The sequence below is a fragment of the Strix aluco genome, chromosome 2, assembly GCF_031877795.1.
Source record: "Strix aluco isolate bStrAlu1 chromosome 2, bStrAlu1.hap1, whole genome shotgun sequence".
Taxonomy (NCBI): domain Eukaryota; kingdom Metazoa; phylum Chordata; class Aves; order Strigiformes; family Strigidae; genus Strix; species Strix aluco.
Genome location: NC_133932.1, coordinates 7,098,596 through 7,224,447, shown reverse-complemented (window position 1 = coordinate 7,224,447; position 125,852 = coordinate 7,098,596). Strand labels below are relative to the sequence as shown.

General features: G+C 41.3%; 1 protein-coding gene and 1 long non-coding RNA gene across 4 annotated transcripts; one reads left to right on the top strand and one right to left on the bottom strand.

Moving 5' to 3' along the window:
* Positions 1-63,228: 63,228 nt before the first annotated feature.
* LOC141916729 (uncharacterized) lies at positions 63,229-73,005 on the bottom strand. Its single transcript, XR_012621178.1, has 2 exons — positions 72,893-73,005; positions 63,229-64,088 (listed from the first exon to the last, which is right to left on the bottom strand). It is a non-coding gene; the product is annotated as an uncharacterized LOC141916729 (long non-coding RNA).
* Positions 72,837-124,297, top strand: WARS2 (tryptophanyl tRNA synthetase 2, mitochondrial). 3 transcript variants are annotated; one of them, XM_074809469.1, is made up of 7 exons: positions 72,837-72,953; positions 85,772-85,932; positions 94,512-94,769; positions 110,441-110,521; positions 112,265-112,350; positions 115,064-115,182; positions 117,234-124,297. In XM_074809469.1, the coding sequence occupies exons 2-7, from the start codon at positions 85,834-85,836 to the stop codon at positions 117,680-117,682; spliced, it is 1,092 nt and encodes a 363-aa protein (XP_074665570.1). In that variant the 5' UTR covers positions 72,837-72,953; positions 85,772-85,833; the 3' UTR covers positions 117,683-124,297. The 3 variants fall into 3 exon arrangements, with proteins under 3 accessions (XP_074665570.1, XP_074665585.1, XP_074665577.1); XM_074809484.1 differs by lacking the exon at positions 110,441-110,521; XM_074809476.1 differs by lacking the exon at positions 85,772-85,932 and having other exon boundaries at positions 72,855-72,953.
* The last annotated feature ends 1,555 nt before the right edge of the window (positions 124,298-125,852 follow it).

Below are 125,852 nucleotides of genomic sequence, written 5' to 3'. Positions count from 1 at the left end.
CAGAACATGACAGAAACTCAAGAGTTTTCACCCTATGAAGCTTATCTGTCTTTAACACACTTTTTTTGAGTGCATACTTTATAGATTTTGCCATTTTCTGGGAGTAAAAGCCTCCCTGCAGAACTGGTCATATACTCACATTCATCTGTGTATGTGATGTGGGTTGTCTGTGTCTCTGATGGTTAAGTGGTCAGATTCTCTGTTTAGGCATTTCAGCATTGAGAATCTTCTGCATTATGTTCACTAGCAGCATGAAAAATATCCACTTTTATCAAGGCTGATGAATAGGTAAGTTTGTAATCACTTGTCTGCTGCTGAGGCTTATGTGTCCAAAACTAGATTAACTCCATAACTTTCATAGTCATATGTTCAGAGGTGCTTAGCTAGACTGACTTCTTTAGATACATTAATTGTTGCTTTCACATTGTCCTTTAAAAACGATCTGTTAGACCTCAAGCAGCTGGGGTCCAGATTGGAAAGAAGATGCCTACAGCAACTGAATATGTCATTTAACATCGTAAGCTTCACAGAAGGTGTTAAAGGGAGCTGGCATGCAAGCTATGCAAGGGACATAGGGATTCAATCACACACTGTGCAATTTCAGACAACCCAATTGGAAAGAAAGAATGAAGTGAAATTTGTGCTATTATCTAGGAATGGTCCAAAACACTTTGAAGTCTGTGGAAAGATTTTCCCTGACTTACAGAGCTCTGGATCAGGTCCTGGATAGTCTTATACAGAATGACAGGGAACTTTCATCTTCAGGAATTCCTTTCAAGGGACACTGCATTAGATGGCTTCTACTAGCTGTCAGGGTCAGTGTATCTTTAGATAATGAAATGGAAAATGTTTGGATCTTCATGGCAACTTCAGCTGTTGTCCACTAAGCAATTCAAATCTAGACACCTACACTGAGATGTATACATCTATATTTAACATCTATATAACTGAGGTCAGACATGCAGAGAGAACGAGCCCTTGGCACTTGCTGTTGAAGTTCATGACAACTGTGGGTGATTATCAGATCTAAAAAACTGGTCTCTTGCTGAGGTGCCTAAATAACAGATTAATCAGAGGGATGCAACCAGGAAGAGACCCTGTATTTAACAATGGATACCCATGTTTGTTCACAAACACACTTTTGTTCTTATGTGAATGTCTGCAAAGACCAACCATTCTACAAATGTCCTTAGGGACTATACACTGAAGGGCATCGTAGCTGCAGTCAAACCAGCCAGCTGTTTGGAATTTGAATTAAATGGCATTTTTCCAGTGTTTGAACCTTTCTCATATTGAGTTTACTTTATCATTTATATATACATATATATACACTTATATGTGTCAGTCTTACCAGCTCAGTCATCATTTTTGTTCCTTTCCACTGGATTCTTCCAATTTGTCAATAACTGTCTAGTAATGACACAGCTATAACCAAACACAACAGGCAGGCGCTCAGCTGGTGTTAATTGGCACAGCTCCACTGACTTCAAAGTCCCTGAAACTTTCAGGTGTGGTCACATGAGGCATGTAGAGAGGGGGTTTATTATCATGTTCTCTGATGTGGTGCCTTTGTGTATGCATCCCAAACTGCATCGCTGACACATTGCAAACTCATGTCTAATTTACTGCCCGCTCTCAAACTTAGGTCTCTTTCAGCCTACCTATTTCCATGACCCCCTTGGTGAATAATGTGTTTTAGATATTTTTCCCCATATGTATTAGTTTATATATCTTCCCAACCAGGATTTCATTTTGTCACCCAATGAACTACTTTCCGATTCTTTGGCTTCTCCAGTTTCGCTCTATTCACATTACCCTGAGGTAGTACACTCCTGCCTGCAGACATAAGGAAGTTGAGGCTTACCCTCTTTTCCATTGTGAAAAAGCTAGAAAACATAGAAATTATTACTCAGTGTGCAATATGTTCTGCAAACTTCTGGAGAACTAATGATTGTAAGCTGGTTTTCAGGCAGTTTTCAGCTTGCCTGTTATACAAAGCATTTTAAATTGTGCTACTAAAACCAAGGGCCAAGTCTAGAGTTACATGATTGACACAGCCCTAAAAATAAGACAGGGAAAAGCAGCTTAGCACTGTGGTACCTTAGCAGCAAAGCACTCTCAGCACTTCCCAATCTGGCTGCCAGGCCAGTGCCACCTAAAAGCTAAAACTCCTTGAAAGCTGCCCTGATTCATCTCACTGACCTCAGTGCCAAAGATCTCATGTCAGACCTGCTCCACCTACTGCTCTCCTTCCCCTTTGTCTCACACACTACTAAAATCTATTTTAAAAACTTCTGTCTGACAAAGTCTACTTTCTCTTCATGCTTCCATGACATAGATCCTGCTGCTTACTTATCCCTTGGCAGGTGAGATCCAACACACAGGATCAGGGCTCAAAGACAGCACTGGATTTAGACAGTCAAATGATGCACACACTGTGGGATCGTGGGGAAGTAGCTGCAGCAGAAAGCAAGAGCTGAAAAATCATGTTTGCCAGGAGCTCTTCATAAGGTGGCACGGGTCATAACGTGGCACACCCCAAACTGCAGAACAAGGCCACAGCTTCTCTCCCAGTCTGAACCCATATTACTGGTGTGTCTGGACCATAAAATCGCAGAGGTTGTGGTGGTGCATCACAAATGACTGGCATGCAGGACTCATGAGTAAATATTTTAAAACAGAATGCAAATTAGACATGGGGGACACTTTCTTTGTTTTTAATAACATTATAATTGCTTTCATCAGGTTTTCCAGTATTGTCTCTGTTCTTATCAGTCATGCATACAGCATAAAAACATTTGCAAACGGAATGGGAAATTGCCTGCCAAAAAAAACATAGCCTACATCTACCCTAGTATCTACCCTGAATATTAAACAACAGCCAGGCCCGGGTAGTAGAACTGGTGCTCTGTCATCTCCCTGTTAAATCACTGCAAGTGCTCCTTGGTGCAACCTTGGTGAAGAAACCTGTCATGGAAGGCAAGATGAAGGGACCTTCTTTTCAAAGAAGGGACCGCACAGTGTCTGAGAAGGTTGTAATCTTCCCACGTGGGGGAAGCATTGTGAGGGAATGACATGGAAGGCAGGGGCAAGATGGAGGTTCCTAAATACAGCAGAAAGGGCAGAAGAGTTGGCAAAGCATGGGGGAGCAAAGTGGGAAGGTCAAGCAGATGAGACTGAGACAGGGCAGAACTCCGTGGCACCTTTATATTACATAAGGGATAGCAAATTGTGGCCAAAATGCCCTTGGAAGTTCAATGCTCCTTGGCTCTTGCTTTTATACCCATCGCAGAGCTAGGCCCTGGGTCAATCTGTCTTGCATAAAATCCCCTTGTACTAATGATCAGTATATTGCCATTTATTGGTGAGCACATCTGAAATATCCATGAACAAAACTGAAGCCACTACTTCACAGTAACAGGATCCATATTTCCCTATAGTCTCATTCAGCTTCTGCTACTATCTTGATATGTGGTTTCTCCTACAATGAGAGTGACTGCTTTCACAATTTTAACTAATTCATGCTCAAGAACCTCTTTGTTGAATGTTTAGCTGAACAGCCTTTTTAAAATATCACAAGCAGCAATCTCCTCTTCCCACCTCCCACCTCAGAAGTGCCATGTCCTCCCAAAGGCTTTTGGATGCCCAAATATCCAATCCAACAATTTTTCATGCCATTTTTCCTTTCCTGTGGTTTTACCAGACGCCCGTGGTTGTTTCTGCTTTCATCGTGCCCAGAAGCACATCACTGCTCTCCTCAGCAGGACCATAATTCATGAGCGGAGCTGTGACCTGCCAATGCTGTGGACAAAGCGGGCCAGGTTCGCAGCTGCCTGCATCCCACCGTGCCTGTGCGAGAGCCAGGAGGTGGCTCCAGAACAGCTTTGCAGCCCCACCAGGGCAACCTGGTGGCCAGTCAGATCACATGACTTCTGACTGGCCAATCAGAACACTCACAACTTCTGGCCAGCCAATCAGAATACATATGACCTTTGATTGGCCAATTCAGAACACAAATAGCTTTCATCTAGCCAATCAGAAAGTGTGTCCTAGATGGCCATGGTCAGTGCCTCACCAGAGTGGCCCAGGGTGGTGCTCAGCCCTCACGTTTTGGGACAGGGCAGGGCAGGAAAATTCCCCCAAATTTTAATTCAAGATAATTGAAATGTTTTCTTTAGGTCCTTTCAAGCTGAAATATTTCGTTTCATTAACGCAAACTCGCTGTTGTGTATTTTATTAAAGAATAAATCTTATTATTATGCTTTTATTAAAATATTGTGTTAAATAGAACAGTCTAGTAATAGAAATTTCCATGTGAACTAATAAAAACATTATGGCAAGTTATACCAATGAAACTAATGAGGCCATTCATGCTTTTATGTAGTGGAAATATAATAAAAAAAAATCAGTCTATGAAATAATTTTAGCTAGCTCAAATCACATAAATATGCAGTAAATACAGAAATTATGCTTAAAAAATTCCATATAGAGTGTAGAAAATCAGGAAATAGTAGACTACATAAATACATTTCTGACCATTGAGGTAGGTAGGAAAGGTAGCATTCACACACAAAAAAAAGGAAAAAAGCTCTTATCATATAATTAAAGGGTGTATGAAACATGAACAAAAGGCTGTGGATGAGTATCCTCATCTGTGGTATTCTGTGTTCTGTGCCTGGATCCCTGACAGCAAGCTTCTGCTGTTTGTAATCTCTGCCTTCCCTCCTCGCCTGCGTTTTATGGGTGCCTTCATGTTCATTCTTACTCTTCTCTCCTCACCTGTCCTGTCTCTTTTTCTTATACAGCCCTCTGTTAAACCACTACCACCACACAATTTTCTGCTGCCTACTTCTCTTCCTGATCGCTCGTTTTTATTTTTCTGTCCCAGCCCATGATTCCCATTCAGGCTATTCATACCCTGCAACCTCTTCTGACCCATCCCAGTAACCCACGTTACTACAGCTCACTTTCTTATCCCTGCCCTTTATTTTCTCAGGAATTGCTACTCCCTCTCTAGGACATTTGTATTCTGAAGCTGCCTGGGCACTGCAGTCTCTCACAATCAGTCTGCCTTTGCACTCACAGTTACCTCTGTGAGCCCACCCACAAAGGTTACGGTCTTCCATACCTGGCTGTTCCTTAAGCTGTGTCCATCCATCTCTTCTCCCCATTTTTCCTCATCTTTATCTTCTTTTTCCTGCAGTCATCTTCAGTGACAGGTACTCTGCAAGCATCCACTTTCTTTTGCTCTTCTTCTCTATTCAGTCTTCATTGCCTTTCATCATATAGTCACTCTGGTGCTGTTAATGACCTGCCGAGCCCTTAATCTCTTTCACACACCTATTAACCAGGCTGCATGAGGAACTGTCAAGAATGAACATAAATATGAAGTCCAGTCTCCTCCAGGTCCAGGACAAGACAACAAGAAAGGGTAGACAAAAAGGTCCAAATGGCCTCATTCCATACATACGCCTCAGAATAAGCCACATAGCACTACTAAAACCCAATTCCTAACATGAGATCTGTAGCACAAAGAGCAAAAGCTACATGTGTCCCAAGGAAATAACTGCTGATATAAAAAATATGACAGCAGGGAGACTTTAATGGAAACATTTTGTGTAGATCTGGTTCAAGTTAAAAACAATTATGCTACTGGCACACTCGACCTGGCAGAGACCTAAATTCTAGCATGTCCTACAACCTGGTGTCTCTGTCAGGCTTTGAGGACAGCTAGTGCTCAGCCCAAGCTTAGGCTGGATACAGATCACCACCCACCTTTGCAACCACAGTGTCTGAATCCTTGTAAGATGAACTTCAGGGCCTCTGCCTAACAGCAGCACCAGGTGAACAGAAAGCTATACTGAATGCCAGAAGCTCAGCAGGTAGCCATGGGATGCAAGGCCCTTCAAACACCAGCACTGCCTGCTATCCCTCCCTTCCCCACGCCAGAAATCATGTCAGGACTGGTCAAATGGATGCCCAGCAAGCAACTTTAGTGACTATCTCAACATTTAGGAAGCCCTAGAAATAGGGGCATCTAGGGGATGCATGGCGCAAAGGGGCAGCTGTAGCAATTGTGCTGATGAATCTGACATGGAAAAAAATTCCTTTATGACCCTAAATCTAGAGAGTGGTTTAGCCTCGAGTGTGCAATCAAGCCATGCCATGCCTGGAACCTAAGAGATCCATCAGTCATCTCAGGACTGCTAGCAATATAGGATCTAGGAAATACATACATTTCTTCTATGCAGGCTTTGAGTATGAATGTTAGCAATATTTTTATCTGAATCTGAAAAATTATGCCATGTGGATCACAATGTGACCTTATTGTAGATGGATTCTTGAGTTACCAATTGTGGCAGGAATCTACCCTTTAAATAAATACATGAAATTCACCTGTACAGACTGCCACTTCTGTATCTCAACTGCAACACTTAGTTACATCACCCTACAACTGTTCATTGTTGTTCTGCACAAGGACACAAAAATATTCTGTGAAAATAAATGCAAAACGTCACCGGATAAACAACATGTAACTTACATGTCTGTGTTCCCAGATCTCAGTGTGCCAGATATCCTGCAACTGCAATACCATAGGCAAAAGACAATTGTTTTAATTGATTCTTATTGGCAGAATCCCCATCTGCAGATTGAAATTCCTGCATAAATGGTAAAACAGATCTCTTGGCAAAGGACAGAGAGATTGATTTAGCAATTGGGAGCTAAGAAAGAGGGGAAGAAACTTCCTCTTGAGGGAAGAAAACTGGGAAACAAATCTAAAATTACATTAGAAAACTGTTCTCCACAGGTACCAAAACAAAAATCAGTCAGATGTCCCACCTGCCTCCTTCCTCTCCATCTCCTGTGTTAAGGACCAAGAGGCAGGTATGCTCACTGCAATTAGACTTAAGCAAACAAAACAAATTGGAGAGGTCATGAGTGTGTTACCCAAGTGTAAAGAACAGGCCTCTTGCATGAGCATTTAGTGGGTCAGCATGTGAGAATGATGGATGGAGAGTCTGGGGGAAGGGAGATAAGGAAGTGTCCTCGCTGTTGAAGCCCCCATTGAGTTTGATTGGAATATGTGAGCTGGAGACTTGCAAGGAATATGGAGCTGATAATCAAAAACATGACAGGGAAACAGATGTTGCCTGCTTTGGAGACTCTCCTTGCACATTCAACACAATGGAAAAGGCTCAGATAATAAAACAGAGAGGATCCCAGCAAGAAATATAGCGTGCTGACACTTTTATGACCTGAGATGCTTACAAAATACAGAAATGGCGTTTTGTTTGCTTTCCATGCGCAGCTTGATATCACATGCTCAGCTCTCTCTGCTGCCACTCGGAGTCAGGAAGGACGATATATTTTCCTTTCCAGATAAACCTAGTGATTCTAGTCAGGTGCAGAAAGCAAATAAATTACATTAGAAGACTTTCTGTATCTATTAATCAAGAGGCTTGTCATTTTCCAGGCCTTGATCCACATGAAAGAAAGTGAGGAGGGGGAGGGGGACCTAGGAATAAAGGAGGATGTGGAAGGGAGCAGAAAGAAGATTCTTGCTGGAGCTGCTTGAGAGGTTTCTCATAGCACAAAGGACCACAGCTTAGACAAACACACTGAAAAACAACTCCCTACCCTCTCCTTTTGAAGCTTTTCTCTGCAAGCCAAGGGGACACAGTCCAAAAGGAGGAATGCACAAACCAGAAATATTCCATTATGCTTTTGGGGCAGTTATTCTCACATTTCCTTCTTATTTTGAATGTTGAGAGGAAAATATCCCCGCTGCTGAAAAAAGAAGTCACATTCAACACCTTGTCTTCAAGTATTTCCCAACAGGCTATGTCATGTACTTGGAAGTTCCTTTCCAGCAGAAGGCTAGGTATTTGTGGAGTATAGCAAAGGAGTCACGAGCTGGCTGCTTACACAGATAAAGAAGAAGATAATTTTCAGTGCAGACTGTGATGATTCTAATATCAAGTAGAGAGATATGATGGACTGAGTTTGCGTGAGAAACACTCTATTTCACTCTCTGCAACTGACTTCACATGTAGCATTAAAACAAGACTCAGAATAATCTTTTAAATGCCTTCATATTTACTTTCTTCCTTGAATTGCTGTGAATGTAAATCAATGAATATTTATGGCATTTTTGAGATCTTCCAAGGAAACAAACTAGAAAAGCATAAAATTAGTATATGGAAGGACTGAATTATTGCTGCAGCACAAACATGAATCAGAATAATATTGCACATGGAAAACTGTCAGGAAAGTTCCTGAACCAGGAACCTGGTTCATGGCCAAAGAGTAAATCTGGTTCTCTCTGAATCAACTGCCTGAGAAAAACTGTCTACACACTGCTAGATAGGCATGTAGCGACAACATGGGCAAATCATTTTTCTCTCTGAGGCTCACCTTGGCTTAGGGAAGCCAGTCTCTCTAAGTTCCCTCTACTGTCTGTGTCAAGAGGATGGCTTTTCCCAGAGGCACCTTGAAGGACTGGAGCTTAGGCTCTTCTGCATTGCTTCCTGGAGCTGCCTATGCAACTGTGTGTCTTTCTAATCTTTCTAATCTTTTCTCATCTTTCTAATTTCTGCACAGAAATAGGCAATGAAACAGTTAGTGCCTGCAGCTAGAATATTATTGTGATTGGAGCGATGGTTCTAGTTCTGGTGTCCACACCCATGAGAGGATGGTAGAAATTGGAAGGGGTTCAGAAAATAATTTAATAACTAGTATGAGGCCAGGAAAATCTACTGCTTAGTGAGGGAGGCAGGCAGACAAAACTAGTTTATGCAATAGACACTTGAGAAGGGACTTGAACCTTACCTACAAATACCTATGTGGGGAAGATATCTGATAAGAAAGAGCTCTTCAGTTTAGCAAGAAAAAACTATGAGACTTAGAAATTTGGATTAGGAAGCATTTCTAATTAAATGCTGAAATCACCTACTGAGAGACATGAAGGATTTTTCATTAGAAAAATGCTTTACATCAAAACTGAAAAGATTTGCAAAGGATATGCTACAACTCAACCACAGGCTACTAAAGTCACTGAAAAAAATTCTAAACCCTTTTGGTTTATGACTTTGATCTTAAATCCTCTAGAGGACTACAGTTTTTTGCAACTCTTCCAATAACCTCTTAGCTTGTTGGCAGTCTCTGTACTAGGTAATATTATCAACATATTCATCAACCAAAGATGATCCTGTAATTTTTACTCCTCCTTTAAAATCTGTTGTCATACAGTCAATGGGAACACTAAAAATACTGACTAACAAACATTTCCCTGGCATATCCCTGTTGGAAGCGAGTCCAGAAGACATCAAGTCTTCCCTAATTAATGGCAATGCAGTAAAGTTTCTTAACTGGGTACCTTAACTCCTCAGACAGGAGATTCATCTCTAGATATACATTGTGACTTGCTACATTTATACGTTCTGCATGTCCTGGTAATTATAACAGAATACCAACCACAAAACTCTCCTCATCTGGTTTTCTTGTAGAGGTATTTTGTTTGTTTACTTTTAATTAAGAAGCAGTGCACTCACTTTCATTATATTCTGGAGGAATCCAGTTACTTAGTTAATAAACCTCTCCTTTAATACTGTCTTCTGCCTTAATACAATAAATGCTGTCTTCTGTCTTAAAAAAGGACTCATTTTTCTAGAGGAAAATTTCATAAATTTGAAATGGGATTGGGCTAGCACACCTCTGGCTGTCAGAGGTGTGTATATTCTAAAGAGGACTAGCAGTCTATATTGTTGCTGATTCTGAAATTATCTTGGCTAACATATGTGGACCCAGAACTAACGAATCTTGAACTTTCTTTTTATTCTTTTTTTTTTTTTTTGGCAGCTAATATATGTGCCATTTTTTTCAGCGTGATTGCAGGGGAGTGTAACCAGCCTCTTGCAGCAGTAGATTCATCAGTTCACATTAGCCATAAACCAATGAAGTTCAGAAGAGCACCGGGTTCCCACACAAAGGATGCAACTTATGCATCCAACAGACAGAATTTATACACTTCCACCCTCCACATCTAATGTGCATTCCCAAATCAACATTTTTCTCCTCTCAAGGAAACTAGTCATATCTGTACACAGGTCCTCTGCTGGACAACTACCTGGGTTGGGGGCAACTGTTTTTAAGACTTCATTCTGATCATGGAACACGATCTACCCATGTTCTAAAAGCTTAATTCATGTTTGTTTCTAGATTATGAAAGCAAGTTCCATCTGGTGTTTAGGATACCTTTTACAAAGACACTCCAACCTATTAGAATGACATTACATCTTGATAGAAAGATTTCAACTGATGTACTGTCCACCGCAGAACTGTAGAAAGTTAGGTTTGGAAAGCAAACTCAAGGATTCCCATCGCATTTCATATGAAATTTGGTGACATGGTCTTCTTTACAGTGAGATAACATCATCCTGGTTAGATTATACAAGGGGAAGTTAAGTGTGATGTGACCCTTAGAAGTATGTTCATGGGGAAAAGATTTTCAGCAAAAGACAGATAAAAGCTAAAGGAAATCCAGTGATTGGAAACTGAAGGAAGAGAATTTCAGAGTATAAATAAGATATATATTCTTGTCCATGAAAACAGCCGTTGAAGACACTTACCCAAGCAACTCTTCACCAGGTGAGACTTTCAAATAGAAAATGGAATGTATTTCTAAAAACTAATTTAGAGATAAAGCAGAAGATATCATTCTATTGATGGGACCACCAACTGCAATTGCTTGGCCTATCTTATGGAAAAGTCTAGACTACAGGTACTGTAGTGGTTCCTCTGGGCTTTAAGATCTCTGGAAACATCATCAATGCCTTGTGTTTACAGGGGTTTTCTCTTTGTTTTACCTCTTCTGTTTTTAATAAGCTAATTTTCAGTTTTTAGCCACATGCAGCTTCTTTATGTCTAAAAGTGTCTCTTTTTTTGTGTTGAGTAGCCTTCTTCCTTCCACGTACAGGGCATCATCAATGGAAAATTTTGCTCTTTTTTAAAAATACTGATCCAGACAGAGAGCAAAATATGGTTCTATTTAGCCCACTGAGATGATGACATTTTCCTCTCACATAGCTTTCTCAGTAAGTGATGTTTCAACATCCTCCTTTGACAGAAGAGGGAAAACAAACTTTCAGAGAACCTGCCTCTCACCAGCTGGCAGATCCCCACTGAAAACTGAGTTGGAAAGCTCACTGTGACTTCCTTGAGCTACAAAAGGACTGGTGGATGTGGGAGTGCTGAGTGACTGAGGGTGTGTGTTGTATGTTCAGAAAACATACAACATGATTGTGAAAATGGGGGTGAGGGTGGTGTTTTTATAATGTCTGAATGGGTTAGACATTAAAAAAATAAGGGTCACTATTTGGGAGAGAGAACCTGCAGTACCAGTGAAATGAATGTGTGGGCACTGTAAATGACAATCAAGAAACACTTCCCAGCAAGACCTATAATTTTTAGATTAATGTGGACTCCTGAGCTTTGCTGGCAAGCTCAAGAGAGGCCCTATGTCCCAACAGTTCAGCACCTTATTCCCTGTGTTGTGCTGCCTTACATCTATCATCAGTGTTCAAAACCATGTGAAACACGTGTAAAATGTGATCAGTCATATTTGACAACACTTGACATGTTCGGCTTTACATCCCAGCTGCAAAGTAGCAATGGGACTCCATTGGTTCTCCATAGCCTAAGAAGCTTTCACAAAAATAAAACCATTCTTCTTTCTCCCCATCCACCTCCTCCCTAGTAATTTCTCCACCTAAAGATTCAAATAGTAAGCATGTGAGAGAAACAGCTTTTCTGACTGGGTGAAACCGTGACATCCAAGTTTTGTACTGTTTCTGTCAAAGTCTACAGCTTATCTAAACAGTTTGCAATTACCCTAGCTAACACCTCTGGGAAGCCAGAGCTAAGGTTGCATAAGTTGCCTGTAATTTAGGAACTTGATAAAAATACAGATAATGTTGCTTAAATAAAATGAATCTGAATTGTAAGAAATGGGAGGTAAGATTACAGATAAAAATATGCTGGAAAGGACAGACATGCAGAACTAGCAGGGAATGCAGAGTTCTCTGGAGTATGCCTTTGAATATTGTGTATCTACACAGGAGATCACAGCACCTGTTAAATTTAATACATATTAAATCTTGTCATATCTTATATATCTGGGCAAATGTAGCATACCTTCATATTTCGCTGGCAGCTTACAACTCCCACATTTCAGGTTATGTTACAGAAAGTATGTAGTCAATTCCCAATGAAAAGCTGATTTAAAGGGCACCACTGGGGATTGTAAGGAGATTAAACTGTTTTAATATTTTCAGTACATGGAAGGGGGAGTTTAAATGGGAAACTGGGAATCTTTGTTCCTTATGTGAAACATAAAGGTCAAGATTTTACCATAGATACAAGAGTTGGAAGATAGTTTCTGGTTGCATAGATGTCCATATGTCCTGGGTGGGTGCTTAAGACTTCCTCAAATCACATATGATGCACATTGATGGTTCATCTTGTCAATGTACAGAGGGACTGCAAATCTATGTGGGTGTCTTCATTATTATAAATGGAAGATGTGCAATGAGATGAAAGCAGACTAAAGGTTGCTGAGAACTTGAACTTTCAGGGATTTTAGACTTTTAAGTTACCTTGCTAAATTTCCCATTAAACCTACTTATTTTAAACTCTAGTCTTTCACCATTATTTTTCATTCGTCAGATATGAATAATATTTTTAAAATTTTAATTCAATTTACATTGTTGGAGTGCTGGTTCTTCTGTGGAAGAAATGTCAGTTCTTTTTCTAGAATAAAATTAATCTGGTGCAAAAGGCCAGCACAAGACCTAACTTAAATACCAGGGTGGGACAAGAAATCTGTGTTGGCTGCTGTGGTCGTATTCTGCCCTTACAGTCACACTGTTCTCCCAGCAGCACTGCATCACACTGCCCATCATTGCCAACTTGTCCATCACAAAAAATTCTTGCTTCTAGTTTAACCCCTCACAAAGTTCTAGCCATATATAGCAGACTATATCCATGCTACTCGTGAGCTCTCACAGTTTTTGTATGAGAGAAGGAGCAAAAAGGGAGCAAGAAAAGATAGTTTCCTTTCCACTCTACTCACTCACAAGATAAAACAAATCACATTTTATTACTATTTTATGCTTTATTTTTTAGTATACTGTGTAACTTTCTCAAAGCACCGTTTCCTCTACATCTGATAGGAACTGATCATGCAAAGAATAAAAAACATGCTCACAGATTACTGCTTGCGCAGGGAGAGGGCACCTGTGACCTCAGAAGCGCAACTACAGCTGACAAAGCCTTCTGAATCTTTGAATTGATGGCATTATCATGGAGGAAAATTGGATATACACAGCTCCCAATCACCTCCTCAGTGTTTATCACGGCTACACCCACTGAGAATTCAACATATGCTGTATCCAAGAAGGGAAGCTACAAAAAATTTTAAATATGTCATAGCTTGGTGGGGTGAGTTTCTTCAGGCTCATAAAAATCAGCAAGCAAAGTTCTTTTGGCATCCATAGGTTTTTTTCAGCCTAGCTAATAAACTTTTATCAAACTAGTCATAGACACTGGTCATTGATGAGATCATCAGATCAAAAAATTGTAAAATAGAGCTACAAAAAATATTGGCATAAATAAACATATTTGCCCAGAAAAATATCATTTGGGGTTAATCAAAGCTATTCCTAAATTCATACTGAATTTAGCAAGTCTACAGAGATTTTTTGAGCACACAGGAAAAAAGTAATTTTGACATTTTCTTCATAAGCATTTTGATTTTTCCACAAAATATTTTGTTTAGAAATTTGCCTACAGGTAGTATTCTTAAGAATAAAAAAACCATTCACAAAACTGAAATTAATTCTCGGCTTTGGTATTGAAGAAAAAAGGCATCTTGAAAGAATTTTATTTTGCTGGGAGAAAAAAGTCAATTTGTATTAGGCAAAAAAAATACTTATTTCAGTATTATCAAATCAGAATTCAAGCTGAAAAACCACCTAGTGACAAAGCGCTAATATGACACATTCAACAACCAGCATTCAGTAACCATAAAAAAGGTTGACACTGAACACACGTGGACTTGGCTCAATTTGGTCAGCTCTTTCCCTGTCCCGTAAGCCTCTGTTTCTGCAATTGAGAGGTAATGGCCAATTACATGGGAGGTTGTTCTTCAGTACACATCACAACTCCATCAGGCAGGGAAGGGAGAAAGACGTCCAACTGAAAAGGACTGCCTCTTTTACTGATTTTACTCTCTGGGCCCCTAGAAGAACCTGAAAACCTAGAGTCTTTGGAGAAAACCCATGGTCTTAGCAAATCTGGAATTTTCCAGCCCATGTTGCTTTTGAGTCATGACAAGCCAAAAAAAGTAACAAAAAAAATAAATCTGTTTAAAAGAATGCTTCAGTTTCTATATGAATCCAAAAATGCCTCATCCAATTTGTCTCAAATTTTCCAGAAAACTTCAGCTCTGACATGAGATCATATATATATATATATATATATGAAATGTAAGACAGACTGGTTTGTAGTTTTGGCAAAGCTGGGAAAGAAGACAAATCGGATTGTAATTTTAAAAAGAGAATTAGGGTCTCATCTTTGAATTATCACCTTTTTAGGCAAGTCCTGCCACTCGTGACACTTTAATCATTAGAAATTATTAAAAGAGCAGCAAATATGTTGCTGGGAACTACTTTGCACTAGCAAAGAGATCATAAAGCATGTAGGAGGAGGAGGAGGCATGAGGAAAATAGGGATGTGTGGGGAGACCACAGAGAATAAAGAGGAAGGAGTTACAAAAAATTGTGAAGATGCTGTGTGCAAGGAAGAGCTGACAGGGAGCTCAGGGGACTGTGTGGTGTAGTAGGATTTTAAGGACCATAAGGGACTGTAAAGTACAGAGGAGAAAGAACAAAGAGATGGTGAGAGACTGGGGAGGTGAAGACCCTCCTGAGGAAAGAGAAAGAAATAAAATGTAATTTTCTCAGAGAGGATAGAATAACTAGAGTCGTCTCAGATCAGAGAGAAGGGAAAGCCAGTTTATGCCATTGTTGGAATAATATATATATAAAAAAGTGGATGGGCTAATCACCTGAGTGGGCTTGGGACACCCATCTTCCCAGCGTTTGTACTGAAGGAGAGCTCCAGTACACCACCGCCCATCTTGCTGCCAGCTCCTTCTGCCCTGCAGGGAAACTACCACCATTCCCTGAGAGTGCACCCATGAAGGCATTGTAAAGGATAATGGGTAAAGTCAACACAAAAATTTAATTAGTAAACTATGTTCTCAAAATACCTTTGAAGCGGCTTACACTGAAACATGCATAAGGATACCCAGGCTATATGAAATCGGGTAAGATCATCCAGTTATGCTTTCAGCATACTGAAGGTCACCACCTTAAAGAAATGAAACACTTCAAAATAAAATACATAATGATAAACTACAGCACCCAGTAATAATCTGCAACAAAATAATTCCAAGCTAGAAACCCCCCCAACTCCTGTCTTAAACTCCTTTGAATGCCTTGGGATGATGGCTTTTATTACTTTTTGTCATGATTTCATTTTTCCTTTGCAAGGAAGAAAATCTCTGTTACTCTTGGAAAGACACAGGAGGGAACCTGAGGTGTCATGCAGCTCGCTGCCAGAAACACATATGAAGGCAGCCTACTTGGCAGGAGGAGAACCACTGGCCCTGCCTGTCAGCCGCATGTGTTTCCTGGTCTTTATTCTCCCTAGCGTTACCACATGTCACAAAGTACGTTACAAAGCATTAACAGGAATTGCAGGCTTCCCACCCAAACAAAAACACAAAAAACAGCAGTGCAATTAAGTATCCGTAACAAATTATGAAGCCTGAAGATGGGCTGCTGCAGCTGAGTTGACACAATTTTTTAAGACTTTAGACTTTTGCCCTTTTTTAGGGGCGAGGGGGAGCAGGGAGGAGATTTGGTTTATTTTTTCCCTAATCGTTCTGCCTTTTGAGGGGAGAGCCAGGACTACGGGCGTTTAGGTGATGTCATCTGCTAGACAGCAGCCATATGGAGAACATGAATTGGAAGTTTTCTACCCAGCTCCTGACAAACCTGTGGCAGATGCCATGTGACTGCTTGAAGCAGTCCACTGAGATGCAACAGGCACGATCCCCATCCTTTAAAATGTGCAAAGGGGCCACTGGCACAACCCATGCAATTGATCTGTGGGCAGATGTTTCATCCCAGGAACTCTCTTTTAGCCCTCGTTTCCTCCAAGGGCTGGTGTCCAGGGAAGGACTATGTTGGCTGAAAGGAAGCAGAACACAGGACCTTAATGAACCTCCCAAGTCACCAAAGCAGGCAATCGCATCATGTAATCCTTTTAAAATATTTACCAGCCCCGTCTTAAAGTTTGTTCAGCTTCCAGTTTCCATTATTCCTACTCATGTTTTTCCTCACTCTCCCAATTCACAGCACACGTTTGCTCCGAGCCATTTGTTCTTGTGCCAGGATGGTCACTCAGTTTATGTACCCCAGCCGCTTGGCCCTGGATTATACACAGAGAACATTAGTATCTTCTTCCTGGTCTTCTCACGGCTGAGTTAAAAAAGACAAATTGTCTTGGTCTCCACACATAAGACAGGCTTCCTATTCACAGCTGCTCCAGCAGGCATCCTCTGCAATTTTACTTCCAGTTTAGCCTTTGCCAGGCATGAACTATGTTCTCACTGAACTCTCATGATATTAAAAGTCCACCTCTGTTAGAAATGACTCAATACACTGTAGGATTATATTTGTTTTCTCCACAGTTGTATCACACTGGCAACTGACAGCCAACCTGCAATCAAGTAAAACCCTCAGTTCTTATCTTGATATGAACAACCTTGCCCTCCCCTTTCTGTGCACCAATTTTCATGGCCATATCCTTTTTCCTGTTTGAATCATGACCTTTTCTATACTGATGATGTCCCCAGCTCTGTGCCATCAGCAAAAACTGTCATTGCTTTCTCATGTTTTGTACATTACTGAGACCATTAGATGAGATCCATCCCACCTTCATATGCACCTCCATATGCATACTGCTCATTTCCTGAGAAATTTTGTCCTGGGAATCACTAGATTTTGGGTACATCATGGAAAGATGTGGTCCAGCCAGAGAATCTAGTCCCCAAGAGAGAATGGGAACCTGAACTACAGAGCCTGTAATGCAATACACAAGCTTATTTTAATAATGAAATATAGTTCAGAAAATCAAAAGAAAACATAATTCAGGGATGTTGAAATATTGTGTTTTAAATGAAGATGTCAAAAAAATTTACCTTTCTGGGTAAAGCCTTTCAGAACTTCCGCTCTGAAGGAAGGTGGGTGCTCCAAGCATTTGATATGCTAATATTAAGGCTATTTTTAGAAAAACATTACCTCAGTATTTATTTCCATTCATTACTAAAATTAAAAATTAAGGTAATTTTTGGATCAGCCACATGAGTCTCAGAGAGATTCAATTGTAAGACAAATCATAGAATCACAGAATCATAGAATGGCTTGGGTTGGAAGGCACCTTAAAGATCACCTAGTCACAACCCCCCTGCCATGGGAAGGGACATCTTCCACTAGACCAGGTTGCTCAAAGCCCCATCCAACCTGGCCTTGAACCCTTCCAGGGAGGGGCAGCCACAGCTTCTCTGGGCAACCTGTGCCAGGGCCTCACCACCCTCACAGGAAAGAATTTCTTCCTTATATCTAATCTAAATCTTCCCTCTTTCAGCTTAAAACTGTTACCCCTCATCCTATCACTACACTGCCTGATAAAGAGTCCCTCCCCACCTTTCCTGTAGCCCCCTTTAAGTACTGGAAGGCTGCTATAAGGTCTCCCTGGAGCTTTCTCTTCTTCGGGCTGAACAACCCCAACTCTCTCAGCCTGTCCTCACAGGGGAGGTGCTCCAGCCCCCCAGTCATCTTTGTGGCTTCCTCTGAACCCGATCAAGCAGGTCCATATCCATCTTATACAGGGGGTCCCAGAGCTGGACACAGTACTTCAGGTGGGGTCTCACCAGAGTGAAGAGGAAGAATCCCCTCCCTCGACCTGCTGGCCACACTTCTCTTGATGCAGCCCAGGACATGGTTGGCTTTCTGGGCTATGAGCACATGTTGCTGGCTCATGGTCAGTTTTCCATCCACTAATACCCCAAGTCCTTCTCCACAGGGCTGCTCTCAGTCCACTCTTCACCCAGCCTGTATTTGTGCTGGGGACTGCCCTGACCCATGTTCAGGACCTTGCACTTGGCCTTGTTGAACTCCATGAGGTTTGCACGGTCCCATCTCTCCAGCCTGTCCAGGTCCCTCTGGATGGCACGTCCCTTCCCTCCAGCGTGTGACCGCACCACACAGCTCAGAGTTGTCGGCAAACTGCTGAGGGTGCCTCGATCCCACTGTCCATGTCTCCAGCAAAGACATTAAACAGCGCCGGTACCAACACCCACCCCTGAGGAACAGCACTCGTCACTGCTCTCCACTTGGACGTGGAGCCATTGACCACAACTCTTTGAGTGCGACCATCCAGACAATGTTAATATTTTTATACACCAAATGATACAGGTGACAGTTTGCATAGTTATCATTTCATAAGCAAAAACAATGGGGACATGTAGGCTATATTGCAAGGTTGCTAATTGAGCAAAACACTCCCTAGCAGTAATATGGATTTTTGTAACAAGGAGTAATGTGTTGGGATTATGAACCCACTCTCTGTCATAGTAGTTGAACTTCTAACTTGCTGGAGCAAATTTAGAAAAGAGCAAATGTCTGTGCCTGTAGCACCCATTTTTCTTGCGCTAGTATGTAAAACTCATGGAATTAAAATGGTTGTTCTCACATCTGCCTGTGTTCTCAGTGTGGCATTCCCCACTATTGTTAATCTGGTTACCTCACTCTGGGTGGGAATCAGCCATGATTTCATCTTGAATTTAAAATAATACAACAAAAACAATTAGATGAAACCATAGACACGGGAGAAAAATTCCATCAATTTGTTTTCTGACTTTAAAAAATGTCAGGGTTTTTAATCAAATCTTTCCAAACTGACTTTGCAGAATAATCATGTTATGCAAAATACATCAAATCAGCTTCTGCAAAATAAAAGCAAAATGTCTTTCAAATGAGCAGGTTGGCTTCTTTTATTTTAATTTCCCATGTTTTGCCTTTTCTTTAGGAGACTATGTCAAAGTGAAAATGCTGTATAAATTACAGACATGATCTATGACGCAGAACAATATTTATAACATGCCTTTAAAGTTATGTAATGCTGAGAACAGAAATGCAATTAAAGTAGAGAAGAGAGGAGAGGAAGTTCTGCACTCTGCAGAGCATGCTGTCTCATCTTTTAAACGATGCAGCATGATGGAAACCAATAAATGTTTCTGCAGAGGTGACTGTTTTCTCATATGATGTATTGATATGGAAGGGGCTGATCTCAAAGATGCATTTTTTCAAAATCAATTTTTCAAATTCATTTGGGGAAAACAATGACATTTTCATTTTCTTTGTAAGAAAAGTATGTGCTATCTTCCCCATATGTTCTCAGAAAAGTGCAGGCAAAAGAGGGCATTTGGAAGTTATTTTCTAGTTTGTACTAAATTATTTCACGTGTTTTAAAAATAAAAAGGCATGTTTATATGCATGGATATATTTTAGAGAGAGACAGATAGCTTCTTAGAAATGGGTACCCAAGATGACAGTGGCATGAGACACTTTCTCAGGATGCCAGCTGCACTAGAGAGGTCTCTTGTTTTCCACTGACAGAGTAGGGGTAATTAATTTAATTATTTCACTTTAACAAGAGGTGCTATTTTTATTTATTTAGTTTTTATATAGCAACTTAAATACTTGTCTCTCAGTAGTTCCCATCTGCCACATACTGCTCCATGCAACTGTTTGTTTGTGACTGATAAGTACCAGAAATGTGCCAAGACTTCATCTGTGTAAAACACCCATAGGGTATCAGGTATCAGAATCATCAGCCCTTTTCAAAATATATCAAATACAACTTCAGTGTCATGTCCCAAAAGTTCCTCATCATAAAGCTGCCCATAGGATGTATGTGCCTTCTAGTGCTCCAAAGAGACAGAAGATTGGTCAGAAGAGTTGACACCATGCAGCCACATAACCAGTACTGCACAGCAGTGCCAGAAGCATTAATGACATTTTTATTGAGAAATGTTAGCTTGCACCTATGAAGAGTTGTTTTTTGGGCAACTCATGCCGCTATGCCTCTCTAGTATGGTGTCCTAGATAACTTCTTAATGCTCTGCCACAATGGTGCACGAGGAAAGGACTGATCGCGAGAGAGATGCTGTGTGAGACAGATGTCTGGCAACTAGGGAGAAGAGAGGCATCAAGTAAACCATGCAAATTACTACCTTTACACTGCAAATCTTAATTTCTGGGGACATGTTGATTTTTTTACTGAAAGAATACAAATTCCCTGGGAAAATGTCCAAGTCAAATAAAATTCAACACTTTTCAATGAGCTCTAGCATATAAACAAAATGAGAGGGTGAAAAAAAAAAGAAAAAACATCCAGCTACAGTAATGTGGAAGTGTTTTATGCTCATTATTATCTCATTTGCTTGATTTTCTTTTGGGGGATTGATCTGTTTGGGGAACATGAAGTTTGCCTTTCCCTGTATTAGAAGAGCATGCTGTATATGAAGGGAAATGCAGATCAAAGCCTGAGGACACATAAAGGAGAGATGGCACAGAAATGGAGTGGAGGAAAGGAACAGTGTAAGGAAGGTGGAGGAAAAGTTGAGAGGACTGCTAGTTATTAATGCCAAAATAATATCCAGCAACTACACTCTGAGGGTCACAGCCTGAAGACATCATCAAAGGTGATCTGGGGATCACAGCTCAACTTGGCTGTCTTCCCTCCTGCTCATTTTATCTTCCAAGACACGATAGCAGCAGGTGAGGGTGTTGCATCAGGCTTGGAGTCCTGATCTAGACCATTCCCACACACTGGTTTTACAGGGCAAAATATAAATTTTATTCTGCTAAGTCTCTGTGTATATAATGCACAAATGCACTTTCCAGAGAAAGGGCTTCATAGATCATCCTCTTCTGTATTAGATAAGGAGGATCCTGAAGGAACCTGAACTGATTTGCAAGACCACACAGAAAGATAATTACGTCTTGTATATTCAGGCCTATTTAACAGGAGGGATATTATTGTTGATCACAAATTCAGTTTTGAGAGATCAGCTCCTCACATATTTTAAAATTTGATCCTTCTGTTAAGACCCTCAGATCTGGGCAATCCTCTCCCCTCAAACCCAAACATGTGCACTCAGTTGAAGCTGTTTGCCATGCTCAGGCATCACCAGTGGCTACACTTGTATTTCTCCCTCACAGAATTATCAAAAGTCAACAGACTGGGACTTTTGCAATAATAACTTCAGAAATGTGAAAATTTCTAAAAGAGAAACTTGACAGGAGAAAGCTAAATTAACCATTTTAGCATGTCAGACAAGCCTCACATGAGATCCTCCTCAAAATGGATATAAATGCATCAAAACAAGCAGGTTAATTGTGATTAAAATGTTCTTGCTGTAGTTATTTGTTATTATACCTTGATTTTGAACAGGATCTTCTGAATTCTGACTTATTTATTTCCCTCTCCAGCAAAGACTAGGCCACACTTTGAAGTGGGATCAGTCTCGCTTCTTAATGATATAATTGTTATTTATGGAGCAAATATAGAAAACAAAGGTGGTGTTCTGACGGAAGCAGGCTCCAGGGACTCAAGGAGGGGAGCAAAGTGAGGACTGAGCCATGTAGATATCCAATTGTACCCTCTTACTAGGCAGAGGGGTGCCAGAATAACATTCTGTGCTCTTCCAGGAGTCTGGATACAAGCCAGTGCCAACAAACCAGAGGTACAGAAAGACAAGCCACATTCTACAGATCTGATCTTACCCCACCATGTTGCAGAGGTTTTGAGTAACCATGGAGCCACAGACACATCGGGTGACTTGGAGTGTGAAGTCAGGACTACTGCTCTCTTAGCCCTGCCTCATTAAGCCTGCGCTGGGAAAGAAAAGAGTGTGCATAATATTTTTAATTTTTCCTTTTTAAAAGCCTTGAACTCAGAAAAGAAAAGAAAAACAAATACACACATTTTTGAACATCTGACAAAAGCTGACAAATCCTGGCCCCAAAGTCCTTGGAAATGGCACTCTAAAATCTTGGGTTTAGGTTTTAAGAAGAATATGTGAACAACTTAAATAAAAGAAGATTATTTTGAGGAATCTTCCATTTTCAGTAAAAACTTTTTTTTTTTTATTTGCAAAGTTTGGATGGAAATTTCTTCGCTAGCTCTACTTGCCATCAGATACATGTCATAGCTCTAAGACCAGCCACATGGGCTTGTTTTGCTAGGACTCTAGTAAAATATAAGCTCTTCTTTGACTTCACAGATATCAAAGGAAGGAAACTTCTTATGGTAGACTTCTGTTTTCCTCCTTTTGTTCTTCAGGACAAGCAAAGAGTTCTGAAAAATGAGCTGAACTAGAGACATGCACTCTCACAAAATAGACACAACACATGCGTACTGTAGTTCCAGATTTGTAGGTCATTTTATCTGGTAATACCTCTCAGAAAACTTCAAGAGTCAGAAATAGTTTTTATCAAACACTCCATATTCTGCATTGCTCTGCTCCTGCTAAAAGAAATATGGATATTTGCATTAAAAATGCTTTGGTCTTCATTTTGTTCTTTTAAGATGCATGTGTCCTGCTGTTCAGTTCTCACTGGGATTCACGGATTTCTTCAGAGCAATCAATAGCGATGTGATAGTCTGCCAACGCGGAAGTCTCGGACACAACTTAGACGACCAATGTGATCAAGTTGATGCCACTTTATTAAAGGCTACACAGCAATTTATACTCTCTCTCAAGCTTCACACGCCGCTATCTTATTGCTAATAGGCTAAAGCTACTTGTTCACGCGCCCTTCTGCCCTCTATGATTGGTCCCAGTGTGGTGTCCATGTGCTGCTCTCCCCCCAGGTAGACCCCCTGTTTTCGACATTCCAACATCTTTATCTCTTGGGAAGGAATGTAGTTTCTCAGGCTGTCTCGGCCTTGTTTTTGTCCTTGAACACAGCTGCAGCTCGCTGTTACAGTGAGGCCCCTTGGTCTGGATCGCTCACAACATGTCCGTTGTTCTCCAGCGATGTCACAATAGTCTTGGACTAGAGTCCTGACACTTGGGCAAAAATCAAAAAACTAAGAGGCTATTTTCTTGCAAGTACTCTGAGAAGTGTTAAAACTTGAAGACAGAGGGAGACCATACAGGTCAACTATTGGGCTGATAGTTCTGCCATCCTGCCAAATTTACATTTGTTAGAGTTGTAACAGGGACAGGCCAAACAGATTGTGGGACACTTGTGCTAGGTCCAAATGCAGAGGGAGAAACAGACTCTGCCCGACAGAGCTTAGGCTACAAATGCCACTGGCAACCTTGAAATCAGATTAACAGGATTGTCTGTAACCACGGAGCAGGGTTAGGGCTTTTTCCCTACAAATGAGCTAGGTTGCCTGAGCTCAGTAAGCTGCTTGAACATAGCATTATGGCAGTCACCAGAGTAGTCCATTTCATCTTAAGGGACTGCCCATATGCTACACGCCGCACGTTTAAGAATAGTCTAAATTGGAACCTAGAACATCATATTTCTGTGCTCCCATTTGATCTCCACTCCAGAACAGTGTGCCTGCGTGGTGAAGTCACTTCTCTGTAACTGGGTTGTCCCTGACTAACACATGTGAAATGTTAAATAAAACTTCATGACAGGTATTCTGCAGGCTGTGAAAAGAGACTGGTGGCAGGCATGGCTCCACACAAGGTACCTCAGGTGTCACCACCTGCCCTATGGGAAGAACATTCATGGAAATCAAAGGCAAGATGGTACATATGTTTAAAATGTAACTTCACTACAAAGCTCGTACAAAACTCTTCTCGAGTCTTGCATCAGTGGAGAATGAAACAAGAATAGGATCATTCCTTTCCTACAGCAGCCCTTCCTAGCACTGTACTTAATATTTTTCTTCAGGTTATTTTCAAACTCTGAGTTCATTTAGAGCTGGTTTCCAGATGATCCCCCTCTCCCAGCCCTGCAGGCTGGAGTTCACTGTCTACAGGGCAGGTGCAGCACCAGCAGATGTAGCGTGAGTTTCTCCAGATATTCACAGAGCACATCCATGGAAAAAGGGCGTTGTTCACACAACACGCAATTACACTGTGGAACTCATTGCTCCAGGAAACTGGCACAGCTCAAAACCTAACAGCAATAAAAAAGGACCAGATATTTATGTGGCTCTCAAGAACATCCACAGTTGTAACAGGCAACAATAGCAAACATTTTTCACTTGAGGGCTTATGCTACTTCCTAACTCCTGGAGATCTGAATGGCACTGGACAAGAAGGTCAAATTACCCTCTTCTCTTTTCTCACCCATTGTACCACAGGATCCTCAAGTCTTCCTCTGAAATCTTTGTTCTAGATCATGTAGGATCTGGACATTGGACTGGATGGGCAACATTCCAACAAGGACATCAGTTCCCACTTATCTATACCACAGAAGAAGGAAGAGGGGAGTTCAGTTGCCTAATGTTTTTCCTTCTTCACCCCTTTCCACGGAGATTTGATAACAGCTGTCATGTACTTTAGTGCCTTTCATCCACAAAGCTCAAAGTACTCTCTGTAGAGGTTATGTCCTGTTATCACCAGCCTAGGAAGGGATGTCAAAAGAGCTGAAGTGCCTTTTGCTAAGTCTCACACAGAAACTGAACTTAAGAATCAAGAAAACCCCAACGTACTTCTAGACCTTCACAACTTTGCAGCCATGATGGTATTTTCTAGTTGAGTTGCACGTGTCATGACTCTGCCCACTGTAGGCTGGCATCCAGCCTGCTGCTCTCTTCTAATCAGACTCTGGCTTCTCACATTGGGATTGTGGTGGGCTCTGCTTTGAAATGAGATGCCTGAAAATGGTTGACACCTGTAGTCCTCTGGCTCTCGGGAAAATTTGTTAACCTTCAAGAAAAGTCTTGGAGAGGAGGGACTTTCAAGTTTTACAAGATGGTGAAGTTCTCTTTGGTTCCTTTAAAAAGCATTAGCAAAGGTCAGATTAACAAGTCAACACTGAAACTAGATACGACCAAGACTCCCAAAATTGATGCAGAAAAGAAAAGAGGTGGGTGGGGACTGGGTGTGGGGGAGAAAGGCCCACAACACAACATTGGCTCTGATCCTTTCCCCCTTGTTGGGCCTGGGGCACACTTGATAAGGTGAAGGGAAATTGTAAAATTAGACCTGGCAACCTACACAGAGAGGCCCAGTGCAAGGCCCTTGGCCTGAGGCAAGCTGAGAAAGTTGAGGAATTGTGGGGGAAAGGGGACTTGGCAGGCTAACTTCCTGTGGCTGCATCCAGGGCTAATTAGTTTTCAGTGTTCTGTGTGTGTTTGAATGGAAACGAGCCAGCACTGAGAGGCACGGGGTGAGGAAATCAAAAACACATGCACCGAGAAGGAAGAAGGGGGAAAAAAAAAAAAAGGAAGGAAAAAAAAAACCCTGTCCTTTTTAGCTACATTTTCTTTTTCAGGAGGGGATCTCATCATTTTGTTCCATGAGCACTAAATCACCCCGGCTCCCCTGTCTATCACATCTCACATCTGCTTCAGAACTCATTAAACATCAAAAGGCCTGCCCTATCAGTTCTGCTTAGTTAGAAGTCTGAGTTACTAGAGTCCTAACCAGGGAAGATTTTGTATGTTTTTAATAATAGCTTAAGGAACTTCTTAGCACCCCATAAATTACTTAATGCAACAAACTCTTCCTGTGGACCAGCAAATGTTTTACAGAGGAGCTGAATGCTGCCTTAACATGCTTGTGGTCAGTCCAGAGTTACATAGCAACCTGCTTAAATGAACCTTTAATCCGTGTTTCAGTTTAGGAATTGTTTTCTCATGTATCCTCTCCTGCCGCTAGCCCACTCTTATTTTTACTGCCGCTCTAATTTTATATAACTACATTATAACTTGTATTTCCGTAGTATTTTGATCCTCAAGAATGCCAAGGCAATTACTAAAACAGCGATCATAACACTACAGCACCAATGAAATCTGCCTACTTCTGCCATACCATTTCTCCAACTTCAAATACTCATGTACAGTGCCCTCCACTACCGCGTATGCCAGACAAACAGTTCATGAAAATAATTTATATACAGGAAACACAATGAACACAGTAAAGGCTCCAGTGGGCGTTTGTTATTAAGAGTACAAGAGCTCTTTAAAATGAGCTGAGCCTAGACCAAGTGCAATTTCTGAGTGCTTGTTATTCAGACAAAAGCAAACCAATTTTCATCAGGACACTCACAAACTTTTGTCTTTAGTGAATAAGTTTTTTCTGCCTAACTGGAAATTTCTGTCTGGAGCTGTTTAGTCACTACAGAACTTTCATCCCTCTTGATAGAGTCAGAAAACACCTTTTTCGCACTTTTCCTCATGCTCAGGAATTCTAAATCACTTTTGCTCACACTTTTTAAAAAATCTGACCAGTGGTCAGACTTGAAAATGTGAGTCCCATAGGTGAAAATTTCAGATGGTGGCAGGCAAATCAAGGAGAGGGTTTGAACTGAAAAAAAAAAAATCTGCAGCTCCAGCTTTAGCAATCATCCCCACTCAACTGATACCAATAAGCTTTGTCATATAGTTGCAACTGTTTCTTCTTCCATCTGAGGTTGGGGGCATACCTGTACTTCAGACAGGCTGAGGTTCAGCAGCATCCTTGACCCCTCAGAGTTGCACTGATTCTTGGTAGAGCCCTAAAACTCAGAATCTCTTCCCTCTCAGTTCTGTGGGTAAGAGATCAACTTTTAAAAAATAGAAAAAGTTAGAAAAAGAACTATTAAAGAATGGCGTTCAAAAATAACAAGAACAACAGTTGTGTGTAAATGTTTCTTTTTATTTTTATTTACCAGGAATGACATTCTAAGCTAAAAGGTATATAAAAATCTCTCTTCCAAAAAATTATAAATCAACAAAATGTTTTTTCAAAATGTGAGCATAAATAAAAGGAAATAAAAAGTAACTAGCATGACCCTCAAACCATGTTGATCTATACTCATCATGGAGCATAAGCAGAGATGTGTGTTAGCACATCCACTGTAAGGCCCTATGCCTCCACTGGCTATCGAGCACTCACCTTGGTGCAGGTGAAACAACCTTGGACATCAGAGGTGCTATTAGACTAGGAGTCAAGGGAAAATGAAGTCAATGGCAAGTTACTGACTCTTTTCTAGGACTGCTATTGCTTGCCAACAAACTGTGGATACTGCTTAGCAAGGGAGGCTTCCATTTCCCAAACACAGGGTGTCTGCTTCCTTGCACTTTCGTGGAGAACAGTCCTGCAGAACAGCAAGGACTCCTACACCTGCAGTGGGTGCAAGACAGCCTCTTAAGGGAGCACATGTTCACTTCTTCTTCATGTAAAGCGTTCCCAGTGCTGTCTGACCAGATCAGTTTTAAAGGAAAAGTACAATGTTTATTCCGACGTGATGCACCATTAAGGAAAAAGGTACTCTGTTCAGGAACACGTATGAGGAAATTAAGTCCAATGGGGGATACCTGGTCATTTAGCTCCGTTCCAGGATCTGTGTGGTGGTCCCTTCAATGACACTGCTGATAGGACAATTTCACAGCTGTCAGAGCTGCCAGCTGAATTCCTAGGTGATCCACGGCCTCTGTTCATTGATCCTCTAAAGAGGGACCTTTATCTAGGATAAGCTTCCCATAAGAAAACCCCAAGTCACCACAGGTCCTGTTCAGTGTATCCGTGCTGCTGGGGACTGTCTGTAACCCTTCACCTTGACAAGTAATGTAATTAAGACATCAGCTTATAAGAGTACATCAGTGAAATGCAATCAGTCGCAGTGTTAGCCTCTCTTACACTACGCGCTTAAGGAACGAAGCACCAAGCTAGTCAATGAACAAACTCCCTTGGGCAACACAAGGCTGACACCCCCCTAAAAGCATGATGTTGGGGATTAAATTTAGTCCTTGAGAGTTCACATATGTTTAAGCACAGAGATGTTCAGTGACATACAACTCCAAAACTGTTTACTACACAAATACTTAAATGATAGAGAGGAATCCAGCTTATTACTAGTTCTAAATAGAGACTAAGCACATCAGGAAATGATGACAACTTGAAGGTAATTATGTTTAGACTGAAAAATGCCTCAGCCACAGCTCACTGTGTTTGGGAACCCACGTCAGACCATAAATATTCCAGAATCACTGGAAGGCTATGAATAACACTAAAATGAAAGCTACCTAAAGGTATCATTGCATGGGTCTTTCAAACAGATAGGCCATATACTCCAGATCTGAAGACAACTATGCTCAGCCCCTAGCTGATGTTCTCCGATAAGGCATTCAAAAGCTGTAGTCTTCCTTCTGTAACTGTTATTTTCCTCTGTATTCACGATTCGTACCCTGCACCAGTTTAAATTCAGCACCCCTATGGAGGAAATGACAGGTTCTGAGTGAAAGAAGCTCTAGGGAGTGTGTGTGCTTTCCCACTCTTTGATTTCCCCCTTCATGTGGAGCTCACACTGCCTTGGGATGATATTTACTCTTAACTTGGAGTCAAAGAACATATTTGCTCTCTGTTTTTCATTAAATACAGAGGGTTTCACAAAAGAGGCCATTTTTCATCAAAAAATTGTTTTCAAGTGAAAAATATCTACCAGCTCTACTCCTGACTCTAAACAATTCCTGGCCTAGAAGCACATTACTGTGACTTTACAATTCATAGAGTATGACTCAAGAAATGAGAAAAATGTTTTCAAGAAGTTGCCATGAATATTTTTTTTAAAAAAACCCGAAGTATTTATATCACAGCTAACAGTCCAGCTGGTAGCCTGCATGCCATCTGAGACAGCCACAGCATTCACTAGCATCAATCTTGCTCCTTTTTTTGATGACGGGCTCTACATTTGCTTTCATTCAGCCTCCTGCTTCCTCCTTCATTTTCTATCACTTTAAAATAATTGTCAGTAGCATGATATAAGCTGTAGTGTTTTTGCCCTTCTTCTGCCTTCCTCATGTTCCTGCACTCAAAGACGTCCTAGAATAAGGACAAGTGCCTAGGTTGAAGGAGGCAATTGAACAGAAGGTACTTGAGAGGTGTCAGAATCATAAACTGAAGGTGCTTGGTGCGCTGTGGCTAATGGACCAAACGGGACATGAGGGCTGGCTCTACTTTAATGCTTTAAGGGGTGAAGTAAGTCTTACTTGGGTTCTAAAAACTTTCATAAGACGTTCTTCATATGTGCTCAAATTCTTTGCGGCTTCATCAAAGCAAAATCTAGCCTCTGTTCAAGCAGGGAATTTTCTTTTTTTTTTTTCCTTTCTTTCTTTTCACCAGAGACTTCCTGTGTATCTTTCTTCTAAAATGACATAAATCCCTCCCTCATCCGACCAGTGCATACAGCATATTTGGAGGCAACTTATATAAACAAAATAAACCAGAGTTTATCAGCAGAGATTAGGTCAACTGATCTGAGCCCTAAATAGTGGTGTAGTTTTACACCTATGGAAGCCAAGAGCAAAAATTTCCCTTTAGCTTCAGACTAAAGTACTGTCAATTATAGAGTTCAGAAACTATGACTCAAATACAAGAAAACTGTTAGACTCATTTAAAAGTCATGAAATATACTTAAAAATAATAAATTGTAATATTTTTAATGTCTTTCTATATTTTCAGCCTTCACATTTGGCCCTCTTAATATACAAATATGCTATTTTTATGGACAAAGGATGACATATACAATCCCTTCTGCAAAACAAATAAACCAAAGTATTATCCATCACAAGACCCACAGGTAAAAAGTATGAATTAACAGCATGAACTGAGGTGAAAAGGCACAGTGGAAGTTCAGTCTGATTTTAGAAAAACACCATGCTCCCCTTTTCCAAGTTCTAAGACAATATAAGGTAACAAAAATAAAAAGACATCTGCACTGAGAAGACTTGATAATGCATTCCATGTTGGCAGGACACCGTGAGCTAGCTACTACATGCCAGTAACACAGCCAAAGAAGGCATCATTGCCCAGGAAGAGAGGCGAGCTGAAGCCATCAGGGATATGCTAACAATACAACCACCAAGTTATAACCGTGCATCATGATTTCTCTAGAGAGCTAAGCAGAAAATAAAACTGCTGCCTCCTCCAGTGGAGTATATCCAAGGAATGCAGAAGCAATGCTGTCTGACATCTCTAGAGTGAGTCCTCCCAGTAAGCAAGACACTGGATATAGAAAGCAGGTGTGATTATTTTAGCATCTCTGAAACATCCGTCCATCTAAATATCTAAGCACTGGTAGTACATACATCACCACGATATATAAAAGTCACAGAGTTATTATCCCGACAACATAATGCCACAGTCCAGAAGCTGAGGGAATTTTTAATTTTATTTCTTCTCCTCATTTTCCATTCTCCTCTTTGCCTTCAGTTATTGTTGTTTTAAGCTTCAGTGAAGACAGGAGTTTCTACATTTTATTCACAGAATGCCAAAGTCCCATCTCCACTGGAAAGCAAGCTAGTGGCTGGGAAAATTTCATCTCCTGCTCTCATGCCTTTTCTTTCAAGTCTGACAGTTTCAAAACACTTCCTGTAAAATAATATAGAAACTATACATATATCATTTGATCCCCAAAGAGTATAATTTCACCTTTGTTTATCACTTACTTTATTTCTTCGTCTATGTATTATTGCTCTTGCAAACTACTTGGCAGCACACACTGTCACTCAAATGGAAAGAATGACAGTTTTAGCAACGATCTGAAAGGTAAGGAAGATCCTTGTCCGCACGTACTCGGAGGTTCAGTTTTCTCTAGACCAAAGCTATTATAAATAAATTTTCTGAAAATCAGCAGCACTTGGTTTTGGCCAGACGAAGGTCTTCTGCAGCATGATTTTTTCCTTAATAGTGGCTCTTACTCTCAGATATGTTCACTTCACCTTTGCAGACTAAGGAGGGTTTGCCTCCTGAATTCTGCTCTTCACTATTAGTGGTTCTTTCTTTGGATGTGTTAATTAAATCTCTGCCTTTCTCCCACAGAATAAGCACACTGTGTTTTAATTTTCCTGTCTAGAAAATGACACCAATAATGCAATAAATAAAAAATAACATTAAAAGTTACCCATTATTTGAAATCATCTACATTCCTGGGCAGCCATCCTTCCAAGGGCTAGATTTTCTGAGATCTAGTTCAACAATTCACACTCCCTGCACGGTTTGCCCTTCTTCTTTCCTTTCTCTTTGAAAACCAGATTTTAAAGAATCTAGGTTAAGCATTAACTCATTCTTCTTCCTTTGCTGCTCTTCTCCACTCCCTTTGAGTCTCAGGTAACTCTTGTTTTGACGCTCTTCATCCCAACATTTTCATTTACGGATCAGTTGCGTTTCAAACCTCTCGTCTCAGAACAGACCCTCGTTACATATGCTGCCTGCTTCTTGTTCTCTGAAAATGTTTTTTTCATAAAGGAATGCTAGCTCTTTGTGCTGTAATTACAATGGGCCTGCAAGAGAAGGCTCTGGGGAAAGGCAAACTCTGTGAGGACGTCTTCATGGTGACTTCTTAGGAGGGCTATGGGAAGGACACAGCTCTCCCAGGAAGGAAAATGGTTCCTCTCCCAGAGCACATGAATCCTCAGGGATATACTGAAGGCAAGGCCATCTGTGGAAAAGCTCTGTATTGCCCTGCTCCCACATGTTTAACACTAGCAGGAGGGTGTAGAATAGAAGACACTGATGGGAAGAACTAGCTTTTTGTCAGCCTCACTATGTCCATTCAGAAAAGGATGAATATGAAGGCACATGGCTGACCTTCCTCTTCCACTGAGGATCCCAGTTTTTTAGTGCTTCTTCTGTCATCCACTAGAACCAAAACTGCAACGCCCCAGTTCTACTTTACTGTGGTTTTATTTCGGTAAGTTCCCATGGAAGTCAAATGGAGCCAACCTCAGTAAAAAGTAAGTAAACAATGAACATGGGATTGAGGGTTCGGTCCTGCATTTCCTAATCTTCTTTTATCCTCTCTTTTTTTTTTTTTTTCTTAACTTTTTTGTTTTCTTTCTTTTACTTCTTCACTACACTAGTGAATTCAGCAAGTAAGTCGCTCCATACCCTCTGTTGGCAAAACCTCACATGTCCTGGTGCCAAACTACTCTCTGCCTCTCTTGTCCTCTCCAGACCTCTCAGATGGCAAAGCAGATACCAGACAGTGCCTTCACTAACTAGACTCCCTCCCTTCTGAACAATAAAGTTATTTTTCCCATTTAGTTTAGGAACCTATTTGATCCTTCTTTGACTAAAGGGAATTTCTGACAGTTATCAGCATACATAAAGCTTATGCTTCTCCCTAAACTTGTCATTTTGTGGCATTTGTTGGTTTGAGAACATTTTGTTCTTACACTCTTCTGCCTTGGTGGTTAGCAGCAAATGCACATTTGTATTTGTTTGTTCCCCTTTCTTGTGTCCTTACTTAAAAAAATGAATCAGTACACTTTCCATTGCTGAGTTGCAGCCAGATAAAATTGTTTCTTTACCCTCTTCTGTTCTGTCTAGCTTGTACACCTCATGATGCCCTTCCAGTTTTAAGTAGCACTTTATTAAATTTCAAGGTTTGTTCACTGCATTGTAATATACATCCATTAGCACAGCCTTATCTTCAGAACTACTTATCTGATTCACAAGCTCCTTGTACTTTAGTATATTCAGATGTTCCTATTTTTAATGTTTAAAATAACTCCATCTTTCAGCTTTTGTTTATCTTCTGATGTTAGGAGAACACACCAGACTATTTGTGTTAAGCAAAAACTTGTGCTTCTTGTCAGGTTTAGACATACATTGGTGGAGCAAACTCATCCATCATGAATCATTTACACCTGTACATGTCACCAACCCACGATCATTCACGGTGCTTTTGTAACACGTGTACATAATGCCAAAATGAGATCATCTCTTACATGTTGTTTCCACACACATGAAGTCCCTACATGTGAAAAAAGAAATGCAACTACTAGTTGCAATTGTAATTTTGCAAAATTGAACAGAGGAATTAACACTAGACTGACAATCAGACCCAAATCTTCTCTTCGAATCATCGCTGACAGGAATATTTTGCTGAAATCCCCAAAGTCAAAGCTCAGCTATACAAATAAATACTGTAGCAGATCCTGACAGGAAGACGTTCAGCCCAATCTTTTCCAGATGGCAGTGATGGATGGCTGTGTGCTTCTATTTATTTGGTTTCCCAGGCAATGGTGTCCCGCTTTCACTGGTCATCACTTGAAGTGCTTTGGCTTACAGACCAGCACAACAGCCGTGTACACTGCCAGACAGGTATTCTGGTGGGCTTACTCATTGCTTGGATGTCATGACTGCAAAAAAGGAGCTAAATTTTACCACTTTGCTGGGATTATCTTTTCTAAAAGCTGTATGTCTTAAATTTGTGACAAACTCTTGGCACGGGACTCAAGGGGCTCCCAGGTAAAGCAGAGACCAATCATATGTAACTTGCTGATTGCTGAGATATGCCAGTTCTGAAAACAATACAGTGACCTAAAAAGAAGAGAGAGAGAGAGAAAGAAAGAGAGAGAGGAAAGACATCCAAATCCCAAACCACATTGACTGAAAATGTGGCTGTGACTATTGTTCTGTTCTGTAAAACACATGGTACTTTACATAGGGCTATAAAACAAACGGCCATAGATCAGGGACTTACGTTATAGAATAATGTGTGGGGAAGAGTGGAGTTGGGATACAAAGGCTTCTGAATCCAGACCATTCATTTTGCCTGGCCATGTTTGAATAGTGAACCAAAGTTATTAGCAGCAAACACATGTTTGGTGGCCTAGGTAAAATGATCCATTGCCTCCAGATGATGTTCATTTTGCAGGCATCCATACCAGGGAATAAAATGAGAAGGGAACTGCTTGCTGCAGGGGTATGAGTTCCATGGTGCTAGCACATTGTAAGCAATCTGGGGAAGAGGCTCTATTTTCATGTGTTCATGTAACATGAGGCATAACAGGGCCGTATAGATGACTGGGGCTTTTGACGCTACCGCAAACATAGCAATGGATAAATGCAAATTCTTGATACAAGAACTTCCTGGTAAAACCAGGCGGCAGCTGAAATGTGGAGACACCCAGGACTGAATGCCTAATGGGAACAGACACAAAGAAATGCATGCCCTTCCCATGGTCTCAAGTCACAAACTCACTTGCAGAGTCATTTTTAGGAGGGCAATACAGCCAATACAGTGGAATTATGATAAAGCCTCCTTCTAAATGAAAGCACACATATTAACATCAGTAAGTGGACAGATTAGGGGAAGGTTTCTTAAAAAAAAAAGCTTTATCTGGAATCCAAAGACAGCAGGAAGTGAATGAAATTGGTTGAGGCTGTGGGGATGTGGTCACGCTTCTCTGTGTAGACAAACAGATGGGCAGCAGAATTTGGCATGTGCTGGTTTGGACAGCTGGGACTCAGGGAAGCCATAGAAAGGGAATGATAAGAGTATGAGAAAATGAAGGCAGACTGAGGATTTCAGCAGAGGCTGAGTTCAACACCAGTGTGCTCAGGCACAAAGCAGTCCCTACCTACTAGATTAGAGACTAAGGTTAACTGCTAGGCTGAACAATACTATTCAACAAACTATTCAGAAAAATGAAGCCATAAAAACACTAGTACAATGACAGATAATTCAAAGTCAGAAATAGTGTGCCTGTTTTTTATGCTGCCCACATTAATTAGTCTTTCCTGTGGATGCACATTATGGTTCTACTTTTAATTACACAACCATATGACAGTTTTTCTTGAAAAGTTTCACCTCCGTGTTGAAAAATTAGAACCACAAATATATGGCGCACTAGTGGCATGTGTATGGCTCACCAACAGGATAAGAGATTTTTTCAACCAACACAGCTCTCAGTTGTGTTATCAAATACCTGACAGCAATATTAGACTGTCAACTGCTTTAATCCTACATATAGAGATTAAGCCCTCTCACAGGTAAGTGAATAAAAAAGGAATTAGTGATTCTCAGGGTTTGACCCAGAGCCTGGAAAGGAATGAAGACTCTTCCTTTTCCTTCCGATTTGGACCTTTTAACCCATCCTTCTCTGTGTCACTGTCCTGCTTCTGTCTCACCTTGGTCCCGCTCTCCTCATCCAGCTGTTCACAGCTGCGTGCCTTAGAAAAATTACCTTGGCCCCACACCACAACAGAGCAAAATCTACCCTCAGCCTTTCATCCAGCCCCTTCTGATCCCTCTCTCACCTTTCTGCCGCCACGTGCCAAGTTGCAGTCTCCTGCCGAGGTACACCCAATCCCTGCCAGAGTTCCGGACTGCCAGCAATGGCTGAACTGTCTAAGCAGACACCATATCTAAGGAAAGTGAGGATTTCTGAACAGATCGTGGCAGTAATTTATTTTATACATACTCTTGGCAATAAATTCATTGCTCACACAAAATATGCTGCTGAGTTCCAGATCATCATTTTCCTAGCCACTCAGCACCAACACAACAGCTGCAGTTGGCCCAAAAAAATTGAGGAGTGAGGTGAAGACACAAGCAGCAGCAGCAGCAAGATCCCAGTTATTTGCCAAACGTGACATTTTCATACAAGAACAAAACTGAAATAAGCATAGGCAAGTTTCTTTGTTTATGATGAGAATTTGAAAAATGATCCCAGTGATTTGATTCACTCTTCCTGTAGATTCTGAGTAGAAAACTATCTCAGCTTTTAGGATTGTGCTTAAAGCCCACCACAAAGGACAATAAGCAATTCACATGCCAAAGAAGCAGATGAGCAGGTAGGCACATAGTTTTTATGGCTAAAGGAGAAAACTGGGAGGTTATCTTGACTTCTAGTGCAATACAAGGCACAGAAATCTATACAAATCCCAAAAACTTCTTGCTGAGCTGGAGGACATCTCCCAGGCAAAGAGCCAGTCATAATGTAAATCTACTCGGTTCCTTCAAGAAAAGAGGAATACACTGCATTTGCTGATGAGTTTTTTCCAGCAACTCTTTGGCCTGACCATAAGTGACGGATCTTGATTTTCAGTGTGAATTTGTCTATCTCTCAGTGGGTAAATTTGCAGTCTCTTGGTCACTTCTGCCTTTGTCTGAGCTGTTTGATCAAAATCTTATGTCCATATAGTTACCTACAGACCACTGTTGAGCTTTCATCTAACTTCCACTTGAGTTGCTCTCTCATTATGAAGACTCACTTTGAGGTCATATTTGTAATTGCTTCTAAACCCTCGTCATTTTTTCATCACCTTTTTGAAGTGCAGACAGCAGAACCGGGCACACATCTAGTGCCAGATAAGTATCACCAGCACTGTTTGCAGAGGAAATATGATCTCTTTATTCAATGTCGTCTGTTTATACACACAGTGATTACCCAGCCATCACTCACTGGGCTCACTCAGCCATAGCACCACACCAAAAGGTCATAATCAGTCATTCACCACAAGCTGGACTTTCCAAGTTACTTCCCAACTGACAGACTTCATCACACCAGGTCTACCTACTTTCTTTGTCCTACTAGTGTATAGCATTCCATTACCTTCAAACAGGTGAAAAAAACCTGCTTTATTCCAGCTGTGTCAGCCTCCTGCAGAACTTCACAATAAGAGGACTTTGACAACTCAACCCTACAGCATGGCACTAACTGTGGGATTTAACAGATCTGGCCAGTTCCTTTTCAGAATATGTATTTGTGTTTCCTGCTATCTAAGGAATATCCTTTGTGTGACAGCTCAACAAGAATTCTGCAGGCTGCACCATTTACATCCTGAGAGAGAGGGAAATTGGACATGAACCTAAAAGGAAGAAACCTAACAGGTAAGGAGCAGTCTAGGAGAGATCCCAGTATGGGTTATTTCTAGGTACAGAATCCTACTTGAGTGCTCAGCTACATGCAGAGAAAAATAAATTGATCACATTCCACTCAGTCATGCTATTCATTGACTATAGGTTATATTTGTCATGGAAATTATGCTTATTCACCTGACTTTTGGCCAACTACAGATACAACACTTTTCACCACCTAAGGATTTCCATTTCTATTGACATTCCAGCTGCGGACTGTGAAATTTCACTCAAAGACCTCACCACAAAGGGCATGCTCTGTCAAAACAGAGGCAAAAGCATAAAGAAACTGCCCTCCAAATACCCTATTTAACCTTAGTGTAAGGTGATGCAATTAATCTGAAGACAATGCGTTACTAGCTGATGTTAAGGCCAGCATCGGGCTTGACTGTCCATTCTCAGCATATTTGAACAGGCTTGTAGGCATTGACTGAAAATATATTGCTATTCTATGATTGATGTTCTATTATTTCTGCCAATACACTGTAGAAAACCAATTTTATTTCATACAGCTAGAAACATTTTAAGGGGAAAATATACAGAAAAAAAGCCGAATCCCTAGAGATTAAAATCAGCAGTTTCAGGAATGGAGAATCTTTCTGTTTCAGGATTTATTGGGCCAGAGAGGAGAGGCTCAAATTTGCACAAGCTTTGTGCAAAGGGACATAAACTTGGGGAACTCTATGCTGTTGACACTCTCAGCAGGGGCTGAAGTCCACACTGATTTACAATGCTCAGCATCCTATCAAGACAGCAACATATGTTACTCCTATTATCTTGCATTCTTTCCTTCCACTCAGTTGTGGAGTATCGACTCCAACACCATACAGTCCAGTGCTAGGAGAGATGGTAATCACTAAGTGTTGTGTGCTGGTTTTGCCTGCAATAGAGTTAATTTTCTTCATAGTAGCTAGTATGGGGCTATGTTTTGGATCTGTGCTGGAAACAGTGTTGATAATACAGGGATGTTTTTGTTGTTGCTGAGCAGTGCTCACAGAGTCAAGGCCTTTACTGCTCCTCACACCACCCCACCAACGAGTGGGCTGGGGTGCACAAGAAGTTGGGAGGGGACACAGCTGGGACAGCTGACGCCAACCGACCGAAAGGATATTGCATACCGTATGATGTCATGTTCAGCACATAAAGCTGGGCTAAGAAGAAAGAAGGGGGGAACATTTGAAGTTATGGCATTTGTCTTCCCAAGTAGCTGTTAAGCATGATGGACCCCTGCTGTCCTGAAGATGGCTGAACATCTGCCTGACAATGGGAAGTGATGAATGAATTCCTTGTTTTGCTTTATCTCAACACACTGCTCAACACACAAATTTTACTTTTTTTTCTGATTCTCTCCTCCATTCCACTGGCATGGCAGGGAGTGAGTGAGCGGCTGTGGCATGCTTAGTTGCCGACTGGGGTTAAACCACAACAAGTTGTAATTATATTAATCTAAGACTGCAAAGGACTCTGCTGCTGACACATTTTCCTGACCAGAACTGTGGATTTGAGTTTTACCCATTTAAAGTCCAATTACCTGAACTTCTCTCAAAATGCCATGCGGTTGGTTGTATGAAATTTATGCCACATACACTTAGAGCCTTTTTAACTAGAAAACTAACAACACTCTTGACCAACCATTGAAACCATTTCAGCTATGAGACAAGAGAATTGCACTGTGCTCACTACTGCTACTCTAAAAATAAGTTAGGAGATTTTGTACTGACTTTGAAAGAAGGAAATGAGGAGACAAGCTTTCTCCCTTTTGATTTCTCCTGTTGACAGGATTCCACTTCAAATAAACAGGCGTTTGGTGGGCCAAAATGGGACTCAAAGTGACTGGTTCAGCAAATCAGCAGATAGGGCACTTGTCCAGTTCAGGTGAAGCCAAGGTTCAAGTCCTTGCTCCAATTAATACTTAATCATAGAAAGTGGCATTTGCCACATGAACTGCTGGAATTCCAGAAAAGACCAAACAGCTCTCTGGCCTGAGTTCTCACTGGGAAAACATGAGATAAGTACTGCAAGTGTGGCTCAGGCAGCATGGAGACTTTAAGCAGTTTCCCACAGTATAGTTGAATCACTTATCCTACAGGTCTTCTCAAGAAGGTGAAGATATACCTCTCTTGTTTGCAGAACAAGTCTCTTTTGGACACCTATTCTCAGCTGAGTGTTTCTTTTAACCTAATCTAATACTGCCCCAAACTGAAAGCTTAGCATGTGTTTCATGCTAAGAGAGGAGAGGGAGAGGGAGAGGGAGAGGGAGAGGGAGAGGAGAGGAGAGGAGAGGAGAGGAGAGGAGAGGAGAGGAGAGGAGAGGAGAGGAGAGGAGAGGAGAGGAGAGGAGAGGAGAGGAGAGGAGAGGAGAGGAGAGGAGAGGAGAGGAGAGGAGAGGAGAGGAGAGGAGAGGAGAGGAGAGGAGAGGAGAGGAGAGGAGAGGAGAGGAGAGGAGAGGAGAGGAGAGGAGAGGAGAGGGGAGGGGAGGGGAGGGGAGGGGAGGGGAGGGGAGGGGAGGGGTCATGCTCTTGACTCCGTTTCACACAAAATGAGACTGATAGCCTAAGAAAAAACTTGATGAACAGATACGACCCATGTTCCCTGGAAATGGGTTGAATCTTGCACGCAAAGCTCCTCTGTGAGCTCTTGCAAGCTCTAGAGCTCACATTTGCTGTAGACGGTGATCAATTTAGATAGAAAAATCTATTTCCTGATAGAAATTTTTTTTTCCACATGGGCTAGTTCAAGCAGAATTCAAGCACACAGGAAAGATACTTGCAGAGCATTTTGTATAGAGAAAAATTTAACCTAAACAATGAGCCAAATTTCTAATTATTCTTAACGGCATTTTCAGTTTAATAGCTGTCAGGGCCCTGACTGCACTAATAGGCTTTAATTGCCCTGACCAGCCTTACCTCTGGACCTCTCCCACATACCCTGCCCATGGGCCCAGGAGCTCCCTGCAAGTTCAGCCCTGGGCTAACTTCAGCCCTTGCTTGAGCTTTGTTGCAGGACTACTGGTCTCCAGAGCAGCCACATCCTTGCCTGTGCCTGATCTTGAACCCCATTGTTTTGGACATTGACCACAGACTCGTCTTGTCACTACAGACCTTTCCCCACAATCACTGGACTCTGTCTGACCCTGGTTACCCTCACCGGATCCAACCCTGACTTGTGGACTGACTTTCTGGCTTGACCTTGTACTTGCTTCATCATCACAAACTTGTCTGATGATCTGGACTCTTGGTTGAACCTGACTCTGCTTTGCTCACCTCATTTGGGTATAGTGGAACTAAGACCTTGCCTGGTAAAGCCCTTGCCCTGCCAGGCGTGTTATTGTCCTTGGCTTCCAGGTCCCCATCCCTTAGGGAGCAGCTGGCCCTCACTGCTCACCAGCAATACTCAGCTACTAAGAGAACTCCTTAAAGATGCGCTTCCTAAATTTTAGGTAAATTAATCCAACTGTCCCTACACATACCATTGAAAGACTCATTGTAATGGCACATATTTACTACATCTCCCACCTTGACCTTCATCTGTCAATCAGAAACTCATAGTCTAGGTGATGGGAAATGCCAGTGCAGCTCTTTGTCGGGACATTCTTTCTTTGTAGTGATAAACACTATAATACTTAATATTTTTGCTAGAGTCTAGTACCTCCCACCAATATAAACAGCCATATCATATGGCTTATTATTATTACAGATGGTTTACAAAATCAGGAAGGCGTATATTAAATTCACTTTGCACTTTTGAAGGCCTTCTCTGAAACTTAAAAAAATAAAACTTAAAAAATAAAAAAACATTTCAGACTCCCCTAAATGTAAGATAATTTGTGGGATGGGGAAGAAAGAGTTTCAGAAAATACACCTTAAACTCCCACTCCAAATTAGTGTCTCATTCTATACTGAATGTTTATAGGCTGCCCTCCCTGACAGAGGAGGACAGGCATGACCCCTGCTTACACCCAGCTTCCCAAGGAGTCATGCTTGCCAGAAGCAGTTCAAAGCAGCAGGCTTGCTGTGCTGGAACACTGGACAATCCTGACCTAGTTTGTAATCTGAATATAAGGGAAACACCTTAATTTTTGTCTTGTGTGCAAAGTTAAACATCTCCTTTCCAAAATTCACACACACGGAGAATATTGACTGTCTTCCATTCAAAGCTGCCTTGTGTTTGGTTAACCGCATTACTTACTTACAATTTAAATGAAAGGTAATACTAGGCAACACTTACCAAATCTGCCTCATTTTCCTGTCTTACCTCTGTTCTAGACAACTACTTCCAATGCTGCCTAGTCCTCGCTGCCATAGATGGCCTTGTTTTGGGAACCAGCAGCCTAGAACTAGCAGAAAGTCTGGTGAATGTTTTCCACACACATGAGCAGCCCAGAATAGAATCCAAACAAAGCTGTAACATTTTGAGTCCATAAGGAAAAATATTCTGTAATTCTGGAAAGTCTTTCAAAGGCAGAAGGGCTAGTCTACAGGGAGTGGATGTGCTAAAATTCACCATACCCCATATGATACTGGACACACATAAAAATCTTTATCTTCATTGTGTGTAGACATTGTGTGGACCAAAGCAATATTTCTTCAAACACTGAAAGCACCAGAACTGTGATGACCCCTGCGAGCCCCTGACCACAGAGATGAATGCACTAAAAAGCTGAATGTGAAAACCAAATTATGTGAATATGAACAACCTGAACAGCTATTTGGTACAGAAAAACTGTTTCAGATAGTAACTCATAACAATAGCTTCTGAATTTTATTATTTCTTAGAATGGTGACTGTGATAAAGATAAATCTTCCCCCTTAAGTGGGGACTCTAGACAGGTAGAGGTGCACAAGGAGACCATGAGACAGCAAAAAGGCCACTGGTTATTTTCAAGCTTTCTGAAATATGACAATGAAGAAAAGCTTTCCTGAAGTACATGAAAAATAAGGAGGAGGTAACTTTGTCTATTGTGTCTCAGATACTTAGAGACTAGATAAGAATCCATGATTGCTGAATAAATGCATGAATTAAACTGTCCCAATATGTACCAGAGCCTGCCCTGAGGGCATCAACGTGCTCTGCAACTTCTTCCCTCTCCATCCAAGGGGCTTGGCCACCTGGATCAAGACCAGCTCTGGAATGGCACAGCTGTGTAACTTGGCTCAGATACACGGAAAGAGTTGTAAGACACCTTGTCGGACTCCTTCCACCTTTGCTCAGGAACTGCATTGAGGCTTAGGACTTTGCCTTTGGTCCCTTCCTGTTCCTGGCCTTGTACCACACTAATCCTGAGCCTGACTCACTGACTTGACCTCCTGGCTTGGCCTTGCACTTGCCCCGTCTCTATGGACTTGTGTGGCATTCTTGGCTGAGCCCTGTTACCTTCGCTGGACCTGCTCTGCTCACTGTGTTTGGGTGCTATGGGACTGAGCTGCTTTGTTGGTAAGGTCCCAGTCTCTGCCTGCCTTGCTATCACCCTCAGCTCCCATCTCATCTCTCCTTGCAGGGCAAACAGCTCTTGCTGAGACAGTATTCAAGAAAAGCCTCAGTACTTTGAAACATCTAGTTGTTGAGACACAATTATTAGGTTTCCTACAGATAAGCATTACGATCAGAGTAAACTGTGATGAAAGAAAATGTCTTTGAGTATACAGAAAATTGCGTGCATAGGAGTACAGAGTTACTGCTCCATGCAGAAAGCAGTCCATGTAATGGACACTCCTGCTGACTGAAGCACTGAATGCCATGTAGGTGGCAGGCTTACTTCAACAGAAAGTGCCAGCCTTTGGCCCACAACTTCCTTCTGAGGGATTCCCTGATCAGAGTAACTGTGCTACTCGCACAAGAACCAAGTCATGCCATCGCTCCAGAGGTACATGGGCTCTGCTTTTTTTTTACAAGCTTGAGAAGCGGACCCGTGTGAACCACATGAGGTTCAACAAGACCAAGTGCAAGGTCCTGCACCCTGGTCGGGGCAACCCCTGATATCAATACAGGCTGTGGAATGAAGGGATTGAGAGCAGCCCTGCTGAGAAGGACTTGGGGGTACTGGTGGAGGAAAAGCCAGCAATGTGTGCTCGCAGCCCAGAAAGCCAACCGTATCCTGGGCTGCATGAAAAGCAGCGTGGCCAGGTCAAGGGAGGTGATTCTGCCCCTCTACTCCGCTCTGGTGAGACCGCACCTGCAGTACTGAGTTCAGCTCTGGGATCCTCAGCACAGGAAAGACATGGACCTGTTGGAGTGGGTCCAGAGGAGGCCACAAAAATGATCAGAGGGATGGAACACCTCTCCTGTGAAGAAAGACTGTGAGAGAGTTAGGGTTATTCAGCCTGGAGAAGAGAGGACACTGGGGAGACCTTATTGCAGCCTTCCAGTATTTAAAGGGGGCTCATAAGTAAGATGGGAACAAACTTTTTAGCAGGGCCTGTTGCAACAGGACAAGGGGTAATGGTTTTAAAGTAGAGAGGGTAGATTTAAGCTAGATACAAGGAAGACATTTTTTACAGTGAGGGTGGTGAAACACTGGCATGAGTTGCCCAGAGAGGTGGTAGATACCCCATCCCTGGAAACATTCCAGGTCAGGTCAGACGGGGCTCTGAGCAACCTGATCTGGTTGAAGATGTCCCTGCTTACTGCAGCAGGGTTGGACTAGATGATCCTTGGAGGTCCCTTCCAACCCAAACTATTCTATGATTCTAAGATCAGCATCAAATGGATTTGCAGAACAGTGGAGCAGGCACAGAGGGTATGTATATGAATGCATATACATATGTATATACTTATGAATGTAAACTAACCCCAGCCAAAATCACACAGTCCTGTTGTGAGAATGTTAACATCGAAGACCAAATACGGTTCTGGCACACTGTGAAGAGCACTGCTGTCAAATAGCTGCAAACAGCAAATACAAATGATACGCTACACAGCTATAAATCACAGTTTATATGGTAAAGCAATACCAGGAGGTTGTTAGAGCTCAGTCACTTTTGCACTGCTACTGGCTAAGGCACTGTGTCTGAGACGTCCAAGGATCTGGGATTCCAGGAAATCCAAAATTACATTGAGAGATGACTCTGCCCACTAACACTTAGGCCATATGATAATAATGGTATAATAATAAACAGCACCCAATTAAGTATTGTAATACAAAATGGAAATTCTTATGCTTCTCTAAAAAAGTAAGTTACAGCACAAATGAGGCTATGTTTTGATCTGCTCATAACAGTGGAAATATAGAGTAATTCCAGTGACTTCAGCAGAGCTCCAGAGGATTGACACACCAATGCAGGTGACATCAGAAACTGGTTAATTGTCGTTTCCATCACTTTGCTTGTTAAGTCTCTATGCAATATACAAAGTTATCAAACTGGCAGAAAAGACTGTTGTGTGGTTTTGCTGCTCAGAGGGTAAACTAAAATGCTTCCTGAGGAAGCAAGGCTTATAAGGACATGTGGGCTGTTGAAAGGGAAGATGGAAGATTGCTATGTTAGGTTGCTTATAATTTCCTTGCTATTCTCTTTCTTCTCACAATGTTGCTTGAACAGGTTAGCCAGTTTCAGCTACATCTGACACAAGTGACAATACTTCAGAGATATTAACTCCAAAGCGTCAACATGAAAATCACTAGCTGTTGAGGACAGCCCTTACCTGCTGATGGGGACATGGCAAGGTAAGCTTAGCTCTTCACTGACCCCAGAGAATCCATTCAGGAAGCCACTCTTGAAGCCAATTAGAGGAAGAATCTCAGTTCATTGGTGTCATTATTAGACACCAAAGTTAAACTGTCGCAAGATTCCCTTAATTCCAGAATTCATGGAGTTATTTGTCTTCTACTGTGTTTACCACTATTCAGACTCTATTCTTCTGTAATCATTGGCCCACGATAGGCTATAGCAGGGCATCAGCCAATTCAGATAATAGAACTGCAAACTGGAACTGAGAAAATAACAGTCTCTATTCAGGGAATGCATTTCCAGAATTAGTGCTAGACTGTAAACTCTAAAATCTCATGAAATGTAACACCATGCTCTCCAGGGACCCCATGGAGAAGACTTCTTTTCCTTCACCAACAGGGACAATTTCCTGGCTTTCTTGACAGCTGAGTGGATTGTAGTGATAGTTTCATGTTAGCAAGAGAGAAGAAAAAAAATGGTGGGAATATGATTAACAGATTGTTGGAGAACAGCTTGAACATCTCAGACTTCATCTTCTGAGATGCAGTTCCAGGTGATCTTGCCTTAATCTAGGCACAGGTATCCTTTGCCTAGGTTGTTTACATATTCTACGTGCTCTGAAGACCCTTCTAGGAAAGTTCAGGGATTGAATGTACTGGGTTCTTGATGTTGTTAAGGGCCCAAAGAATACATGGAAACAGCTGATCAGCAGAAAAGCCTAAGTACATCCATACTCCAGGCAAGTGTATACTTGAATGTATTTCAAAGTGCAATAAATGTCTAAGATTTTTCCTTGGCTGTAACAACCGAGTGAGCCCACAGCCAGGTATTTCTGAGGTCACTTCCACAACGAGGGTGGACACATGCTGGAATTAAGCTTTGAGTCTCAAAGCTGTTCTTAAAATGTAGAGTATGTAGAAGCTCACCCACAAAGTTAAGAGACACAGGAACCAGAAACTTTCAATAACAATGACCAGCTTGTCAAGGTAAAACCACTGTGGGGCTTGGATTAGGAGTATGACACAGGACCCCCTCATGAAGCTGGAGACTCTGAGGCATATATGGAGTTTGAATCGTTTTTTCTGCCAATCAGTGGTAGGTTTTATTTATTTATGGTTTTTTTATGTGTTAGAGACCTTGGACTCTACTTCAGAATACTATGTCCTAACAATCAGCTGTGGTTATCTCACTCTCCAAAGGACTTGTGGCAAGAAAGCTGAATGTTGTAATCTGATGATATGGAGGACAGGGTCTAAGCTACTGATTCTGCAAACTTCACCTGTGGACTCCAACCATAAACAGAGCCAGATGGAGACACTAGCCTGACAGATGACTTTATACTAACCCCAACAATTAATCTGAGAGTTACGCTAATAAAATGTTAATATTATGTCAGAAACTAATTCGTTTATCCCTGCTATAGTCAAAATACAAATAATGTTAAGATCTTGTGGAATGAGTTGCTGGTTCAACGGCAGGCAGAAAAGTGGTACAACAACAGCTGAGGGAAGCTTGAAGAAACCCCATATCTGAGTAAATTTACCAGTACAAGATTCATTAATAGAAGCTAGACTGAAAAAGCAAAACTAAACAAAACCCCTCAGAGTTTTGAGAATAGCACAACTTTATTTAGAGATCAAGTCCATGAAGTAAATGAAAAAAGATATGCAGCCATTCATACTCTGCGTGTGCTCGACTAGAGCAGCTAAATCTTACTCCTTATAGTCTTTCATCAAATTCCTGAGTGTTCCTCTTCAGCACGAGAGAACAATAGACAGTTTTCACACTTCTTGTTCAGGAACATGCTGAATACATTTAATTTCTTTGTTCAAAGCTTGACTTCACATCACCTCTTCTGCCCTAATGTCAGAGTCTGGGGATAATATGGTAAGTGTTTTCTTGAATGAAAGGTGAGCAGAAAGATTCAGCTTGAATGGGCTAAGTGAGCTAATGACTGGGTTACAGTTCTCCAGAAACAGATAAGAACAATCTGCAGCCTTGTTTCTGAGTGTAAAGTAATGCAACAAACCACCCTGGACATGATGATTGCCACAGTGAAATCAAAATCTGATTGAACAAGGCCCAGATTTCTAGATAACTGTAGCTAAGAAATGGAGTTATTAGTATACTAGTATCAATGTTTTGGGGGCTGTTCAGAAATAGAAAGGAATCCAGCAGAACTGAGCATGCCTACTTACATGATAATTTGAAGTCAGATACCATTAGATGAAGGAGTAAATTCTGTTCTGGAGAAGATGAGTTTTTCAAAGCAGAAATTCCCCCACAGATTTCCTCTGTCCTGACAGGCTCTGCCTGACTTCTTTGTCCGGATGCTGATGTTTGCCAGGTGCTGAAAACAGGGAGATGATGCTATTTGCATATGAGATAAAAAGATGTAGAGCTGAGACTTGTTCATCCTCCTTATAGCTCCATCCGTGCTATTTCAGTCTTGCTCAGTTGCATCAAACACGGCATTGGCAGACAAAGCAAAAATCAGGGGGATGCAGGAAGAGTCACAGACTTCTTCAGTTTAAGGGCACCAGGCAGAGGTCTTGACTTTTCAGGAGTCATTTCAATATAAACTTCTTTCACCTTGCTTTTGCCAATAGTAAAGCACCTGCTTTATAGGTGCTTTATGAACATATGATCACCTTCACCATTACCCATGTAAAATAAATTAGTATAAAAGCATGGGCCATGTCTGGGGCTCTTGCTTAGCTCCAAAACTATGCCTTACTTGAGTGGACTTTGTTTCAAACTGGGAGTACTCTAGGGTCTGGGACTGCTTTTGTTTTGTGTCTTGTTCAACACAGAGCACACTGAGACTACTTAACACATAATAAAATAAATAATAACCCTAAATGAAGAGGAAGCCTTGAACTATGGAAAGAATAAAAGCATTTTCAAAGGTGTCCTGACAACGTTTTACAGCAGCAGTTCGATGGCTCATCATCAAGGTCTGCTCTTTCGGGCTCGGCATCTCTCACCCCAACACTCTGAAGTGCATCTGAGCTGAAGAAAACGTTTTGTTTGCTTGCTGCTAGTGCTTGTGGTCCCAACAGCAGCATCCCCTTTCTGAGGACAAGAGCCCTTTGTCCTGCAGCACATTCTGCCACAGTAAGCACAGGGGTGAGACCCCACCTCACCTTTTATCCTGATTTCACACATTGGCTTCACAGCATTAATAAATTGGTTTCGTTTGCCACACATTTGGCAGGAGAATTTTCTAATAACATTTTTATCCCCTTTGAGAACATGAATCACTCACATGCTGAGTATAAAATTACTTCCCTCCCTCTGCTTATTAAAGGCACCGCACGTTAGCAGGGGTCAGGCACTCAGCCTTGCCAGTGGCAAAGTCAAAAACAAGGGCACGGCTGGGAGGCACGGTTGTAAAGCTCACTGCTTTTCTTTCTTACGGATGGTGGATAACCTATTTAGCGCTCGGAATAGATGGTTTTCTCCAGCTGTCAATCCTACCTGCTTGGCGGACAGATTGAGAAAACGTGTGAGATTTACCGCGCCGCTCACACGGCCGTTCCCAACAAGAAATAAATAAAACGTGCGCAGCAGATGTCCGCCGCTCCCGACCTCGCAGGGGCCACCAGAAGCGGTCCCAGAACCGCCCCCCCCGCCGCCCCCACGCTGCCGCCACCACCGCCCGGTCCCCGGGGCTGGGGGACCCCCGGGGCGGCGGGTTCCGCCACCAGGGGGCGGCCGGGGGCACACGGACCCCGCCCCGCCCCGGGAGCACCCACCCCCACCCCCACAGCGGAAAGGGGTCCCTTCCCCGCAACCGCCACCTCGGGCTGCGCTCGGGGTTTCGCCTGAAAGCGGGGAGGGGGAGTTCAGTGACAAGCCGAAAATCACGGTGTTCACAAATTTATCAGTCCATCTGGGCTTGATTTCCGGTTTAAAAGGGAAAAAATACCGCACTTCTTCTGATTTTCAAAATATTATTTTCTTTTAAAGGGAGATCTTTGTTTGAAAACACACTGCAGACGGCAAGCAGGTCATGCTACCAGAGCTAATTAAGTATATGACTTGAGGAGCGTTGTGTCGCGAGTGCCGTTTTGTTCCAAATCCACGCACCTCTCAAAACGCACCCCTTGAAAATACAGAACTGTCCTCAGATCACCTTCCCTCCCACGCTCTTTGCAGAGTCTCCCTGCGACGGATGAAGGTGGAGGGAAGACAAGTGAGAGAGATGGCAATAACTAGCATGGGCAGGGAACTACGAATAAACCCGTGCTGCCAGGTGGGAGAGGTGGCGACAGGACGAGCACCCACACACCCTGCCTGAATCCCCGGCATGGGTTTGCCTTGTATCACAGAAACCTGAGGGGTGCGCAGGGGAATCCCGCTCACGCCACGCTGGTTTTCTTCTCGAGATCATGCTGTGCTACCTAATGCAGTCAAGATTTAACAGCTCAGCAGCAGACCTTCAAGATCACAAGGAGCTTTGCTGGCAAAGTTATAGCCCTGCAAGGAATTTAGACATCTTCAGGTTTGGCAGCAGCTTTGCTGGCAGTTTGGCATATCCTTGAGTGTTGGTTCTTGGTGGTGGTTTTTTAATTTTTAATGAGGCCTTTGTATTTCATTTTAGGCATATTCACACAGGAGTGTTACACAGGTATACCCTGAAGCTGTTATTTCAGTGCTGACATCATGCATCCCCCGTGTTACATGAGAACAACACTGTGACATCAAATGTCAGCATATTCTTCATCATTTTGTCCTAATACGCTACTTGTTGCATGGAACTTGTCAACAGTTCTTTTAACGATTTTGAATCAATTCGGGGTGCAGGGGTGAGATTTCATATCCAGCATAGAATTCAAGTCAATCCCTATCAACATATTCATATTTAAATACAGAAATGAAAGGCCAAATGTAGTGAATACCACCGATAGGCAGTTGTTCAGTAAGCACCAGGCTTAGTGGGCTCCTTCACTTTTTCATATTTGACCCTCTGAGGCAGGTTGTGCTTTTTCTAGCTTCTGAGTCATCAGCAAGAAGAGCCGAGTGACCAGCTCACAACAAAAATACAATCATCTGAAGCATCTACCCTCTTCTTCTGCCGGCATGGAAACAACAGCCAGCAGGAAAGCCTGCGCTGCAGCTGTCTGGGTTAGGTTTGATTGGTCAGATAAATCACATTGTATTGTTTCCATTCCTTTGGCTGGGGGAATGTGTAAGCACTTCAAAACTGAATGCTTATGCATGAGAACTTAAAACTGGTTTACTTAAATGCACACATATGTATCTTTGACATTGACTTTTTACAGATTTTCTTGTCAATAGAAGTAAATTGCTTGACTGTTCACAGAAAGTTAACATAAACATAGTCAAAGTGAATTCGTATTTTAAAATTGTATTTTAGTGTGTGGCTGCGTTCAGCGACAACTTTGTCAAAAGTAATGGTAGTTTTTACTGCAGTGACTTCATGCCAACCACTGCACTGAAGTCATTTCTCTGACCGAGAGCCCTGAACTTTAAGGAATAGCAGAGCAAACACCAAATGCCTCTTTCAGTGCAGAGGACTTGCTGATTTACGGCAAGCTGTGGGTAATGGAATTGTCTCAGCTCATCAGAGGACACAGATACTGTCCAGTTACTTCCCAACTGTGCAAATGCTTTTGTTTCACAGCTGACAACTCTATACCTTTTCACCACTTCTCAGGTCCTTCTTCAGGTTGATGGAGAAAGCCTTTCAGCGTACAGCGAAAAATCGTGCCTCGCTATCTTTCCCAACTCTCACACATCCTCGGGAAGCAATCACAGCTGCTTGACAGAAGGGGTCCCAGCACCTCCTGCCTACCCACCCCCTCAGCACCATGAAGACATTAAAGGAACAGGGAAAGAGAATCAAAAAAAGCTGAACGTTTAAGAGAGTGGCTGGAACAAAAGGAGCAAAAGATAGGGGAGCATAAGTGGTATTGGAGTTCTGAGGACAATTATTGATAAGGCATGTATGGGAGTACTGATGAACCAACTCAGGGCAGAATACTTGGTGTGTTTCTAGGTTTTCTGTCTTTGCTGTGAGGCCGTTACATGAAGTCCACATGGCAACTCCTCCTCTGGCAGACTGAGCCCAAGGGCACCATCAGGTCCCCAGCTGCCTGTTCCTCCAGCACGGCCACTGCTGAGTGAGCAGCTCCATGGCAGTGTCACTCTGCACGGCTAGCATCAAACCTGCCTTGATCCCCCATGGGTTAACCATGACAAGCAGCTCACCCGGATGCGTCAGTATTACTAGGACAGTGGCTGCTAAAGAGACAGAACTAGGTGGGGGCTAATTCAATTTGTGACATTTAGATCCATTATTTTTGCCTGGAGACTCCCGCAGACCTGACTGACAGATGGGGTCTAATTCATGTAGCTATTGTAAGGTTACCTCAGTCATGATCTATCCTTGATCAACATGGCTGCTTCAGTCTCTGCTTCCCTTCATGTGCGAAGCAGCTGCCCTTGTTTTCTGAGGATGTGGGGTGGAACTGACACAATTAAAGGTCATCCTCCATCTGGGAAGAGAAAGTTCTGGTCTACAGTGAAGCACGGGGGCTGGTTTCCATTTTGTCAGAGTTATGTAATCTCTAAATAAAAAATAATTCCGCTGTTCACTACAAGATCTTGTTGCTTAATGCTCCCTAGAAATGGCTGCCAGATTCCTGTGTGAACGTAGCGTGTACACAGTGTTTTAAAACCTACATAGATTGGAAGTTCTTTAAATTGCAAATGCAAAGCATTATTTTATAGAAGGGAATCTGTTCTTCCAACTGAAAAACATTAATGTCTGATTTTCAGAGATGCTGAATTCCAGTGGAAGCCAAAGGCAGCTGCTTTTGCTTTTGTGCTGCCCCGCTGAAAATTAAGTCTACAGTATTAACAGTACATGTTAATAACAGGCATCTTAGGTGCAGGTGAGAGACATGAAAATAAAGTAGGGACACACAGGATACACACACAGAAGGAAAACTAGACAAAAGGGGAAGCAGTTAAGCCTTTAAAGAAAAGTATCACCAACAACCATTTACCGATTTCATAATTCCCGATTCATAGTCCAACTGAACTACTGTGCAAAACCTGAACCCAAAAGCTTTGGGTTTTCCAATTTAAATATGTATGCTCAGGAACCAGTGACAAAAACTACATTTCTGCCCAGGATTAGGTGAGTGCACCCTTGCTTATTTTAGACAATAAAATTTAATTAACTATTTTTTCCCCTATCCTCACATATGTCAAAATGGACTGATGTTCAACAAAAGGACCAATTGTTGCAACGTTACCTCTTCATTCTTCGTATTCATATTTCAATCTTCAACCCATATTCACCTCTTGAGGACTGGGTTTTTTCCTTTACTCAGAAAAGTATCCTTTAAATCCTACTGATTTCTTTCTGATTTTGTTGAACTAGCATATCTTAAAGTGAGGGGGATCCATGTACAAAAACAAAGTCTGTGTTTCACTGTGGCCTCTGTGCTAGGACTGGAAGAGTGGCAGAACTGATGAGTTGGAAATCCCCAGGACACAGAGGGGTTTCCATGGCTGGGCCATCCTACTTGCTTAAAGAATCTGGCACAAGGTCATGGACAATGTGCTGGAGAAGGCACAAGGTATGGCTGAAGTGCATTATGCCCTGGGAAAGCACTGACTACCCACCCTTCTGCTGAGGTGGGCCCTAGAGCCTCCTATGGGGACATTTTTGGGTTGTTGTCTTCAGCTTGAGCCTTTCTGTTATGTTCCCAGATACATACCCGTTATGTGATCAATAGCTGGATTTCCATCACCTGATGTGTCCTATCACATGACATCATGTCACTTACATGTATCTTTGGGAATGAGGCCTACAGGGATTACCTGGTGACACTAACCGTGAGAACAACCCACAAAGCCAATAACCTGCTCTTCGCACACGTGCTTTGAGTGCCTTCAGAAGAGGATGGCAAAAAACAGACTGTATGCTGGACTAACCATGTGTCAGGAAATATTTATCTTGCAAGCCATAGTTTGGCCATTCTTGAAACGTGTTAAAGAGAGGAAGCTAATGGTCCTCCAGAATCCATCAGGTGAAGCGGAAAGCTAGGAAAAAGAAATATTTTACTGCATTGAGCTCTGCTTGTCCAGAGTAGGATCTAAATGTATAACAAGTATGTGCAAACCAGAAAGAAACCAGCTATTGTCTGATTCCATTTCAATTTGTTAATATAAACTCAACTAATGTGCTTAACTAATGTGTGTTAATATAAACTAGTGTGCTCTGGCATCATTGAAAGACAAACTTGATCCCATCAGGGACATTTTTAATTAGCTTCCAGTGTATAACTATACCTTAGTTTCATTCTCTACATACACAGCATCCAGTATCTGTGGATATCCAGCATCAGTTAAGGTATCTAAACTTATAAACCTACAAAATTGTGAGTATATATTTAAGCAGAGAATCAGTTAGGTGCATTGCACTGTATACATGTCATAAGACCATAAGTCTGTCTGACTGCAAAAATTCACAAGACGTTTTGGGAAGGAAACAAGACCAAAAGGAGAGCTGTCAACCCAGATGTCTCCTATTTTTTAAAAAATGCTTTAATCTGCCTCTAATCTCATTACGAAAACTCATTTTTCCTAGGCCTAAGCCACTGATCAATGACAGTAAGACCGTAAACCTGCTCTTCATGGGTAGGTTGTCCATGTGGTCAGCATCCTTCATTGATGAGGATTCACTGGTAGAAGGCAAAACAACAGAGCCTGTTTCTCCTTCTGCAATGACGGAGATAACTAAGCTAAGTGGAGTTTACTGAGGTTTGCAACGAAAATTTAAGATCTAGCTACAGGTAACAATGCATGTAAGCTTTTTGTGCCTGGCTGTCACTCATTTTGGAGTGAATGCATAAACAGCAAAAGAAGCTGTTTCTAGAATACAGCTGCCATGAACAGATGCAATCACAGGGTCTAAAGAAAAGGGGCTTAGAGGTACTGAGCAAAACTAGGATCAAAGGTTAACAAGGTAGCTGAATGGGCCATGGTAGCACTTGGACAGAGAGACAGGGTAGAAGAAAGAAAACATGATTGCATGTCCTTCAAAGGGATTAAATAGGATCTGAATTAGAGATCAAACATAACTAATTTACAGTAATTTGCACAGGATCAAAAAATTTTCACCTCCAAATCCAGGACGTTTGCCATCTCTTGTTAAGGAGGTAACTTTCACTCTTTGATATCAGCATCTTCCCTATGCATGGATGTCATGTCCCAGATGTCCTCCTACAGGAATCTGGGCCAGGTACAGTATACTTCAGTAGCAGAGAACCTATTCCAATCTAATGCAAACACCCCTTGTACTGTGCATCCTTTCTTTCTGCATGAACAGGACACTCCTGAGAGGTTCCATAAATCTATAAAGTACCTATCTTGTCTCTCAGTACCTCAGCATGCCTCTCTTGACACAGAGAACTAAAGGAATCTAAAGATTACAAAACTGCCACAAATTTAGGATGTAAATCTCCTGCTTCTTCCCATGAGAAAAACCTTTCATCTTACTTCCCTGCCCACACAAATGGGCACGCAGACATGCTATCTTCTTTAGAAATTTCACATATGTAGATTACAGCACAGCACGTATAAATTGCCTTTCTTTCACAGACCCTTTAGAAGCAGTCCCCTGATTTCCAGAAATCTGGGGATCACAAGTTGAAAGCCACTGACATAAGGACTCTGCACCTCATGGCAAAAGATGAGAAAAGCAGTGATTAAAGATAGAGAAAAGGAACAGTGGGACAGTCATGTAGCAGACTGGCAGTCATCAAGTTTGCTTTCAAATCAAGGTTTGCTTTGTTTCTGTGTATGGGCTCTTATTCAAACAGGAATTAGCTTGGGGCATCCCAGTTGTGTAAGTCGGCCCTCAGGTAAGACTTGATGGTTCAGTTCCTTCCTCTTGAGGCATGGAAGCCCACTAGAGTGATGATAACTGTGCCCAGTATTTGCATGCTTGTAACATATTTTGCCCCATTACACGTAAAGCTCCATTACACGTAAAGGCTAGATGATAAAATGCTTATGGGCTGGTTTAGCCTTCTTATACTTAGAACTGTAAGTTGATGTGCACCTATAAGCACCCTGAAGGTGCTCTATATGCACCATCACGAAGAGAGCTCCACTCTTGCAGCCCTTTGACATGAGACATTCTCAGCAGCTAACAGACATAGCCAGGGAAGCATTTTTCTTGCAGTACCATCCCATCATTGCCGTCCACCATACACATATTAAACCCCTCACCCTCTTTACTCCTATTTACTGGGAAGGCCTCATTAGGGAAAATAAGCTATGCTTAAAGGAGCTTTACTGGGGGAACAAAAGCATGTGGCTTTCCACAAACAGATTACCCAGACAGTAAACATCCAGCAGTGGAGAGGGAAATCTCCACAGTCTTTAGACAGCTGTACAGCTGTCATTAATGAAAAGGAGAGGAAATCTTTTCAAAGTGAAAATATGCCTAGATCTGCCCCTGTACATTAGAGAGGCAGGAGATCTAAGCATCGGTTTTTAATGAGGTAGAGCCTGAAAAGAATTCCATATATGTTAGGTGATGTAAGAAGCATTCTGTCACAGAACAGAAAGTGTTGCAACCATGCCTCACTGCATGAATTGAATTACTAGAAAAACAGCCAGAATCCAAATGTGCAAGGTACCTCATCATTTAAGATTGTTAAAACAAAACATGCATGCACTGTTGCACGTAATCTTGCATTGGCAATCAATAAGTGGACTAAAGTATCTGATGCTTAGGTTCTCATTCATATGCATTTGTATTTGCAGAGACAGCATATTCATAAAGACTGAACTGAAAGGGCACCCTCATATTGCAAGTTCTTAGCATCCCTAATGTAAATTTTACTAAGCAAGAGATCAGGGTGCTCCACTTATCCATGCTGCAAGTATGATGTTTTTAAAGTGAGTAAAGAACCTATGATCTATCCAACACTGCTTTGCTGCAAACATTCCAGATATCCTGTACCCCAGCCCTCTGCATCCTTCAGAAACTGCCACCTTTGGTTTACTGGACTCAAAGTGAGATAATTCATCTTAAAAAAACAATGGAGAATGTGTGGACAAGAAAAAAATTCATGCTATTTAAACATGGACATTTTCCTTCTCCATTCTGACAAAGGATGAAGGATCTAGTATCTTGCATTGCCACTGAGGACTCATTAAAAAAGGCTGTCCTCTGTGGCTAGAAGCATAGGTGACTGTACTGCTTGCAACAGCTCTAAGTCTCCAGCATGGTCATAAATCCCAAGGGATCCTCTGGTAGAACCCTACTAGGAATCAAAAGTATTGAAGCCATGACACCTGGCTTGAATGGAGGCTGCTCAGAGTGTCGTAGCATCCCTGCAAATAGGTGACAGTAGATCTGCCTCACGGTCACTTACCGAAAGAGTTGAATCTCTGCTAAAGCTCAGTATTAGTGTAGGGCAATCAAAGACCTAATTAGCAGTGACTACATCAGGGAATGGAAGGTGGAAATCAGGCAGAGCATAGCGCAGGGATACATTTCTCTTTCAGGCTGACCCTGTACACTGACCCCCAGTAGCCACCCAGAGTTCACCTTCAGCATCTGACCCAGACCTCCAGCCTTAACCCCAGTCTCAGAGGGAAGGCTGAACACTCTGTGCTGCTGCTACATCTCTGATAGATGTGCTGCGGTATGTCACTGAAAGCCTGACAGTCGTGTTCCCTTGGGGCACCCAGGCTTCCAGCACCAGTGAGGTGAAAGGCAGCTGCCATTCGCCCCAGCACCAGCTGGAGAAGCCACAGCAATGTGCAGAGTGTCAGCGGTGAAAGCCTCGGGGGCGAAGAGGGAAAGAAACGACGTCACTGTAATGGAACCCTTCCCTGCCTGTCTGTCTGTCTGTCTGTCTGTCAGCAAGGACTTCTGAGTCAATAAATACCAGTCAGAATGCACAACTCCTGCTGACCTGCAGCCCCCAATTCATCTCTGGAGAAAATAAACATGGGCTGTGGGTGCTGAGCCGCTCTGCCTTCTTCAGAGCTTCCTTTGTATTTGTGTTTGCAGCGTTTCAGCCGGCAACCCTGGGCAACGTTCACTCGGTACTCCCAGGAACTTGGAGGAACTCCCTGGTTATTATGAGATTACCCCTTCACTGCAAAATAAACGGTTCTTTACAGATACCCTCTCAGGGGTGTTCCCTCACAGATGTCCAGGAGTCAGAAAGGGTCAGGACAGGAGGGATTTGACACTGTGTATAAATCCTCTCGGTACAAGCTGCAGCCCCCAGAACAATGCCACTCACTGTCCGAAGCATCCACGGGAACAGGAGCTGCCCCTGGAAAGCCTAAAGGAGGCTCTCTGTCTCACACCTCAGCCTACAGCAGCACCTTACGTATCTGCAGGCAGCTCAAGAAAGGGAGCTCCGGATCACTTGTGTCTGAACAGAAACACCAGTTGCCATACCTCAGTCTTCCCTGTTCCTATGGGGAAGTGTTCTGGTTTGGGATTCTCCAGCTATCTTATTTCATATCTTAATAGACCCATTTGTCCTTGCTATCAATGTTCACAGTATAGTTGTTGAACTACTGATTTAATAACAAAAGGCCCAGCATCCCTCACGCTTCCTATTTGCTTGGGGATGAAGGGAGAGAAATGTCTTTGTTTCTCAATTTGCTAGCAGCAGTAGCAGACTGCCATTTCACATTTGGTCTGGCCATCAAAAGGGGTGAAGCATACTTCACCCGTGGGCCTCACAGGTATTTGATGACAAAAGAGGGATTCAAATGCTTTATGCATTGTGTTCCACTTTCTCCAAACTGGACACTGGTGGTGATAGATCCCTCCAGCCTTGTTCTCCAGGACCATGATGCTGCTTGCTACTAGACTCATTCCATTCCCAGTTTCCAGTTCCATATTTTCTGTACCCTGATCTTTCAGACTGTAAGCACACTAACGCAGGGATTGTTTCACACAATGCCTGGAAAACACCTGATACACTGAGACAGAGTTCCATTGGCAACTTATTCAAGCTGCTTTTTCTCCTTCTTCCCCCCACCTCCTCCAAGCACTCGGTTAAAAGAGAAGAAGATTTAAAGATACTTCAATCTGGCAGAGAAGGTGCAGGATTATTTGTTTGCTTCTTTGAATTTTAAAAAAGAGATTATTACTGCCAATTTTTGACAACCGAGAACAAAGGGGATTTTCTTCAGAAAAAAACAGATCATACAAATATTCTAAGTGGTTTCAGGTCACTTGTCTTCTGAGCTATTTGGGTTTATTCTGAAAGCCAAGGCTGCTTCACAATTTGCAGAATTTGCTTTCTGTTTTTTCACCTAGAGCACTGTTGTTTACAAGGCAGTCCTGCAAGCCTGAGAAACCATCCGAACATCACACTACAGTCCTGAGGCTGAGCTAATAGGAAGGTGAGACACGCTTCACCAAATGTTAGCCAGAAGAGTGGCCCAACAGGACACAAGGGTGAAGAATTGATCCACAGGAGTGTGTACCATAAGGTGTCCAACAGAAACCTCTGAGAGCAAAGGGCAGAGCAGCAATCACGAGTGGCGTGAGCTGGTCCTGGGGGGCACAGCCTTCTCTGCTGCACGGTCAGAGCCCCTGCTTCCTACAGCTCTGCAGCCCATGCAGAACTCACTCACTCTAAATCACAGTCTAGAAATTGTAGCTTATATTTTAAAAAGCTTCTGACAATTGCAGTTATGGAAATCATTGTGGGAACGTAAGCCAGGGATAAACTACTGCAGCAATACAGAGCTGCCTCGGAGCTGGAAACAATGGTTCTCACATCACCTTCTCAAAGCATTTCAGTCACAGCCTCATTAACTCATTTATTCTGCAGCAATGGCACGTGGCACTTTCCCACAACGCATAAATACAGTATTTTACCAAGATCTGTAGTCAGGTACCCAACATCAGTTTCCGGCCAGCTTGCAAGCCAAATGCATGCAAAGCCAGGGAATAGGCTCTTCACAGCAAGGGAGGCAGTCCTGGCACATGGCAGCAGCAAGGCTGAGGACTGTGATCTGGTAAGCTGCTGAAGCCATCTACAAGATAACTCCTTCCCAGGCACATCCCAGAAAAAAAGTCCTGGACTATGCTTCTTGAAGCAATACTTCACTAAACAAGGCCCTGACAATGGAGATAGATTGGCTGGAGACATTGTGAGGCCAAGAAAAGATAAAAGCTTTCTTAAAAGAATGGTTGAAAATACTCATTGCCATATTGTGGTGATGACTATTTTCAGCAGATATGGGCCACAGCTGCACATGTTTGTGTGAAGAAAGGAAGGAATGAAAGGATTTTTTTAATATTACTGTTCGGTCCCATCTCGTTACAGAATACAGAGAAGCTGGCTTTGCAAAGGATCAGTTCTTTGGAATCCTTGTGGCTTGGAGCCAGAGCAAAGGTAAATAGTTGTTAATTAATTTAATTTAAGCCATTAATGAGCTACAGAATCTAACTCACTTTCCAGCAGCATAGGTCCTGGCCTATATGCTGTACCAGGTCTATGTACTGTATAAATATTATGTTAAGAAACTATTAATGTTGCAAAGCCAAACATTTGGATGTTAAGGATTATCAGCAATAAGCCTGACCTTATTTCAGCCCTATCTATGACTTACCTTACCATCTTTAATTGCACGACCACATAACAATTTTCCACTGGATCTCTGTTGAAGATTCTGTATATTCAAGGTCTTCTTTTATATTCATTGTTCAATAGGTGGTTCATGTCTTTCATCCAAACTGTACTCTGAAGCCTGGATCATTAATTTCCGAGGGTTTTTTTTTTTTCTGTTATATTTAATTTTTGCATTTCAAATGTGTGGAAATTCCTGTTCTGTTTCTGGAGACAAGCATCTGAGGTCCATGCCTCTCACCCATCATGTTTCCAGCCCCCCCCCCTGCCTTTCTCAGAACACGAGGACATTGAGCACAGCAACTCTTTGTCCCAATGTCTTCAGTCCCAGTACTTCGGCCCCAGCTCCCTACCTTCTGTAGTCTTGTCAGAAAGGTTCCTCCTCCTCTCCAATGCTCTGTCAGACAAACACTGAAACCACAGTAGAAGCAGCAACACTGTTCATCTCCTGTGCCCTGAGACAGCACGTCCTCACCACGTATCCCACTGCTCCGGTAGGAGAGAAGGTTGCCATCCACCCCTGGGTTTGAGAACAGGGAGAAATCCTTCAAAGAACATGCATTTCTAATGTCTTTGTGTGGAGCGGGACTTTCTGAGGCTCATAACTTGAGTAAATGTGGGAAAATTTTCAAGGAAATAGGCAAGTATACATGTCTGACATCAGAAGGATCCTCCGCCCCAACTGCTGATCAAAAGACAAGTCTTTCATCCAAATCAGGTAGAGATTATTATTTCTTACTGGTATCCCTTTCAGGCTTTTTTTTAGCATATACGTGAGAATAAAGTCTCCCTAATTTTTTTCTGAAAACTCAATTAATTATTTTTCCTCCCTTTTGCAAAGAAAGGGGAAAAGAAGGATGCAAGGTACAGAGATTAATCCCTGACATGGGAAAATTCACCATAGTTATTTCAAATGCAGAAAAGTTCATTCACAACTGAAAACAAGGCATTATAATGATATGGCATAAATTTTCAACATACTTAATCATAAGTGTTTCCTTATATGTTGGCTATAACAATGAGTTTCCAGGACTATTTCTGTTAAATGGAAAACAAAACTCTGCTTTGCTCTCATATTGATTAAAAGGTGTGCTAAGATCTTGCAAATATTTAGTCAAAAACTTGTTAATAATCCTTCCTAAGTTGTACTGAAAATGTTTGACTCAGTCTGAGCAACCTCCTCAACTGCATTCCCAAAGCCAACCCACAGCCATCGTAATGCAGAGTTTTACCTTCCTGTCCCAATATACATGGCATGGATAAAACCAGAGCAGTACAGCCGGGTGCTCAATACAAATTAACCAGGGGATCATTAAAGACTCCAGGCTATCAGTTTGGGGACTTGCCTTCCTCTCCTTCTCCTGCCAGCAGCCCAAGAACCTTCCCAAGCCCCATGGCCACTCTCCTTCAACCCCTTGCCCCCCACCACTATAGCACACCTCAGGTGGGTGGTTGCTATGTAGGTCATGTGAAAAATAGGTTGGAGAACAATGGGAAACCATCGTTTCTCATGCTAAAGAGAGCAGTGACCAGAAATGGATGAGCAAAATGCTTATGTACCTGACTCCTGTGACACTATGGTCAGGGTGAGCTCCGGCTCAGTTTTTTATCAGTCTTAGCATCAGGGTTGAGAACTGATTAGAAAATTGAATTGCCTCTCCCTAGAAAAGCCAGAGGGGAAGGTGATTCTTTTTTTGGCCTGGGTGAGGTGCTTTGAAAGAGGATCCCAAGGCACATTAGTAGGGGAGCCAGCAGTCCTGCTGCTTTGGTGGTACCTGTTTTGTGGACAAACAAATGACTTCAGCTTCCAATGGTGTCAATCTGGAACCCCTCATCACTACCAAATTAATAAAAATGTCTTTAAAAAGTGAATAAAAAACATGTAAAAAGCGCTAAGTAGCCAGCAGTCTGACGCTTGAAGCCCAAGATTGCATGGTAGAGAGGGAGCAGGGGGTCTCTTTCTCACCTAGGTAATGATTATACGAGCCCCATAAGGACATAGTTAAATCAAGTATTAAGAAGACTGCACTTAAGAGGGGGAAAATATGTCAATCACACTTTGCCTTTGACAAAAGGAAATTCCTTGAAACTGAGAATGGGGAGAGAGCGGGAGGGAGAGTGTCTCGTCATGTGGGTGGCCAGGAAACTGGAGGCCAGAAAAGTACGAGAGAGAGAAAGAGTAAGAGACAGGGGGGAAAAAAAACCCACCAGACTGAATTCTAATCCAAATGCTGTGAGGCGTTCACACCAGGCCTTGTGAGAATATTAACAAGGTTACAGGAGAGGGGCCTTTAGCCTCAGGAATTATTAGTGAATATGGAATTATATTTGCGCAAACACAACCAGATGCAAGCAGCTAAATGCTCTACAGATGTGAAAGGAGACGGAGTGTGTTCCAAATGGGCAGCAGCTTCATGTGTTTTAACCCTCATCGTGGTGCCTGGTTGCCTGTCTGAGAGGGCTGCTTTTCTGAAGTGGCAATGGGACGATAGGGACAGGGTCTTCTTTTTTATCAGAAATCTGAACATGGGTACACTTTAGGGACTATTCTTCCCCAGAGCCACTAGCATCTCCCAGCTGACCAACTGTCGTGCTGAATAATACATCCCGACTACATTCTTTTATCTCTCTGTGCCTTAGATTAATTTCTTGCAAGTTTTCATTTTTCTTCGATTTTGCCATGTCTTTTTCTAAAATGTCCCTCTGCCCTCCTTCCCTGTTTTTCCTCATTGTTTGCTTTCTCTGGTTGCATTGTCTATCTCCACTGTGGCCTGAGCAGCTAGCCCATGTGCATGACATCGCAGGCTGTTTCCATTAGAATGAGAAATTGATTACAAGAGCCAGGTATTTCTTTGAAGTAATCCTGTTTTACTACAAACAAAGTCCCACTTCTTGAAATACAGTAAGATTGAACAAGAATACATTGCTTTGCTTATGATCCCAGATCTGCTTGCGGTCAGAGCTCGGCTCAAAAAGCTCCTTCCCTTGGCTTTCTTTCAAGGCCATTGTGTATTCATTTCATTTCTCGTACCATGATTTTTTGGGTTTGCTCGCTGCCTGTTTCCTCCTGCTTTCCACTGTTTCATTTGCTCTAATTGATCCTCTGGCCCTGCATTCAATGTTTACTTTGGGCAGTAGGCTCCATTGTTTAAGTTATTACTAAACACTGGGTGTTCCCTCTTTTAGTCAGTGTGGAAGGCAGCAATTACACCTAGTACCCTGAGTGGGATGTATGGATGATTCGAAACCAAAAAGCTGCCTCTCAGCTCCCAAACTCACATTATTAGGTGTGTAATACCAGTAACTCAGTGTCTCTCTTGAGAATGCAGCTTCATCATTCTAGATGAATTGCTACTTCCAAAGTAATTACAGTCCCTACTCTGAGGAGGAGAGAGCACATACGGAACCTTTAAAGATCAACTTTATCAATTTAAGTACAAAGCCACTGAAATGGCCGTAGGCATAATTATAAAGGTTTCTAGTGTCACTCTGTGGCAGAGTTAAGACTTATGCTCAAGAGGAAATTTTCTGCTGTGAAGAATAATGGCAGCAAATGACTGTTCAGCCTATAGAATTGTAAAAGTACGGAGATCTGGAGGCTTATGTATATGGAATTTTAACAGATTACAGTTTGACTTGGGTGAGTATGCTAATTGTGATTTTAATTATCTGAATGGTATGAATTTCTCTTAAGTAAGATCTTGCCCATTTATTTCCTTGAATGATAATGCTTGTTTTTGAAAACAATCACAACATTCCTACAGTATGGCTTGTGCAAAATTATGGATGAGGTATGCCCTCAAATTTCATCATCTTTTAAAATATTTTCTATCATTGAATGTGTGTTTTAGAGACAATTAAAGATTCTAGAGTCAGGGCAGAATTTTCAAACTCAGTATGCTTTATTGATTACTCTTTACTCTCTATGAAAAACACAGTGTACTCTCCTTAACAGTATAATATGTATGGTTTGATTACAAAACAAATTTTCTGGTAATTTCAAAGATGTATTTGAATATATTAATTTTCTTAGAGATTAGAAGTCAGGCATTTAAAAAAAAAAAAAGTACCACCCATTATTAGACCTCTCTTTGTCTCCTATCTTGGTAAAAGAATACAGACTCCAGTGACCCAAGAGTATATGAGGCAGGAGGCTACCCAGTGAAAAGGGAGGGTGGAAAAATATCACATCTTCATAGATGAAACACTTATTATTCTGTGACAAAAATTGTTTCTTATTAAAACTGCCAAATAAGAATTTTGTTCTCATAGTATTTAAGGGGGAGTCAAGGCATCAATGGGAGAGAGCAGCAAAAATGACTTCAACCTCTCCTACAAAACTGGCTAAAAGCTCTGCTAGCTCCCACATAAGTGGAACTCACTGTAACCTTGCACGAAGACTTTATCTCACTTGCTTCTTGTAATTAAGTTGGTTTTGTTTGGGTATTTTTCCTGTCGTGTGTAATCTTGTTTTCCCCTCAGGCAGGGTCCAGAGGCTGCTCCGTGGACCACCGTCTCCCCTCAACATGGCTGCTGCTCCCCAGTGCTCTGGATGGGCTGAGAGCGGTGGCAGGCCTCAGCTGGTGGCCACGTTGAGAAGGCTTTCCCCATTGTTCCCAACGGGGTCTGTGTTTTATGATGCCTCACAGTATAGGCAGCCACCATCCCTCGAGGGCAACGGCAGTTTCTGTTTCATGGAGAACAATGGATGATGGTGGCCAGTCCAAAAGGGAACAATTCTGCATGGGGGAAAACCAACAACAACAACAACAACAAAACAACTTTTAGTTACAAAAAATAACAGCAAGTATGGCCATTCATATGAAGCATCTGGGAGGAAAGCACCTATTGTGCCAGATCCTCTTTACAGGCAAGCTGAGAGGGAGGTGGGAGGCATCACGCTCATTTTCTGCACTGAAGGGGAAGCCAGGAGCACCCTCCCTGGAGGAGTGATGGAGAGGAAAGCAGATGTATGTAGACAGCTGGCTCCAGGCTTGTAAGTAATGTGGACAAAATCAAATTTCGCTGCCCAAAGGAGAAAGGACAGGATCACTTCTCCCACAAGATGGAGGAAAGGTGAGAAGCTGAGACAGAGGGCTCAGGGAAAAGCTGTGAAGAGCTGATCAGCCGCTGCCACCATCACCAAGAGGCCAGAAGAGCTGGAGACACGGACCGATGCTGCTTGGCGGTGCCACCCTCCTGCCCAATAAGAGCTGCTGGCCATGGAATCCTCTTGCTCCCTCTGCAGTGGTTGACCTGGCTCCCTGAGTCTGAGGCACAAGAAAAGCAGGTAGCAGAGCAGGGAGGTTTCACTGTCACCCCCAACCATGCTCTAGGCAGCTGGTCACTCTGACTGAACGAAGGGCCGGTTTGGCATACAAGGGGAGAAGGATTGTGTGAGCCTGGAAAATTTCATAAATTCACAAGGCAAAGCCAGGCTAAGGGAATGCAAATGAGGGGGTCGTGTATGAAGAATAACTAATGGTGGGAGGTGACAAATCAGCAGGAATTTGGAGTGCAGAAAGCAAAGGGTGTTAGAGTCTATTTCAGCAACTTTTCATTGCTCTGGTGAAACAAAGCAGCTGCAAACCCAAAGTATCCCATAAACCATAGGTGTTCTGCATTCCCCAGACTGGAACACAATAGTCAGAGAATAGCCATGAATGTGCGTATAAATGGCAAAACAAAAAAATTAACACTGAAAATCTTTATCTGGGAGTGTTATTTAATATTACATTAACACACGTGGATGATTTTTCTAAAGATAATTATAACAACTCTGCATTTTACGTATTTCAATCTTTCTGATATTCAGAAATACACTTGGCTCTGCCATATCTACATTTTTGTAAAGTGTTTATTTTGGTACTTTGTGACAGTCTTATTTTTTAAATTAACATAACATAATTAGTGAAATGTATATTGAACTGTACATTAAAAGGATGTTAAATCATTACCAGTTCAACAGGTGTTAAGCCCCTGATCTCATTTTAGCAATTAGTATTTTTATTAACCACATAGAGTATGAAAGCACTTCTAGTAAAGTTTGCAGATGATGTACAGCTTGGTGGAATGATAAACAGTGTTGAGAAAGAGTTATCCACAGCTGGGTTGATTTGGTATGAAGGGGAACTCATTCAAGCAGTGTGTCTGAACACACATAAATGGGGAAGGTCACACACCTGGAAACAAAAAGACAACGTCACTCTTACAAGTTGGGGGACTGTGGAAACCACTGACACTAAAATTGGTAGACAGAAATCAGACAGAAAGAATGTGAGCTCTCAGTGCAGTACAGCAGCTAACACTATTCTCAGAAATATGTTATTTATTGTTCTATCAATCTGTGCATCATCTGCAAACTTTCTTAGTAACACTTCAATTTTTTTTTTAGCAGATGGTTGAGTAGAAGCAGACAAATGATAATGAGAATAGCAATAGTATTGTGGCACATTTTGGTGCTTATCCTGAATGGAAGAGCTTGAAAAACCGAAAAGATTAAGGAGCCACAACTATAATTTAAAATACGTAAAGCCTACTTTATGACAGTTTTGAAAAAAAAATCAGTCCATGCCATTTCTTTAAGTAAAAACCCCCACCATATTCTTTGATTATAAGGGAAGCAGATTTCTGAAAATAAAACGTGGTTTAGCTTAAAAGGCAATGAGGTTATACAACCTAAAATAGGGAAATTAGATTGGACTAATTTAGATTGGAAATAGGGCATATTTTTTAGGAACTGGACCAGTTTATAAAAATAAATTGTAGGTTTTAAATCAATGACTTTTCAAAAGTGTCTGGTGTTTAATGACCCCTGATTTAAATGTGAATTTGGCAAGCAGATTTCTCTGTACCCTACTCTCACATCTTTAAGATCCTTATTCCAACAAGCAAGTTGAGGGATTCATTTCATTATGTAGAGCTTCTTCTGAGAACCTTGGGCAGACATGTAAGTCACAGGCAAATGTTCACACTCTAATATATCCTCTAGAGAAAGTGAGAGAGATGTCATGCTAATTGCCATTGTAAAAAGGCAGCTGTGAGGTTCTCTTACTAAACTGAACAACCAGATTACAAAACAAAGGTTCAGACTCTGTGAATTCCTGCCTACTCCCAAATTTTCTAAATCTGTTTGCTTACGAGATTTTCCCTAACAGACAATTTCTTAATTTTTCCAACCTTGTTTAAACTTTTAAGCTTTCTTCACTTTTCTATTAATTCTAGTAATAATATTTGCAGTCTTAAAAGTCTTTACTATGTTCGCAGGTATGGAAATACCACCATCAGTTGGGTATACCTGAAGGAAGTTTGGCAGATAGGGGAAATGATTAGGAGAGAGAAGGCCATCCTCACTAATAATGTTGCCCAAAGTAAAACAATAGTCCATGGACTATTACTTGAACACATGCTTCCACTTCACAAAGGAAGAATTGCTGTTGCATACCAGCAAAAGCCTCCTCAGTGCCCAAGAAGATTACGACTGAACAACCAGTCCAGATGATGATTTTATCAAACTGTTTCCCAGATTTGTTCCAGTTTTGCATACAACTTAACAGATGGGTACAATGGGGTTAGGGAGTACATGAATCTACTGTAATATATTTTGTGTGGTATTTGCATTAATACATATTAGTATATTGAAGTTTTAAAAGGAGGGCATTTATGTAGGAGATAGGAAGGTCTCAGGGCAGCATCTAAACCAATAAATTTCCTTCTTTGCAGGGCTAAATTCCTGTAAGAATACCAGAAAGTATGAGAAAGTACTGTATATCTGGCCTCCAGTGCTTCTTACAACATCTTTTCTCTCCTTTTCCAGTCTTGTGTTCTTTAAAAGCAGACAGATATGGATGATACATCAGCACTAATTTTTTTCTTTGTGAAGTCTGTTGACATAAGACATTTTTTTCTGTCTGTGGATTTCATTTAACTTACAGAGGGTAAGTATGTCCATTCACCATTCCTACTGACAGTCCCTAAGAACACTTATCTGGACAGTAGTATTTGCATATAAAACTGAATTTTAGATACAAAAGACAGGAGTTATAAAAAACATTGCTTACATTACACCCAAAAATATATTAAGCATTTTACAGATACAAAATAAGATAGCTCTCTCCTGGGAACAATGATCGAAGGTCTCCTCAGACACCCAAGCTGGATTAACCGCCGGAAATAATAGCAAAATTGGGTTTTCTATTTACTGTAGTAAAGCAACCTTGTCTATAAACTCCTTATTGCTGCAAACCAAAGGTGTGTGTCTGGGGAGGGCAAGCTTTTCCCCTTGATGTTCCAGGACATGGAAATACAATCCTTTTTCAGACACAGATGTTTGCAATAGAAAACTTTCACTCCACTCTCTTCTGTTTTTAATCTGCTCATGACAGGAAACACAGATTCAAAATGAATGTAAAGAACACAGTCACCATAACTGATGATAATACAAAAGAACATGTAGGAAAGATTTCTTTTTCCCAACATATTATAGGGAGAAAAGGTTTACAGATTTCAGAAGATTCTAGGTGTTTTTATTTCTCAGTGGCTACCAGTAGAGTGTTTTTCCATGAACTTCACAGGATATAGCTCTCTGCAATGCTGCGATACTATCAACAGTTTCAGCGTACAAAAGATAATACAACACTTCTTCATGCTCTCTGCCAGATCTTCAGCACTTTCAAACAACTACCCTGCCAAAGCTTCACTGAACAGACAGATGTATAAAAATGGTCTAAGATTTTTCCATAGCATGTGTAAAACGTAAAATGAAACAGGTAAAAGTAATTGATTCACCCTCTTCAGCCAGCCTTGCTGCTAACCTCTAGGCTCTCAAGAATTTCAAAGATGTGCTTTTAAACTACGCCAACCTACACATCTGAACTGAAGTTCTTTATGTATGACAATGTGAAGGGTTTGACTGGACTCTTTCCTCGGCTTTTTGGTTGCGTGTTCCAACTTCTCCTCTTACTCTGTTCTTCAGATCCCACCCTACCTGGTCTCCTTTCTCTGCCTTCTCTAGTTTGCCTAAATCCCCTTTCCTTGCTCTTTCATTCAGGTAGTACCTTGCTAACAACATCCTTCATTTAAAAAACAACAGGAGTCACAATATTTACATGGTGATTTCTGCAAATTCATTTATCTCACAGGGTGTCATACACTCTTTGATCCGTGTCCATTTTGTCTGCTTAGACTATGAGCTATTTGGAGCAGCAGCTGTCACCTGGTGCATGCTTGAGCAACGCATAGCACAAAGGGATCCTATTTTAGACAGTACTACTGTAGCAAACAATAAAACCAATTGTAATTATAATTACCCCTCCCCCAAGCTGCATTAAAAAGCATGATCAAAGACTCAGTAATAGAGAAATGACAGCATCAACTTTGTGATGTGATTTTAATTCATTTCCCTCTCTTCTTCTGTATAAATATTATGATACTGTCTCTAGCTATATGATAGCATGCTATTTTTTCTGCAAGGGTCTTGCTTCATTGATTATTGTTAATTTTTAAAACTATTTTTATTCAAAATGGTGTCCTAAAACTTTCTTACCATAGGATTTTCTGTCATAATCCCTCAATTTGAGTAGAGAATTACTAATTTCCTTCTTATTCATTACTCTTTGTTAACTTTCATCAGAGAATGTGAATGTTTCAAAAGTATTAGTGAAATTATTTTGACAATGCTGACTTGAATAGCTGTTACTTTATTTTAAAGATGGGAGCTAAAGCACAAATAGATTAAGCATAAAGCATAAATCTTACATGTTAAATTAATAGATATAGGTTCTAATATTTTAGGCTGTTTCATGTTTTTAGCATATGGTATATTAGAAGCACAGCAGCAAAAAATCAGCTTTTAGCTAGGAGTGCACAGAATTTCTGCTAATTTTTCAGGTGAGAAACACAAAATATTTTAGTACACATGATTTTTGACAGTGGCAAGGAATAAAGCCAGGTTTTCAAAATTTATTCAGCTTCTCTAACCATTCTTCCTTCTTACAATCTTCTGCCAACAACCAAACACCTTCTAATTTCTACATTAAATAAGACAAGGAGGCTGTGTATAAAACCTCTACACATCCCTAATTCCCAGGACCCCATTCACATTGCAGATCAACCAAGGCTGGGTCTAGTGTAAAGCACTGCCTCCTCGAGGCTTCATGAAAATAAAAGTTTTATGGGCTGCAGCCCAGCTACAGAGGTCTTTCTACCTGGAAAAAGAATTGCAGACTTTCTGTTCTGCTCCTAGCACTATCCTGTATTTTGAGCATATGCCTAAATCTTCTCTTAAATTATCTTACAGCTATTTTCTGTAGTTTTCTCACTGATTTGTCAGTATCTCCTTCTGAGCATGGAAACCCAAAGTGGACTTAGTATTTACTGACTGGTACCCCAGTACTAAAAAATTACTTAATTGATCATTTCAGCAACAGGACTGCACTAGTAGAGTTGCTTGTCCAACACAAACTCCAGATCTTTTGCAGAATCACTGTGTCCCAGGAGACACACAGTCATCTGAAAGATACAGTCTAGAACTCTTGATTTCTAAGTCAACAGTCCGCTTGGCAGTATTAAAAACAGAATTGCACTAGTGATATTTTGACTGAGTTCTGGTTCATGTTCACCCATTACCAGTATTTTCCTAATTTGGGCTCAGCAGCAGATTTTGCACATCTAAACAGTCTTGAATGGATTCACACTGTGCATTGGGGTAATATGAGTAAGGGAAAAGTGTCTAGGAATCATACATGAGGAAGGTTAGAAGGGTTTCAGCAGCAGCAGGAGATTTCAGAGGACAATAAACATGAGAAGTGAATCTTCCTCCTCCTCCTGTAACTTGGCCATCTCTTAGGATGCGAGCCATCTCATCTTCTCTGGGATTCTCAAGCCAACCTCTTTCTCTTCTCACCTGTCTTGCACATTCAAACCACTCTCACTCTGCCTGCACCAAGAATATCCCATGCTTCTGCCCCTGCTAGATTTCTGTCGTAGTAGTGCGCTCGTCTTGTGTTAAATAGCTATTGTAAATATTTTTTCTTTTTTGTTCAGCTTGAGTTTGGGTTTAATAAAGACTTCACAGTAATAACTCCGAAAAAAAACCCACTTTAATTCAAGCTTTTACTTCTGTTTCAATTTGATTTTAAAACATGCTTTGTTTTAATACACTCCTATTATCAGAATGGTCTGAGTGGTCACCATGTTTTTAGCATTATTTACAAGTCTGTCAATATTTGTGTCAAGGGCACATTTCAACATAAATTATTCAATATCTATTTCCAGATTACTGCTAACAGTGATGAGTAGGGCAAAGCAAGGGGCAACACAGAACTCTACTAAAAGTCTCCCAATTCAGATTTAATAAGTACTTTTGGAGAGCTGTCAGCTAATCAGCCCTCAGCCATTTAATGTGTGCTATTCTGGTACATTTAATTAGAATGCTCTGTGGTACTAAGTCAAAGGTATTACAAAAGTCTAAAAAGTATCACCTCTTACTGTTCCATTTATTAACTCAAATTCTAATAATCTTGAAACTTAACACTAATATTTTTAAAGTAGTATTAACAGTACCTTAAGCCTTTAGTCTTTTATCACTGAATCCCACAAGCTTTTTTTCTTCATCAGTTTGCCTCAAATCAATGTTTTATTGATTTATAATAACATTATATTTATATTTAGTAGATGATGATGGCTTTCTCCTTGGTAACTACATACTAGAAAAGAGTTTGGTTTCAAATTCTTTACAACTGAAAAATCGTCTTAACATTTCCTTATCACATTATCTCAATTTTCTTTACAACTTTTTGAAGCTAAGTTTATATTCCATTTGCCTCTTCAACATTCCCCTCTTCACCACATTAGTTTAAGACAGTTCTATCTGCTCCAATTAGTCTCCAATGGAGAACAGTTCTAGTTGTGAAACAAAGGCTGAGGCACCTGCACACCAGCAGGGTTGTCACCTGATGCTTCACTGAAAGCATGCCTTCAGTCTCACATTAGTGAGCCATTTTTTGGCCTTAGGGCTGGAAAACCTCAAAAAATATCACCTGGACTCTTCCATTTTTCAGCTTCTTCCTTGATGTCTCCTACAGTTCAACCAGCTTCACGTGATTTTGCTTAGTTCTCAAAAATGGCTGACACATTTTTGCTGAAATAGAACACTGAATAAAAATGTCTGACAAAGATGAACATTGCACATAGAAGTTTCCAGCTCAAATTATAAACAGTATCTATAGTGATGATGCAAAAGGTGAAAAAATTATATGTACAGTTCCTGGGTTCAAAAGTTCTTATTGACTGTGCAAAGTATATTTTTTACAATTTGTATTATAGTAGAGTCTGGGGAACTAAATGAAAATTAGGCTATAATGTACTAAGCACTGTACATATACACTTTTAAAATTTAAAAATTGTTATTAACCAATGCACCAAAGTGAAAATAAATAAACCGTTATGTAAAAGTAGTTTAAGCTATTAAAATTACTTCAGGATATTACAGTTAGGAACATCCTATGGTAATATCCTCAGTGGTAAGGTTTGGACTAATCTTGCTTAGTTGGCTGCTGGAAATAATCAACTGTATGACGTGTAGCGCCACTGATAACAGACCTACAAGCACCTTCTTTCCTGACTGCTGGTTTGTTTCCCCAGGTCCTGCAGTAGCAATCCCCACAGACACCGCCTCAGATGTTTCCAGCCCTACAGATGGCCTGCAGTTCACAGCACCTGAACATGGGTAACAAGCATTTTGTGGCTTCCCAGCATAGGAATTGAACTGGGTAATTAACTGGGGAGAAACCTGGCACCCTTCCCAAAAGAGCCAGCACATGGGGTTGATGTACAACATCTTCAGGAGCACGTTAAACCGCATTTATAACTTCAGTGTTACTTACTTGTTTTGGTTATCTGGTGTATTGGAAGCAACATGGGCATTAAGACTGGATTTGGGGACACGCAGTGTCAGGGGTGAAAGAGGAAGAGAGCTGCTTCAGCCTTGGCACTGGGGACAAAGCAGGGCAGAGAGAAGCTTTTTAGGGTTTTGTGTGCAGATCGACTTTAGTTTGGCGAGCAGATGCGAGGGAGGCATCTTCAAGCCGGGGCCAGGCCACGGATCTCTTGGTGGAGACGCTGCGTGGACACGGCCAGGCGGCTTGAGGGGAGCCGGGGAGACCTCAGAAGTTATAGAGGGGCTGGGGGGACACACTGCCGAGAAGGGCAATTTCAAGAGCAACCTGCGCATGAGGCAGGACTGTGACAAAAGAGGAGCGATGCGCTGGCGTTTGCACCACAGGCAAGACTCAGCTGGGAGGCCCCGACCGCCACAGCGGCTCCCACCGCCCTCCGCGACGCTCCCCTGACACGTGACCGCTCCCCTGACACGTGATCGTCCCACTGACACGTGACCGCTCCTCTCCCCTCGGCCGCGCCCTCGAGCTGCCACTCCGGGACGGCGCATGCGCATTCCGCAGGCCGGGGGACGCCGCATGCGCACATACTTCCGGGCTTCTGCCCTCTTTCCCTTCCCCCCCGCACCTCCCCCATCCCTTCTCGCCTTTGCCATGGCGACACCGAGTGGCCTGATCCGGGCCCTGCACCGCGGGACCCTTGCCCAGGTAACCGGCCTGGGACGCTTCCCCCGGCCCGCCTGGACGCCGGGTCCCTCCCGGTCTCTTCGGTTGGGCCGGCCCAGCCGCCAGCCCGCCCCGGCCCGGTCCGCGCATGCGCAGTGGGGCGGCTGAGGGGCGCAGGGCGGGACCGGGCGCCGTGAGCTCCTGCCGCCCCTCGGGCCGCCGTTCTCTCGGCGCCGTCCTGCCCGCTGCCCCGCTGGCTGCTCCCTGCCGCCTGCTCCCTGCCGCCCCTCTGTCGTAGCTGCTTTTCCTTCGCGGGGCACACGGGGTTTAGGGGCGCGGGAGGGAGGCCTGAGCCAGCAAGTGAGGTGTGGGGGCGCAGCGGCTGCTCCCGCCGCGCCTGGGGGGTGGCCTGGTGGTCCTTCAAGCGCTGAGGTACCACTGGACCTTATTCACCGTTGATCTTTACTTTTTCCCTAGAGCATTATCTTGCGATTTTAAACGTACCTACCGGATACAACTCCAGTCTTCTCTAGCAGGGGGGGAAAAAAAAAAAACACGCATGAGTGTCTGAACGTTAATTAGAGGATGTATGTCAGCCCTCAGCCTCGGTACTTATACAGCTCGGGTGGGGTGTAGTAGTGGTTAAATTTGCTTCATGCGTTTGGGATTTCCATTGTACCTGTAAGGAACAGGAACTTGCCTTCCCCGTCGCCCCTTCCCCCCCATTCTATTAACAAAATTGAAATAAGGGAGCAATTGATTGCACTGATCGTATCTGGCGATCAGCCAAGTCAGGTAGGAATATATTAAGTGAGCATGTGTTTATAGGCAACTTTCTCCATAAAGTTTTCTGTCTGTAAATGATCTGCCTTACCAATCTAAATTTCTATGTAGTTTGTAGTCTTGTTTTTAAAATGAGTGGAAGAATTACTTATTAAAACAATCTGATTACAACAATACTAATGTTGCATCATTTTAGTGAACATTCGTTTCCCTTAGCTGGACAATTGGTTTTTTTCATGAAAATCATGCTAACGTTCATGTATCATCCAAATCCTGAATGGTACGCTATGTTTCTATAATGGCACACTTTATCCAGAATGGGTGTCAGGGTAGGTGTGTCTCATGTTGTTTGTGAGGCAAAATAGGGTAGGTAGATCGGAGATGGCTTTCAGTTTCTGGGTGTTATCCATGCGATCTGGGACCTCGCAGCAACTGAATTCTGTTACCCCCAAACACAGGGTCGTTGTTCTGAGAATTTCAAGCTAAAACATACGCTAATACACAAAATGTTGGTGTATGTAGTGGTGAGTCTGGGTAAACTACAAGTTGCAGGAATGTTTGAGTTATTTCAGAGCTAGGATTTTTAAGGTTAGACTGAGGAAATTCAGGCATATCTCAGTTACTTACCAAGACAGCTAATAGCGTGCAAATGACCTTGATTCTGCCCTTTCCATTGAGGAGGTAGGGTGAGAGGGAAAGAGGGAGAACCAGTTTTCCCATATGAAACTTTCATAACCGATATTTTACTTAGTAACTATATGCTTATGTGTTACTATGAGGCAGAGGTAAGGTTTCCACCTATATTTTTTGTTTCTGTATTCATTTGTGCATGACTACTTTGAATTTTAACCATATAGAAGACTTAAGGAGTCTTGACATGACATACTTAATAAGCTTGTTGGATGTTTCCATTCCTTTAGGTGTTTTGCTTTCATTTCACTTCTGTGTACCTAAATCTTCCTAGGTTTTTAACACTTAAAATTTGAACAGTAACACTGTCCCTGTAATACATTTGCCAAAGCAAACAACATGCAAATCTTGCACTCAAACCACTCTTTATTTTTAGAATAAGAACTGCAAAGTTCCTTCAAAAATATTGAAAGAGTTTGTATATGCTTATCTTTCCAGCTACTCACGGTGGCTCTTTGGGATCTGTTCAGTGTCCTGGCAGGTACCCTCCCCTGCCTTCATTCCTCTAGCAAAGGATTCTGGTTTATCTTGCGTAATAGAGAAATCTGCTCTGAGTGAACTTCATCTTAATGTTTGCTCTGATATGAACTTCTTTGCCACCTCTGAGTCTACTGTCAGATCAAGATTAATTATCAAGTGCGTTGTCACCTGGTTACTGTTACCTCCTGTCCTTTAGATGTGATAGGGCTGAGAATGTACTTCCTTCTTTAAATGTTTTAATTTAAAAAACAAGAGCCCGAAGGTAGTGTTGGTTATGTAGCTTCATACTGTCCACCCCCAAATAACAGTAGTAATTTGTTTCTCTGATTTTTAAATTTGCAAGTCCAATATGCTGTGGGCTTTTGTCACTTTCCTCTCTCACTTTAAGTGCCCTCTTATGTCTATCTGGAAAGAATTGCTCTAGAATTGAAGTGGTACTTCAGTGCTTCTTCAAAAGAATTGAAGAAAAAGACTGGCTTCCTAAGTTATGCTGTTCCTGTTGCCAGACTGGACTTCAGAGTAGTTCAACTGTTATGGCAGACAGACAGCTTGGAACAGATCATGTATTTGCTGTGCGCTAAGAATGTTCAAATTTCAAGTTGGAAATGTGTTTGTCTTCAAGCTTGAGCAGTACATATCTACTGACAGCCTTATAGTTTTGATGTTTAGGTGTTTGATAATGCAGTCATAGTTATTAGAAGATGCAATTTCTGTGATTTTAGCTTTGTTTCACTGTAGTTCATTGTTATGCTGGATTTATCATGCTGTGGAAAAGTTCCTCTATACTTTTTGTTGTACATATTTCCAGTACACAACTAGAACATGCAGTCATAATATGTGTGGTTAAGAAGAAAGTAACATTTTTGGAGACATTGATTATTTTGGGTATCTTTTAAGAGCTTATTTTCAAATTCCTTGATTTACTGTTTTTCAGTGGTCTCTTAAGTCAGGGTTATAGAAAATCATTTCATCAAGTCTATTTCTTTGATAAGATACTCTTAAAAATGGTGACTAACAGGTGCTCCAGGGAATTACTGATAAAATTCTGAGAAATCCAACTAGGCATAACCTGTCAGGAGGAAAACTTAATCTGATTAAGGTGAGTCAGTCAGCTGTTGGTGTATGACCTGATAAGATATGAATTAGGTTTAGTCCTGTCAGCAAAGCTCTAGAAGTTGTTGCTATCAATGTAAGTGTTCAGTTACATCTTAAATCTTACTAATCAGGCTCTCACATTGTGTCAGTCAGTGAGTTTCATGGGTTAGTTGTTACATGAGTATCTTCAGCTGATAATCTCTCTGTACTCTCACTGTTACAAAGACAAATCATTTGAGATCAGAAGTGGCCAGTGGTCGAATCCCAGCATGTGTAGGCTTTCTCTTCTCCAATTCAGACCTTCTTTCCTAACCGTAACAGCTGCTGATTAAAAAAAAAAAATCTAAGTGAATGAAGTAAAGATAGGGACTGTTTGTGCTTAGGTGCTCAGGGAAGAAAATCTTATGTATCAGCCCCGCACAGCCCAGGGGGAGCCCCTCCCCCCCATCCCCCATCCCTTCTTTTTTTAAATTTTTTGACTTAAGCTTTACTGAGGAGTATTTGCCATGCTAAGGCCAGTGATTAACTGTGGAGCATTTCTGTACTGATGTGAACTCAAACTCTTGGACAGGGTATCTCTTTTTCTCCTCTATACCTCATAATGGATTTCTAATTTGTTCAGAGAGGAGCCTAGTCAGCATTGCACGTACTTCCTTCAGACTCTCTGATCCACATAGCTCCTGCTACATAGTATGCTTGAGACACAGAATCACAGAATCATCTAGGTTGGGAAAGACCTTGAAGATCATCCAGTCCAACTATTAACCTCACACTGACCGTTCTCAACTCTACCAGATCCCTCAGTGCTGGGTCAGCCCGACTCTTCAACCCCTCCAGGGATGGGGACTCCCCCCCTGCCCTGGGCAGCCCATTCCAACGCCCAACAACCCCTCCTGGAAAGAAATACTTCCTAAGAGCCAGTCTAACCCTGCCCTGGCGCAGCTTGAGGCCATTCCCTCTTGTCCTGTCGCTTGTTCTTTGGCTCAAGAGACTCATCCCCCCTCTCTGCACCCTCCTTTCAGGGAGTTGTAGAGGGTGATGAGGTCTCCCCTCAGCCTCCTCCAGACTAAACCCCCCCAGTTCCCTCAGCTGCTCCTCATAAGACATGTGCTCCAGAAGGTAGTTTACTACCTTCCCTGTTACCCCAGTGAAGTAGAAAAATTGTGACATCTTGCTTTTGATTATAGAGTCTCGTGCATCGCTAGATGGCTTTCTAGGCTCCCAGCTGGAGGCCTACATTTAGATGTTCTTTGTCTCCAAGAAATCAGGAGTCTCTGGCACCATTTTTCTTTTCTAGTAGCAAAGTAGTTATTGCTATTACAGTTACTGTAAGAATACTCTTAATACCTATGTTGCTTTTCTTTCTGAGAACATCTTTTAAAGGAAACATAAACCTCTCATTTTGCTGCCTTTTTTTCCTACCCTGGTCTTCCCTCTTTGATAGGTAACCCTTCCCTGGCCTTCACACATGGTCTATTACAGTGACTGTACTGTTGCTAAGCTGTACATTTTGATGTCCTACAATCTTCATCTCTTGTCAACTTTCACAGGAGTGATGCATCAGGAAGTAGATTCTCTTTTAGCCTGATGTGATACAGAGCTGCATCATCCAGCCACAAGGGTTGGTATTTTTTAACACAAAATACTTTCCTCTTTGGTGCTAGAATTTCGTCCTTGTTTTTTTGGCATTCAAAGTTGGATTTGTTGTAATGAAACTCAGGACAGTGACTCTAGCAGGCACTGTTCAGGTCATACAAAGAGAAGATTGGTTTGAGTCCCACAGTCCCAGGGATGCTGCTTCTACCTCTCCATGAGTGCTGCACAGAAAACATCTCTGGTGAGTGTTTAGTCAGGACCACTGCAAGTACAAGACCTTCAAATCCAAGGAATCTTAGCCAACATGTTTGTAATCTTAGCAGCTCATTTAAAAATGTTCCTGTTTCTTTACCTAAGTTAATAGCTGAAAAAACGCCATAGGGTAGATCCCTGTAGGTAGTTTCTCTAGCTTGTTTTACAGTTTGTAACCGAAGGTGGTGCTAAAATCAAGACACGTTTACTGCCTCGTCCTCTACTGTGACAGCCTAATGGGTCTCAAGGCCAAAGTTAAACTACTCTGGCATGCTTTGCTCTTGACAAATCCATGATCGCTGTTGTTTTCCTCTAGTTATCTTCTAGGGAATTGCAAAAGATGTTTTTTGTTCACTGAGAATTGATGCGAAGCAGACAACCTCCCAGACTGCTCTTCTTTCCCTGTATTTTTGGAGACAGGAATGACATTTGTCCTTTTTTGGTCTTGATACTTTGCTAGGCCTCTGTGAACCTCAGTGATTCTGGCCAGTATTCTCAGTACTTTAAGAAGAGATCTTCAGACTGGTTGGCTCTGATGAAATTTGGTTCATTTTTTGAGGAAGTATTGTTCTTTCTGTATTCAGGCCACCTGATCACTCCATTGTTACTGTGCTAATCATGTTAATGACTGGTCATGTTTCATATTTTTTAACGAAGAGAGCTGTGAAAAAGGCAGTTAGATAAAAATTGAAGGGTTGTTTTTGAAGGAGACCACTAAAATGCTTTTTCCCAGATTGCAAATTTAATCTTGAAAATTTTTTTACTATAGTTACCATATGGGTTCTGGAGAAAGGAAATAACTGAAATTACCAGGCCCTACTCCTTAAGGATTTCAAAGATTATAGTTCAGACTGTAGTGGGAGAGAGAGTTCAATTTTTAGTATCATTCAGATGTGTTATGAATGAAATGCAAACAATTTAAAAGCGTCCATGTTCCCATTTTAAATTTGTTGCTGTCACACAGAGGTCACTTTGTTAACCATTAATGAAATGAGTCCCCAGATTTATGTAACAAGCTGCGCACGTACACAGGTTACTGCAGCAGGTCATCTTCAGAATGGCTGTCTAGGCAGTAACGTACTGAGACGGATGGTTGAGCAGACAGTTTTTTAAGTGCCTGCCTTGGATTTATGATTGTGACAGTCCCCAGTGTCGTATCTCTTTCTTCTAGAGAGCATGAAGGTTGGAGGTAGCAAAGTGCTTTTGACTGAGGAAAATAAGCTGGAAACGCAAATACCTGTTAGACAACAAAGACACGTGGTGTTTCCTGGCGTCCAGTATGGGGTTGTTCAGTATGTTGTAATCTACAGGACCTTTAGGAAAGATCTAAGTGACTTGAGAAATGCTTTCCAAATACAGGTAGCCTGTATGTGGATTCATGTGTAAAAATTGGTACCTTTTTTTTTATTTCCTGTTTTCCTATTTTCCTGAACTTTAACTTTTTTTGACTACTGTTGTTGGGCACAGATATTAAAAGTTATTTAGTTATCCAACTCCTGAAATCAGCTGGATTCAGCTTTTGGATTAAACCTCTAGTGTCTACTATCCAGGTTGGAATGGAATTCTTTCCTAATCAGTCATTTGTTTTTATTTTAATCACTAAATAACTTATGTTTAATCCTCTAGGGAGACTGGCTTATCTTTCAGATAAAGCATTGGAAGCGTTCTCTATGCCAGAATGAAACTGTTAGCTTGTGTATCATTTTCAGAACTGAAGGGAAGTTAGTATGCAGTGAGAATATACATTTTTTTGGTCTTAACTAGGTTTGAGAGAACTGAGATTTCCATAGAGATTTATTAGACCTTCCCATCGTAGAGAGACTTCTCCTAATCTGCCTTGCTTAATGCCTTGTCTCTAGTGGATTTTGGCCACTGTTGTAGCTGCACAGGAGAGAGCTCCCATTGTAGACAGAAATGAAGGATCTTTGAGGCGTGAACGGGTCCTATTCATTTCCATAATGGAGTTCTAACAATAAAGTCTGGCAAACATAGATTGTTTTAGCAGGAAACAGCCCTTTATTCTGGCGTCTTGGCAGGACTTGGGTAGAGTCCCACCATTCTTTCCCCCCTCTGGCCCTTGCTTTCAGTCTCTTGGCTGAGCCTGTCTTTTCTCTTGAGAGACTTCTGTTTTTATTAACTTGGGTTTGTACAGTGAGTTTAATGAAAGATGCTACTCTGGCAGTCCTGGATGTTGAAGTTTTGTGTAAATTTCTCTGGTGCATATGTACAATTCACAATATGTTTGTGAATTGTACAGTCTGTAGTGGATCACCTCCGTCTCTAGACCGCAGACTGGGGGTCTTGTTTTAATGCTGTTTCATTGGCAGATAGAATTTCCATTTACTAATACTGCAAGTGCTATTCTAGACATTCAACAATTACTTTTTCCATGACACAAGTTGTGGTTTATGCTGGGACTCCAGGGTTAGATGAACAAACATTTTGTGGAGTTGACTCAAATTACAGTAGGATCAGAAGTTGAAGAAAACCCCTAAATGTTAAGTCACCTTAGATCATGTATTTTTTGAGCTCTGCTGAGTTCGTAAGTAGTGAATTGGAATTATTTTCCTTTTGGTTATTTGAGCCCTTGACTGTAACAATACCATTCTTGGAGTCCCCAACTCAGACAAATCATGTAGCAGATTTTAGAATTTTCCGTTGTATCAGGCACATCTTTGTATCCACTGGACAGGATTAAATACATTTTTGCCCTCAGAGATGTCCACCTTGAGAGTGTGCTGAAGTTCTCACCGCAAAGGAAATGAAATGTATACATATTTGTATATATGTATACACACATATAGATACATGATGAAGTACATATACTTGCTTTTTCATTTCCCTCATTCTTGTGCTGAAATGTGATGATTGCTACCGCAAATGAAATGTCTGCTTTTACTTTTAACTTCAAGTTTTTTGAATTATGCTAGGGCTTGCTTCTTCTTGGACCTGGCAGAAGTAATGGAAAGGTGAAGTTTACCTGATTGCTTCGATGATGTCTGCACGATATCTGTATGAAGAATTAGTGTTGTGTGGAGGAAGCACTAATGGTTTCCTCAGTTTTCATGGTGTTGCACATAGGTCATGTTATAAACTACTACCAGGTTGCTGATGTTACCTTCATAACCAGGCAGATAAACCCCTGCTATGCTTCATTTGTATTTAGATGGCACTTTTGTAATTGTACAGACTAGGAACTTTTCTTGGTTTAGATTACTTTGTTTACAGATAAGGGATTTGGAGTCTTATAGTATACATTAGAAGGTGAATTAAGTGCTTGTTGTTGGTATTTCAAAGTGAGGTCAGCCCATCTAGTTCACCTACTTAGGTGGGTGTCAGTATTTACGTTCCTGTGCAGAAAGATCCCAGGGTTGGAGAGTGGTAAGTTCCCATTTTTGAGGCTCGGAGCTCCTGTATAACTCTTCCAAATTCCCCGAAATATTCAGAAGCTAAAGTAAGATGAAACTGTATACATACTCCCACTCTGACAGATGGAGTATATGTGGTTTTGAATCCCATCACTGTGGTTTCTGGTCACAGTCAGTCACAATGAAATATTATACCTTGGTCTTCATAGTGTCCTCCTCACAATCTGGATGCTGAACTATTAATCTCATTTGGAAGGTTGTTGGCCAGCATTCAAAAGAAACGAATTGCTAGCATCTTCAGAGCTTCCTAGGCTCACCATCATCTTTTTTCCATTTGCTAGGTGAGTAGTTCTGACTCTGGAATCTGCCACGTTAGCTGTGCCTTGGGAAAGATATAGCAACATTTCCATGTTAATAAAAGACTTCAGGCTTCCTGATGATCTCACCAAAGATTCACATAGCAACTATTTCTGTCACTTGCTTTCACTCTTGTAGATACTCCAATATCCCTGTCCTTTGGCAGCCAGATTGCTAAATGGCCTGTTTTGAGCTTATCCAACAGCAGGAACAGTTCTTTTCAGGGATTCTGCCTTAATCCTAGGTCTCATGGGCATTTGCTTTTCTGCTTACCAACATTGCTTTTTACGTTAACAACAGCAGAGAAATATGGGGAAGTACAAACTTTTGATGACAGAACCACGTTATGCTATCCTTCCTAAATAGAACCTTTTTATAGACACATCAAAGTTTCTTTCAAAGGTGGTCTTTGACTTCTGCTTGAATTGGGTTATCCATTTGCAAATATTTTTCTTGAAATCACATACTTGCCGAGATGTGGAAAGGCTTTACTTAATAGGCATCCATAGGGTGCTTTCCGTTTGCATGGAAGAACAAAACAGTTTCAAACATTTCAAAGCCTCTTTGTTGCTTATGTAAAGGGAATGAGGGGTCCAGCCCTCTGAATTCCTGACCGAATCTCATTTTGCATCTCTGCTGGCAACAAATTAGCCCATGTAATTGCTGCCACCAAGAATGAGTATGCATTCTGCTCTTCATACACTTCCAGTGGAGTTTTTTGGTGTGTTTTTTCATTTGGGTGGGTTTTTTCCCTGGAGGATATCCACATTTGAGATCTTTGCAGAGTTAAAGCAATGTCAGCACTTCGCATGTTCATCAAGCATTAAGCCAGGTCACAACAGCCAAAGGTGCTGTCACTCCCTTCAGAGGGACATTTTTACAGTTGGCCAGGCAATATTGATTGTAAGTCTCTAGTAGAATACTTGCCAATACTCAAAGAAAAATGGAGTATTAGACGTCTCTGGGATACCTGCAGTACGAACAGTCAGCTTGTTTTACACCGATGTACTCCAAAGGGTGCATCCAAATGGAGAGTTAGTGATTTGCCTGGTTTCCTGTTGGGCCAGTTCGGGTAATACAGGTAAATTAGCAAGGCAGACCTCATCTTTATAACAAAGCAGTGAGTGCCACACACAAACTAGGGAACTTTTAATTTGATGTTTCTGGGCTCAAGGTGTGTAATAAGCAGGACCGTGACTACAGTTTGCTGTGATTTGGGTGGTGTGTGCCATGGCCATTCTAGCCTCACAGGTAACGTTCTATAAACTTCTACATGCTTTAGATCTCAAACATGGTAACCCTTAACTGTACTGCTACAAATCCTTACCTGTATTGCCTTTGGTTTTACATTACTTAGATGTTAGTGACCAAGGGGCAGACTTTTTTAAGCAGCGTTTTGTTGTGCAAGTGATTGAAGATGCTGGTGCATGTTAGGTATCAGTCCTACAAGAACTTCCCCTCATGTAAGCAAAGAATTTGCTCTGTATACAGAAAACTTCATCAGTTGCAAATTCAGTCTGCTTGTTCAGTGGATGTACAGACACTACACTCACCCCATCGTCAACTCAGCCTTGGATTAAATTCCTTAAGAAGAGAATACAGCTTTTATTGACCGTTTTACTTTTTGGCGTCAGTGCTTGTATCTGAACTAGAGCATCCAGATGAGCTTCTGTGCTCCTGAACACAGGAACATGGCTTGGCTACATTCTTTTGGAGGGCAAGACCTGAGCACAAATGAACCTTTCTGTCTTTGTCCCCCTCATCCATTCCTTGTCCATTGTTTATTCTTTCTGTGGAAACAGCCCAGTCAGGTGATTTCAGGACCAACCTGCACTGATAAAAACAGTTTAAATCTAGTCTATGAGTATTGTCTGTCTGCAGAAAAAGTTTTTAAAATTCTGTAGAAGTCCCTGATGCAAGTATAATTATTATGTCTAAAATAATCTAAATTGATCAAGTTCTCTTCAGCATAGACAAGAAGGAACAGCTGTAGTATTTTCTTTGTGCATGTGTGCACCATTAGGGAATTCACTGAGACTTTCGCATCCTAAGGCCTCTCAATAGCCATCAGGTGGTTTTAAAACTTTCATTTTCACCTGAGATGAATTTCAGGCAGTGACCACAAGGTGAAAGTTTTTGAACAGCTGTGTTAATTTTGGCCCCAAGTGAAATGAAGCCAACATTTCCTTGCTACAGGAAATTGCCAAATAAAATAATGGAGAGGAAATGAACTACTCTTTGAGGTTCTAGGACAATATTCTGAAGAAACATAGTAATTCCAAACAAAAAATATTTCTTAAAAAACATCCCTCTAGATGTAAGTTGATAGTCTTTGTTTATATCCCATAGGGCAATCTTGGTAGCAAGCAGACTCCTCACTTGAACAAAATATATAAAAAATATAATAAGCTCTCTTTCAGCTAGAGGTCAGAGAAGGAGCGAGAGTGATCAGATGTTTTTAAGATATTTGGATACTACTGTGATCAAAAACATAAAACCTCTTTAATTTCTCTGGGAGGGAAGTATTTAGTTATGGGGGCATTCTTTAGCTTTTGTTTTGCTTTAAGATTGTGATGGTTTTGGTACTTAAAATGGTTTCATCTATTAACTTAAAAGATCAACATTTCATATCTGAAATAAGCTATAATTTAGAAATATGATATACTGTTTATGTTTTGACAGTAACGCTTGCAAAATGAGTACTAATTCTTCACTCATTGCTATCAATTTTATTCTACTGAAGCAGTGTACACTTCTGAATGGAAGTGTATAGCAGCTTACAAGTATTAAGTGTTAACCTGTATTTCACATCTCTTGACGACACAGAATGGTTTTTCAAAGCATATCAGTGTTTAGCTGCTACCTGTGAAAAGGGCTCAATTCTTAAATTGCTAAATACAGGTAAAAAGACTCGAATCTTGAAATGCCATGGGATGGAGCTTATCTAACTAGAACTCTAATTTCTCTTCCATCCTCTCCGGTCATCACTTTGACCTTAATCATCCCTATATAAGATCGTAGGCTTAAAGGACCAGAAGAGACACAATTAGAGGGTGACCAGATGCTCCTCCTGGCCCAAAATAAAAATTAGCTGACCCTACATCTTTATCAACACATCTCATATTTTTGCCTTTTTTTTTTAATAAAGAACCTCTCTAAGCACTCTTCTGAAATATTTTCTTTTTCTTACTGTTGGAAAGTTTTCTTTACATCTGGTCTGAATCTTTCTTACTGCAGCTTCAGCTCATTGTTTCTTACCCTATTAACCATGGTCCCAGAAGTCCTATGTAGAAGACTACGTATTTAAGGTATATTTAAGACCTTGTCCCTCTACAGTCTTCCTTCCACTGGACTAAACCTCTATTCTTTCAGGCTTTCCTCCACAGTCTTGTTTTTGAGGTCTGTCATTGGACTTGACTGTACTTCTGTGGCCTCTTTCTACCACTGTTTTGAGACACAGGCCCTAAAATACATCCCAGTGCTCCAGCTTGAGGCCATCCTCATCCTGAGTAGGATGAGTAAACTGTTTTGTCTCTTCAGGATTTTAATCCTATTTATATGTTCCTGTGCAACTTTTGCTGTATGTTATAAAGGTGGTTCTGCAGCAGCATGATGTTGATTCATACTCACCTTCTAAAATGTTGCAAACCCCAGATTCTATACAGCAGTTGTTGCCTGGACAGCTGTTCTCCTTCCTGTGTTTGTGCAGTTGAGTAGTCCTTTCTGTATAGATCCCAGAACTTTTGCCTGGTAAATAGCATCCTGTTTTTTCAGACTGTTTCTTCGGTTTGTCAATATCATTTTGAGCCCTTATCATCCTTCCACCTTTGTGTTGTCTGCAGATTTAATGAATACTCTTTGTTTCATCATCAAGATTACTAATGAAGATATTAAAATATTAAATAATACTGGACCCAAGAGAAAACCCTGTAAAACTCTATTTGTTATATCTTTCCACAACCATTGTAAGCCATCAATAAATACTGGTTTGATTTTTTTCTGTCCAGTTCCACCCACAACATAAATTATGTTCTAGGTGCTATTTCTCTAGCTTGTGGGAAACAGAGATAATATCAGAACTTAATGAAAATCAGGATATAACCTTTAGTAACTTCTCTGTGGTGCTATAGAGGGTTATTAGAGTGATCTGGTATCACTAGTTCTTGAGAAATACTGCTGTCTGCTGTTTATAGATGTAATTTCTTCTCACGTTCTTTATTTGTTCCTGTGTTTTTCCAGGAACTGAAGTTGAGCTGACTGATACAGAGTAACTCCACTTCGGTGAGGTCCGGGAGTGGGGCATGAGGTTCTCTGCTCGCTCCCTGGCCTGCTGCTGCTGTGCCAGTGTGCTTTCTGCTGGCCCACGGGGGTACAGCTGGATCAGGAGGAAAGCAGACCTGGTGGGTGCTGCAGAGAACTGTTTCTAGAGACATCTGTGTCCTCAGATTTTAATTGTTTGGTTGCTGCTGGTTCAGCCACATTGTTCAGTGAACAGTAAACTAGTTTTTCTATGGATTTGTGTCTTAGGAGTGTTGTCCATAGCGTAATAAGCCTGTGTCTCTGCTCCCTCTCCTTTTCCCTTGTCCCACCTTCTCCAAGCAATGCCTACAGTACTGTAACTATCACATTTTCAGCCTCAAACATTGTGTGCATCATCTGATGTGTTTGGAAGCAGCATGTACTGAACTGGCCTGACCCTCATGCCTTGCCTGGCTGCCCAGAATGTTCCTGTTGATAGTCCAGTCCAGCACACTTAGCTCCCGCTGCGGCCTCCTGTCAGTGAGGCACTAATTTGGTTTATCTCTTAGCACCTTACTTGTGTGGTAGTTGTAAGAACATAGTGTTACTAAGTCCTTTACCCTTTCACAGAGCCTGGATGGAATGGGCTGGTAAGGCCTACAGCTAAGGTCTGTGGTTAAGTAGTTTGATTGGAGAAGCTTTATTGCCTTAGCTTAAAAAAGAGAAGTAAATGGTTTGAGAATAGTTAAGGCTGATAGACCGCTGCCTGTCTTGGACCATCTGAGACCATTAATTGCAGTTTTGTGTATGTCTTTGAAAACAGGAGGTGCAGAAGTACTGAATGTGTCAGCATGCATTGGACCTGCTCTGTAACTGCACCTCTTTGGGGTATGCCTCAGCTTTGAACAGGAGCTATAACTTCCTGTCCTTCCAGCTGATGTGGAGAACTGCAGGGAGCACAGCACAAAAAAGAAAAAAACAACTATTAGGCTGTGTCCTCGCTAAAGACAACATCATGGTTTGGAATAAAATTGGTGACCGCCATTGGCTGCATGCAGACCCCGTGCTTGGTTCCTGCACAACCCCTTCCCGCTCTGTCAAATGTTATCACCATGTCTTGTCCTAGGACTTCTGCAGATTATTTGAGCCAGCTTTTCTGTTTTGTAGACTGCTGGCTGCTTAAAAGTCCCCTAGCCAGAGTTTGTATAACCTGTTTCACTCGGCCCGGGAGGGAAGGGACCGTGGTTGCCTCGGGTCCAGAGGTTGCGTGGCGGTGTGAACTGCGGCAACCTGCTGTAGATAATCCTTGCATCTGTCAGTACAGCTGTCACTAGCACATTGAGTGGCACGTGGAGCTCATAAAGGCAAATGAGAGAATACATTTGCGGGACGTAGCATACCACATTAAAGGATCCATTTGCTTAGTCATCTTTAACAAGGCAGCATGAGAGGGCAGCCTAACCCAAATGCAGTTAGACTGTATTCTTTTGCTAGGCCTGGAGGGCAGAGTTAAATTTATAGGGTGGGGTTAGTATGTGCTGTAAATGTTCCTCCTTTAAATGTGTTTCTCATTTTAAATATAAATATTAAAATCTTACTTAATTTTAACTATAAATGCATTTGACATTCAAGAAAGGGGTACAAGGCACTGCCGTTTAAATCTTAATTTAGTTCAGTTTCTGGGCAAAGAGTTAATCCTTTCTCAGAAGCTATTTATGTGAAAACTTGCTCTGGTCTAAATATGTTTCTTTCTAATTTAATGTCAGATCTTTAATCCCTAATTTTAAGAATTAAGCATGATGAAATAGCATTTGTACCAGATGAATTTGATGTATTGAATCACCAGATCAAGATAAACATGTTTTAAAGGTTTCTACAGCAAGTTTGTGGAGAAGTAATTGCTTTAAAAGCAATAGATGAAGCAAAGTCTGTAGTACACAGACTGCTTCTAAGTTTCCCATTTCCTTCAAATTTTTTCTATCTCTAATAACATTAACACTTAAATTGTCCCAGTTAGGCATTAAAATTTATGCTTTCGCTAGTAAAATCTGACTCGTCTGGTTTCCCTTCATTTTGCTGTTTAATAGCTGTCTGAAGACAGGTTTTGCTAAGCCAATATTAACAGACGGTCATATCATTTTAGCAATGAGAGCTTTGAAGTTGCAAAATATTAATGAGGGAAATAAAAAAATCATAGACAGATGCAAAAGGTGCAGTAGTTGGAGACTTTTGTCAGCCGAAGAATTTCTTTTGTCTCTGAGGCTGAGGCAAGTTTTTGGGTTTTGGGTTTTTTTAAAATTCTCTTTCTGATCCCTGTTGGGAGGATCTTCATGTTTGAAATTTCAAATTTTCCAATTTGTGTCTGTGTTTGCCTAATGCTGCTCTTTCTTCCCTTTGACTTTCACATTTTCTTTTCCTCTGGCAAATTGAAACTTGCTTCAGTTTAGGACAACTGGGGCAAAATGAACCACCACGGATAAAATTATAACAAGAAGAGCAAAGTCTGTGAATGATCCTTTGCTGTTTCCTGAGTCGTTCCAGTCTCATTAATCAGTGCTGGTGCTGTGGAGGCTGTGTGGTGTGTTATGTCGCCAGCACAGCAGCTTCTCCGTCCCTTTCCCCCACCCCCTGCGTGCCTACACAGTGGGGAAAACTAGAGAGGGAAGCCATCAATCTTTCCTGTCGTAGATGTCAGCAGTGATTCTCCTGTCGATTTCCTGCTCTCTCCATCGTGCCCACCACCTGTGTTTAGAATTAGCTCTGATGCTGTAGATCTCACTTGGCTCTTCACCTGTTCTGCCCTGACTAAATAGCTGTTAAAATAAAGCAGAGCAGCTAAATGCTATAGCATGTGAATAGTGACCACCACTGTGGGTTGTGGGGTGATTTCTGTTGCAGCTGCTATTGTAATACTGTCATAATTTTCTGTAACAGTGTGTGTTTTGGTCTGAAATATCTTGTGTTTCAGCTTAAAGGTGATGTTGTGAGCAAGTCTTCTTTTAAATTTAAAATACAGATGAAAATATTTATTAGATACATTATAGATAGAGGCATAAGCCTATCTCCCATCAGTTAACTTGCTGGGATATATTTATGAATGAAGTCCAAAGAAATTGATTAGTCTGAAGCTTTGTCCTTACCTTCAGTTACTCAAAGGATACCATTAGCATTGGTATTTGATTTTTATTTCTCTGTATCTGGCTATTGGGGGCCTTGAAAATGTAAGTGTTTGTCTCTCCCATCACTGGATAGGTTGAGAAGCTGCGATGTACTTCCTCTCTACTTCTAGGGCAGGATTAATGTCATCAGCTTATGGTCTGTTGTGTTAAATTATAGGCTTAAACTGGACTCTTAACTAGCCAAATTTTTATGTATACTTTCATGTAATTGTAAAAATGTTTTCCTATACCGAATTAAAAGGAGAAAGCAATCCTGAGAATTGTCTGTCGGTTGGCAGCTTTCTCCTACCTCCTTGAATGGGTGATAGCTTTTTCTGGTTTTAAAACCCACAGAGATGGACGTGTAGGCATAAGGTTTCCTTATGATTGTCGCTTGTCTGCTGTCATTTCAAGTGTATGATAGCAATATTTATGTGGAGTTATAAAGAAGAGAGGCTCTGAAAACTTAAGTCCTGTGAATGCTTTCACTTGATTTTGTGGAGGAACTGCATTATGACTGATTTTACTACATTCTTGAGAAGCAGTTTTCTGTTGATGGTGCCAGACAAATAGATGTATTCGACAGGTAAATACTTATATTCAACCCTCACAGAATTCATAAAGCTAAACATGAAAGGTATAGTCAGGATACTAAGAACTGGCTAGTGACATGGGATGTTTTGATCCGTGGGGACCTTTTCCTTAAGTCCAGCAACTTTGGTGTGTTCTCCAGTTCTGGCACATTTGTCTCATGAGCAGGGAATGAGTGTATTTTCAACTGCTGAATTGAGGCCCTGACTCTCCTTACTACAACTGTGACATACTGAGAAAAGCTCTGCTTTGGTCCAAGAGGGCAGCATTGGATTTTTGAAGCTGTCATCTTTTCCAGTGTACTCTTTTGCATTGAAAATGGATGTGGCCATGCTGCAGGGTGTCAGGGCCAGACTTTAGCCATCCTGCTCTGGAACAAGAATGTAACCCTTATTCCTGCTTATCTGAGAGCATTTGGATGTTGACAGTTTTTCACTATAAGAAGCAGCAGTTGTTTATCTCATCACGAAAAAGGAGGTTAGGTAAGAAAACACCTGAGTCTTAGTAGGTTTTGGGCCAAGCTTCATTTAGAAATACTGCTGAGAAATGCACTGTGATGTTTGGAATTGCCATGCAGAAGTCTTACTGAGAGAAAACAAATAATAGACATTAAAATGTGTCAGATACTACGGAGTCAGATACTACAAGAGTGAAGATTAACATGCAGCACTACTGGTGTAGGTGCACACACCACACAGAGTTAAACATACGAACAGCAGGCTCACACTGTGCTTACTACAGATGTCTGAATGAGTGAGTGCCTGTGGGCTGGAGCTGCATGTCTTGTGTCTTTCACTCTGCTCCAGTGGGAAGTCTTCACTCCTTTTGTTTTTATCCTTTTCCAGCTCCAGTACTTTCGAGCACACAGCTCCCATCCCCTGACCTAACAGCTTCATTGAAGTGCATTCCAGCCCCATGATTTCATGGTACCAGGCAGAACTCCCCTGCCACGCTGCTATGCTGCCCGCTGCTTCTCACGGAGTGAACAAACAGGGAACATAAACTCTCTCCAAAGGAGCAATGTTCTCTGTATATTTTTAGTGCTAGAAATCCAAGATTCATTTAAGGGTGTTTTGTGTGGGCTTTTTTTAATATAGACTTCTGCTAACACAATGGAATATTTCATACCACCCTATTTGCTGTAACATCTCATGTTTTATGTTGTTAAATGGAATCAAAGGAGTTAAAGATGAAAGACTTCTAGTCAACTGGTCCCTCAGCTGGGAGCCGGTGTGCGTTTGTTCTTTGTAATGTGTTTGCTAGTGCTTTACCCAGGTCCAGCCTAGCTCAGTTTTCATTATTGGATTTACTTCTCTCTAAAAATTCCATACTTTAGGTTAAGTAATTGCTGAACTTAGACTCAGTATAATACTGCTACTGTTCATGTCTTGTGTTTGACTTGATATTTATTGCCCATATATTGAACAAACCTTTTATAAGTAGTTGTTTACCATTTGAATGTGAAAGCACTATTAAGATGCCATGCTTGATTTCACAGGTATTCTCTTTACTGGATAGACAGAGAACTTAGTTCTCTCATTGTATGAAACTGTGTCCATTTTACATTGTACTTGGGTGTTTTCTTTCCAACATGTAGTGTGTCACCAGATGCTAACTTATGTAGTATTACAGTAAACCTATCTTTAATTAGCTCATTGTTACCCTTCAAATATTTGGAGTTAGTACAGAATTTAAATGTACAGTTTCTGATGAGACACTAATGTCTTGTATTGGTGAAAAATGTTCTCAAACTGCCTATTTAAATGTCACTATTGTCTTCATACCATCTATTTGAGTATATTATACTCAAATTAGGGGACATCATAGGGGATGTATTGGCAAAATTTTCATAGTGACATAATCTACACACTGGGCAGTGATCCAGGAACAGGAAAAGGCAGATAACAAACATGTCATGGGAAGCATGTGAAGCAGGGACTGTGGCTGCAAGGGAATGGAGTCCGCGTGACTCGGGGACTGACAAGGTCTGGAGACAGAACTGTTCTCCACAGGCTCAGGGTGCCAGCTCGTTTTGGGTCAAGCTGTTAGCACATGAGCTAATCTGTGCTGACTGCACAGAGGTTCCCACTTTCTGGTAGGTATAACAGACAGTTACCTCAGGGGGTAAATCTGTTTCTGCTCTGAAGTAGCAGTAGCTTCAGGGTCCCAGGGAAAGGAAGCAATAACATCAGGAGACATTTCAGGTGATGCTGTCTTTGACTAGACTGCAGTTAAAAGATGTCCAAGTTTCTGCACCATGGTTTAATGTGGTCATCCTAACATACTTCATTGGATGCACATCCATAGTGGATTTCTAGAACATTATGAAGTTTCTTAGCTATTCTAACAGTGCAGGTAGGAAATGTATTTTATATAAAGACACTGGAGTCAAGGCGGTAATAGCTTCCTTACCATATGGCATTCTCTGAGCCTCCTAACTGTCTTGATATACCATGCAAGAGCTCTTCTGGGAAGCAGGGGGTGGAAAACACAAGTGGAGGAAGAAAAGAATACAGGAACACAGGAGGGATGAAACTGTTTGACAGGAAAATGGAGACTAGAGCTGTAAGAAGCCTGTGTAGAAGAGTGTGGTTAAACAGGCATATAAAGGGGCACTGCAAAGCAGGTAGCGCTGTGGGGAGAAATAATTGTGGGAAGGAGCATTAGGATTTGAACTGAGTGAAGTGAGACAGGAAGATGAGAAGAGGAAATATGCTCTCACAAACAACCAGCAGTTCTGAGATCCCTGTAGGGGCAGAACACCATTTTAGTGATCATCTGTTTATGGATTTAGGGGCAAGTTATCTTCTTGAGTTCTTATTCTCCTGGTGAAGAGCAGGAACATAGGAAGTAAAAGACAAATGTTATGCCTGTAAAGTACCTCTTGCATTGCCTAACAACTATTCTATGCCCTTAGTACAGCTCTGAAGCCTAGTGAATCCCAATTACCCTGAGTTTCTATGAGTTTCTATAAGACTTCATTTAATTTACGTATGTTGGGATGCTGTATGCCTCCTTCTCTAGGTGACCATCTGGTCCTTCTCAGTGTTAATAAGAAGTCCTCCGTCCAGGTAGTAGCTTAGTGGGAGGTGAGAGGGTTCTGCAAGTGGTGATAAATGCTCTCATGTAGGTTCCTAGCAAAACAAGGGATCAAATGGCAAACAAGGAATTGAGTAGCATAATTCCATTTTTGTGTAATGGAGAAGAGACATGGGTGGCCAAGGACTGGAGCACAAGAACTGAAAGTTAGAATTGCTGTTGGAGGAAATGGTGTGCTTTTCACTGCAGTGACTACCTTGCAGCTCCTGTGCTGGAGGTTCTCCAAGAGCACTTAGAAACTGACTCAAGAATATACTAGAAGTCAAGAAGATATTTGGGATGGGCTGAGGGGGTTACCACCTGGACTTAAATGTATAGGCATTTATGTGAGCAGGGAGGAATTATTATGGCTGCTAGCCCAAACCTGCTCCTACCTGTCAGCGCAAACACTTAAAACACTGGATAAGAAAATTGTCTTGATCTGAAAAACAGGTTTACTTTGAAAGCAAAGAGAATTTTTCAGCAAATTTTGAAGGAAATGGGCCAGGCTTTTTCTGAACTATAGATCATGTTAAAAAAAAAAAAAAAAAAGCTCTATTCCACTTGGAAACACTTTCTCATTAATTTTTCTTGAGTCTGAGTCAAAATGAATTAAGCCGATTTGAAGTCCTTTTTTCAACAGTTAAAATGATGGTACTTGCTTTTGACTTTTGCTGCCATTTTGTGTGGTTTCATAGTTGTATGACTTTCCCCCCGCCCCATACATTTGTAAGAGATTCACAGAAATGAAAACAGACTACATCAGTAAATAAATTCTCTCTACTTTGTTATAGATGTTGCTTATAAAATTTAGCAGGAAAAAAATCATGCAGCCAGAGGCATAATGAAGTTGATGTTCCTGCCACACAACAGAGTCTGAGGGTTTGTATTGTGCAGCTTTGTGACTGGGACTCCCTGCTGAGGTTGGTGGGACCCTCATTTATAAGTCAAGCAGTCTTGCATGCTCTTATGACTTGGCACGTAACAAGCATTTTCAAATAAAACATTACTGAGTTACTTCTGAATATGGTGGAATTCTTTGGAAAGGTCGGGGAGGTAATTGATCATATGCTGACAGCTTGGGGCTCTGAGAAAATGGTCAGATGGAGGACTGGGATGCAGGAAAACAAACTTTCCAAGATGGTAACTGTCACTTAGCCAAACTATACATGTTTTAAGATTTTTAATCTTTGCTCACAATCTCAGCTTCTTAATCATTGTTTGCTGGTTCTCTGTGAACTCTCTTCAGATGTTGACATTTTACTGGTAGTGATGCATCCACAGTATTCCAGGTGTGATCTTGAGCTATAGCAGATTTCATTGTAGAGCCCTTTTAGAAACTACTGCTGCCAAGGTGGGTAGTTTCAGAACATTGATAATCTCTTTCATTGTTCTTTGACCTTTGGGTCAAGGACTAGGTTTCTTTCAGGAACTGCTCAAAATGTTCTTTGCAGCTAGAAAAATAAGTCTTCAGTGTTCATGGGAGTTAAGATGGCAATCTACTGGGATATGGCATATGTTTACAACAGAAATGTTTGAATTTCTCTACACTGTGATCCTAAGTTTCTGTATCAGAGTGGATAATGTACTAAAGAGACATACAGCTTCGTTGCAAAAAGGATGAAAGAATATATCACTTGGTTTCTGAGATCTAGTTTTCACTGATCGTGTTTACAGCTATGTTTGCATGTGCAGTCTGACAACTTAAAATTACACTGTCAGTCTCTCTGCAGTAGGATAGTGTATTGTGACTAGCTTACTGCAATTATGCTTAATCAATCCTGAGGTAATTTATACATTAATACACTGACAGGAGGAGAGAAGAGTCAGTCATAAGTCAATAAATGACTTCAGAATATAAAAGAATCTGTCAAAAAAATGCATGTGTTAATTTTACCAATGCTTTCTAACAGAATACGGTCGTGGATCGGATTTTCTCTGGTATCCAGCCAACTGGAACGCCTCATCTGGGTAACTACCTTGGAGCCATTCAGAACTGGGTGAATCTGCAGGAAGAGTGCAGCTCAGTGCTGTACAGCATTATGGACATGCACTCTCTCACCATGCCCAAGGAACCAGCTGTCCTGCGCCAGAACATACTGGACACCACTGCTGCCATCCTTGCCTGTGGTATTGACCCAAAGAAGTGTTTCCTGTTCCGACAGTCACTGGTTAGTGCTCCTCTTATGTTGTTTCTCATTAAGTGGCTTTCCACCAATATTAATGAATGAACATAGCATTACTGAACTCCTTTATCATCTCTGTGTTGGTGGTCCTAGAAAATATTAACAGTGTTGGATTTCAAACTTATCCCTTGCTGCTGTTTTGAAGTGGCTGAAACCATGATTGAGAAGTCCATTTAGGGATAAGTCCATTTAGGGATAAGTCCATTTTCAATTTCCCAAGCAGAGCTAGAGGTTTGTGTGGATTATGATTAAAATACTGAAAAGACCTGTTAGGAGAGCATTTTTTTAGCTCTGTAACTCTCACTTTAGTCACAAAGTTAACTCATAAATGTGAAAGTTAACTCATAAATGTGTAAACATAGTCTGTGCAACCATAAAGGCAAGAAAAACATGTTTCTATGGGTTTGTATCATTTCTTACCATTTTATCTGCCAGCTGCACAGTATCTTAAACAGCTGATTGGCATGGTAAGTTTTGTGTTGGTTCCATCATAATCACCAGGGAGTTACATCTTCTCTGGGATTTTTTTTCCCTTCTTTGCTATAGCCTCCTTTTCATACACACCTTTTTTCATGTGATCTGATAATTCGTATGTGAAATATTTGCTTCTTCTCTTGACCATCCCAAGGGGTATAGGGCTTACCTTCCTACTTGGTGTGTGTCAGCCTAGTCTATCACATACTGCATTTTCCTGGGACACAACTTAGTTTCTTGCCTGGTTAACTTTCTGTTGCTGACTCTAAACTGGCAAACTTCTGTAATTTTCCACAGAAGCAGATGTGTCATAGCTTCTGCTCTTGTGCAGACATCTTTAAATGGATGTCCAACTTGCAACAGAACTGCGAAGGTGATGTGCACAGGGTCTGAATTTTATCAGTGCGAGATGAAACCATGATATTACATTCCTCCTTTGAACATTGTTCTTTACAGGCAGAGTCTCCTGTGGTTGTCAAACAGCAAATGACAGTCATAGCTCCATATCCCTGGTGGATCTTGAAATTATGAAGACAGATACACTTCCTGCTTCACTTTTCCTCTGTATTAAAAAAACCAATCTAAATAGATTAGCTCAGAATTCTAAGGGAGATATATTTAAATTAATTTATCCTTTGTTCAAATCTATTTATCCTTTTAAATGAGTTACCAGCTTGGGGGGTTTTTTGGCTCTACTCTGACTTAACTTCATTCCCGTTGAGGCTGACATTAACAGGAATAATCTCAAGGTGAGTTACAAACCATTGATTCAGTAAAAACCAGTCTGAGTTTTGGTTTTTCTTGTTTTCACACAGTTGAACTATTCAGTTAGTTACAACACAGGATCAGTGACTAGATACACGGAGAGAACTCTTCAGCCTGGAAGAGGGGTGATATACAGCTTATGGTTAGAGAGGGCTAAAGTAAAGGTTTGTAAAACTGCCAGTGAAGTGGAGAAAATAGGTAGGGAACAACTGTGTTATCCACTGAAGAACGTGAACTAACAGATATCAAAATAAGTTAACACCTGGTAGATTCAGCACGAGCAAAACAATGCTGCATTTCATGCAGTCCACAGTTAGGCTGCAGAACTCCTTGGCGCAGGATACAGTGCATGCTGAGATGTGTATGAATTCAGAAAAGGACTCGACAAATTAGTCTGAAAAATCTGTTGGGAGTGTTATATACCTGAGGTGGCACCTCTGCAGGAAGTGCTGAAACTACAGTTGGGAGAATATCTGTGCTTTTCTGGACTTACACTCTTTACTGTTGGTTGCTGTCAGAGATGGATATTTGATCTGTTCCACTGTTGCTTTTCTTATGTTCTTACAAGTCTAAAAGCTAAAGTACTGCTGTTCCAGGTCTTACTAAAACCAACACGCAGACTTCCCCTGAAGGCAGCAGATTATCAGTGAGGATCTTCCATTACAGTCAGCCACAGAAAGCATGTTCTATCTTTCACAATATAATAATGCAGATCTTCAGTCTTTGAGTCCCCAAAGAGAAAGTGATAGACTCAGGAAATGATGGGAGAACAGGACTGGAAGTGATGCTTCTACAGAACCAATATGCTCAACAACCAGTGAAAACTTTAAATAGCTAGACTTGAAAAATATCCAGCTTTATCAGACAAAAGTTTCCAGCAACGATGATTCTGATTTATGTGATGGTGGTTAGTCTGGCCTCTGTTAGATAGACTACCTTTTATCTTAATTTTTCTGAGTGTCCTTATATGTCCAGATTGTTCTTCTCTTGCTGTTGGTGTTCTTCAATCTAAACCATTAAGTATTTGCTTTCTGTGGGCAGTGTCTGATGTCTTGAACCATATTCTTACTAATATTTATCACATGTGTATCAAAACAGCTTTCAGAAGTGGCTGATTCTAGCACATTTTTGAAAACTCATTGTCACGCTGCAAGCAGAAGGACTATTAGAGTTGTTTGTGAATCCAGGCTGTTTCAGTAATGGTTCAGGCTGAAGTGGTTTGTTGACTTCCCAAAAACAAGCTTATTTGAGCTGTGTGTAGTGGTCAGGTATACCCAGAGATGCACTATGGTCTGTTACAATTGCATTGGCAGGACCAGATGTTTCTCTGGAAGCAATTAAAAGGAATATCTGCGTGTAGCTCTTGATGCGAGGAAAGGAGACAGGAACCTTGCTAATGTGATTATTGTTTTAGTATGATAATGAAATAGTACGTTATGGAATGTCATAATATCGAGATGATTGTTTCTAAAAACAAAGGTGTAAAATGGGTTGCAGCTATTGCTAATCAGGAAAGTTTATTGCTTGATTTTGGATTGGTAATTGCTCAGTTTTCAGAAAAGGAGCTGGCCTCTCCTTTTCAGCCACTGTAGCAGTCTCCAAAGGTGGGTGGTCGAAAAAGCCACAATTTTGTTTACAAACATTTGGCTGAGGTGTAAAGCAAAGTGACCAAAACCAGTTGCATACTGAAATAGGTTGTACTTCCAGAGGTCATCAAGAAAGTAGTGAAAATCCATCTGCAAATAGAGAACTGGCTTAGGCATTTGGTTATGGGCAAAGTAGCTTTCTCTTTTCAATACCAGATCAAACTGATAAATGAGAGAGTTCTCAACAGATTTACGTGCTACAGGTATTGCTGTATTTTGAGTTCTATCTTGACAATTACCAAATCTATAGCTCACAGAAGCACTACTGCAGTTACTTCTGATTTACACTTCTGTTCATTTTTTTTTTGAACAAACATTATACAATGAAATTATTACGAAATAAGAACTTTTGGTTTTAATCACCACAACCAACTACAACTAGTGACTGGTAGCACCCTGATTCTGTAGCAGTAATAGCAGAATGAAATTCCTGCATTGCAAAAGTATGCTAGTAAAGGTAAGCCCTGTTAAGGGAATTGCAGTTCTGTGGTAAATGCTGCTGTGTCCTCTTTCTCTGGATTAACTTAGGCAAGAGTGGTCTAGAATTGCTGAAGAGAAGGGATTTTTTTCTTCGTTTGTTTGGCTTACTCCTGTATTTTCTTTCTGTTGCTGCCTGTGTTGCTTCTCAGGAATATGTTTGCCATATGTGGAAAAAAAATATTGATGCTTTGTTTCTCGAAAGGCATGTGCATTTGGTAAGGGTTTCACTGTCAGTAGACTTTTATTTACAGCAGGGTTTATGCAGATCAAATCTCTAATCCAGAGGTATCTGAAATACCTTCCTCCAGAGTTTTCCCACATTTTATCATTCTTTCCAGTACAAGCAAAAGACAAAAGGCTGAACAATATTAAATCACAGAATGACTGCTGGGGAAAAGTGTGGTGAGAACAGATACCTCTCACGTTTTTACTGCATCCAAAAGGTGCTGCTATGATAAGGATACAGGTGAAGTTGTCATGGAGTCCCAGAACTGATTTCAGTGATGTCATTGCCTTGCAAGTAAAATGAAATTGAGAGGAATTTTGCTTAGACTGATTTTTATTGTATTGCTTAGAGAGTATATGGCTTCTGTTCTTATGTATCAGGTATACAGCTAAGTTACTTATAAATGGAAAGTGCTAGTTTGATGAGAATTTGTTTTGTATGCTTCAGAATCTCCCATTTGTAAATTACAGTTTTTTGTAACTTATATAAACAGAAAGTTAATGACTGGCTCTGTATTTGGTCTCCATACATAGCAGTTCACCAAATGCCTTCCACACTTACATTACTATATACAAACTTGAACTCCATTTTAGGGAAGTAGTGACTACAAAGAACAAGTGATGATAACTTGTAAATATTTAGATGCAAGAAAGATGATGATGAATATTTAGGGTAGTGTTTGGAACCACATTATCTGTGAAGGGTTATAAACAAGCACACTTAACTAGAATACCTAGGAAGACACAACTGTGGAATATGTTGGACACTAGAATGGCCTCCCAGTGAGAGAAGCTCTTTCATTACAGCTTGTTTAATTACATTTTCTTAAGTAGGAAGACAAGTTATAGAAGGGTGACAATTTCTGTAAGAATAAAAATAAATGTGTATTTCAAAATTATGCATTTTTATTTGGGGCACAGCTGCAAGGTGTATGAAACCCTCTTTGCTCTTAGAGAAAATAATGTCAAGATATGCTTTAAGTGGCTGCCTTTGCCTTCCAGGCATGAAAGAGAAGTAACAGAATAATGACTTATACAACATATCCTGAGAATACTAGAAGAAAGAGCAAATATTATTCCTTAAATTGTACCATAACTGATAAAAGCTGTAACAGTCATCTTTCATAAAACTTAGAATGTTTTATTAAAAACAAAAAGAACTACAGGGGGGGAAATAAGGAAGACAGTAAGCAATCTGCACACATGGTAAGCTTATATGGTATAACCCATTTTCTCTGATTCCTGGTGGGTACAATACGCATTTTAGTTCTTACCCATAACCATCTTGTATCTCATCTGCTTCACAGTGAAAACAATTTTAGAAACTGCTGTTGCTTTTATGTGGTCTCAAGCTGTTCTTCCCGTCCACCTACCTATCGCAGTAGACACACGCTAAATGTCCCAAGAGAAACTAAAATTCCATCAGAGTTGATTCAGCAGGCAGTGGCTGATACGCTGCACTAACACTTCTCTGAGTCTGAATTTCTGGACAACATAACGTTCAGTTTTTGGGTGGAAAATCGCAGTTTTCAGCCTTCTGGATGGGGTGATTTATTTTCTGAGTATAATCAACTGCAGTATTCTTGCAGTGTGCAAGCAAATTGAAGCAGTAACTCTGGGAGGTGGGAATTTGCCAATTTGTTTTAGCCTTAACTCCAAAAGCCAAAATACGACAATTTAAATGTGTGCACTAACTGTTTCACTGCTATTATTTTCCAGAAATATCCAGCTGCTTTGTTTTGTGGGCAGAGTTTGAATGGATTCACGCTACTTCTTGTCCAATTTTCAAAGGGGCTTAAAAGCTTCCATTGCATCATAGCTTATAAATTCATTAAAGTACATTAATTTAGCATGGTCCATTGAAAACTTCCTGTCATAAGAGGAAGTTTGTGACTATTTAATTTAGAAAATTATTCTATTTCTCTCATCCCTCTTGTTTCCTCCCCCACAGGACAGGGCTAGATATAACTAGAGCTCAGTGGGAAGAAGAGTCATGGTTCAGTAGGAATTTTTTTTTTCTCTCTTCCTTAATTTACCTGGTTTATCTCATACTATTATGTAGCTGTTATATGCTGCTACTCTCTCCACCAGTCTTCTGGACACACCAAACTAATTATTCAGAAAGTATTGTGGGTTAGACTAGGAGAATGTTTCTGAAAATAAGTTTATTTCATAATGAATAAACGGAGGGAAAAGGGTGCCTCGGCCAAATTACTGTGCTCTGTCTGAGTTTATAACCAGTATAACCTGATCCCAGTAGGGATATTCTTGGTCAGGTTCTTTGGAAAGGAGATACAGATCTTATTTCTGTAAGTTTTAGCCAAATATAAATAAGGATAAGTTATTAAAATGTTCAAAGGTAATAGTGAAAGCTGTAAATACTGATAGATTTACCAATGATAGCTAGATAAACACCCCCCAATTCAATGCATTGCTTAACATGTTCTTGAAATCAGATGTTGCCTTTGTAACCATGAACTTATTCCACCCACACTTGAATTATTTCTTTGAACGGGAATTTGGGATAGCATGTCAAATTTTCTGTCATAAAAGTATCTCACTGGGTGTTCAGTTGCCGTGTGTTTGATTCAGAGCAGTCTATTTTGTCTTGTTTATGGCCCCCTTATTCTCTCTAGCTGTATGATAGAGAAATGCATTACCAAGTATCTTGAACATATTGCTTGGAACCTTAGGCATTAATAAAATATCATCTTTTATTCAAGAAAAATAAATGTGAGCAGCACTTTCTTCTAAAAGGCCTCTTGAATTTTTTGGAAGCGCTAACTGGTACTTCTAGAAGCAACAAAAATCCTAAAAAAGATGTTTAATTTCTTTTGAAATTTAGAACACTTTCCCTCCTCTGTTCAGATTTCTTTTAGTACACAGCTATTCAGATTACCTCCCCAGACCCATTTGTTTGTTCTCTACACTGTCAAAATAAAATCTTGGAAATTTATTGCCCATTTAAAATGTAGCCCTTAATGAGGTTACACTGCCGAGGGGAAGCTGTTTCCACATAACAGATACACAGCAAATTTGCAGTTCCTTACAAAGAAGGGCTATAGGTTGCAACTTCAGGAAATCCATCTTGAAAATGAAACATTGCGTCTCTTTTTGCAGGAAGCCACTTCAGCTGCCGACACACGACTTTGTATAATAAGCCTCAGAAAGCTGAGTTCCAGTGTTGCTGATTTGCCTGCCTTCAGATCAGCTCACAGTATCCATGCCTCTCCCTCTGTTATTGTTCTTGAATCTTACTGCTTGCTGTCCTCCTCAGCTGTATGTCTCAGCATGAAAAGTCATCTAGAATTACTTGGACTAAAAGCAGCTATTGGTTTTCCATGTATATATCATCTAATGTGGCTGTGGCTAGGGAATAGCAGCAATAACTTGGTAGGGAATAGCTAGGATCAAGGACGAAGTAATAGATCTGCAGGGAGAAGCCCTGAGGTTGTACTTCAGCATGTAACGCCCCAGAGATGATCCAAGTGTAAATTGTGATCTGAGTTTAATAATGTCAGATGGCCACACAAGTGAATTAAGAAGCTATTTGTCTGTAAAGAGGGAGGAGCAGGGCAGGGCACTCAGCCAGGTTAAGAAACAGAGATGTTTGTGCCTTCTGGATAACTGCTCATTATCATTTGGAAGTGGTCACCTCTGTTAAATAAGTGTGCTTTAAAAAAAATAAAAGGAATCTGACTGTGCAGACTTGGGCTTGTCGGACCACAAGGAAGCAATGTAAGTAGTTTGTTCTGGAAATAACTCTTTGATTAGTGATTAGTAAGCCAGGTTGTGGGGGATGCTTAATGCAATGCAAATTGAAGGAGGAAATGTATCGCTGGTAATAGCAGAGAGATGACCATCTCGACCCTTTGAGAAATGTTGATGGTTTTTACAGACTTGTAACAGATTAGGAAAGAAAACTGTGTTAAAATGGGTGAGAGCACAGAGCAGGAAAAGAGAGAAACAATGTTTTTACTGAGAAAAGCAAAGGGTATGATTTGGGCTGCCTAAAAAAGGGGGGCACTCTATAGATCTGCTTAAGCTTTTTTGTGAAAACTGCTAAATGGGAAATAGTTGGCTTTGTAAGGGAAACAATAAATAGAGGACTTACAAGACTGTTAGTCCTCCGAATATTTTCAGCCAAACTGCAAGGAATCTTTCCTGAGAAAATAATGTTTCTATTGAAAACAGGCTATTATATTCTTTCAGTACACAAACATAGCTGGAGCTGGCACAAAGGATTTAATGGATTAGATAGGTGTTTTTCAGAGTTACCAATGATTGTGACGTTCTTGGAGGTTGGTTTGACATACAGTTCAGGAACTGTCACTGGTGGTGAGTTTTGTTCATTGAAGATGTAATTCTGTTTTGCTACGTTTTGTAGTATTTTTATACTGGGGTATTTGAGAGAGAGGGCACTGCTGAGAAACTGATGTCTTCATGGGAGCAGAGCTAAGCTTATTATTATCAGTTCTCTTTCAGGAAGGTGGGGCATTCCTGAAGTGTGTCATAGCTCCAGAGGGTACTTCTGCTGTCAGATTTTAAAATACAAAACAAATTAAGTTCTTTACTCATTCAAGTATACACAGAATAATCATAGCTGATTAGAACTCTGTACAATTTTATTTTCTAGACTCGTAGTTAGATTTAGGGTGAGCTTTTTAAAAAAAAAAAAAAAAAAACAACGCAAACAAAATACCTCTCCAACAGTCCTACTCTTTTTAATGAAAATCATTTGAAAAGCAATGCTTCTTTGACAAAGGTCTTCCTTGCAATGGCACAATAAATGCTACCTAACACAATAGGAAGCAACTGAAGATCATTTGACAGATTGATAACAAATATGAGATGCCTTTTCTCTGTTTGATTTCATTTCATTGTTTGAATTTACTGGAGGGATTGTCTCTCTCCATAATACTGTGGGGAAATTAAAATGCTTGCGGGTGAAAATACCAGAATCTAACAGAAAATGTGTCATTGGGATTGTACTGCTGACCCACGATCAAGATGATGATAGTGATTAGGAGATGTTAAGTGAGATGAGAGAAGCTGCAAATTTAGGACAGGGAGCAATAGTATTACATTTCAACTATGCACATATAGCCTTTATCAGGCTGAGACATATTGATAAATTTTTGGATGCAATAAATTATGCTCCTTTGTAAAAATCTGTTAGAAATTATGCCATTCTACATTTGCTTTTGGGTGGTGTGCAGGACCTAGTTCACGATGTTTTAGTGGAGGGCTCTCAGAGTAGCAAACTCATTATAGTGGTGATTAGCATTGTGGCTGTAGAGAGCAGACCAAATAAAGTGCATGAATATTCTACTTCAAGAAAGGGAGCTAGGTGAAAATGAATTGTCAGAAATAAATCTGGACAGGCTGGAGCGATGGGCTGAGGCCAACTGTAGGAGTTTCAATAAGGCCAAATGCCGGGTGCTGCACTTGGGCCACAACAACCCCCAGCAGCGCTACAGGCTTGGGGAAGAGTGGCTGGAGAGCTGCCAGTCAGAGAGGGACCTGGGGGTGTTGATTGACAGCCAGCTGAACAGGAGCCAGCAGTGTGCCCAGGTGGCCAAGAAGGCCAATGGCATCCTGTCTTGTATCAGCACTAGCGTGGCCAGCAGGGACAGGGAAGGGATCTTACCCCTGGACTTGGCACTGGTGAGGCCACACCTCGATTCCTGTGTTCAGTTTTGGGCCCCTCACTACAAAAAGGACATTGAGTGACTCGAGCGTGTCCAGAGAAGGGCAACGAAGCTGGTGCAGGGTCTGGAGCACAGGTCTGATGGGGAGCGGCTGAGGGAACTGGGGGGGTTTAGTCTGGAGAAGAGGAGGCTGAGGGGAGACCTCATGGCCCTCTACAACTCCCTGAAAGGAGGGTGCAGAGAGGGGGGATGAGTCTCTTGAGCCAAGGAACAAGCGATAGGACAAGAGGGAATGGCCTCAAGCTGCGCCAGGGCAGGGTCAGACTGGCTCTTAGGAAGTATTTCTTTCCAGAAGGGATTGTTGGGCGTTGGAATGGGCTGCCCAGGGCAGGGGGGGAGTCCCCATCCCTGGAGGGGTTTAAGAGTCGGGTTGACCCAGCGCTGAGGGATCTGGTGGAGTTGGGAATGGTCAGTGTGAGGTTAATGGTTGGACTGGATGATCTTCAAGGTCTTTTCCAACCGAGATGATTCTGTGATTCTGTGGTTTCTTTAAAGGGAAATCCTGTTTCGTTAAACTGCCAGACTCAGTGAGGGTGTCAGTAAGTATGTGGATAAACAGCATCCCAGGAACATAATGGATTTGAATTTTTTGAAAAGCCTTTGACAAGGTTCTATATTGATTCTTATTTAAAAATTGTATTGGTGGAAATGATCATTACTATAGCAACTGGCTGGAGCTGAAAGCCAGATAGGGTATAGCAATCACTTGTTTTGAATGGCATAGTCAGTATTCATGTCCTTCAGGGATTCATGCTGGGAGCAGTTCTGGTCAACATCTTCATTCATGATCTGAAAAGGTAGTGAACAGAAGTTTGTGGGCAATGCTAAGTTCTTCTGGGTAGTCAAATGATATGCCAAGGAAAGGAACTCCAAAAGGACTCTTAAAATAGAGTGGGTAGGCAAATTAATGGTAGTAGAACTTTAAATGCAAAGTAAAGCATCTAGGTAAAAGTAATCTAAACCTTCTTTACACAGTATTGATCTGAGTCACAGCACAGGAAAAAAGTTTTGAAGTCAGCATACACAGTTGTCTGAAATCATTGGCTCAGCACAAGTAATTTTCAAAAAAGCCAACAATTTGTCATTATTGCCATATCACCAGGAAGAGAATTGAGAACAAGACAGAGATGATGTTTTGTCACTACAAAACCTTAGTGTGCCCATATATTGAGTATTGGGTAGAGCTTTGGTGTCTGCATCTCAAGAAGGAAGTAGTGAAGTGAATTAAAGGTGATACAAAGAAGGGGAATTAATGCTACAGGGGATAGAGTAGCTGCCTTAAAATGAAAAATTTACAAGTCTGGGATGCTTCAATTTGAAGAGGAGAAGGCTGACATGTAGATGCAATCAAAGTTTACAGAATCAGAAAAGCACTGGATAAACTGAATGTGGAATTGTTCACCAAATTGTGCAATACAAGAAACAAGTGGCATTCTGTCGTGGCTTAAGCCCAGAGGGCAACAAGTAGCCGCTCCCTCACTCCTTGCCCCTCAAGTTTGGGGAGGAGAAAATAAAACAAAAGGCTTGGGAATCAGGACAAGGGCAAGGAGGGATGACTCACCAGTTGTGGTCATGGGCAAAAGACAGACACGATTGGGGAAGAAAAAGAACATCATTTTAATTTGAACACCACAACCACCACCACTTCATTTACCTATCAAACAGAATAGGATGGTGAGAGGTACAATCACGTCTTAAAAACACCTTCCTCCCACCCCTCCCTTCTTTCCAGGCTCAGCTTTGCTCCTGATTTCTCTACCTCCTCCCTCCCAGCAGCGCAGGGGATGGAGGTTGCAATCAGTTCATCACCCATTGTTTGTGCTGCTCCTTTCTCCTCAGCAGGGAGGAATGGTTGGACTGGATGATCTTCAAGGTCTTTTCCAACCGAGATGATTCTGTGATTCTGTGGTTTCTTTAAAGGGAAATCCTGTTTCATTAAACTGCCAGACTCAATGAGGGTGTCAATAAGTATGTGGATAAACAGCATCCCAGGAACATAATGGATTTGAATTTTTTGAAAAGCCTTTGACAAGGTTCTATATCGATTCTTATTTAAAAATTGTATTGGTGGAAATGATCATTTCCTCAGTCTTCCATGAACTTTCTCTGACGTGAGTCCTTCCCATGGGCTGTAGCTCTTCATTAACTGCTCCAGCGTGGCTCCCTCCAGCAGGCTGCAGTCCTCCCAGCAACAGACTGCCCCAGCGTGAGTTGCTCTCAGAGTCCTGGCCTTCTTCAGCACAGCCACTTGCTCTGATGTGGGGTCCCCCACGGGCTGCAGGTCATCATCTGTTCCACTGATGAGCCGGCCCTTCACCAAAGGCTGCAGGGGGGTCTCTGCTCCAGCACACCTCCTCCCCTTCCTCCTTCTTTCTTCCACTGACCTCAGTGTTTGCAGAAGTATTGCCCTCACAACTCCTCCTCCTCTCAGGTTTCCTTTCTTAAATACATTATCACAGAGCGCAGCCACCATCAGTAATTGGCTGGGCCTTGGCCAGAGGCAGGTCCAACTTGGAGCTGGGGGAGCTTTGAGAAGCTTCTCACAGGGGCCACCTCTGTAGCCCCCTGCCCCGCTACCAGAAGCCCCACCGCACACAAAGCCGACACACGTTCCAAACTAGTAAACAAAGAGTTCAGTGGATAAATGAAAGTACTTCTTTACACATCACATTTGAACCTCTGGAGTTTGTTGCTGCCTGAGGTTGTGAAGTGGGCAATATCAGCAGGTTCAGAAAGGGATTAGAGACATTCATGGGGAACATGGATACTAATCAGACTGGGCCAGGGATAAGATCTTCCAATATTCCTTAGTACAACAGTTATGGATGCTGGAGAAGTGTGAGGGGAAGATACTGTAGGAAGTGACAGACTTAAGTGCTTGCCCTAAATGCCATCTCTTGTTGCTACTCTTGGAAACAGAGTGCTAGGCTATAGCTACCTCTCTTGTGATCCAGTAAGGTACTATTTCTTATGTTCTTATGTTTTGGCTGTTTAGTGAAGATATTTGCTCTGAATTTTAAATGGACTCAGGGCAGGAGGCTGACTGAGATTGTCTGAGAGAATTGTGATCCATGGGTATTGCTCAGTGCCAGAAAGGAAGAGTAGGCTGAGCCTTTATTTTACTGATATCATATACATCTTCACTTCTTCCAGTTTCTTCATATTCAGAGTTATCCAATCCAAGTGATGGAGTACTGTAGCTTAATGAGTAACCACATTTGCACAGTGACCGACCAAATGCAGCAATTACCTGCCCCTCTTGCCAAGTAAAACACAGTAGCTTAAACCATGATTTAGTCTGACAAATGATTTGTGGTTTAAGCTGAGTACCTCCTGATTCACAGACCAACATACAGTCAGTTACTGCAGTTTGGGTGATGAATGTTAACTCATTAGGCTCCAGTACTGAAATTTTTTCCAGCTGAAATCTATACCCTTCCATGCACTTTCTTATATTTTCTCCCCCTTTTATCAGGCCCTTTCTTCACAGTATTAAGCACTCTAGCCTTACTTAGGAAAGGACTGTGTGTTTGAGAATTAGAAGTGATTATAACTTGCTGGGACCCAGAACTGCAGATTCAACTCAACAAATGCTCTTTAGATCACTTGGTGTTTTGGTAACTGATGTAATGTCAAAGCCTCTGATGCAGTGAAACACACGTGCAGTCTTGGCTGTGGACGCAACGTCTGACAGAGCTGGATCAGTGACTGCATAGCTTTTAAAGGGAGTCCTTGTCAACACAAGTGCAACAGAGCACCATCTCCTCTCTATCCGTGACTAGAAGAAAGGAATGAGAAACCACTTTGAACCAGATGGTGATTCCTTCTAAATGAAATTAGGTTCTTGTGCTTAGTGTTTTCTATAAAGCTCAGTTTACTCTTTGTATCTCGCAGAAGGTACATTTGGGGCATCTTACTGTACTTCGTCTTGTGCGTAGAAGATTGCAGGTCAAATAAGCATGAGGAAATTAAAAGAAAAAAAAAAACCACCAAACTATGGGAAAGGTACAAAGAAGAGAAAGAGAATCAGCCTGGAATGTTTCATATCTCTAATCACTTAGCCATTGTCTTGAGGTCAGATAACTCTATACAACACTGACAACCAAAATAGTCTAATGACTGCTAGCTAGGAAATGACTACATTTAAAATGTGACAACAAAGGAATTTCCGTTAACAATGCTATTAATTCTTACTTGTTAACAAACACTTTTTACTGCTTTCCATCTGGCTTGTTGTATTGTGTTGCAAGCATGAAGCTTTGAACATCTTTGAGACGGTTAGCATGCTCTTAAACATCCAAATGTGCCAATATTGAAAAGAGTGAATCAGTATGCAAGCAAATGAGCAGAACATAGATCACGTCTATTTTTTTTTTATTATTATTGTCTTATATATAGCTAAGTAGCAACAAACCAGAATGACTGGAAATTAAAGAGCAGCCTGTGCATCAGCAATGCTTGCCTGTTTTACTGATCCTAAAATGAGTGTTGGAAATGCAAAAATTAAAGGGTATTTGACAAGACACTAAACGTGGATTCATCAAACAGCACGTTTTTTGTGTCTGCCTTTAGAAAGCCTTTCTCTTAGCAGGAGGGGGGCAATCACTCTGTCTAATGTCCTTCTGAAAATACTAAAATTCCACTATAACCGCAGCCCCCCCAAAATGTTAAATGAAGATTTTGTGGTATGAGCTTAAATGGAGTCTTCTTTCTCTCTAATTTGTTCCAAACCACCCTTGTTGCAAAGGGTGGGGGGGCCTCATCCTTGTGTTTCACTTTCAGATCAGTATTAGTTTTGATAGGATTGCAGTACTGAGGGACAAATTAATTGACAATTCAGCCTGTACTGTAAAGTTTGACACACAACCTTAGCTGTTGTCCCTGTTTTGCAGACAGGTCAGGCTCATTAAGACCTGTTGGTGCACCCAAGGCCCTGACAAGCCTCACCCAGACCATCCACCCATGCACCTTCTGCCCAGTGCTCCTGGAGCTCCACTTAAGCTGGAGCCCCCAGTCTGCATCTGAGCTACATCACAGTGTACCTGTGCTCAGCCCTGTCCCTGCTGTCCTGATTTTCTCACTGCATTAACCTCAGGTGTGACTAATTACCTTGCTATGTCTGATGATCACCAGACTGTCACCATCACCACCCCTGCCCTGACTAAAAACTGCAGGACATTGTCCTGGTCAGGGAGGTAACTGTTACCTATCTGGAGCCACAGCTTCATGGAGGAGACCAGCTCTTCTCATTCCCTGACTCTTAAATCAGGCTTCTGTGAAGGACTTGCAGTTATTATGCAGCTCTGGGGCTCCTAGTATAGGAAGGATGTAGACCTGCTCAAGTGGGTCCAAAGGAGGCCGTGAAGATGACTGGAGGGCTGGAGCACCTCCATAATGAGGACAGGCTGAGAGAGTTGGGGGTGTTCAGCCCAGAGAAGAGAAAGCTCTGGGGAGACCTTACAGCATCCTCCCAGTACTTACAGAAGGATGACAGGAAAGATGGGGAGGGACTCTTTATCAGGGAGTGTAGTGATGAGGGGTAACAGTTTTAAACTGAAAGAAGGTAGATTTAGATTAGATACAAAGAAGAAATTCTTTCCTGTGAGGGTGGTGAGACACTGTAACAGGTTGCCCAGAGAGGCTGTGGCTGCCCCTCCCTGGAAGGGTTCAAGGCCAGGTTGGATGGGGCTTTGAGCAGCCTGGGCTAGTGGAAGGTGTCCCTGCCTATGGCAGGGGGGTGGATCTAGATGATCTTTAAGGTCCCTTCTAACCCAAATCATTCTATGATTGTACTGCTAGCCATGCTGCAGTGTAACATAGCTCAAGGTAGGAGTGGGAGAGCCTGGCCTGAGCTTAAATGGGACTCCTGGGGCCATGGGCAGAGGGTGTGGGTAGAGGGCTCATGTGAGGCTTATCAGGACAATTAAAGGCAATTAGTGCGTTCAGGGCCCTGATGCAGAAGAAATGAAGCTTGGGTAACCTACTGGAGCTGAGAAAGGCAAAGAGGTTTTGTAACTATTAATGTATTATCTCAAGGTGTGGGGAGGCTGTGGCGCAGTGCCCGGCAGTTAGTTAGTTTACATGTAAGTTCAACTCTGTTATTGCTAAAACATTTTCTTTCTTTAGAATATGAGTGAATAGGATCAAGAACCTTGCTGTGCTGCTTGAACACAGCACATTCAATCTATGCGGTGTCCAAAACTTTTCATTAACTTGTCACTTTGACCTTACTGAAATAATAATAGACAAAAATAAATGGTTTTCTGATCTCTAATATTTCTTACTGGTATTGATTTTGAGAAGATATATATATAAATGCAGAAGATTAAAATATATTCTGACTTCATACTTCCAGGTTCCTAAGCATGCAGAACTTGCCTGGATTCTTGGGTGCTTAACTAATGTGCCACGTCTGCTACGGTTGCCCCAGTGGAAGGTATGGACAGTTCTGTAAATTGAAAGGAAATATATGGGAATTCAGCAGAACTGTGGTCCTTGAAATACTTGTTATCTGTGAGGTACCAACCATATCTTGGTTATCCTTACTTTAGGTTTAAGTAATTCTCTAGTCCTGTGGTGGAAGGAGGAAAATATGTCTTTCCAGGTCTGCTGCTATCAGTGAACATTTTCCTGTTGGAAGCTATAGGTTAACATTTCTGCAAGTTTCTGCTAAAAACTGTACTAAATAGGATGTTTGTTTGGTGTTGTTAAACTGTTTTTGCTAGAATGCTTGGAGTTATTTCAATGCTTATTTAATAATGCAAACAGACTACAAGATATTGTAGTGGAAACCTTGAGCCTTGCTGATTAAGGAGTTCCATAAACAGCTTTTTTTTTTTTCCACTATGAAGAGTGGCTGTTCTGTAAATTTTATGGAAGAGGGTGTAAAAGAAGCATATGTTGGAAGAGGAGTATAGAAATAATAAATATTAAAAATGTGCTGAGTGATAAAGTTAATGCACCTTAAATGTTTGCCTTTACAAGTTTCAAATGTTCATCTTTTTCATCTTGGTACTGCATCAGCATGACTGCATTAACCGAGTTCTTGCATTTCATTTTGTTGTATTTTATTTTGGCATTTAGTAAGCAGAAAAAGCAAAAGGCAGGAGAGAGAAGTATCAAAAAAGGGAAAAAAAAAATCTTAAGAGCAGTTTGGCTTGCAGAGTTCAGAGCAGTCTTAAATACCTCCAGATGTTTTCTTTTTTCCTGTTTTTCTTCTTAATTAAATAAAAACAGTAAAACTTAAATACAGCAACCAGTGTTAATGCATGGCATAGATTAAAGCCAACCTTTTCAAACCTGAGGTTCTAAAGTTAAGCTCTTAAATCCAACTTTGACTGGATTGACTTTCCAAATCTACAGATAGGTGTTACAGGTGCTAGGCTTTGCAGATTAGGTCCCCTGAACCCTAGGCACTTAGAGATGTAGATAGAAGACAAGGATCTGTACGAGAGGGTGAGAAAAATCTAAAGATACTTGAACAGTCTTAATGAAATAATCAAGATTTTAAGGACTTTAGTGTATTCAACTATGATAAAAAGCAAAAAGTAGATATGCCACTGCTAGAATAGAATTAGTATCTGTAACTTGGCTATCTTGATTTAAATGATCCATATCCTAGAGCAGTAAAGGACTCCAGGACAGTGGGTGGATTTTGGCGAGCAGTGTGAACTAATGGAGAGAATGCTGGACTCTGCCTCTGTATTCTGTGTTCTCCTAGCTGTCACTGACTCTCCTAGTGACTGCATGTGATCACTATGTCTTGATCTCTTTTCTGCGAAACACAGGTATTAATGCCTTTTTATATCTTTGTTATAAAGTGCTTCAAAAATCTATTGCTGAAAATGCTATTTCAAAAGTAGGGGTTATCAATAGTAAGTGTCATAACCCAGCCTGATGGATTGTATTCATTTTCGTTAGTAAGATTACAAACAGAAAGAAAACACAAGCCTATGTTTTCTCCCCACTACAATATCAGAACAGTGTAGGGAAATTCATAAATAGAAGACATAAAATGGGATGTGTGTATTCACAAGGAGCAGGTTTTACATGGCACACTTTTCTCTAGAGTTACACAGTAAGTTACTCAAACTAGTCAGAATTCTAAGTAATTAAAATCACAGACTTTGATACCATTATCTAAAAGTGTGATTCCTCTCTGTTTTTCTCTTGCAAACAGATGAAGCGTGCCAGCCAGAATAATGAAGGAACTGTTGGTCTGTTGACTTACCCTGTGCTTCAAGCAGCAGATATTTTGCTGTACAAGTAAGAGGCAGAATGTGAGCCCATGGGCAATGTCTGTTCAGCTGCATTAGAATGAATGTTCGTCAGGTCAACATGCTAACTTATTAAGTGGGGGAGCTGGGTGTGATTAGATCAGAAGATTGGAAATGGATGACAGCTTTTTACCTCTCAAGTGACTGGCTGAAGTCTAGCCTGGTTTGAAAGCAACTGGCAGGGCTGTAAAGAGAAAAAGCCAGTCACTTCAGGATAATTCTTAGGGAATTATAATGCACTGATGTTTAATTATACATATTATTTTTATATATAATATATATACACACATATGTTTAATTATACATATTATACATATTACATGTTCACACACATGTAATATGTATATTACATTTAAGTGGTTATACTTTATTTTATGCTTTGTACTGTAGACCTTCTTAAACTGGCTGTATATAGTATACCCTTACTAGTGTGGGATTCTGTTGATACTGATGAAAAAAGTGAGTAATTTACTGCACCTTGTGGTACCTGGGCTGGTTCGATTTTTCTCTGTGGGCGTACTGTGTGGCGCAATAGAAATACATCCTTACGAGGGACTGGTGACTCAGCATGGCTAAGTTTGTAGCCTGGCTGATAGAACTTGTAGTGCATTGTCATGACTGATTGTATTTCATATGTTTTAAACTGTCTCGGTAAGTAAATGTTAGAGGCAATGCACTATGTATTAACTGTTTTTATGTTCTGAGCGTATGTACTTTGTGCAATTGTTTTGAAGTAAAGTTGTGAATATTTGTGGGGACAGAGAAGCAATACAGAACTATGAGGACAGGGACTTTAGGAGGACAGAGTAACCAAGATTAGCCAGTTGTTAAACCAGAAAAATGTGTCTCGGGAAATTTAATCCTAAGTGATCAGTAGTAGGGGAAAACAGTAATGTTAGCAGACCAGTAGATTATATTTCTAATTCACTTGAATTTTAACTGAAAATAATGGGAAGCAAGCAAAAGTCAAAATTAATTTGAACACTAAAATAATCTTCTAAGCAGTGAGTCACGTTTGATTGGGAAGCAGTATTTAAGGGTGAAATTTAGACAACTTTATCAGAAATAACGTTGCCTTGATTGAGCTCAAGCATGTACGTCTCTTCCATCTTTAACAAGATCATGTGATTCATCATTCCTTAGTGAAGCCTGTGGTTTGTTTGCTACCATGTGTATTAACAGCAGGCTGTGTCCAGACAGAGCGCAAAACAAGGAAGTGAAAGAGAAACAATATCTCTTTGAAGAAATTTGACATAATATTTTTAATAAGAAATGTTTTAATCTAAAAACATAATATAGGGAACAAGAATCAGGGAGAAATGGAAACACAGGAAGGGAGCAGCAGTCATGAAGAAGAATTAAGAGCTAGAGGAGGGGGAGAAACAGTACTAATTCAGATGAACCAAGGATCAAAGAGACAGGAAAATGGACAGAAGGTAAATATATGACAGAAAGGAATAAAAATAGCACTCGGACAAAAATATTAAAGAAACGGCAAGGGAAAAGGCGAAGAATCATGCAGAGGCATTTATAAAGACAATATGTTTTCTGTTTAGTGGCAAACTTTGTGAATATGGAACCATTTTGGCATATGGAAACATTTCTTTTGACCTGCTTAAAGTATATTGATTATGGTAACTGATTTTCTTTCTGTTAGTTGTAGGCCACTGTGATTTCCTATTGGCTACTGTAACTGTTTTTAGGTTGCCTTGCTGACTGTTTGTTGGGGAATAAAGGTGGACAGATTGATTCCTGGATGTCAGCCCAGTAATTCAGAATCGGAAGGAAGGAGTACCGTGTTGAACTGAAATTTTCTGGGAACTTAAAAGATGCATAGTGAACTTCCTTACACTGGAACATATCCAGGATTCAGAGCTGAATACCCCACAAGCCTTAGAAAAAAAATCTGCTGGGGGAAGGGAGAGTAATCAAAAGCTGGCAAGACTTCAAGTCTGCTTCATCTAAAAGACTCATACATTTTTAGTGAGTATGATTAACTGTGGGAAAGAATCACCAGGGGAAGTAATGGATTCTTCACCTCCTCATGTCCTCTGATGAAGACTCTGTTTCCCTCCAGAACTGCATTCAAGCTACTGAGTTCAATACAGCAGATCAAATGATCCTTTGATCCTAATAGTTCTAATCTATGAATGATAACACTTGTGGCAATAGAGACACTGGCCCACATGATATTTACACAATGGTGACCCATGAGGAAGAGCTGCTCATTTCTTTCTTTCCCTTGATAAATCCACAGTACTAACTTCTCAACAACAGTTATGTTTTCCTGAGACTTGATGAGGCAAGGTGCTTGCGCTTTATGCCTTGTAGATCTTTCTTACTTTGTTTGCACACTGTAACACGTGCTCTTTGATCGCTGAAGAGACAGCAGGAGATACCACAAAAACCTTTCTTTAAGCTGAGTTTAATGATTTGCTCTTATTAGTATCTTTACCATGCATGTTTTTGCGAAGGGACATTTTTTCCCTTGGAGATGTGCTTCGGTTCAGCCCAAAAAGCAGGCTTATCCTGGGATACAGTCAGCCTGGGGTGTTGTTCCCACAGCACCTATTTCTAGCTGGGACTGAGTGTTTGGCTCAATCTGGTCCTCAGTCATGGCAGAAGCTGTGACAGTCTTGAGTAACATTTCAACAGAACAAGAGAGTTTTGCTGAGTTTCCTGTATCTGTCTTTTATTAAAAGGTCGACACATGTTCCCGTTGGAGAAGATCAAGTCCTGCACCTGGAACTAGCCCAAGATATAGCACAACATTTCAACAAGAAATATGGAGAATTCTTTCCTGTGCCCAAAGCCATTTTAAGTGAGCTGGTGTTGGTTTGTTTTTTTTTTTTCTTCCCCCTTAAATGCACTTCAGGGTTTAGGATGGATTTAAATATTGTGGAAATAGTTTCAGGGACCAAGAAAAGGGAGCAAACTGGTGCTAAGGGAGTGGAAAATTGAAAACTGACAACAAGAGACTAGAGGCTGTGAAATTGAACTCCCAAGAAAGACATAAGGCTTTACAAATCCCCAGTAGAGGAATGTATGTGACGTCTGGTATTCTAGTCCAGGGGGCCAGATGCACTCTGCTGCTGCCAGTCAGCCTTGCTCTTCAAGTATTGGACCTTTAAGAGTAGGGTCTCTGCTCCACACTGGTAGTTCAGGAGACATGTTAGCAACAAGACAACAGACCTCTAGCAAGCAGAATTCTTAAGTGTCTGAGTGGTAGATGTTTACATTAAGCATGCTAAACAGCTTGTAGCTTTATTGGTACAGTGCTCAAAAATCTTTTAAGTGTGTTTAATACATATTTGCATATTTCAGTAAGGGTCTCTTACAGAGCTTAGACTTTCCATTTTTGGTCTTAGACTCGGGGAGACTTATAAGGAAAATCTTCTCAGCCATTTTTGAGCTATAGGTCATAGGCCGGGGGGGTGAGGAGGAGTCAGATGGCGCAAATGGCATGTTTGTTAAGAAACGTGAAGAATTGGGCAGGGAAGAAGCATTGCATCTTTGTTGTAAGTAATGTAGAGGAATGCACAGCAGAGACCTTCGCCCCCAAAAGGGCAAGGAGCTCTCACCTTAGAAAAGACAGGCAGTAATAAACCTTTCTCAATTTTCAAGCCTCAGTGACAAAAATGGTGTTAGACCCAGAGTGGAGCTTAGAGAATACAAGGTATTGCAAGCTCTGTGGTTTCTAATGAACAATTAAATACTAAGCACTATAATAAGGAGCTGAGTGTAGCCTATGATGCAGGTGAGACTGTTTCCCAGGAAATAAAAAGCTCAATTTGAAAACAAAAAAGAACTTTTCACTTTCCTCATGAAAAGCATACCTTCATAACTTCACAAGTATATGCAAGCCAATGAAATATCCTAGATGAATGGAGGAGTTAGGGACCTATTCAGACTCACTAGCTGTAGGCAGTTACATTACCTGGACTCCTTCAAATTTACAGAAAAGAGATGGACTCTTCCAAAAGGTGATTCAGAACAGAGAACTTTCTGAGGCAGTCTGACTTGCACCTTACAAGAACACCTATTCTTTCGCTGAGTACATAGGCCATCTGTGAGGAGTATGCGGGTAATTTAGTTGGCTGTTACTCGGTGTCTAAAAACAACTGGTGTGAGTACTTTCTAGATCAGTGATACTTTGTGTACTCCATGAATGATGTTTCTTGATGAAAGATTGAAACAGTTTGGATTGATGCTGTTAAAGACAGTATTTTGCAATATTCCCCTAATGGTACTATTCTGTTTCATGTACACACACATATATGTTAGTAGTTTGTACAATATCCACACCTCTCTTATCTGGACTGCACTTTCCCTCTAACAGAGCTGGTTAGTGCTCAGTTAGGGAGCTTTTAATAACTGTCTTTATTGATATTTAGGAGAACTACCAAGAGATTTTGGGTGGAAGAGTTTCCTAAAGTAAGGAGATTAACTGTTCTGGGATTCTTTTTTACCAGTGGATTTAACCTGTTTCTCCACTGTCACTGAACCTTGCAGTAATGTGCAGTCCATGCTCTCTAGGTAACTTGTCCCCAGTGCCAGGAATACAAGGAGGAGAGAGCTTTCAGGGAAAATTACTGTGTAGTCACAGAAGATATTAGGAAATGTCTCGGAAGAAGTGTCTGCATAGTGAGGAGGGGAGAAATGGAGCAAGCTTTCATCTAGTTTATGGGAGAAGAAGGGTGGGTTAGAAGGATGGGGAGGGACAGAAGGACTAAATAGGACCGTACTCACAACTCATTTTTAAGCAAGGATAAACAGAGAGCTTTGTCATGCTGCTGCAAAGTGTTCTTAGCAATTGTCATAAGAAACCACTGTCTATCTGTATTCACAATTATTCTCTTTTTTTATTTTAAGGTACAACAAAGAAAATAAAATCCCTCAGAGATCCAACAGTGAAGATGTCCAAGTCAGACCCACAGAAGTTAGCTACTGTTAACATAGCAGACAGCCCTGATGAAATAGTGCTGAAATTCCGCAAAGCTGTGACTGACTTTACCTCCGAGGTGACCTACGACCCAGCCAGTCGCCCTGGTGTCTCCAATCTGGTGTCCATTCATGCTGCAGTAACGGGGCTTAGCATCAAAGAAGTGCTGCACCAGTCTGCTGGGCTCGACACTGCTCACTACAAAATGGTGGTAGCAGAGTCAGTTATTCAAAAATTTGCACCTATCAGGAATGAAATCAAGAAACTCCAGGAAGACAAATCCCATCTGATAAAGGTTTTAGAGGATGGAGCAGAGAAAGCCAAAGAACTAGCTGCTCCCATTTATCAAGAAATAAGAAGACTGGTGGGATTTCAGTAGAAACTGCTGAGTAGTTGCAAGGACTTTTGTTTCCTGGGAGAGATATTTTGTTATTTGTATCTTCTTAATCATTTTGCTTTGCAAAAAAAACTTTTTTTTTTTCCTGGAACATCCAAGTAGAACATTTGCATTGAAAAATATGCATGAAGCCAGATATTTCCAGTGGGACCAGCATTGAGTTTGGGTAGTCAAAGAGGGAGGGCAAAATAATCACAATTCACAAAAAGATCCCACAAAAGCAGAATATAAGGTTGCCCAAATGGGGTTTTGGGTTTTTCCATTGACCACTGCAAGAAGCTGAGGTATAGGCAAGGTGGTCAGAATCTAGTAGAAAGATTTGTAATCTTCTCAAGAACATACTTAGCTGTGCACTGATCTTGTTACAGATGGACAGCTCATCCCGTTGGTGGTTATTCAGCTTTGATATGGTGGTTCAATGTGTTCTTGGATAACCAGCATAAAAGCACAGGCTTACAAATCAAAATGCTCAGGGTGATGAAGAGAGAACTTACTGCTTCTCCCTGTTGCGTCTTCAAACTCCATGTGATTTTGTATCTGCATCTAGTTTGTGTGAAGAGAGTCTGTGTGTCTTATGAATACAGATATCCGTACTCTAAAACTCACTGTGACTACTGTGCTAGATGGCTTCTTTGATAGTCACTCCAAAGAGTCCCAGGAGTGGACTTGAATTTCACTTCAGCCACCTGTGCCATCCTGCTGGTCAGGTCTAAGGTACTTCAGTGTGAAATGACATGTGCTTCAGCTGCTCGTATTCCACCTGCTGTTTGGTTTAGCAGGGAGCTCCAGAATTTTCAGTTCAGCATCAAGTCTAGAATTGCTTTAGAAAAGGTGCAGAGGAAAAGATGTAATCCTGTGTGAAAGAAATCTTAGGCTGAGAAATTGGAGAACTTTCTGCAAAATTAACAGAATTGTTTAGAAAATTGTGCTGAGATTGGAGCTGGAATGGGATTAAATAGATCTTTATGAACTCTCACTACTGAGCCTCAAAAAAGCTCAGTGATGGGAGAATGGTGTTAACCTGTGCTGATCTTAGGCATCATGAGACCCACAGACTGGGACCTGTGGACCATGACATTTGTTGGGGAACATGTGGCAAAGGGGAATTGCCAAAAGCAGACACCCTTTTCTGATGAGGGGGTAGTAGTACATTTTTAAAAGTAATGAAAGCCCTACTGGTCCTGTGCCAGCATATTTAAGTGTATCATTGCACTTAATGGTGCTGTGTTTGAAATTGCTGTACTGTAAGGTAAATTGAGTTCATCCTGTACTGCAGCAGCTCATAACCATTATATGCCTATAGCATTTGTCATGAAGGATTGCAGTCTTACATGACTGAGTTAGTAAAACTGGGGGGTGTTCTATGTAGTTTTTATTTTAAAAGCTGTTTAGTTAATTATCATAGTGAGGTGATTCAGAGAGAATTATGTAATTTTGCAAAGCACGAAGTTGTGGACTGATCTTCTGCGGATCTGTACTGCTGCAGAAGAGAGCTGCCGTGCAAGAACTTGATGACAGAGTTTTTAAAGTTAGTCAAGACTAGAGGAACAGAGTGGATGGAGACAGAATGATGGAAAACCAAACTCAGTGTAGGCAAGTCCAAGGTAGTGTCCTCTGGAAAGAAATGTGCTCAAAAATAGTCCCTGGTTTCAAATTAGCTGTAGCAGATTAGGAAGGAGCACAGTTATAACTGTGCATATTTAGGCAGTTTTACAAAACTTTTTTCAGTGTTTAACAGCTACATTAGTCTTCATGGGAACTAAGAAAAGTAAGGCACACAATTACTGCTGCTTGCTGAGTTGGCAAAAAGTGTTTGCTGTGACACTTTTTAACATGGGTTGATTTCTGCAAAGGTCCCACAATAGATTCCTTAAGAGAAGATAACACAGTGCTCATGAAGATACTGGAAATCTTTAACACTGATGCATCTAATCTGCCTGTTCCTCTTTTTCACTAGGAAAGATAGGAGCATGTATTCAAAAGATAGATCATAGTTTCAGGCTGACTTTACACTTCTGATACTCAAATCACCTAACGTACAGGGTTGGCATTCAGCACGCCTCCTTTGCAGTGAAAAGGAAATAGCAGTATTCATATGTCTTCAATACAATTTATTAAAAAGAAAAGGGGGGAGGGAATGACATCAACAGGCAATTCTGACTTGTTACCCAAACGGTTCTGAGCAGTCTTTCCAAATCTGTTAGATTTTTTTTTCAGAAAAATCGTGTAGATGAAGCAGGAAGAAAAGCTTCAAAAGATCCCTTTCTTCGGGGTAGGGGTTTAATACATTACATATTTAGCAGTGTTTCAATCAAATTTACTGTTTTATCTCTCTTTAATTCAAGAATAGTTTGGGGTTTTCCACTTCCCTTTCTCCTATCACTCAAGCAAATCTTACTTGCCTGACCTTCAGGTAAGGAAATATGCCTGTTATTTCTCCTTCAGGGAAGTTAAACTTGTGTAAAATTAGTATGTTCACCTACTGATTGTTGACTTAGCCCTTTTATTTTAGTAGCTTCTGTGGAGGAATTCTCAAAATAAAAGCTGTGTCTGCCCAGTGAAATAATCCCAATTCCACTGACAACCATGATCATTAGCGTCCCCTGACAGGAGACAACTATAATGTAGATGTTTGCAGGTATCTGCTGCCTATTTCAGTTTTCTTAGGGAATGGCTTTTCTGGGAAGTTAATCATCTTGGCGTTCAGGTTAAGAGTCTAGCTGGACCTAGCCTGGCTGCCTCTTTGCATTCCTTGAGCCATTTACTTGGCATCTGGGAAGAGTTTGGCAAGCAGAAGCTGAGCTTGAAGCAACATGTGCTTGCTCCTATCAGTAAAAATTGTTTGAAACCAAGCTACTCTGATCTCTTTGCTCTTCCACCTTCCTGTTTCCTCTTCAAAACATTTTTGTAAGCACCCATTCTAGATGTTGGATTGTGGCAGTGTTTACTTTAGCAAAGTAGTGCAGATGAGTTAAAGCAGCTTTTTAGAGAACAGTTGTTGGAGAAGGCTTGATGGTATGTGTTTCAGAAGGATTAGCTTCACACAAACTCTAATCTGGTGTGCCAGGGATTTAATTGTTTACATCTGGTGTGCAGTGGGTGCACTTCTGAAAAGCATTTTCATGTTTGGTTTTGTCCAGTTCTTATTCCATGAGACATCTCTGTGATGCCTGCTGGAGTGCAGTTAGTGGGGACAGTGGGGAGTTTCTGCAGAAGCACACTCCTGATCCCAACTGCAATGCTAGCGTAGAAATGCCCTGTGGTGCTGTGGAAGTCATTGTAAGGTGTTCTACCAGGACTGGATGAGAAAGAGATCCAATCGCATCTTTCCTAATTGAAGAAAGAAGCGTTGAAAGGTGGAGAGGTATCCTTACCCCTTGCTGTGTTGTTCTTTGTTTCTGCTTCCTTTTCTTCAGCGATTCTTTTCCTCGAATATGTGCAGTAATTTGTGTCTTAGTCTTGAAATCTCTTCCTTTCCCATTCCTGTGTGTTTAGTACATGGGAAGTACAAATGTAGTGGTTGGGATCTGCAGTATCAGACCTAACGTCACCAGGTAACTGAAGAGATTCACTTCAGAGATGAGCATCAACTCCACAGTTAATAACTTACTAAGATCTAACTAAAACATTTATACACTTGAGACATTTGTCTTTGCCCCCAGTGGTTCCTAGGAAGTCATCTTGTCATTTATGAGAAGACACTGACAGTGACTCTCAGTTTGGTGCTCCAAATTTAGAGCACAGAATTTACTGGGAATTTTAGATTCAGGAACAGCGTTTTCTTCAGCAGAGACTCCAGATGATGATTAGACTCATAAATTAACTCTGGCACTGCTCCAGCATTAGCATACATCCCTGCATCACATAACTGGAGTGTATGTATATTGTGTGTTTTATTGGCATTTGTTTGTAACTCTTGAAGATGTGTTTGAAGTATACTTAGTTTTCAAACACCATGATCTGGGTTCTTAGATTCTCCAGAAGGCCTTGTGCATAGTTCTGATTCAGTGTGTGTTTATCTACAAACAGTTCAAGCAAAACTCCTTCACAGGATTATGGTTGCCTCCATTCAAGGTTAGGGAGCTCCTGTAGTGAGCTGAAAGTTTAAGGAAAGGACAGTGAAATGGGATTCTTGGGGACTGACCTGCATCTAAATGTTTTGGGACTATAGGTTATCAGAGCAAATGTTTTCTTATACTTGGTTAGGGCCGTCATGATCCTGACAACAGTACAGCAGTCAATTCTGCTGATGAAACCCTTTACATCAGCTTATGTAGGAACTCTGATTTGCTGAGGACTGTACTATATCATAAAACTTTAACTTCTCTGGTCTGCACAGTTTGCTAGATGACTGTGTCAGCAGAAATCTGTTTGGAAACCGTTAGCCAAAGCCAAATCTAATCCTCGGATCCAGCGTTCTTGGATGTTTTCCCAAAATGGGGATTTCCCAAAACAGGTTGTTTTCGATAAGCTACAGTACCAATTTCAGTAGTTGCTGCAGGATCAGGAAGAGCCAGAGGTCCATTCTGAATGACTCATTCGTATTTTTCATTACTGCTCTGATGCATGTTCTACTTACCCATATGGCTCAAGGATCATGACAAAACTCAGGGAGGGTCTGTGTGTGGTTCTGGTAATAGCAACAATATGGACCCAGGTGAGTTTGAGTCTTGAATCTAATGAGCATGCTCTTTCAGTGGTCCATCTTGGGTAGATTTATGTTCAGAACAACAGATAGATGGTTCACCTGTACTCATGTCTCTACATTTGAGTTACTGGATGCTGCCTACCTGTTTATTTATGACTGATTGCTTCACAGAGAGAAGGAGCATAGGGAGTCTAGTGGAAAAGGTTTTCTGTTCAGGAAAGATATTATCTGTTCTTGCCAAGAGAACAAAAACCTTCTCTGCTATATTGGACTATCTAATTTCCTTTAAGTGGTTTGATCTGTTCCTTCTTTTGTGGGTAAATATGGCAGTAATAGCTGCAAGAAGAATGTCGCTTTATTGTGTAGTCAAAATTCTTGGAAGGACACGGGCATCTCCTCTCATTGTTTCAGAAGTCCCTTACATTGTGGGACTTTACTAGTTGCATGAGCCAGTTTCAGGGAAAATGCTGCAGCAAAACTGTGATCTTATGTGACATTTATTGATCCAATTAAAGCTTTTGTGTTTCCGCTTGTTTTTTTTAACTCACTAGGTTGCGAGAGAAGACTTTTGTTAAACTTTGAATTTCCAACCAAGCTTTCTCTTGCATAGTCCTTTGGTGAGCAAATGACAGATGAAGTAATGGAAAATTCTCTTTATTGTCACAAAAGATTCTGTGATGGTTTCCACTGTCTTTTCCGTCGGTTTTGTTGGTTGTGCTAATGGTCATATTGTGGAAGCTTTGACAGAAAAGTGTTTATTTTGTTTTGTGCCAATGAAAAACCGTTCTACCTGCAACAGTCCCACATTATTATGCAATGGCAGATTCATTGATTATTTTGCTTTTAGGCAGCAGCTTTGGTTTCACAACTATTTTATATAAAACCAAATGCCAACTTCCTGCACTGAGGGATGAGCATGTGTGCCCAGTTACAATAAACAGTTTAACATGTGGGAAGATATTTTGCTACTGTGGTAAACTGCCGTCACAGAACACCATGACTGAAGATGAGATTAGCCACTACATGAGTGATCTCGTGCTGCCTGTGGACGTGAACCTAAGCACTGAGCTTCATGTCTGTTGTGCTGTCGTGTTCTCAGCACTCCAACATGGCTGTGAGACAGGAACAGCAAATCTATGCCACACCAGAAGGCTCGATCAGTTCCAGATGTGCTATATTTGGTGTATCTGCAAAATGAAATGTCAGGACAAGCATTCCAGCACCGAAATCTTTAAAAGTTATTAAATATTTGGTAGTAACAGCATGCTTGTAAAAGCCTGGGTATGATAGCGTGGTCATAGCCTTATTCATATGGCTGACACGAGAAGTCACAGAGCTGTATGTGGTGGTGGAGTGAAGTAAGCCATCTGCTTCCTCAGTACAATCCCTGCAAAGACAGTATGAGTCTAAGCTGAAGGGTTAATGGATTAACCCTTACAGGTGGGAAGCAGCAGCTTATGGCAGAGCAAGGTGGTGCCAGATCTCTTGCTGTCCTAAACCATTCTGAAACAAGATGCTCGCAGTTCAGGTGGGGGCTTCAGGTCGTACAAAGCACAGGCAAGATCCCGCGTAAACAGTGTCACTTGTCGCACGTGCTGTTGTATCTACGACTCTCCAGTCAGTCTGATTTCTGAGGCATGTCTTCATTGTTGGAGTGACTTTACTGTCATCCATCAACATGAAGTGATGGTCACGTGGCTGATAAAACTAAGAAACATCTGTTAGAAACATAGGATGTATGTTCTCTGCTATCTTTGGTGAAAACTTCTTTCCTGATGCGCCAGCATTTATAGAAACATATTACTAACCTAAATACAGATGAAACTTAGCAAAACAAGGCTACTCTCTGGCATTACCCAAAGTTTCTGGTGTAGGTGGTCTCTGGCTTCACTCACCCTGTTCCCTAAACCACATCCCTCTCAGAGTAAAGTAAAATCTTGTATGTTGAATGCTGTGAGACTGACTTTTTATTGTGACTGGAAACAGTTGTTCAAATGTATTTCAAGACTCTCTTCATGGTGTTTGCTGAATGAATAACCAAGGTCTCAATAAGTGACTCTTGAGTACTCAAGCCAAGAAAGATCTTTCTGAGTGGGTTGGGGCTTTCTCTGCCCACCCTTATTCTTTCATGGCCTGTCTGGCAGATGTTCCTACAGCAAGAATGGGAAAAAGTACAATTTTCTGTTTAGACTTGTGGGCTGAACGTAAACTGTGAGTGGCAGAGTGGCATCCATTCTTTTTAGGCAACCCTCATCAACTTTCTTTTACTGACGTAAGTGCTTGCAAACCCCCAAAATTGAAGTTGTGTGGATATTCAGGGGGAATAAGAAGGGGGTATTTGCCTTACAGTAGCTGCGGTTCTTCAAGACTTGTTATCGACGTGTGCTGTGTCCTGCATTCCATCTGTTCTGATCAGAAAGTTACTCCTGAAATTCTTGCTCTTCAATACAGGTTACGCTTTTTTCTTGCAACAGGAAGCAAGGTGTGGGGTGTGAACGTTGGGCTTCAACAGCTGCGTCTCTTCTCAGAAGAATCTGGTCATACGTTCCTGTCCGTATGTGGAATCCATGTGGGCAAGGCATCTCAAAGGCCCACGGTTTGACTATAGTTTTGATGCACAAAAAGCTCTTCCCCATCACATCAAGAACGCTTCTCAGGAAGCACTGGAGTTACTGTCTACTCAGGCTGAATGCTCTGGCCGTGAGCGACTAAACCCATTTCTTTCTCAGAGCTAGCACGTTCGCTAGGCGTCACATTGGCGCGCGGGACAGGAGGGCCTTGAAGGACCTTGCGAAAACATTGGTTGGGAGAGGATTGCTGCTGCCGTTGAGACAACTGATTCAAGCTGCAACACTCCTGGCTTACGTTCAGCAACATGAACCCCCTAGAAGGAAGCTGTGAGGTGGATGGATTTACTGTGTGGCCTGCGTGAAGGCTGCGGGTTGCGTAGTGCTGGTGTGACCTGTTGGGAAAATATCGTTTTGGTGTTTAATAACCATTGCAGAAACAGCTCAGGGATGTGCTGGCATTCTAAAGATCTTGGATTCAGGTGTGTTCTGACTTCTCTGTGGGAGCAGGTGGTTCTGGCACCACTGAAGATGAAATGTGCTTTTGTGGGGGACTTATTTCTAAGGGGGTTAATTCCTAGAGAGAAACAGTGTTGTTAAAATAGACTTCAGAGTTACAATATACCTGTATAGAACAACAGCAAAACTGAGGTGGTGAGCATCACTGCTGTTTTAATCCATTTTGCTTACCAACATCACTTGCTGGCAGGAATAGAAACACCACGTTTTTCCTTCATTAAGCCAGCAAAGTCCTGACTCAAAGGGCTTCACTCTACTCTCTGCTTGCCACTGAGGAGATGGATTAGCTGAAGTGTGAATGTTGTCTTTGTGGTTTATGAGGATGTTTCAGTAGATGATGGGTGGGTTGTTAAGGGAGATCTTTGGGTGGCCTGAGAAGATTTAATGGATGCTGGAAGGCTGGGGGGGGGAAGGTTTA

What these genes read in the sequence shown, in the direction of transcription:
- WARS2 (XM_074809469.1), top strand. Translation starts at nt 85,834, where the DNA reads ATGAGGTTCTCTGCTCGCTCCCTGGCCTGCTGCTGCTGTGCCAGTGTG. An exon ending in TACGGTTGCCCCAGTGGAAG is followed by an intron (nt 110,522 to 112,264) that starts GTATGGACAGTT and finishes TCTTGCAAACAG; the next exon opens with ATGAAGCGTGCCAGCCAGAA. An exon ending in GCAGATATTTTGCTGTACAA is followed by an intron (nt 112,351 to 115,063) that starts GTAAGAGGCAGA and finishes TTTTATTAAAAG; the next exon opens with GTCGACACATGTTCCCGTTG.